Source organism: Mytilus californianus, unplaced genomic scaffold (genome assembly GCF_021869535.1).
Source record: "Mytilus californianus isolate M0D057914Y unplaced genomic scaffold, xbMytCali1.0.p SCAF_4, whole genome shotgun sequence".
NCBI classification, from domain to species: Eukaryota; Metazoa; Mollusca; class Bivalvia; order Mytilida; family Mytilidae; genus Mytilus; species Mytilus californianus.
Genome location: NW_026262690.1, coordinates 117,009,344 through 117,153,522, shown reverse-complemented (window position 1 = coordinate 117,153,522; position 144,179 = coordinate 117,009,344). Strand labels below are relative to the sequence as shown.

Here is a 144,179-nt window from a genome sequence, read left to right as displayed (position 1 = left end):
AGTAATTACTAATAAAAGAAAAACGAACAAACACATTTCGGTAAAAAGATGTGAACTGAAAGAAAAGGCACACAAAGAACTAAGGGACAATTCAAATCTTATATAAGGACAAACTACTGAATAATCTAAAGATAAAGAAAACTAAACAAAAAGGGAAAAAGAAATATTCAACAAATCAAATCATGAAATGTATAAAACTGAGAAAAACTCCAAAATCAAAGAATTTAGTAAGAAAGATACAAGTTTACTATTGCAAACTGAAAGAGAAGAAAAAAAGACGCCAGGATAATTAGAAAACAAAAAAGGTATTGAGCAATATCTAAATTTAATTGAAAATGTCAATATATTCAAAACTTCTCCAACTGAAATTGACACTACAAAGGTATCACGGTCAGCAGTATGAAAAAGTAAACCAATTCGACATGTTTGTGCTTAACTCACTAGCGACTTGTTTTCGAAGTCTTAGATTTTTAGATACCAGAATAATCGTCTTGTATGTAGTCTTAACGATATGGGCGTGAGTGTGGATTCGTATGGAGGTTGATGCATAGCTGCAGACGATTTCCCTGTTGACCCACTCGGTTTCGCTCCGAGTTAATGCGATTCCTTCAGTATGTGTTTGTTACCTTGTCCTCTTAATCGGTTTATAAGATATGAACAACACAAAACTAGTCTACTGTTACCGATATTAAGCAAATGACAATCGATAGACATAATATAGTAAAAACAATCATCAAAGCTACCTGTCTTATAGTTGTGTATGCCAGACGCGAGTTTCGTCTACTAAAGACACCGCAAGTGTCACTCGAACTAAAGAAAAAGTTAAAAGACAAAATAAACTACGAAGTTGAAGAGCATTGAAAACCATAATTCCAAAAGGTTTTGCCAAATTCTGCTAAGGTAATAAAAGAGAACTACAGAAATATTTCAAAAACGATTCAAGCGAAAACAAAATATTTTGCGACAAAGAGAGACAAAGAAAAATGAACTAGTAGATATCAAAGATTACAGTACTTTACTCAAAAAAAAAACCAAACAAACAACACGTGAAGCCTCGCTTGAAATAATAGTAAAGAACACTGTAAACGAAATCATTAGAAAGAATATGGAAAAAGGAGTCGTCTAATTAAAGGCAATCAGCAGGACGGAAAAGTGGGGAAAAGACTAGTTTCCTTCCTTCACACAAAAAGTGTGTTAAAAGGGAGGCAAAACAAGAGAAGTGTTTATAATTTGTTTTATCGAAATCAATTTATGCACTGAAAAACTTCGGAAATTTGTCTTAAAAGGACTTGACAGTCAGTGACGTAATTAAGGAAACACATACAGGAAAATCAAATAATACTTAATCACCATGGCGACCATTAACGTAGACATCCTTATGATTTCCGTAGGTGAACATTATGAGTACAGGCACTTTTAAATATGAAATTACTAGTAACTAGGTCACAGGTGACAGCGTATAATTAGAACACATTTCAAGGACACAATGATAGATCTGCATGCTAAAATCGATTATTTTATATGTTGTGAGGAACCATTTCACTAGAAATAAGGAAGTTACAGACTATCATACAGGGATGACGCGTTGGTGTATACAAAATATTTTACATCCATTGCAGTTTAACTGATTGACTGAAAAAAACCTGTGGAATCCTTTCCATATTGTAACTTAATGAAAACGTCGGCGTTTATTTAACTATGAACCGGGAGGGTGTCGAATAACTAACATGACAAGAACGTGATGTGGGGTATACATGATGTTTGCCCAGAGACAGCAACCTAGAGACAAAAAATAACCAAAAGACATCTAGATTTGAGTACAAGTATGAAAGAAAAATTTTCCTTGTTATTATTGATTTGATGAGTTTATTTGTACTTTTGAAATATATTTTCGATCTTGCATTATCAATAAACTTCCTACATTTGTTTGTATATTTCTGATTGTGCTACAGTCTCTGTAACTGATAAGTAAACGGGAAATAAATATGACATTTACACCCCGGGTAGAAACATCAATATTAATTTCAAGTATTACCGGAAATTGTAACTTAAGGGAATAAACAAGTCAATATAAAAAGCGATATTTAATCTGACTAACATAAGCCTTTGGTGTTGACTGTAAATATTTATTGTTTATTTTGCTCAATTTAATGGTTTATTTATTTACTGACACAAAATATTATTACACAGATTAGATTAAAAATGGAATCCAGTAGCCAGTAAAGCTTAGACTTTGTTTACTCTTTTTTAAGCTCAAGTTGTCAAAATAATTTCTGACTTATTTGAAGGTCTGCGTTTTTCTTTGTATTTGTCTCCAACATTGTTGCTTATACTGAGTTTCATACAAGCAAAGCAAACATGATAAGATAGGCAGTGAAATATATTAGTATTTTAACCATTTGTAAACTATTCAAAGCAATATAAATCGATATTTGTAGATTATCTATAACCAAACCAATTTATTAATAGTTCTTTCACACAAGACAAGCAAGTAACATTTTGTATATTAATACACATTAAACATCCGATTAAAACAATTTTTATTCTGTTTTTTGTATTCACTTTATTTTTTTATACACATTCGTCTGTTGAAGCAACAATATATATTTGCGTAGACAATGAAATATCAGCATATACACAAATATCAGCATGCAAACAATAGAATATCAACATGTGAACAATGGAGTACCAGCATGTAAGCAATGGAATATCAGCATGTAAACAATGGAATACCAGCATGTTAACAATGGAATATCAGCATGAAAACAATGGAATATCAGCATGTAAACAATGGAATATCAGCATGTGAACAATGGAATATCAGCATGTGAACAATGGAATACCAGCATGTGAACAATGGAATATCAGCATGAAAACAATGGAATATCAGCATGTAAACAATGGAATATCAACATGAAAACAATGGAATATCAGCATGTAAACAACGGAATATCAGCATGTACACAAATAAATATCTGCACGCAAACAATGGAATACCAGCATGTAAACAATGGAGTATCAGCATGTAAACAATGGAATATCAGCATGTAAACAATAAAATATCAGCATTTACACAATTATCAGCATGTAAGCAATTATCAGCATGTACACAAATATCAGCATGTAAGCAGTGGAATATCAGAATGTAAATAATAAAATATCAGCACGCAAACAATGGAATATCAGAATGTAAACATTTGAGTATCAGCATGTAAACAATGGATTATAAGCAGGTACACAAATAGCAGTATGTAATCAATGGAATATCATAATATAAACAATGGAATATCAGCATGTAAACAATAAAATATCAGCATACAAAAACGGAATATCAGCATGTAAATACATGTAGTTATAGTTTTGTAATTTAATTTTTTATCTTCAGTCCCATGTTTTTTTTATAACTTGTATTCTTTGTAAGTTATACATATTCGTCTGCCTATCAGCATGTTTGTAATTATATTTGTTTATTTTGTAATAATATTTTTGCACTTTGGGAAATATATTCATTTATGTAATGGCACTGCTATTGTTTCCTAATCCAAATTTTTAAGTACCTGCGTTCTTCGTACATACTTCATACATGTCTGCCTATCAACATGTAAATATAGTTTTGTTATTTTATGTTTTAACAAAGGAAAAGGGATTGATATGAGAGCATTGCTTTGGTCTCCTTATCCAATTTAGTTTTGTATTTCTTTTGTATTTCTTTATATAATTATATACTTGTATTTATGCATGACGAATTTAAGTAATCATGATTGTGGTAAAGCAGCAGTATAGTTTGTGACAAACAAAAAACAAATAACATAAAACATATGAAATATATACAACAATTTTTTTTAACAATCTGTTGTTCAAGACTCATTTGTCCTCAGTTCCATTGGCCGTTTTAATATTTTTATTTCTTTTTTGTTCGAAAAAATATTCTTTTAGTGACAGAAAGCGCATTTTTTAAGAAACTATACCATTCATAAGCAACTCAAATTTCATCTGCCTTTAATTGTGAAAACCTAAATTTGCGAAATATTGGCCCTTTTGTTTGAAACCAGTAAAAACTCCATCAATGAAAATTTAATGCGATTGAATTCATTTTTTTTTTAAAGTTCTGATAGTGGATAACAAAATATATACAGAATGTTATTGTCGACTCGCCGTACAACAATTTTGTTCGCCATATTATTTTTCATAGTTTTATGAGAAATAATTAAGCAACTCATTCTTCATTTAACAGAGCGGTCGTAAATAAGGCCTTGAGGTATAGCAGGGTAGATCTTGTTAAACCACGTCATTTTCTATGGAAAATGTTGTTTCCAAGTATGGAAGTTGGTTTGTAATTATTTAAGTTGTGTCTGCCATTGCATTGCCTGGTTTTGTCAGTTAAATTGACATTTGAGATTCTCTTCTCCTGTGAAAAAAAAATCGCTCTTTTCCAACACCAGTAATATCCTTTTAAGTCTTTATTGGCACCTTCCTTGAACGTAATGCCGTGTTTGCTGATGAAATTAAATCTGATATGCGTATTCTTAAATTCTATACCGTTTGCGTCAAAGGCCGTTGAAACAATTAGATATATTTGCGTAGACAATGGAATACAAGTAGGCGAATGTGTTAATAATTCACTACAATATACAGGTGTCAAGGGACATAACTTACGCAAGTATTGTTGATTAAACATCTCTTGAGGACGCTTTAAACGACACTTATAACAACCGAGACCATAATCGCAATGGATCAATGGAACATCGACATCTTCCAAGCGCTTACTCCTACATGAAAATTAACCAGATGACAATTAAAACTTATTCTTTCTATAATTAATCAATAATAAAATGAGGTCATGAAGCTTATATAATGGATTCAATATACATTAAAAGGTAATATAGAGAAAATATTCATTTGCTACTTTGTAAGTATCTAAAGTGCATGTAGTTCAACGACAAATAAGGATGTCGGATTGTATGTTCGAGCAACAAATGCACATTCTGGATATGAAGGGATGAGGGTCTTCATTATTTTATTCTTTAATTTTTCAAACCATTGTTTTCTATTTTTTATTTATTTTACCCATTATTCCCTAAGCTTTATATATTAGCACATCAATATCATCTATTCTTTATTTTCTGGTCTATTTTTCTCTATTCTTCATTTGTTTGTGCAATTTTCTGTAGTTTTGGTCAATTATTTTCTATTCTATAAACCCCATCCAGACCCTCAAATATAGTTCCTTACTTGGATTACAGATGTGAAACCCAAGATGAAAACAGACGCAAATATAACAGATCTTTGTAGAGGTGATATGGGCAATGAGTATAATCAATAAAGAAAAGGAGAATGCACGAAAGATAAACACTGCAAAAAAAAAAACAAATAAAACAATAAACCTTACTCTAAGGATTGATGTAGTGGGTGAATTTAGGGAATACCGACTTGTAAACAGTCAAAAAAGAAACAAATGAAACAAATGTCATGCGCACAACATGTATCTTTTTGAGCAACCCCATAAGGCATGCACTGGACCAAAAGTATGGAAATTAAAGACCACAATTATAGACACTGGTAAAAGACCGTTATATGAATAAAGGTTCACCTTTTCATCTGATCCCTTCAGGAAAATAATGAAAGATAATTGGGAAAATGAGAATTATTTTTTTTAAGAAAAAGGATATACGTATTTCATGGTTTAGCTTTAGTTTAACGATATTTTATTTTTCAAAAGTGCACATATTGCATTATACAATAGAAATACAGGGATTCGGAAACAAGTAAAACTTATATAAATCCGCCTCCCTTAATAAGATGACAACACTGGGAACATAGTGTAAAGAAACACGCTATAATATAATTTGCATTTTATACATGTTTATTCTGTGGTTTGCCAGTTACTCAGAAGTCAGTTTGATCGAAAGATGTGATCAATTCATTTCTAATTGTGTTCTTAACTATGAATATGATATGTATATGATGGTGCTCCACAAAATAAAGTTCAATTACAAAGAAGTCCGTTTGATCGAAAGATGAGGTCAACTCATTTCTAGTTTTAAATATGATATGTATATGATTGTTTTCCACAAAACAAAGTTCAATGACAAAGTTTCAAAACTTGGTTAAGGGTTGCAACACTAGTGGAGCAGGAAATACTTACCCTTCCGGACCACCTGAGTTCATTTCTCGTTTTCAGTGGGGTTTTTGATGCTCAACCTTTCGATTTTTAGTATTTTTTTTGAGGAATCTGTTCGTCCTTTTTTTTGCCATGGTGTTGTCTGTTTTTTCTTCGACTTATGTTTTTATAGCGTATTTTGTCATCTCTCCCCCCTTTTTTAAAACTGTTTTAAAAGCAAGCATTTTTGAGAAACTCCAGTTGAATGGTAATATAATATGCTTAATGTTATGAAAAATATAATTGGATGTATATCTATTTAAAATCGTTCTTTATAAATGATGATTAAAAAGTTGTTTTATATTGGTTGATTGATTATTAGATTTGTAACGTCAACATGTACATATAACATGAATGTTGAGAATGTCAACAGCTCCCCCCCCCCAAACAAAAATTAAAAAAATCAACCAAAACAGCCATTTTATTTGTCAAAAACTGGTCCTCCAATTCCTAATTCTCAGGAACGCCCCCCTTTTACCCCCAACATCAAATCCTCGATCGACGCCTGTAGAACATGCTTTTGTAATCCATCAATATACCCTGCTTTGTATAGTTCTAGACATGCTTCGACTGATCTTTGATATTAACAGTCCGCAGGAAAACATGTCATACTACCCGAACACGTTATTCCGAGCCGTCCAGTCTTTGCTCTTACTCGTAGCTGTTGCATGTTGCATTTTGAACGGTGAAGCAGTAACTACCATTTTCAAAGTCCTTTGTAAGACGCAAAAGAAAGATCGAACACTTGACCCCTTGAATCAAAGGAAGCACTTTGATGCAGGTTTTTTTTTTGTCACGTTGCATAGAGCATTCTATGCCACGTGAACACCAAAACCATAGTCTTATATGGTATTCCTCGCTCGGTAATAATGAACTGTGAATGACAAAATAGAGAACATGACTGTTTTGGCTAGGTAAAGTGAAGCCATTTTGAGGCACATAAAAAAAATCCATCAAAGAATCAAGGCTTATAACTTTGTACGCCGCAAAAGACACGTGACAAAAGATTCGGCCGTGACACTCGAATCAAAAAAACTAAAGCAGACTTTGTACAAATAGCACTTCTCATATTATCTTTGAATATAAAGATGTTAAAACGTCCATCCGTATTCTTAATCGATTATTCTATATCTTTCCCTTGAATTACTGCAAAACATCCAATTTAAAAATAGGAAAAAAGAACCTGTTATACAAAACTATAATGACATGTTTATATATGGCGTTACTTAAGGTTGACGTGACACATAGAACATACAAGACACAATATAATGTAAAACTATTATAGTGTAGCTAATGCTGTAACCTTCAAGCGGAATTAAAAGAAAAATCAAAAGATTCTTATAAAAAATAACGAATTACGTATATTCTCAAATTGCTTCTAGCTAACAGTTGGCAAAGATTGTCTGATAATTACATCTAAGACAATGCGTAGGTGTGGGTGGAGAAATTTAACATTTAAACTTCGACAACATATTGGTATATATCAGGTGCATTCAGTTGGTTTCATAATACAAATTATACAATTTATATTCATACACAAGGAAGACTAGAAAAGTATCGGATAGAATGTATTACAAGTAATAGCTTTTGAAAAAAGCTAGCCCTCTCTTAGCTGATGAAAGTGGAAAGTGTTCTCGCTTTGTAGATTAATTCATTCAGAATAGCCTTGCACATAAATCAACAAATTTTACCAAACACGTTATTAAGCAGCATACTATTTAATGTTGGGTGTCAAATAAGGTCCTTATCGTACGAATACTTCAAAGCTTAACATACTGGATTGACATCTTTTGTGAGAGACCATTCTTTTAAAATGCCAACAGTATTTTCGTATTTGAAATTTATAATTTTCTTTTATTTCTCTTTCTCTCATATAGCATATATATATGTAGTATAAATGGTCAATAAACCTCAAAACAACTACTAGAAGTTTGTTCTTGACCCTGCTCATTGTTTTAAGTAATATTCATTTTTTGATATTAAGATATCATTTTTTACATGTATTCATAACTATTCTATATATCATAGCTAGACTTGGTACGATTAAAAACTTAAAATATTGTAATGACATGTTCATTGTAGTAGACCGTAGGTTGAATTTTAGAAGTAAATTGTTTTGTTTGTTGTTTAATTGGGTTGCTGTCTAAATTTATTACGTTTACTTCATATCTCCTTTAAAATCATTCATAGATTTAAGCACTGCTAAAATATGATAGTATACATGTATATTATAATTGCTTTCATCGTCTGAGAGTAGTTTTTTTTATTCTTCTTATATTTCCCTTTGGATTTTTTTGGGTCTTGTGTTCTTCGTAGTCTGTTATTTTTATAGGAAGAGCTAGGGAGAGCTAGACAACGTTCAACCCAGCCCAAACCCTGTCCTAAAGATCGGGGAGTGCATTTATCATACTTATCATTTGTATTGAGAGGTAGAATAGGTCTTTATTTAAGCTTAATGATGTTTGATGAAGTCGAGAAATTTATGTGATATAAGACTAGGTTTAACAATTTATTCCCCCATCATGCAATATCATAACCATGATAGTTATGTGTAGGCATATACTTATTGTAAAAAAAGTATTTGATCTCTAGGGTACTATGTTCTTTTACCAGATACATATATATGTCTTTCCCTTGGGTCTCGGCTTTTACCATGAAAAGGTCGCACTCTCCCCCCCCCCCTTTCCCGAGATAAAGATCCCAGTTTAAATTAATATTTAATAAAAAATAACTGATTGGATATCTCCCTTTTTTTAATTTTTTCATGTTTTGGGATTAACTTACGAAGCATAACCTAAGAAAAAAGCACGATGTTTTCCCAAGTATGCTTTCATATATAAGATGTACGTAACAGTGAGCGACCACAGGGACTCGGTTTATACGTTAGCAGATTAAAATTTTGTTTATCAATGTTTTTTTCAAATCTTTTTTCGTATTTCCTGTCATGTGTATAGGATTTTCAGTATACAGATATGGATAGTAGATCATAGTAAACTGCACGTACATTGCTAGAAAAAAAACAAAGAAATATGTATGCCAACGTTAAAAACGTTAATAATGTAATACAAATAGACAGGAAATACGAAAAAAGATTTGAAAAACATTGATAAACAAAATTGTATTCTGCTAACCGAGTCCCTGTGTGAGCGACTGGAAAGAATGTTAAATAATCACATGTGCGTTTACAAGATTTCATGAGTTTCGTCTATTTATAGATAAGTGTTACCTGTGTACTGTGTACCGATATGCATGATTGGTAACCTGGCAAAATCCAATTGCTATAATAGAGAGTTCAAGTCCGACACTCTACGGGATTGAAAGACATTTACTAGGTTTGGATTGTCCCAACCAATCAACGAACTTTAATTATTAACTTCTCAGTAATATCTTCCAATCAGGTAGTAAGAAGCATTCAGCCCGCAGACTGTCCATTATGATCGTTCAATTCTTAATAACGTCTCCGAGGAGACGTTAACAAGGACTGTCAATGTTAGATTTAGACAATTCATATTTGACAAAATGTATTGAATCGACTGTATTAAAAGGACAGTCAATAAAAGGTCAAGACACTTCCAATTTGAAAAACTATATAAACTAATACGTTGTAAATCAGAAAAAAAAAACATTTACACGTCTAGTACAAAATAGGGTCAATATCATATTATATCGATATGTATTCTCATTGAATATAGTTGATCCCCAAGGGCACCCTGGTGTGAGAAATTGGACCCAGTTTCTCTGAGTGACGGGTATGACCCCTCGCAAGAGACGTCTGCAGTTGTTCAGGCTCTACAAATACGAAATCTGTGTTCGGAGGGTGTCATGATTCTAGCAGTAAAAGCCCTCTTAATCTAGTATCTATAGGCTTATTGGTCGTCGATGCTGAGGCTAAATTTTTTGACCCTGTCAATCTTTCCACCGTACCCTTGAAATTCTGCATTTTCCCCATTTTGTGTCCTATCCCACCCCTTTGAATTTCATGTTCATCGCGTTTACAAAGCAGTCTTGGTAAAACACCAGCAACTAATTGATAATGAATACGATTCGATGAATTGCCTATTGGACAAAAAAAACACATTCATCCATCCACCTAATACAAAAGTTGCTGCTATCTATTATAATTTATTGCGATATCAATCGAGTTTGTAGCACAAGTTTTCAAATAATACGATAATGATAGTATATAGTCAAAAAACCTTTTGATACAGATGACTGAACAAGATTATCCAAGAAAACAATTGTAATGATCGTTAATAAAAAAAAAATGACAAGCTTATAAGTAAAAGAAATCGAATAAGGTTAATACGCCGTTATTATGAAGGTCCCACTATACTTATACGTGAATGTGTGGTTACTGAAATATATGTGTGTTCAGCAAATAAGGTTAATACGCCGTTATTGTGTAGATCCCACTATACTTATACGTGCATGAATGTGTGGTTAATAAAATATATGTGTGTTCACCAAGAAGTCCCATAAGACAAGCACTTCTACTTCACCGTATGAATCATTGTATTATTTTTTTTCAGACCAGTTTCGTTAAGTTATTTTAGTAGGATTCTTGACCACACTACAGCGGTAACGTGGCAGCGAAACTTATGGTGCGGTATTGAGGACAAAATTAACAATTCGCATGTGCAATTGTTAATGTTTGATCGATATCGCATCAAAGTGAAGCTATTTATTTAATCATTGTAAATGTGTATAATCAAAGCGAAATTATCAACAATGATCATTACATATGTATGTGTACCTTTTTAATATGCTTCATAACGACAATAAAATAAGTATATAATGTCTCATATGTGGTCTCAAAGTAAGTAGGAATGATTTAAACGTCTGTCTGAACTCGGGGTAAGTTACTATTCTCTAAAAAAAATAAAAAAACAATTAAAGAAAATATAATACAACGCTCGAAAAAATTTGAAATTGCTATAATGATATCAGGATCAACAGTTAACTATTAATACATGCGGGTCTGGATGGGTTAACGGAAAGATAATAATGGTGAAAAGGAATAAAAAATAGACCAAAATAGACCAAAAAAATATTTGCATAAAGAATAATGGGTGCTAAATTATAAAGATTAGAGAATAATGGGGTGCTAAAATATAAAGAAGAGAGAATAATGGGCAAAATATAAGGAATAGAGAAAAGTTACATAATTGAAGTATTCATAAATGAAAGACCCCCATCCAGACCCTCATACATAGGTATTATATATTCTATTTTAAGCTGATGCGAATAGTGACATTTAGGTAAAAAATACTTTCAAACAACATGAGCTAGTCGATGTAAATATTCTAACTTAAATTATACAAGTAATGTACTTGCACATCAAAGAATATAACTCATCAACGTATTTCAACTACCAGTAAGGGGACGAACATTAGAAATTCTGGTGCGGGGGATGGGGAAGGGCGGGCTGGAGGATTTTTGCGGATTGACTATTCATTTCCATCTGTTGCTACGCATAATTATTTTTTAATGCCTCGCGAAAATTTATTTTCGCTTTTGTACACAACTGTTCCCTGCAGTTTGGGATGCAGAATATTCATTTTCATCCTGTCTTATGTAAGGTTTTTAATGTTTAGCTCTTACCAGGCCAGGATATTCTTCTTCAAAATTCAAATGGTCGTTCTCTGATACAGCAGGTGTCACCAATGGAGCAAAAACTACTGGCTGATCCGAAGCAGGTGAGTTACCTTCCGGTTTAGGTCGAAATATAGTTTTCTGTTGTTTTTTTTGTGGACTGTTGTCTGCCTTTTCTTCGTTTTTCTTTTGTCTATGGTGTCGTTTGTTTTTCGTCGACATATGGTTATTCGTTGTCCCCTTGGTAAATTGTTTCCCCTTTTCCGACACAAGAGCTTCAATATTATCAAATTCGAATAGTGTTAACATAACCGAACAATATGATTGAAACACAGGATGTAAGAAAAAAAAAAAACAGGATCTCTATATTTTAATCAGATTGGTAACTGAATGGGGAAAACATGCTTGATGACAAACCAGCTGTTAACCTCTAGATGTTTTTAGGGTTTTTGTGTAGTTTGGTTGTTGTTCCGGTGAAGTATATCTCGCTTGTCCTTTTTATATATGCAGTAGTATACGCCGGGTAAATGGAAGAGAATAAGTATCATAATTTTATCTGAAAATAACACTTTATAATTTTGATGCGTTCGAAGCGCTTTACTAGATACACCTTCATCAGGAACGATAAAAGCCAGGGATGTATAAATGTGAGGAGCTTATGACTAAAATATACATTAAAGGAATAGCCTGAAATTCATCAAAGGTCAACTTTGCCGTATGGAAATGGAATCTTATTTTTTTCAATATTTCAAAATTTTATGAACGGTGAATAAAACTAGAGGCTCTAAAGAGCCTGTGTCGCTCACCTTGGTCTATGTGCATATTAAACAAAGGACACAGATGGATTCATGAAAAAATTGTGTTTTGGTGATGGTGATGTGTTTGTAGATCTTACTTTACTGAACATTCTTGCTACTTACTACTATCTCTATCTATAATGAACTTGGCCCGGTAATTACAGTGGAAAATACTTTGTAAAAATTTACAAAAATTTACAAAATTTATGAAAATTGTAAAAAATTGACTATAAAGGGCAATAACTCCTAAAGGGGTCAATTGACAATTTTGGTCATGTTGACTTATTTGTAGATCTAACTTTGCTGTACATTATTGCTGTTTACAGTTTATCTCTATCTATAATAATATTCAAGATAATAACCAAAAGCTGCAAAATTTTCTTAAAATTACCAATTCAGGGGCAGCAACCCAACAACGTGTTGCCTGATTGGTCTGAAAATTTCAGGGCAGATAGATCTTGCCCTAATGAACAATTTTATCCACATCAGATTTGCTCTAAATGCTTTGGTTTCAGAGATATGAGCCAAAAACTGCATTTTACCCTATGTACTATTTTTTAGCCATGTCGGCCATCTTGGTTCGCGAGCGGGGTCATCGGACACATTTTTTAAACTAGATACCCTAATGATGATTGTGGACAAGTTTGGTTAAATTTGTCTTAGTAGTTTCAGAGGAGAAGATTTTTGTAAAAAATTACAAAAATTTACGAAAAATGGTTAAAAATTGAATATAAAGGGCAATAACTCCTTAAGGGGTCAACTGACCATTTTGGTCATGTTGACTTATTTGTAGATCTTACTTTGCTGAACATTATTGCTGTTTACAGTTTATCTCTATCTATAATAATATTCAAGATAATAACCAAAAACGGCAAAATTTCCTTAAAATTACCAATTCAGGGGCAGCAACCAAACAACGGGTTGCCTGATTGGTCTGAAAATTTCAGGGCAGATAGATCTTGACCTAATGAACAATTTTATCCTCATCAGATTTGCTCTAAATGCTTTGGTTTCAGAGATATGAGCCAAAAACTGCATTTTACCATATGTACTATTTTTTAGCCATGTCGGCCATCTTGGTTCGCGGGCGGGGTCATCAGACACATTTTTTAAACTATATACTCTAATGATGATTGTGGACAAGTTTGGTTAAATTTGTCTTAGTAGTTTCAGAGGAGAAGATTTTTGTAAAAGATTACAAAAATTTACGAAAAATGGTTAAAAATTGACTATAAAGGGCAATAACTCCTTAAGGGGTCAACTGACCATTTTGGTCATGTTGACTTATTTGTAGATCTTACTTTGCTGAACATTATTGCTGTTTACAGTTTATCTCTATCTATAATAATATTCAAGATAATAACCAAAAACGGCAAAATTTCCTTAAAATTACCAATTCAGGGGCAGCAACCCAACAACGGGTTGTCCGATTCATCTGAAAATTTCAGGGCAGATAGATCTTGACCTGATAAACAATTTTACCCCATGTCAGATTTGCTCTAAATGCTTTGGTTTCAGAGATATATGCCAAAATCTACATTTTACCCCTATGTTCTATTTTTAGCCATGGCGGCCATCTTGGTTGGTTGGCTGGGTCACCGAACACATTTTTTAAACTAGATACCCCAATGATGATTGTGGCTAAGTTTGGTCAAATTTGGCCCAGTAGTTTCAGAGGAGAAGATTTTTGTAAAAGTTTACGGACGACGGACGACGGACGACGGACGCAGGACGACGGACGACGGACGCAAAGTGATGAGAAAAGCTCACTTGACCTTTCAGGTCAGGTGAGCTAAAAAGGTATGTTATAAATCATATCAGTAACGAAGCACAAACTGTTGGTCGAATTTTAACCTCGGAACTAGCAGTCATCCACTAGCGGTATCGACCCAGTTCATGAAAATGAAATAACATTTTATAATTTTGCTACGTCCGAAGCGTTTCTATGTATGAACCTTCACCAAGAACGCTCAATCCAAACAGTTTGAACGCAAAGGATGTAGGTATAACTTCTTGAATGCACGAGGGGTTTATGACCAAATGGGACATAAAAAAGAATAGCCAAATTCAACGACCATTTTAACAAAGGTATGCTATTACGCATTCAGTATCGAAGCACTGACTACTGAGCTGATAGTCGTGGTCGTGTGACACAGCTATCGGTGAACTAAATCACTGAAACGTTCGTACAACTTTTGAAAGGATAACTTCAACTTACTAGTAACCATTAGGAACCCATTAAAAACCCATGATTCAATAGCTTCATTGCACCTATCAAGAGCATCATGATATGATATGTAAGCTATGGGATGTCGTATCAACTATATGGGATATATGTACTCAATATACATGGCCATGGACTGTTGCTATACATATCAACGGAAAGTTCACAATGGGAAAGCTGAAATAATCTCGTTTGTCGTAAAGTTAGACTTAGTTCTTAAACATACCCCCATTGTCAATTTCTAGATGCAAGCAGGTGCGGATCCATGATTTGATGTTACGGGGCGCTCCTCAGAATTATGAGTTATAGGACCTTATTTTGACAAAAATAGCTCGATGATGTCAGTTTCAGATAACTTTTTCTTTGAATCATTTTTTTTATACAAAGTATGATTTATCCCTTCCTATGCTGAACGTCACGACAGTATCATGCAGAGACACGACACACTTTGAATGATCTGTATAGGAAAGCCCCAATAATTTTTTTTACATACACAGAACAGAAATTTCGTTAACATTTTAACATGTCGTTATTGAAGAAAATTCATAAAACAGGGTTATGTGAAATATTGATTCGAAGTGAAATTATTTCATTATTTCCTTCTATACTACACGTAATTTATACATTTACAACCATGCATGACTCCAACCAACTTTATCTCGGGGTGAAATTTTAAAGCTAAAAATAAGATGTTCGTCTTTATTTAAATTCAGTCCACGGGGTTAAGGTGTCTTAAAAATCCGAAACATCCTTTTCTGAAGGATAAATTTACGTATATATCACCTTGATATATAGATTACCTTATAAATATTCTATATATCGGGTTATTATCGCTAAAGATAAGATTTTTGTTTTTATTAAAATTCAGTCCACGAGGTTAAAATGTATGCTAAGTTTAATAAAAATCCAAAATATTATTTTATAAAGGATAAATTAGCGTATATATCACTTTAATATAGAGTACCTTATAAATATTATATTTATATTATTTTATGTAGGATAAATTTTCGTATGTATCACTTTAATATAGAGTACCTTATAAATATTCTAGTTATGGTTATCTATCGAGTCTGGTTTTATTGACGGTTTCGACCTTGCAATATGGAAGGGACGGTACTAATTGTTCGCTTTTAACGGCCCATATCAATGCATTTAAATAGACTTGTGTTTATGTAGGATAAATTTCATAGTAAAATGAATACTTTTGAAATAGCTAAAAGAGAGGCGAAAGATACCAAAGGGACATTCAAACCCATAAGTAGAAAATAAACTGACAACGCCATGAAAAAAAAAGAAAAGAAAAAGACCAAAAGACAAACACCAGTACACAAAACACAACAATATAACTAAAAAGACAATAAAACATTTTCCCGACTATATGGTAGTAAATTAAAGTGTAGACAGCAATATCTAATACCGGTATATAAAACAACAACAACATCATCCACTAGAAAACATGCTGCTAGCTTTTTACACCACATGCTGCCATCTTTTGACAAATATGCCGTGCGGTGGGTTAATGATATGTTTGTTGGTAAGCGTTGTGTAACAGCTTATATTCAATTTTGTTATACCTCTAACTCGAATAATTCATTCCTTCTCCTTGTCCGATTTTGTCCCACGCGAGGTCAATACTGCCATCGTAGAGCAGCGGAATATTACGACTGAATTATTCAGGTTATTATACCCCCGTCCTTTCAGGAAATGATAAACAGAAACAATGACTTTATATTGTATCTTGGTACATAAAACAAACTTTTCAATAAATATTTATTAATATCAAAGATACTGCTTAGCATTTTGGAAAAAAAAAACATAGTTAAACGGGTTCTAAAATGAAAACATAGAACATCAAAATGTCAACTGTTATATTTATGGAGATAAAAAGTTATCAACAATTTTACATATACAGAATGTGACAGTGGTTGACAATGATAAAACTGAAACATCAAAATAATTCACATTCTTATGCATAAAACAGTTGTTTTAACATTTTTGTTTACAAAACATTTTCGCTAATTGATAGTGTAGGTGGTTAGTAAACATATGTTTTATTCCCAATATTACAATGCAAATCAAATCTATGTTACATTAAATTGAATTAAATTTACATAGTATAGAGTTTCATTTTGCATATTGAGTGAAACCCCTGTTTTGTTTTTATATTTGATAAAGAAGAAATTTATTCACAACCCTTATGACACGTTATTTTTATTACCACTACTTATAACAAGTTGTAAATATTGAATAAAATCTATTGAATGGGAAATAACGTCTTTTGAAAAGAAATCTAATAAAAAAAAGACTTGTAGTGGAGTTTTATGAATATATATGTTAAAGGACAGAAAGTATCTAATAACCACGTATGTATATTCCCTCGGGACCCAACACATCGCGTTTTTACAGTCAAAACAGATCAGGACAAACTCTATAATATAACGTGGCTCAAATTGAGAGTGGGTGCTTCTTTGGGGATCCTTCATAATTTTCTAAAAATTCACCAGTGAGGTAGTCAGCATTTCTTTTAAGTTGAGATGTCTTCTATATAAGCATCCATCAAAAGTTTAGAAAGAAGTCCCCTACACTTCGCATTGTGAAGTAGTTTTTTTTTATAATGTTATCAATATTTCACTAACATATACTTGCCTGGAGGACAAAAACAAAAATACATTCCAGTCAATATGTACTTATTTCCATGAGGCATGAGATAAACTATTACAAAGTCAAAGACCGTTTAATTTTTCAATCGTTTTTTTTTTAATTAAAAATTGTCAAATTTGATTACATCAGACCATTTATATATGAACTTATCGTTTGTTTTATGGAATGGCTTTGTCCCTGTAGGTCTTCAAATTGAATGCCACGGATGTCCAAATGCTGTATTTAAGGAATACCAGTACTGTATTTGAAGAGTTGCCACACGCAAATGCAGTTTTCCAGGCGAAGCGGAGCGTAGGAACTATTTTGATTTAAATATGTACTTCTTTACAATATGTTCTTTTTGACCGGGCCCGATTTGGTGATGTTACATCTTACAAAGTCTATTCGTTATATGCAAAGAAGATCGGTGCTGGGGGCCGTATTAAACTTTAAGTGAGGTGAGAGTTTTTTGCTCCGTGTTAAAGGCCTCACTGTGAGTTTGGAATAAAGAACAGCAATAAAAGCGCTGTTCCTTTGCTTTTTTGTAATTTTTGCTGTACATGTACTGATTTTATTTCATGGATCGATACCCCACATCCTTTGTTTTCTATTATGATAAACAGCAAAGGACATCAACCACGGGAATACAAGCTCTATCTTTGTATTTCATATGAATCACATAAGTTGTATTCAAGACAGGACCAGCGAATGTTTTAATAAAAAAATTCTTACGAGAAATAATACCAACAAGTCATGAACATTTCACTACGATGAATTTTCATCGCAAGATGTTTTGTGAAAAGATCCACTGAACAAAACAAAACAAAAAAACGAATTAGAATAAATTTGCAGCTATATACTAATTAACATTGCGTCTGACATCTAGAAATTTATTCATATAATTACCTAAATATGTCAATTCAGACAGATTTTCATTAGTGAATAACCATATAGATTATGTCTCATTTGAGAGGTCTGAAAGACTATGATATATATTGTTTACCTCTTTGAATAATTATATCCCTGTGCTGAGCAAATTATCATAAAATGTAACTCATCTTAACCAGATTTAGAAATCACCTATACCCATTAATAAGTGACATTTTATAGCAGCTCTACGGGGCTTTTTATAGCTTACTATACGGTATGGGTTTTGCTCATTGTTGTAGACCGTACAGTGCCATATAATTGTTTACGTCCACGCCATTTAGACTCTGGTGGATAGTTGTCTCATTGGCAAGCATACCACATCTCCTTATATATATATATATATAACAGTCTAAATTGAAAACAACGTTCAAACCTAATTTTTATACGTGCACGCATGGAAAACAAATTTCTTGGTAGAGGGGTCTAAATACAGAACAAACAACATTTTCCAAAAGACCAAATGAGTGAAAAAGTATATTTTAACAAAACACATTTGAATAGCAGGTCGAACAACTGATGTTCTTAAACCCTGCTGACTGACATTGGCGATTGCCAAATAAACGGATCACAAGATGTAACAAAATAGATCTTATTATTAATTTACTACCAAACAGAAAACAATAAACTTGCGGAAAAGATAGTATACCGCAAACATGAGGTGCAAAAATTTGTACACCATATCCGGATTTCGACAATTAATGTCTCTTCAGTGATGTTAGGAATCGAAACGGTATTTGGAAGGCCATATAATTTACCTCAATTTAGGATAGACTCTTGAATTTTGAAAGAGTTAAAATAGGATGAACGGATCATATAAACCCGAAGGCAAATATAATACAAGCCCAAACGAAAAAAATTAAACCAGTCTAAATTGAAAACAACGTTCAAACCTATGATTGCGTTGGATAAAAACCGCAATTTTTATAAGTGTGCATGCAAAACAAATTTCTTGGTAGAGGGGTCTAAATACAGCACAAACAACATTTTCCATAAGACCAAATGAGTGAAAAAGTATATTTTAATATATATATATATAATGTCTGAATAATAGCCAACGATAAATCTTACGAGGCGATGGATCATATAAATATGAAACAGTACACTACAAAATATAACATATAATAAGCAAGTCTTCAAGGGTACAACATCAACAAAAAAAATAGTAAAATCATGAACAAATATTAAATAGTTCGAAAAATTTACCAGTGTATTGATTCGTGATAATTTGTATGACTTTCAAGATTATTATTTCAGTTCGACTACAACATGCCAAGATAACAATCATTTGACGTCTTACTGATGAAGGATATTAGTTATCCGAAATATTTGATATTTGTTCATGATTTTACTATTTTTTTGGTGATGTTGTACCCTTTTAGACTTGCTTATTATATATATATCATTTTTTTCTCTTCATAATTTTATGATATTTGGTATTCTTAGCAGGGAATGTTTAACGACATGACGAGAAAGCTAGCAGTTAATACGTGTCTATGTTATGTTCAGTTGAATAAATTTGAAATAAAAACTATATACACGCATTGGTATTCCTACGTCCTGTTTTAAAATTCCATCCAATGACCATTAGCCATTCAAAAACATGGTTTTGGTGAGGTTCGTGTTTCTCGGTCTTTTCTGTGTAGTATTTAGTGTTTTCGTCGTTTTTCTTGAGGTCATGGTATTTTTCTAAAAATGATTTTTGATTGTCCGTTGGCATCTTAATATCCCCTTTTGTATCAACAAAATTAACTTTGTTTACTTTCAAGAACATTATCATAGAATAGAACAGAATTCATAATTTACAGTGAAAAACACACGAAACGTACGTTTCTACTCCAACTTTTTAATGGTAAAGTGCTAAAAAAAACTACTTTGAAAAGTCATGCAACGACAAAACAGGTGCATATATAGAATGATCTGATTTGCATTTGAAAACCGCTGCGAATGGTTTTATTAGTTTATAAATTATTGTATAAAACTTAGTTTACAAAAAATTAATAAAGTGATGATTAATATATTATCAACTAAACCGGACATCATAAATTAAGAAAACGGAAAGCCATGATGTAAATAGTTTTCGGGATAATGTGGTTTTAAAAATCTTTAATTTTCAAACACTTTTAAAGCCTTTTAAACTAAGTACATCATTATGTCTGCACTCGATCATCATAAATGTCTGTGTAAACATACTTGTGGTAAAACTGGTTATGGTAATAATTGACAATTAGGTTGTTATTAAAAATATGTGTTCTGATTGAAAATGAATTATTATTTTCCTAATTTGAATAAAATCAAGAATGCATGCAACTCCCTATGGCAGATCAGACCATAAACGGCTTTTTTTATGCATATATATGTAGAATTCGGAGGTGCGATGGGGACTCTGAAGCACGATGGTCACGCTGAAGTGCGATGGTCTGTGCTGAAATGCGATGGTCCGTTCGCTGATGTGCGATAGTCTTTATTACTCGTGATGGCTAGTTTTATACCTACAACTGTTCAATTATTAGGTCTATAAGAAGTAGATTTTTTTAATAGTTGGTATATAGATTTGCATTCGTTATTGTCTTTGTGTGTCCTTAGTTACATTTGCATACTTCGTCCTCTCTGATTTTAAGCATGTGAACATAATTCTGCGTTAACATTTTATCTTTACTTAGTTCCTCTCATGTGCTCCTAGTTTACATAATATTATAACATGGAGAGTTTGTCTGCGCACCCGTATGTATTTAGAGAATGCCTTCTACATCGATATGCAAAGCATTGAACGTATAGTTTATATAGTCCATTGCACATCAGCAATACCACCATCGCTCTTCGGCGTTACCACCATCGCACTTCGGCGTAGCTATATATCAACAAGATAGCGTCACAATGCCACCCACAATCGCACTTTAGTGTGATCAAACACGCGCTTCAGCGTCAGACCATCGCGGTTCTGAGTCCTACACATAGATTTATTGATGCCTTCAAAACTTCTGCATCCGTGTTGTTCCTGCATGCTTATTTACACTTTTGAACACATTTGTTTCCTGCATTTAGTGTTACAGAATATTAATTTTCATCCTGTGTTGTGCAAAGTAATTTATTTTCAGATCTGACCAGGCCAAGTTATTCTTTTTCAAAATTAGCTCTGATTCCTTGGTCGGGTTTGGCTATACTTTTGGTACCTTTTGGTTTTATCAGTTCTTCAACGTTTATATTAAAAATTGGATTTAAAAAAAAAATGACCTCGAGCATCACTAAATGGATAGTAATTGTCGAAATGCGAAGTAGTGCAGAAAAACTGGTACAGTTAATGTTTTAACAGACGATACATTTCACGTGAAACATTCCTCAATCAATCAAATACAATAGATTTCAAGTGGAACATCTCTTAATCAGTTACAGACAATACATTTCACGTGGAACATCTCTCAATCAATTACAGACAATACATTTCACGAGGAACATCTCTAAATCAATTACAGACAATACATTTCACGTGGAACATCCCTCAATCAATTACAGACAATACATTTCACGTGGAACATCTCTTAATCAATTACAGACAATACATTTCACGTGGAACATCTCTAAATCAATTACAGACAATACATTTCACGTGGAACATCTCTTAATCAATTACAGACAATACATTTCACGTGGAACATCTCTTAATCAATTACAGACAATATATTTCAGTTGGAACATCTCTTAATCAATTACAGAAAATACATTTTTGTTGGAACATCTCTTTATCAATTACAGACAATACATTTCAGTTGGAACATCTCTTAATCAATTACAGACATATATTTCAGTTGGAACATCTCTTAATCAATTGCGACAATAGATATCTATACGGTATAGGTATTGTTCTTTGTTGAAGGTTGTACAATGACCTGCAGTTGATTACATCCTTTTCCGTTGGTCTTTTTGGTGCATGGATATTTTTCTCTTTTGCAATTATACCACATCTTAGTACTTTTATACAATACCATAGACACTATACCCTTGCCAAATGTTGCATTGAGAAGAATGGTTAGCATATGATACAGTATATCTGTGTTGGTCATTAGTCATACAGTATATCTCTGTTGGTCTTTAGTCATATGATACAGTATATCTCTGTTGGTCTTTAGTCATATGATACAGTATATCTCTCTTGGTCTTTAGTCATATGATACAGTATATTTCTGTTGGTCTTTAGTCATACAGTATATCTCTGTTGGTCTTTAGTCATAAAGTATATCTCTGTTGGTCTTTAGTCATATGATACAGTATATCTCTGTTGGTCTTTAGTCATACAGTATATCTCTGTTGGTCTTTAGTCATATGATACAGTATATCTCTGTTGGTCTTTAGTCATACAGTATATCTCTGTTGGTCTTTAGTCATACAGTATATCTCTGTTGGTCTTTAGTCATATAATACAGTATATCTGTTGGTCTTTAGTCCTGACTCAATCTAATACTTCGTCGACTACTGTCGTGCAGTGAGCCAGGATCCCAGGCTAGTCTTTAGTCTTTAATAATACAGTATATCTCTGTTGGTCTTTAGTCATACAGTATATCTCTGTTGGTCTTTAGTCATATGATAAATGTAACTGCAATTTTAACCATAGAGCAAAAGCTAAGTAAAAAAAGTATACATGTAAAATATAATTGATGTTCACTGTCAAAAAAATATGATATATTCTTGAATGCGGTTGTCACTCTCATCTTAAAAACAAGGGCAATTACTTAAAATTTTACCCATTAAATTAAATTTTATTAAGTCTTTGTTCTTTTTTAAAGATAATTAATATAATTATAATCATAAATTACTTACTTAAAACGTTCATACTTCTTATACTCATTCAGTTGACATATCTAATGATAATGAATTATACAGCAAAGGTCGTTTAAGGAAGACATAAACTGTATAATTTAAAAGTAAAATTAACCTATAGTTATACTATTATCATCAATCCAGTATTTCGGAACTGGCACTGAGGTATTAGCAAGATTTTGTTAAATTCTTAGCTATTAAAATCGAAATTGTTTGATACACAGGTACATTTTATGTACAGATAAAATGAATACGTTGTCCAAATGAGATGTATAAATATAAGGATAGAATTTGATAATTTTTTTCTCATTTGCCTTTTCCCTGACAAATGACTCTGTAATAATGCGGGGACCCCTAAATTGCTTCCCTGGACAATATAGGGTGTATGTGACAGGTGATTTATTAATTACACATGTAAATATGTTAATAATTGTAAACATAAAAATAAATTAAAAAAAAAAAAAAAAAAAATCTTAGCTGATACATTTTGTAACTTTTGCTCAATAAACGTACACCAAGGTTGACCTAAGGTTTTGGTATTTGTTTACCCCTTTTGTTCATGTAATTTTAAAGTTTTGGCTCTGACACTTCCTGACGCAGGTATAATAAAAGCGTTTCTAATAATTGTAGTACGAACGTCATGCGTTTCTGGAATATCCCTATAATCAATAAATAAGGTAAAGTAAGAAAACCGCTTCGCACAAGTTTCGGCTATATTTGTAAATTTCAATTCTATCCCGATATATTTTGAAAACTACCTTTTTATTACATAAACAACCACTTTTACAATGTATGAAGTTATTCGAAATCAATACAATATTAATCAATTCTACATGGAATATTCTGTAGGTTTTGCAAATAACAGATAAAGTAAATTGCAGAAACTAACTTATTTACAATTTGAGATAAATTCAAGAGATTACTGTAAAGTATAACGTATATACACATTAAAAGGATCGACTATCCTTAATTTATCAAACCCCAAGGAATTGTTCTTATCAATAAAAAAACAAAAAACAAAACAAACTCCAATTATCAGTCCAGTGCTATCAGTAGATGATTCTACGGTTGATAGACTTAACAATTAGTAAGGTGAGTGCATAGAGAGCACGAAAAAACTAATATAACACAGGGCATGTTTTAAATAAACAGGTCACAAATTTACAGATGAGAGATGTACCTCAACGTAACAGATGGAAGCCGAATCTCATAATAACAGATGGGAGTGGACCTCTTATTAACAGAAGGATACAGATTTCAAATTAACAGTTGCGAAACGCCGGATGTCAAACGAAACGATTGAAGGCGGGTCTCATTGAAGAGATAGGAGTCGGATATCAATTGAAAAGGGAAACGGAGAAAAGTGGATAAAAATACAGAACCAACTATATTAAATCAGCAATAAATGGTTGATGACGAATACAGAATGGACCAAGGAAGAGACGAAATCAAAGGTCAAATCAAAAACCATACGAAAGGTCAAATAAAAAACCATCAGTCGAAGTAAGACAGACAACATTATAGACAAAAAAAATTGGAACAGACAATCACAAACCCACAAATACAATACAAAGAAAAAATTACGATTAAGAACGGACGATAATTCAGGGATTTCGGAAGAGTCAGAAGTTGACAAGCAGACACACTACTGTCCTCAAAACAAGATAGAGAAACCACAACCAAATAATAAAACAAAGAAAAAAGCGATGAAGGTACCAACTCAATCAAGCCTGAAGAACAGATACTGAAAAAGTATACTCATACCAGTAACCAAATTCAACTAGACAGTCTTAAAGATAAAGGAGAACAGATTTACACAAGAGAATAAACTAAAACAAGGGCAATGTGACCTACTAATAACAACAGAATGAATATCAGGTGCTCTGAAAGGGTAGGAAAAGAGTATACGAGTTTACTCCTGAAATAAAGAAATGATTAAGTAGAACAAACACAATCGTATAATGCTGTAGTTTTTTTATTATTTCTAATATACATATAATATATATATATATATATATATATATATATTACTATGAAAGAGATATACATAAGTGTATAAAATAATTAACTTATCTAACAAATAAAGAATGATAGATATACTATGCATTTATAATATTCTGTAAAATACAACCATTGAGTTGCTCGATTATTGCAAACTCCCGCATATGAAACTTATATCGTTATCTTGTCATTACTAGTGATATTTTAAGAGTACATCTGAACTTCTTCAATACCGCCTATGGCTATTCTCATTTATATATCTTAAAATTTTGTGTCAAAGAAACACCTATCCCATGTCGGTTTTACGGTTTTAACCAATCTAAGTTAGATTTAAACTTTCACATTACGGAAATACCATGTTGAATCAAATTAGATCGTTGAAATGTTACCTAATATTATATTCTTAGTAATTTTTTAATCAAATGTCATTGAAAAAATTAACTCTCTAAGATAAACTAAGTCATACTGTTCATACCCCCCCCCCCCCCCCCTAAAAAAAGAAAAAGAAATAACAAATATCTTTCAGAAATACACTAACAAGCTCCAAGGTCTTCAATAAACAATAACACTTTGAAACAAAGAATATAAATCTAAAGATGTGATAAGAAGATAAACTTGTAACTGTATTGCAATGTCGAGGTAGTATAAATATGTTATCCATGTAATGAAATTCTATACGGTAATGGCACTGCCTCCAGCAAACCTATGTCATTGAAAAAAGTAACTCTGTAAGATAAACTAAGTCATATTGTTCATACCCCCCCCCCCCCTAAAAAAAAAAAGAAAAAGAAATAACAAATATCTTTCAGAAATACACTAACAAGCTCCAAGGTCTTCAATAAACAATAACACTTTGAAACAAAGAATATAAATCTAAAGATGTGATAAGAAGATACACTTGTAACTGTATTGCAATGTCGAGGTAGTATAAATATGTCATCCATGTAATGAACTTCTATACGGTAATGGCACTGCCTCCAGCAAACCTGTCAAAAGAAAACACATTTTACAATATCAGCTGACAAACATGTAGATACAACGGTATATATTAACTGATTGATTGTTGGTGTTTAACGCAACTTTCAGCACTATTGGCTATTTCGTAGCGGTCAGTTTTATAATTACTGTTGGAGGAAGCAGCGTGCCCAGAGAGAACCACCGACCTTCGGCTGGAAAATTGACAATCCTTGTCAATCTAGATTGGAGTCGAACGCACCTGCCACGTGTGGGGTTCGAACGCAAAACGATATAGATATTTGAAACACAATGAATTGTGAAGCATTGCCGTTCAATTCCCCTTTTTCCTTTTCCCAATTACAATTCAGTAAGAGTAAATTCACTTTTCTGCGAGTATTTTCTACACAACTTCATCCGCATTTTTAATTTCATCTATTTTGAGTTGTTTGACTGTTATACTGGGCTAGAAATTATGCATGATAAAGTATTACATGCATATAAACAAAATCAATTTAGTATTTAAAACAAGATACTCGTAGCAACCCAAGAGAGCCAACTCGTGAAAATGCCTGCAAAGGGAGACAACTTTTGGATACAAAAATAGAGAGTAACAGCCCGTAACAAACATTTTAACACCTCATTGTTTCCATTTTAACTTCAATAATACCACATTTATTAGGCTATATAAATTGCTTAAAGACAAAAAAAGTGTGAAATATATCATGTGAGACGACACGAATATTATCTATTTTTTCTTTTACATTAACATTTATGAATTATTTACCGAAATAAACAAACTAAAGTCTAATTTGTTTATTTCATAAAATGACAAATGACATTTATAACAAGTAAACATTATTCTATTTTTTTTTTACATTTGTTTACAGACGGAATCGAGAATTTGAGTAGATAATAATATTCATTACTAAAAACAATAAGTGGATTTTACATATAATAGTAATTAGTCACGAAAGGCATAAAGAGAAAAATAAATCAATGTTCCAAATGGACTGTCATAAATACGTTGATACGGTCAGATCAAGGGTATCAAAAGATCCACAAGCAATCCAAGACCTAGTTACTCCGGTGGTGCACTAGATTGCACATCACACTTGGAGACTTGGACTAACTCATAATTTTCATAATAGGCACTGTTCTATATTTTCAAAAGTTCTTACAAACCGACATTGTATGTGCTTGTCACATGACCGGAACCTGTTATTCAGCAGTTGTTATTTGTTGCTGTATTATTAGGTTTTTCGTTATGGTTTTGTACATAAATAAGCTTTCTCGTTTGAATTGTTTTACATTTGTCATGTTGGGGCTTTTATAGCTTGATATGCGGTATGTGTTTTGCTCGTCGTTGAAAGCCGCACGGCGACCTTGAAAGTTGTCTCAATGGCAATCATACCACTTCATCTCATTTTTATACTATCTCCATTGTATAACAGATTGAATATTTGACTTTCATTTGCATAACGCACAAACAAAAATTAAAGGGTTAAATCAGGGGCAACTTCAAGTTTGATTCCCCGTAACTATTAACCTCTCAATTGTTTGAAACATTTCTGTAACTAGTGTTCATATGAACAGTTTACCCTTTCGGAGCACATGAGTTCATCTTCGATGTCATGCACTGTCTGTGTAGCAGAGTTCTTCATGTTGTAATAAAAGTAGTACAAACGTTAAATACTTAGTTTTAAATTTTAAAGTTTTATGTCACAGATAAAAGTAGATGCGAGTCAATGATACAACAATCCAAGAACATGCGATCAGGGTTCTTTTCACAAAAAAAATCTTACGATAAAAAAATCGTCAGTTATATTAAAATTTTCATTGCTTACGAGTATTTTCTCTGAGACTCTTAAGATTTTTTTGTAAAAATGTTTCCCCTCCAAAAAGAACATCCAATATCCAAAAGAAACTTCTAGGAAAGGCACGTGAACATGTGATAGAGTGTGGAATTAAATTTTGATATTTCCTTAAGGCATGTGACAATTAGAGTTAAAATAAAATTTTGATATTTCCTTTATTTGATATATATAGATGTAGATCTCATATTGAAGATCATATTTGTTTTCCATAGTTTCTCTCTATCTATAATAGTGTTCAGGATACTAGTAATTGTAAAAATAAAAATAAATGAGTAAATAAATAAAATCGCCATTTAAGGGCAATAATTCCTTTAAAGTAAATTGTCAATTTGGTTTATATTGAACTATTTGTACTTATTCCACAACTACAGTTTACCCACATGTTTATTTTTAGCCATGACGGCCATATTGGTTGATTGGCAGAAACAAAAAACTAAACTAGGGGTGTCGGAACGACACGAATGGCCCCACTCGCAAAAAAAAGCTTGATGCCATTTTTAGGAGTGAAATTTGAGAATGAAAGTCTATATAACTGTTAATTACACGAAAATTTCAAAGTCCAAAGTCCGTAATTTCAGCCAAAATCAGCAGAACCAAACGTAAACTCGATCTATAACTGATCATAGTAGACTCACATACTAAAAATCAGCTCAATATGTGCAGGCGTTTAGAAACTAGAGGCTCTTAAGAGCCTGTGTCGCTCCCCTTGGTCTATGTGATTCCACAAAGGACACTCTCCAACATTGAAGACAAGTATAGAATTCATGACAAAAATCTCTGTTTTGTTGATATTGTATTGCTGATCATTTAGTCTGTTGAGTTCCTCTTTATCTTCTTTGGTTTTTGCTCAAAACACAAAAGAGGACAAAAATCCTCATTTAAGGGCAATCTCTCCTATAAAGAGTGACAGTCTACTAACTATATCGGCAAAATTTTACTTGTTAGTAGATCTTGCCATGCTGATCATTTTTGTGATTTAAAGTGTCTATTTATCTATTATAATTCTTATCATACAAGGCAAAACGCAAAAAGAAAAGGTAAAAATCGTCATTAAAAGGGCAATAACTCTTATAAGGACTCGACTGACGATTTCGACCATTATACTTATTTGTAGAACTTGTCTTGCTGATCATTTGTGCGTTTTAAAGTTTCGCTCTATATGTTATAGTTTTCAAGATAATAGGCAAAAATGGAAAATAAGTCAGTATATAACTGTTTGTTGGGGAATGACGGAATGACGGATAAAACTTTATGCCCGACAACTTTGTTGCGGGGCCATACAAACATAATTTTAGATATCCTCAGGATCATTCAGCACATGCTTGGTTGAAATTGGTAAAATGGTTCCAGACAAGAATATTTTTGAAAAAGTTTTCGACGACGACGGACGCCAAAAGATAGTTAAAAAAAACCAAACACCGCTAAAATATGTACAAAAATTTCTTCCGAAGAAATATTCAAGCATCAAGCCTATCAACTGAAGCGACCTTTATCAAGGTTAATCGTAATATTATACATATTTATTCAGATGGTGTTATTGTCCTATGTCAAGATATGACGACTGATACAATTGTAAATCCTATGGATCATTTAATATACAATCGTAACATCCGTCAATTAACTAGAACAATGGGTGAACATTCTGTAGTGACACCTTTTCATAAAACCAAACGATACGGAGATTCGATTAGACACAAAAATGGAAACAAAATTAAACTGCCATAAGAAAATATTATAGTTTTGGGTAGGGCGGAAAAAAGTATTCACGACCATAGAATCGAACCCGAATGAGCCTATGCTGGATGTGTCCGTTTTATGAAAGGGTAGGGCGGAAAAAAGTATTCACGACCATAGAATCGAACCCGAATGAGCCTATGCTGGATGTGTCCGTTTTATGAAAGGAGAGCCGCTCTTTTCAAACAAGGTTTGCGTATTTGATACATCCGTCACAACCATGGAATCCCCAAGCATTGAGGGAGTTTTCATGAGTCTTTGAATGGGTTCTATGGAAGACGTTAAAAAGTTTAATCATAATAAAACACACAAAAATGGAATTGTATGCATGTAATAGATATACACCGAGGGATAGGTGTGTCTTGATATGAAACCCCGACGGCCGGAGGCGGGAGGGGTTTCTTATCCAGACACGTCGTATCCCGAGGGGTATAACTAACTTTCACCCCATGCTAAACCTTACATTTCTTAACCTTGATTACTAAATGAAAAGATTGGATAGCTTATTTATTTACAATATCAAACTATGATTTATAAGAATTTTTTTAACATGAAACCCCACTAGTAACCTTACTTTGGCTATCTTCGTTCAAACTTTGACAAGTGAGTAGATTTTACAAATGTCAAAGATGCTGTTTTGCATATTCCCGTTAAATCCTTGTGCTAATATGGATCAGCAGGTCAAGGTTGACCGTTTCATGCATTTTCATTACAAAAAAAAAAATACATCATGCTCCTTGTATGCAGTTGTCAATATGGACGGGTATAAGACGGACGACATTTTGAGTTAAGCGTTGGATTTGGTAGAAGAGACTAAAGATAAAGGCAATATAATAATCAAAAGTACTTACCTGTATCAGTTTAATGAAGGTTATCATAAATGTATTTTTTATGTTACGGTTTTATAAACCCCCTCTCTATTATCAAGTATAAACAAACATTCATATTCGGACATACTGAGGCTAGATGTGTCTGGATTAGAAATCCGAGGACCGGACACGCTCAACATACAAAAATACAGATTGAATATTTAGGAACTCCCTTTTTTGTGGGGCAATCCAGGGGTGGAGGTCCGGGAGTTAGAAGCTCAGTTTTTTTAAAGATCAATGTTTAAGAATAGAGACATATGACCGCGATCAGTGGCGGATCTAGGGGTCCGGGGGTTGGATTCCCCCCTCCCCCCAATTTGTGACGATCAATGCATTTAAATGGGTTCAATTAAATTAACATGAATGGAATCCCCCCTTTTATCATTTTAACCTTCAAGCAAAGGAGTATTTAAAGGATTTTTTTTTATATTCAAAATAGATGCTTAATACTTTTTTCGCTATTTGAATTTCAAATAGCGAAACAATTTAAAAAAAACTCATTTTAGGAAATTTAAATTGAATTTCCTAAATTGTGATTTTTTTTTTATATCTTGAAACAACTTGTAGTAAACACTGTTAGTAATTTCTTTGTTCATGCTTTTAAAAAAAAATAATCAATTTCTATTGTTATGAATAACAATGGACTGTGTTTTCGGGATGTAGAAACAGGGGTTTCCAGAAACCCCGCTCGTCACACCCTGTGATCAAAATCCATTGTTCTTCGTTACAATAGATCTATTCAATTTACACTTGTTTCAGAAATAGAAATTATGAAGTATAACAATAGAACTGGGGTGTAAGTATTCTGTTTTTGGATTGGGTTGTATCCGAACTGAATCGTCAACGAGTTTCATGCCTTTACAGCCGATTGCATTGAGTGTGTAGGTGAAGGTAATATCTTTGGTTAGCTTGCTTGCTAGCTGAACCGTGAATTCATTATTAGCTAGGTTAGGTAAACTACCCTCCTTTAAGAGTAGACTAGTCCGACAGATAACCAATATATCTGTCTTAAGGACTAGGCTACTTTGAAAGGAGGGTGGTATACCTTACCTAATAATGACTTCACGGTTCAGCTGGCAAGCAAGATAACCAAAGATATTACCTTTACCTACACACTCAATGCAATCGGCTGTTAAAGATGATTATTTCGCATTATTAAAAACGCATATGTTCTGCCAAAAGGCAAATAGGTGTATATATCTAAATGATTTTTAACTGCAATCTAGTCTTTATTTTTTTATATTATTCCGATCTACAGATGAACTTCGATTGTTGAAGTATACAATGTATCATGGTAGCCTATCCATAGAGAGGAACCGTATCAAAGACATAAACAACTACCTGTATAAATGATCGAAACTTTTCGAGACGTTCCGAGAATCTGATTTCCGAGAATATCGAATGGCCCATAGAAGCTTCCAAAATTCACCATTGAATATATAGGCGTGTTGTATAAAACTACATAATACTATGAGAAATATACCATGTACACGATTTGATTAATTTCGATAAATATTCAGACGTCAGCCTTCCATTTGAGAAATGTGTCGCCTGAAACAAGTAGTACTTGCGGATCGAGGAGCACATTTCATTCCGAAAAAAATACAAGTCCTTGTTTTGGCCTAGGAAAATGATCTTATTTAATAAACTTCTTACTTGAATTTTAAAACAGCTAGATTTATAAGTTAACAAAAAACGCACCCAAAGGTCATCATGCCCCGCTTGCACTTGGACATTTTCATGTTCGTTGGACCACAAAATTTGGGTCAAAACCTTAATTTGGCATATATCTTAAAAGTACACATCATTGTGAACGCATGTACAAGTTAAAATTTGATGTGAACTCAACTTCATGGTAGCTGCCTTTAACCAAAATGCCAACTCGATACTCGACGGATAGATTCACGGACGCGCAGACCGGATAACATAATGTCACCTTCTATCGTAGGCGGGGCATAAAATATGCAACTTCAATCAAATCCCTTCTACAAAGCAACTTATCCGAACTGAACCTCTTTAAAACAGAAAATTTTGTGCGAATGAGACAGGTAATATTCCTACAGAATATCCAATGTGTGTTCTGATATTGTTCAGTATAGAATGGTTTCCCATTAATGCAGGATTTAATTCAAACAGTCTTCTCAGTAATATAACCCACATAAAAATCTAGAACTATAATTATTTGAATATGTATACCATAAGCTCTCTCCTTTGATTAACCAGAGAAGCTTCAACTTCTGACATACTATTCAAGGAATACTTGTATAACATATTGATCGGGAAATTTAATTTTCTTTCCCTTGTGTAAAATTATCTAATCTTTTTATATCATATACCTTTTAACCTTTTCAATTATATATAGTATTGAATTCCCATAACAGTGTTTATGACTATAAATCATTTTGAAGTATGAATTTGTGTTGCAGATAATGCTGAATGAGTATACTTGAGGGTCTGCAAGGGGGTCCTTCATTTCTGTATGCTGTGCCTCCCCCTAAATCCGCCTCTGTCTATATATTATTTTACCCATTATTCTCTATTCTTCATATTTTGGTCCTATTTTCTCTACTCTTTGTTTTGTTACCTATTTTATGTAGTATTGACCCATTATTCTCTACTCTGTGAACCCAATCTAGACCCTCATATATTCATAGCTATTTATAGTAGTTTTAATTTTAAGTTTTTAATCTTAGTGTGTAAAATTAAACAAAAATGAATTAAAATAGTTTTGACGAGAACGTCTTGCCATATCGTGGGTTATTCTTAAATAATCTTGATTACAACACAATGAAATCTTATCCTTTTATGGTCGTTCATGCATTGTTACTAAGTACAAGAAAAACGTATATGTAGTATAAAATTAGAGGGAAATTCAAGCAATTTGATTGGCCGAATAGTTGTTATTATGTGCTAAGACCTATATTGTGTTATTAATTAATATAACTGTAGGGCGCAAGAATAGTCCTTTAACATCGCTATAATTATCAGTATTGACACTGCTGTGTTCTCACATATTGCTGAACTTATATGACACATTATCTAAACAAAAATTAACACATTGAAACACCTTGCCCACGTACTGATTATAATTGCATTAGTACTGAAAGGTCTTACTGCAAGTATCCCCCCCCCCCCCAAAAAAAAACCCAAAAAACCAATACACTTTATAATTGAAAATCATTGAATACACAATAACATTTAGTCATAGCATTACACACAATTAAATGCACATTCAAAGATGAGTATTAAAATTCCAATTTACAATAAAAATGTAAGGAAATAATTCAGACTGTCAATGACGTCCTTTCTTCAGTACTAATAACTGTTCTGATATAACTGACATATATTATTTCTAAGAAACTGACATAATCATGAAAACTTTAATATTGACCAATCAACCATGAAAATGAGGTCAAGGTCAAACGAAATCCAGTCAGATGGACATGCACACCTGAGTCTCGCTCGTCTGGCATCTTTTATGACATTCTCTACACCAAATATAGTGGGTATATAATTAAAATATCTGAGAACCTGCGACTCTTTTCACAAAAAATCTGAAGAATAAAATTACTCGTAAGTCAAACAAATTTCAATATAACTTACGATCAATTTTAATCGTAAGAGTTTTTGTGAAAAGAGTGGCAGACCTTCTACAGCGACTCATTTCACAAAAAAACTTACGAGTCATGAACATTTCAGTATAACTTACGATAAATCTTTTTTTGTGAAAAGAGCCCCTGACCTTCTACACGGAAGTTCTTTAGAATGAAATTATAAAGTATAAACATGCACTACATGGAAGCTCTTAATAACTAAATAGTAAATTATAAACAGTACACGGAAGTTCTTTAGAATGAAAGTATAAATCCTTCTATATCATGGCCATAGGAGTGTCAGAACGAGAATACCACACTTAAAAATTTGCCCTCTTCCCTGCTATATATAACTACACAAAAAAATACAAATTTCGTTTACTTTCGGCTTCCGTAACTAATCTTCTCATCTTTTTGGCTATTTTCCTGACAACTATTTTAAAACTTGTGATTTAATTGTGTAATAAATCATATGAAATTAATTAAATCAATTATTTCTTGAGTGTAAAAATTCTTTGGATGATTTTGATAAATAATGTGCTTTAACGGCCCTTGAAATTCCATTGACAGTCATGACTTTTCGACTCTCTTCACTACACTTCCACGCAGGCTTATCAAAGAGAAGAGATGACCACAGAAGTTGGTGATGTTCTCCTTTCCCCAATAATTCTATGCCCCAACTATAATTGACATATTATCGAGAAACTAACCTTATAATGGGACTTAACTTTGACCACTGAACCACAAAATAAGATGAAATTAATGTAAACACCGTCACACGAGCATATATACGTTGCATCTATCCACTCGAAATTGAAATAAGGGATACCACATATACACTTTAGTCTGTCCCATAATTATATTTATATTGACTTACATCTAGAAATTGACAAAAGGAAGGATTTCAGCTTCCTAATTTTATATAGCAGCATTCCATCCCTTTGAAAGGTTTACTGGCGCCATCACGAGTTGGTTGGCCGTTATGGAATGTCTGTGTAACATATGACCAACGATAATTACCCCCCCCCCCCTTTCCCATAATGTCGTAACGACAAACCCACCCTTTTTTCTCTCGATTGTGCATTATCGAATTTGTACTTACCACGAGCAACATAACGGGTGCCATATGTGGAGCAGACTCTGCTACCCTAACAGAACACCTGCGATACCTGCGTTTTCTATGTAGTGTTTTGTGGACTTTTTTTGTCTTTTCGTCGTTTTTCGTTGTTTGCCATAGCGGTGTCTTCGACTTATGAGTTTTGAAATTCCCTTTGGTGTCTTCAGCTTCTTTAATGCAATGGTTATATATACCAACAATAGTTGATTTATGACTCAAAATAAATGAAAACAAAAAGTGATAAGAAAACGCTATACAGTGTTTTATGCTGTTATTGAACCCTAAAAATCAGGCCAAGGACAACGGAGATATGTCAGACAGAAACTTCGTTCCCGAAGGCAAATAATGATAAAGATTATCAAGCTCTTAACCCTTCCTAGATATCAAATGTAAAAAATTTTTAAAGCAATCGCCGCAGCCAAAATAGCAGCCTTATGTCTCAAATCTGACAGACCAGTCTCAAAGACAAGAAATAAAGCAGATTTCTTTAATTTCCCTTTCAGATATATAAATGAAGTTCTTAAGTTAATGCTGAAATTCATTGATTTAGTTAACTTGAAATTAAACATATTACAAGACAAAAGGTTCCCAGACACTTACCACAAAATAATCTTGAGAGAAAAATAGTCGTGAGTCCATTTCATATTTAGTAAACATTTCACTTTATTTTAAGTAAAACCTTGTGGTCAGATTTTTTGAAGAGTCAAGGCTTTGTATCTAAGTCTTTTTACATAAAATCTGCAACATACTAGTAACTAAAAAAATCATTCTAAGGTAAAAGGGATGCTTCATTTTTTATTTTTTCTTGTTTTCATATCCCCATTCTAGAGTAGTAATATATCATATGGAAAAATCTTTGGCAATGGTTATCTTATGTGGTGAGGTATGTCAGTGCATGTTGTCATTACAACGTTTTTTCGATCACAGGTGTACTATTACCTCAAAGAATTCCATATATGACAACGTTTTTTTCTATCACATTAGTACTATTACCTCAAAAGAGGGACGAACGATACCAGAGGGACAGTCAAACTCATAGATCGAAAACAAACTGACAACGCCATGGCCAAAAATAAAAAGACAAATAGACAAATAAAAGTACAGATGACACAACATAGAAAACTAAAGACTAAGCAACACGAACCCAAACAAAAACTGGGGGTGATCTTAGGTGCTCCGGAAGGGTAAGCAGATCATGCTCCACATGTGGCACTCGTCGTGTTGCTTATGTTATTACAAATCCGGTAAATACTCTAATTCGGTAGGTCACATTCGTGAAAAGGGAAGGGCATTGTAGTTACGACATAAGGAACATATCCGATATCATCTGTGAAACGGTTATTCCATTACGGTCAACCAACTCGTGATGGCGTCCGTAAAATTTACGAAGGGATGATTTCAACTTCACCATTTGGAACTCTTGGTTTAATAGCTTCCTTAATTGTGAGCAGTAATCCTCTATCAAGGAAATCATGATAGGAAATACAAGCCCGGGAATATCGTATCAATTGGGAGATATATACTCCGTATGCAAGCGCTGCTGGAATGTTGCTACATAGAAATGGAAAGTTCACAATTGGGAAGCTGAAATCATTTCTTTTGTCGTAAAGTTTTCTTTTCAACCGACCCTCATTGTCAATTTCTAGATGTAAGTCAAGATATGAGGCAGACTTAACTCAAAGAATTCCATATATATCAACGTTTTTCATATCTAAAGATATTAGACTGCGAAAACATGTCGCTTATGAGTTGACCAACAGACACATCGTATCGGTCAATCAATTCATGATGGTGACCGTAAAATGTATGTCATGACCATTTTCAATTAATTAATACTTAATGGTAAGATGTTTATGTGAAGAGCCAATGCCTTGTATCTAAATCTTTTCATCTAATATTTAATACAGACTGGTAATTAAAAAATATATTCTAAGGTAATAGTGATGCCTCACTTTTCCTTTTCCCTATTAGCATTTCTATATTCTAGAACAGTAGTATATCATATACACAAGCCTTTGGCATTTGTTATCCCAGGTGATGAGGTATGCTAGTGCAAGTTGTCATTACAACGATTATACTAGAACAGGTGTACTATTACCACATAAACAACGGTTATTGGTTATTAGGTAAACTACCTAAATCATCTTTTCTACACAACCTACAAGAGCGACAATGTCTCTTTGTTTCTCTCCTCGTTTTTTAAAGTTAAATATTACCAGCCCAATAGTTAGCACTTCTGTGTTGACATGGATTATCATTGATATGATCATAACTATAAATTAACGGTTTACAAAACTTTGACTTTTTATAAACACTAAAGATTTTGTACCCCAGTAATATATTCCCTTAGCTGTACCTGGCAAAACCTTTCGAAATTTGAGTCCTCAATGCTCCTCAACTCCATACTTTATTTTTAACTTTTTTTAATTGGAGCGTCACTAATGAGTCTTTTATAGACGAAACGCACGTCTGTCGTACAAATTTTTAGCCTGGTATTTATGATGCGTTTATATGCAATTACCAAATCAAATCAAATTTACTGTCATTTAAATATAAAGAAGATACCATGACGGAAATAAATCAAAGTGAAAAAAGAGAAAACACAAAGATCGGTGGACAAAAGACGAACAAACAATAACAGCAAGAAAAAAGTACACATAAAACCAAAAATATTGTTGAAAATTTATCCCACAAAAAATGGGAATAAAGTCGGTTACTGATAGTTATCCTGGTATCGTTGATGAATTCTATATGCTCCACACTAGTTTCACCCGAGGTTTCTAAACATTTATCATACTGGATAATATTCGAATGACCAATGAAGTTGTATAGTAGGAAATGATGTAATGCCATTTTGCGGCCATTTGATGCTGACTGTTTTTCACTCCTATGCTGTATCTGTCTGTATGTACATGGATGTCTTTATCTCTTACTGTTTTAAAACAATTTACAACCTAACGAACATATCATCATTGGAATAATACTTAAACTCTTGTTGCTCCGGTATTTAGTATCATTTATTATTTAGCACGTATGCTAACCATTCTAAAGCACCTGTAAATCTCTCCTCTAGGTTCTACAGATAAAGCCTTACTTTAAAGGAATTTTAGTGTTGTCCATTGTTATATATATTTGTCCTGTTGAGTAATCTGGGACTTGTGTTTCTTTTTTTGCTTCAATAATTTTGTTTATGGACAAACTCAGCACACGCAATATTTTTTAGACAGAGTTCAATAAGCAATGTTTATTACCAAATGCGACATGGAATCTGAGTTCAAATACCATTATTTCATTTATACATATGTTGTGATTTGTTACACAGTAGATGTATATACAAATATTGATCATACTCTGTTATACAAGTATCTATTGTGTTGTTTTTTGGCTTTATCAATGTCATTGCACAAAAATCCTTATTAAGAACGATAAGAGACGTCTGGTCTAGATGTTCTACTAAATATCTTTTAAAAATCCTTACCACCATTCTTTTACAGTAAAAGATGGCATTCACAAATATTGTGATGGGGTATAATCAACCAGTGGTATCAATTACATGCGGATATTAAAGATTCTTTAATACCTACTCCAAACATTTTAAACACAAACTTTGCAATAAAATTATTTGATGTTTAAACATTATACATAACTATTCTTGACTCCTTCTTCGTGTTCAATTGAAATATCAACTACCTCTTTATATTGAACTGTGCTTATTCTTCAAATGTGGATATCGCAGATTTATATTTTTTGTTTAAGGTCATGAAAAAATGTAACCACGCTGATTGCAATAACAAATGCCCCGAAGACCTTATCATTAAGATGTAGGACTTTTTAATAGACAACATATTTGTCAAGCGTCGTGGATTGGGTATTTCAACAAAACGTCGGTAATACTATGGGCACAATATGGACCCTTACTGGTCGAATTGTTTTTGTATTCATAGGAGTCAGAACTCTTACAAAACCCTCTAAAAGATAATAAAGAAATAATCATCTTGTCAGTATAAAAATAAGGAGATGTTGTATGATTGCCAATGAGACATCTATCCACCAAAGTTCAAATGAAGTGGTTGTAAGGAATTATAGGCAACCGTACGGCCTTCAACAATGAAAAAACCCATACCGTATGGTCGGCTATAAAAGGCCCCGACATGAAAAATATGAAAAATTTCAATGGAGAAAACTAACGGCCTAATTTATAACAAAACAATTTACGAAAAACAAATATGACAGACATGAACCAAAGACAACCACCGGAGTTCTTTCATTTCACTTTTAGATCATGTATCATATCTATATATATCTATGACAAACGTAACGATTTTAGTTTCTGCGTCGTCATCTTAAAATTTATTAGTAGTTACATAAACTCTGCCGGTGACGGTTTAAAGCCAGGTTTAATCCACCATTTTCTACATAAGAAAATGCCTGTACCAAGTCAAGAATATGACAGTTGTTATCCATTCGTTTGATGTGTTTGAACTTTTGATTTTGCCATTTGATTAGGGACTTTCCTTTTTAAATTTTCCTTGGAATTCAATATTTTTGTGATTTTACTTTTTACATATCACAATTGATACTTTACGCGACTACATTTTTCCGTTATACGGAATTTTTTAAACAGGGATGTGCTCATGACCCAAAAGACTGCTCCAGGAGGGTTATGAGGAAGAATAGATGGAATCTGCATTTCATAAGTCTTCGGCCTCTATCTCGAATTCGTTAATCGATACGATGTACACGTGTCTCAACCTATGAGAGACATGTTTGGCGGTCTTAGATCTTAGATACCAGAATAGTCGTCTGTTCTGTAACTATACAGGTTGTATCTTTTCCCCTATATTTACATCGTGACAGAGTCTGGATTCACATTGTGGGTATAGGCATGAGACATTAAACATGTCAACACTTACAGTCTTGCTCCTTTAGTAGTTCGATGCGATTCCTTCAGTTGTTTTCACTTGATTAGTGTATTCAAAAGGGATTTGAACATAGGTAAACTACTATCTCTGATGCAACAAAAAAAGTAAGAAGATATAAAGGAGGCAATGAAAAATTACAGTCGAAAAAGAACAGACAAAATAATGACCAGAAGAAGAAAAACAAACAAAAACACAAACAAAAGTCCACAAAACACAACAAAAATACAAAGAAAACTAAGGATTGACCAACACGAACCCCTTTCAAAAACCGGTTGTTTTTAGCGCAGAAGGAACTGCATAACCATGACTATTGCGTGGCAATTTTAAAATTAAGTAATATGTCCATTCAGTGATGTCATAAACCAGGAATGGAGGACGGAATTGTAGCTTTGACACCTGAAACATATCCGTGGTCATATGTGGAACAGATATTCCACAGTGATAAACAAAATCACAATTGCATCGGTAAATTAGTGAAAAAAAGTATTACTCTTTTGAGGAATGGAAGCAGAAGAAAGAGTTTGGTATTTTTTTTAAGCAATGAATATTGATAGTAAGTTTCATTTAAGTAAAGCATTGTTCTTGGTAGCTGTTTAAATGACAATTACAACCACACCTGTCTTATTTCCAATTATCTCTTAAGAACATAAGGAATACTAAGAAACTATGAATTATATTTAAAATTTCTTACTAAAACAATTACGAAACAAAGTTAATAATAACAATTTCAACAATTACAAACCTTTTTCTTGAAGGACCTTCCTACTGAATAACTTTCCATAGTATCTCTAAAATAGAATATATATCAAAGTTAATTAAACCCTTTCAACTTTTCTTTCATGTAGCCCCTTACCTTTTCCCTATTTTATATATACCTATTCTCTTATTAACATTACAAATGTTATTTCTAAGGTGTCATACAAATCATCCTTAATAAGATATTAAATAATGTATAAAATAATTGCGGCAAAAGAGTGATGCAAGTTAGGTACTATGAATAGGATTTCAGTAATGCCAAGCACTCTAAATGAAATTCATTATTTTTCATTGTTTAACTGACAGTGTCACCCTTTCCATACCTTCTCTAACCTTTACCTTAATATAAGATTAATTGTCTATCTTGTATTCCCTTTTCTCTTTTTTACCGTTATAATAAAAATAATGATGAAATTAGCAAAAGTAAGTCCTGGGCCTGTTAAACATAGCAGCTTGTACTGAGAATGTTTTCTAACCTGGCCTATATCACACAAGGAAGTTACTTTTGTATGGACTGGTCCTGTAAAACCTATCAGCTTGTACTGAGAATATTTTGTAACCTGGCCCGTATCACACAAGGAGGTAAATATTACACTGCCTGGTCCTGTAAAACCTAGCAGATTGTACTGAGAATATTTTCTTACTTTTTTCTTACCTGGCCTGTATCACACAAGCAAGTAACTGTTGTATGGCCTGGTCCCATCAACGTATCAGCTGGTATTGAGAATGTCTTCTTTACTTTCTTGTATCACACAAACACGTAACTATTGTAAGGCCTGGTCCTGTAAAACCTAGCAGCTTGTACTGAGGATATTTTCTTACTTTTTTCTTACCTGGCCTGTATCACACAAGATGTAACTATTGTATGGCCTGGTTCCATTAACTTAGCTGCTGGTATTTAGAATGTTTTCTTACCTGTCCTGTATCACACAAGCACGTAACTATTGTATGGCCTGGCCCCATCAACTTAGCTGCTTGAACTGCCCCTACTACATTTAATCCAGATGAAGCACCAACAAAAAATCCTTCTTCATGTAACAGGCGAAATACCTACATTAAAATATATCTACATGTCAAATAGTTGTTTATATTGATAAAAAAATTATAATAGAAATATTTGAAACGACATTTCACTTAATATTCGATGATGTATTTTTCGATTTTCTGCATCTTTGAATTTTCGTTACAATTTGTTCCTTTAACCTTTTCTTTGCAGATTAAATCAAAGCATACTTCAAACCGTTAGAGAATCATTATGCATGATTTTCTTTTAGAATTGTTGAACCTATTGTATAATAACTTAACTGTCCAATGTAAACATCATAGATAGGAATCGTATGTATATTATATGAACAGAGAAATTGACCCGAGCACCACTGATGAGTATTATGCAGACAAAACGAGCGTCAGGCGTACCAAATTATCAGCCTAGTATATTTGATGAGTTTTTTCATTATTGGGAAATTGAAATCAGTCTGATTGTCATACAACTTTGTGTAAATCAGTCCTTCCCTAACAAATGATAGATTTACGTCAAGGTATACAGTCCTTCCTTAACAACTGATAGATTTACGTCAAGGTATAAAGTCGACTTTTTTTGTTCATAAAATGTCCTTGCCTCAGGCATAAGTTTTTGCCGGTCCATTAATCTGTCTCGTCTCTTTTGATTGGTTCCGTATCTACTTGTCGTAAGGAATTTGATTGATCAACTTCTAATTCATAATAAGAAGTTTTTGAGGGCAAAGGTGACCTTAAATGAATTTGGCTATTCTTTTTATGTTCCTTTTGGTCATATGACTCCACACGTTTTCAGGTATTATACTTTCTTTGCTTTAACATTTTTGGGTTTTGTGTGTTCCTGGTGAAGTTAAACCCAGAAAAGCGATTCACACTCGTTATTTTCGTTATTTTCAATTGATATTTTCTTGTTATTCATGCACAATTAAATGCTTTCCACCAACTTTCTTTAAAATATTATAGACATCATATAAATGTCGCTTCAGATATGAATATTCAAACTTTAATACCAAGCTCGCTTCAAATCTCCAATTAACTGTGTCCGTGAGAGAATGACACCTTAAACGTCATATTTATATTTACCATTTCAACTGCATCTGTATCTTTTATCAGGAAAGCATCATCGATTGGCGTATCTTTTAGATTATTTGTTAATCGACCTTGGCCTATTCCTTCTGTTATCGAACTTCCCTCTGATCGTTCTAATTTTCCGTGCTTAAAGTAATTATATAAAACACTACCCTAAAATTATAAATTAAAAAGAAAACTTAATTCTGAACTAAAATTTAGTTTTCATTTCAACAAATACTTTTTTTCATATCAATTTGAATAAAACTGAAGACAAAACGAAAAGGAAAAATCCACAACAACACAATCTCTAATGAAACCATAAATTTAGATAAGCAATGTTGAGCAAACTTTTGTCTATTTGCATCAAACACTATTCGCCCATTTGACACAGTTATAATTTTATATGCATGAGTATTATCATCACTTATTGCATTCAAAAGCAAGCAGACAAGACAAACTTTCAGCTTAGTGCCGATATCGCTCTCATGGCCTCTAAGCGGAACTCTGTTTCGTAAAGAACATATTAACATAAATCATCATTGGGTTTCCCCCAGCATAATTCTTATAAAGGGCCAACATAATACCAATTCAACAATTTCTTGTCCCGGATAGCTACACACATTAAAAATACCACTGGTTACTTTGGTTAGCAAACATAAGTTTAGTAACTGTCTTATGGGAGATAGCACATAATCGAAAATATAAGCTATATCCATATCGTTGTTGCTCACATTAGAATTCTCGATTTTCACTTGAAGAATTCGTGCTGTTTCTAAATTTGTAAATCGACGGAAATCAGCATATGGGTCAACAAATAAGTTTATTCTCGTTCATAAGAGGACTGAATAAAAAGATCAAGTTAATATATACATAATTTTACTTGATGCACTACTGCCTATAAAAGTTAAACTTTCTTTTACAGATTATATATGTTGCATCAAAATCAGTCTAATTAAGACACAAATCATATGTGTAAGCTTTGCTTACAAAGATCTGACAACACGCCGTTTTACTTTTTGTTCTAGAAATTATTACATCAGCCAAAGAAAATTCAGCCTTTAAATTTTTAAAGTTGGTTATCAATCTAACAAAACCAGAAAACCCCGAAAGGTCGTAAAAAACTGAAAGTAGAACGGAGCGTTTGCAGATCATGGTTAGCATAGCTGGGACACAGGATCTGTATTGCATTTAAATAGGAATGATATTTTTAAACACCTATCTTAGATTTTACAAAATTATCAATTTATCATAACTGCCACAGAAAAAAACCAATATAAAAGTTCAAACAATCATAAGGGAGGCTAAAAAAGGGATTGAAGGAAAAGGAAGAACGATAGTCCACAAAAAAAAACTACACAGAAAACAAAAGATTGGGCAATACAAATGCTACCCTAAAATCAAGGGTGAAATCAGTTGATCGGATGGGTAAACCATTCCAGTTACACTAATTATTTGCCTAACTAATTCAAGATGAAAATAAACAAGAAAACTGACAACCAGCAAGGAACCCACGCGTGTTAATGTTTGTGTGATCAATACTCATGTAAACAAAGCAATTCATGTTTATTGGGTATCAATTTTCGAAAATTTTAATTTCCAGGAAATAAATCGGGATGTATTTTACAATAATAGAATTTAAGTGTCGTTTAAATCCAAGCACTATAATCTTTGGTGTTCATTTCGGAATATTTTTTTAACCAAAACTCAGTTTTACCACAAATTTGACAAGAAGAATCATCTTGGAATAAACATATATCCCTATCACATCTATATATCAATGTTCGTTGAAATCTTAGAGGAAATATTTTTTTTCTCAAAAAAGTTCACAATACCACTGGGTATAGATTTTACATATTTTATCATATATACATATAAATGTCGGATGAAATCTTAGAACAAAATAATTTTCCTCCAAATTTGTGATTTTTTTCATACGAGACTGAGTGACTACTACAGGACACCACCAACTAGTTGGTGAGGTCCTTATTTTATAGTACACTTAGAATAAACATAAAACGTATCATTTTAATCATAATCATTATTCATACCGAAAAATGACTGTTGCAGCTCTCAAATCGGTGTCATACATTCATTTTACTTTCAATGATTGATGGATTGATTGTTGGTGTTTAACGCCACTTTCAGCTCTATGGGCTATATTGTGGTGACCGATGTTTTTTTTTTTTTGGAGAAAGTCGGAGTGCCCAAAGAGAGTCACCGACCTTCGGCGGAAAAACTAGCAATTCTAATCAATTAAGATTGGAGTCGAACGTATCTGCCATACTTTCAAAGAGTTGACACCACAGATAGTTGACGAATCATGTCTGATAGAGGATTGAGGTGTTTGATTGTTAACAATAACAATATTGCTCAGACCAGTGAAATAACATTACGTTTAAAAGTCGTGCAACAACACGTGGATGTCAAGATAAAAGCAAAAATACTACAAAATGATGATAGCTCGCCTTACTTTAAAGTTTCTTGTTTGTCAGATTTTTTAGTAAACCAGCTGTGGCGTCTACCGATGGACAGTAATGTGAATGTATGGTCAACATTTGGCTTTCAAGAAGCTTTTACATAGGATAAATTATCTGAATTTGTAAAGAATTTTGCACATTATCAGTTTTATTTTTTTTTCTCTCATCCACGTGTTGTAATACCTTTTAGACCGTATAAAATAACAAAGGATTGACTATACGATTTGTTTGGGTTGACTATTCGATTTGTTTGGGAATGTGCAGTGTCTACTAGGTCGACAATCATCAACATATATATCGCAAAAACAACTATTAAGTTGTCGAAAGATTGACAAAAGTCATTTTGGTACTGTCTCCTAATGACTCTCAGAAGTGTATGTCTGGAGAAGGTTCGACTTAATAATCTTTCAGGAATTATACATTATCTCTTAAGTAAACTGGCTCCTAGAAGCATGATGATTGTGTCCATTACATCAATAGCAGTTTTAGAGGTCTGAAAAGGTATCGAGTGAAGACAATGTTCGAAAGATAATGTGTTTGTCTTTTAGGCCAGGAAAGACTACTATATCTGCAAAATGAACTACTAAAGCTTCTATTTCAAGGATAATTAATATAAACTTTACTGTCCAAATGGTTAACGATTTAAAGGCATGACTAATGTCTGTTTCAAAGTCTCGTAAAACGATTTGTTCTCTATAAAGTTTTTCTGATGTCCTGAATCCGTTGCAAACAATATTGTCGTTTGTACGCCATTTAAGTACATATCCCGAAAAGAATTATGTCGATTGTTGTATGCGTTTATGGATTCCGTAACTCCTAAAGAATACAGAATAATCAGAAATGCACACCTTAAGATTATAACGGTTCATCTCGTGCAAACATCCATTACACAGCCATCTGTCATTTGCTAACATAAGTGTTATACGGTGCTGTAGGGTAAAACAAATAATGTTCTTATGTAATAGTAAATCAAAAATACACCTAACAAATAATCTATTTCAGAATCAAATGCATTCTAAGAATTACAAATGCGTACACCAACACTTAAGTCATTGTTAAAAACCGGTTTAAACAATGGATAATTAGCCAATGTAGTTGCGTTATTTTCATTTTGCTGTACATAGGCTCTATAGATATAGCTTTATCAGGACAAATTTCGTCACAAAAATATTGACTATCTCATGAAGGCCAACTAAATTAACAAATTCAAAATGAGTACATTTCCCTAATCTCTCACGTTATTCCATTACCAACAATCCTTGATCACGAATGTTCTTGTAGTCCCCTGAACGATTATTAACCTTCGAAAGCATCAAATAAAGGCAACAGTAGTATACCGCTGTTCGAAACTCATAAATCGATAGAGATAAAAACAAATCCGGGTTACAAACTAAAACTGAGGGAAACGCATCAAATATAAGAGGAGAACAACGACACAACAAAAACACAACAATAAAATGTAACACACACAGAAACGAACTATAATATAACAATGTCCATTTTCCTGACTTGGTACAGGACATTTTAAGAAAAAAATGGTGGGTTGAACCTTGTTTTGTGGCATGCCAAACTTCCCGCTTTTATGGCAATGTTAAACACAACACCAAAACGACAACATCACATGACAGAACCACAATAGAAATAAATGGGAGAACATATAGGACAAAGAAACACACGAATAATAGCTAACAAAAGGCACCAGGTTAAAAATCCAATACGCCAGACGTGCGTCTCGTCCACACAAGACTAACCAGTGGCGCTCAGATGAAAAAAGTTTGAAAGCCAAAACAAGTACAAAGCTGCAGAGCACCGAGGACCAAAACTTCTAAAATCAGTATGTAAGACTTGTTTACTTCCACTGGGTTGAATACACTGCTGGTGGATTGTTAGTCCCGAAAGTATCATTTGCCCAATAGTGACTGCTTTGGCACTGTCCATAATATATGCAACTCATTGTTATTGACAAAACTACGTTAAACCAATTTCGACTTAATTGACTTAAGACAGGATAGCTAAAGTGTTGGTCTTGTGTGGACGAGACGCACGTCTGGCGTATTGATTTTTAAGCCTAGTACCTTTTGTTAGCTATTATTCGTGTGTTTATTTGTCCTATATGTTCTCCCATTTATTTGTATTGTGGTCCTGTCATGTGATGTTGTCGTTTTGGTGTTGTGTTTGACGTTGCCATAAAAGCGGGAGGTTTGGCATGCCACAAAACAAGGTTCAACCCACCATTTTTTTCTTAAAATGTCCTGTACCAAGTCAGGAAAATGGACATTGTTATATTATAGTTCGTTTCTGTGTGTGTTACATTTTAATATTGTGTTTTTGTTGTGTCGTTGTTCTCCTCTTATATTTGATGCGTTTCCCTCAGTTTTAGTTTGTAACCCGGATTTGTTTTTATCTCTATCGATTTATGAGTTTCGAACAGCGGTATACTACTGTGGCTTTTATTTAGGTCCTTTCAAACATAATAATCCCCCCTCGACCGATATTCATATATATTTTTTATTTCCTAAACTTTTGCTCTAAGCGTTCCAGATGATGGTTGAAGATAAGCGCTTAAAACATCAACAAACTGGCTATGTTACACGCAGATTTCCTTATGGTTCGTATTCTCTGATATAGGCATTCTATTAAAATTGACCAAAAGAGTCATGCAGGTTTGTCACACTTCTTATCTCTTCGCTGACATGTGTATTTTTATCAAACTTCACAGGTTTCCGTTCTTCCACTCATCAAGATTAATCATGCAGGTTTTCTATTCTTTTTTAGTTCTTCTATTGTAATGATTCTGTTACTGCGCATGGTTGTTTATTGACGTTCTCCATTATTTCTAGTTCTCCGCTTATCTTACAAAAGTTACCATTCAAGTTCCCTACCGTTTCTAGTAGAAATTCAATAAACTCCATTCAGCATGCCTAGTCATACAGAGTCAAATCATTTCCTCGGCTACTTGTTTTTGTTTCATTTAGCATGTTGATTTACAAGAAGCATAAGTTATCTTCAATTGACATAACATTAAGGAACAGTCAGATCAGTTAATCCGAATATAAGTATCTTACAAACTTTAAAAACCCCATAGTTTTTATAAAGTTTCCACCGTGTCCCTTTAGATTTTATTGGGTTAGACACAACTCAAAACAGTTTCCAAAATGAGAATAGTTACGTAAATGATTTAATATCCCATTTGGATATTTCAAAGTGAAGAAAATTTTTATGAGCTTGTAACTTCTACATATTTCAGCTTTTGCTTATTCATGTTTTGGTGTTATACAGATTTTTGCATTTTCAATGACTGCTTGTCCTTTAAGTACATATATCAAGTATTATTTCAAACTAAATTGTAATCCTGACAAAATTAAGGCAATAGTATTTTACCGATGTTATTACTTAGTAATAAAACCTGAGGGAATCGCAAAAGGAGCGAGGTCGGCTGAGTCGACAGTGTTACCGTCTCCTGCAATACACGAATCACCGGTCAAGCGAATACACACTCAGTATAAAGAACACAATCGGGAAAAGGACAAAATCGGTAAAAATACAGATTTGAAGACTATTCTGATATCTCAAGATCTTAGACTGCACAAAAATGTCACTAGTGAGGTGAGACACAGACATATCGTATCGGTCAACCCATTCGTGATGGTGACCGTGAAACTTAACGCAGTTTCGATTTCAGACTTTCTATCTCATAATTTTGTTGTAGCAGCTTTTGTGTAAGGAGCACACCCTAGCAAATGAAGTCCGTATACTGTGAACATGTACGAGCATGACGTATCAATTCAGATATGTAAACGCCATATGATTGGGCAAATGGCATGTAAAGGCTAAGAAATGGGAAGTTGACAATTGGAAAGTTGAATCATCACGTTGGTCATAGATTCTAGTTTGAAGTCGTCTATCTATGTCAATACCGAGGATAAGATCATAATACTAAGCAGACCTTCTAGTTTCAGTAATAATCTTAATCACTGGGACAAAGCTAAAGGTAGACAAAGATGATACTCCCGCCGCATGCATGAAAATAGTTCAGCAAACATTTGATTTATATAACATTGATGGTGAAGTACAACTTGAAACTAATGTGTCTATAAGACACATTTGATGTCTCCGCCATAGTTATGATGTATACCACGATGTATAACACCTTTCGATAAACTTCATAACTCTTAAAAAAGTTCCATATCTTGACATTTGTGGGTAATTTGAAAAAAAATCTTGACAATTTGCACACCCTTAGTAAATGTTCTAACGTTCAGCATAATATCAAAGTTTTAGCTTGAAAACTGCACGAGGAGTTAAACGAAAAATCTATGTTCCCTGCAAGCATATTTTACCAAGATTTAAACGAAAAATCTATGTTCCCTGCAAGCATATTTTACCAAGATTCAGTCATTTGTGGAAAATTAAAAGAAAATTAAAATATTGATACTATACACACCTATAGTATATGTTCTAACATCCAGCATAATATAAAAGGTCCAGCTTGAAAACTGAAGGAGAAGTTAGTCTGACAAAACATGTACCCCGCAAACAAAATTTCAGCAAATAAATGATTATTGTGTCCATGGGTCGCGATGGCAAAAAAAAAAAAAAAAAAGATGAAAATATCACTTCATAAATTTAGTGCGTCAGAAGAGTTTTTCTGATGAAGCTGAAATAAAAAATAATTTGGGAGTGTGGGATGTATAAATAATTGACGAGTTATATGACCAAAGGGACATAAAAGAGTAGCAACAAGAATGTGTCCATAGTACACGGATGGCCCACTCGCACTATCATTTTCTATGTTCAGTGGACCGTGAAATTGGGGTCAAAACTCTAATTAAAATTAGAAAGATCATATCATAGGGAACATGTGTACTAAGTTTCAAGTTGATTGGACTTCAACTTCATCAAAAACTACCTTGACCAAAAACTTTAACCTGCATGAAGCGGGACAGACAGACGGACGGACGAACGGACGCACAATCCGAAAAAACATAATGCCTCTAGGTGGGGCATAAAAAAATATCGAAGGTCAACCAACTTTGTCTGAGGGGGTTGGAACTTTAGTTTCTGATAATTCATAAATTTAAAATGTCAATGGCGAAACACTGACGACTGTGCTGATAATACTCTTTGGAAATAAGAGTCCATCCAGCTGTGGTATCGACACAGTGGTAGAAACTGAAAATAATAACCCTTTATAAAGTTGGTGCATCCGAGACGCTTTTTCTGGATTTCCTCCATTTGGAACACTTAAATCAGAAAGTTTTAGAGCAAGGGATGCATAATACTTGACGAGCTACATGACCAAAAAGTAAATAAAAAGAATAACAAAACCCATTTAACTTTAACTTTGCCTGAGGGAGTTATAACCTTTGTTTCTTTAATATTTTTAAATAATATTTATGGTTTTTTTCTAGAAACGAATGTTATAAACGATTTCAATGGCGAAGTACTGAGTACTGATCTGATGATACCCTCGGGAACTACCGGTCAACCAGCAGCGATATAACCTAGATCTAGAAAATTAAAATAAAACTTATAGCGGTAAAATATATCCAATTTAGGCAAAGTAATCCCCATTTAATAGGTTTATCTATATTCAACATCACAAACCATTTAAAAAAAAAACGAAGTCATTAAAGTGTATTTTTGTTCGTATGTTGCTAATGATAAAATTTGCTATCAATGGTATTTAGCTGAATAGTAGAGTTCAGTGCTGCGAAAGCAGGAATAATTGACTGAAAAGCTGAATGCATGCTATACAAATGTATGTCCCTCGTGGGATTATATGATTGTGTAATTGCCAGGAATTTTAAAGTAATTTAATACAACTACATCTAAAACATTCAAGGGGCTGTTTTTAACAAGTTTTAGTGTTGACACTTTTTGATTATCAAGATTAATTATAAATTATAAGACGGTATATTGTAATACCCCCTTTTCAGTGAAACGACGGTATATAGTAATTAATGTGTCCATGCATTCGTCTGTTCATCTACTTTTAAACTAAGTACAGAAACTTTTAGAGAATATTTAGTTTCTTTTGAATCTGTACACCTCCCTTTTTCTGATCCTGTTATCAACTCAGACTAAGTTAGTGGACTATTTTTCAATGAAACTATTACAATAATTTCTTACATGAACAATTGAGTAACTCTTACTTTATTTTTGACTCCAAATGGTACTTGTAGCTCGGGGCACTTCGATCCTTTTAAGAGCAGCTGATACTTCCTGTACCCCACCCTTTAAATATATTTTGAGTATTAAAAAATACATACCCGATCGTTTATTTTTTTTATTTAAAAAATAGACCTATAGCTATAGTACGCTATTTCATGGCTTGCGGTTTCCAATAGCAAAGAATAGACATTACCATATATCTAACAAGGAATAAGTTTCCTTTACCCGAAAGTCCTCGTAAACCAATTGACCGTATTTCTATAAAACGTTCACAAAATATTTTTAACATATTGTTCGTGCAACTCTTTCATTACCCGCCCCCCCCCCCCCCCCCCCCCCCCACACACACACAATGATTCTGAGAGTCACAGTATACGAAGAACTACAAAAATCGGTAATAATTATTATTCGCAATCACTCGTGACCTTCTGATTCGGTTTCACTGAGCCTTCCACTGAATTGTCTGATCGCATCTATACAAATGCGGTGCATGGTGTTTATAAAAGCCTTGCTCACTGTTTCTCCAGATTGATATGTGATTACCAAAGCAAATTAACTTTATTTTCATTTACTTTGTAACATGATATCATAAAAACTGTATTAGAAAGTACTCACGATCTTTTGATTTAAGCCAATTGCAACTGATTTTACAATTTGTTCTTATGATGTGCTGTTACACCACTGTCCCATGTTAGGGAAGGATTGAGTGCTCACAAACATGTTTAACCCCACCACATTCTTTATGTTCCAGTCCAAAGTCAAGAGCCTGTAGTACAGTGGTTGCCGTTGGTTCATGTCTGTCATATTTGTTTCTCGTTAAATTGTTTTGTTATATAAATTAGGCCGTTAATTTTCGCGTTTGAAATGTTCACATTTTTATGTTGGGGCCTTTTTTATAACCGACTATACGGTATGGGTTTTCTCATTGCTGAAGGCCGTACGGTGGTCTATAACTGCTTACATTGGCAATCATACATCTCCTAATTTTTATATATATACATATTAATATGTTTATCATAAGCCAACAAATCTTTGTTTATGCAATTAACAGTTTTCCCTATAAGAGGCCTCACGACTGCTTTAATAGAGAACAAATAGGTAAAATCTCTCCATGATTTTGTCTAAGTAATTTAATTGCGCTTTTACTAATTTTACATTTCCATTAAAAATGTTACGTCAGACTATTGTTCACCTCAGTAACACTGGTAAACGGCTGAAGCATGCATCTGTGATCAATTATGAAAAAGACGTAAAATGACAATAAACAAATGTACTGAATATAATTGAAATTATGCCAAGACTATCTAAGATAGAAAGACAAAGATGTAGGCGGGAAAATAACCACAATATATAAAACACCTTAGGTTGGAACGATATTACTCCTTTTATCTTTGAAAAAAGCAGTAAAGGAAAACATAAATTAATTGAGAGTGATAGTTTATGGGAAAGTTTAAAAGAAAAATCAATGTATTAGATACGATCTAATTACGATCTGATTCAAGAAGTTTCCGCATGAGAAAAACCTTTAAACAAATAGGTCACATTCTACAACACAGATATCAATAGGTTAAGATTAACTGGGGTCTGACATGTATATAAATACGTGGGTTCTGAGGAGATTTGGTTTGTATTAAATTGTTTCTTTGTTTTTTTAAGATGATAAAGTGTTGAAGATAAAAAGCTCATCAAAGATACAAGGATTATACTTTTGTACGCCAGACGCGCGATTTGTCTACAAGACTCATCAGTGACGCTCTAATAACAAAAGTAAAAAGACCAAATCGAAAACGAAGTTGAAAAGAATTAAAAAACAAAAATTATAAAAACCTGTGCAAAATAAGGCTAAGGCAATCTATACCTTGGGGGTAGTGTTTGAATTCAAAGATATGGCACTATTAATACGTTGTACCATGGAAGTATTTATTGAGTTCCTGTCAATATAATCAGAGACATATATACACATATATGTCTCTGATATAATACTTCCATGGTTGTACATAAAAGTTGTAAACCGAGAAAAGGGCAGTCAGTCTTTCTTTTCTGAAGTTATGTGATCTGCCCACGCCCTGGAAACATAAACAGGATAAACATCTACATCTTGCATGTGAATGTCGCATAATAAGTATCAGGTGTTGTAATATTTTGTTTACTGCTATGAGCTGGGACTATTATTAGTTAGATAATAGATAATCTTACATATGTGATTGTATTGTATAGCAAACAAATATTTACTACAAAAAGTAACCAAAAGTTAGCGTGCAATAGTACATTTATATCATATTGCACTAGTCCAAATAAAGATTGAAATTAGTGACGTCATCAGTTACAAAAATATGCTTTAATTTTTTTTTCGAAGCTTTGCTATACAATAAAGGATCATTGTAGGAATATTGGTGAATATTATTCCTCGTAAAATATATAGGGTGCTGGCAAGCTCATGCAATATAATAGTCAATGTTAGTAACTATAGGTCACTGTATGACTTCAACAATGAGCAAAACACCTACCGTACAGCAAGCCATAAAATGCCTAATCATGATAAAATGTAAAACAATTCAAATGAGATAACCCACGGAACCTGTAGTGTAGTGATTGTCTTTGGTTCATGTCTGTCATATTTGTTTTTCGTAATTTGTTTGTTTGTTATAAATTATACCGTTAGTCTTCTCGTATGCATTGTTTCACATTATCATGTCGGGGCCTTTTATAGCTGACTACACGGTATGGGTTTTTCTCATTGTTGAAGGACGTACGGTGGCCTATATTGGCAATCATACCACATCTTCTTATTTTATATGATATACAGCAATAAACAACAATCGATGAATTACAGTCTCCTGACATCGGACAGGCATGTTTACTCTTGCAAATAAATATACATTCAATCATTCATTCAATTCAGTACATGTAAGACTTCTATAAAAGAAACAAAGGAGGACGGGTATGAATATGACAAAAGAAACAAAGGAGGACGGGTATGAATATGACAAAAGAAACAAAGGAGGACGGGTATGAATATGACAAAAGAAACAAAGGAGGACGGGTATGAATATGATAATAGGGAAATCAATAAAAACAATTCCTGCTTTAAAGTATTTATACAACTATAAATATAAGAAGATGTGGTATAATTGCCATTGAGACAACTTTCCACCAGAGACCAAATGACATAAAAGTTAACAACTATAGGTCACCATACGGTATTCAACAAAGAGAAAAACCCATACCGCATAGTCAGCTATAAAAGGCCCCGAAATGACAAATGTAAAACAATTCAAACGAAAAAACTAACGGCCTGATTTATGTAAAAAAACAATGAACGAAATACAAATATGATATACAGCAACAAACGACAACCACTGAATTACAGGCTCTTGGTTTGGGACATTCACATACAGAATTTATAGCAGTGTTAAACATGTTAGCGGGCGCCCAACCCTCCCCCTAATCCTGGGACAGTGGTACAATAGAACAACACAAGAACTGTACAAAACAGTAAACAAAGAACACATATGATCAACAGCAACAAACAACAACCACACAATTACAGGCTCCTGACTTGGGATAGGCACATATTATGTAGAGAGGTTAAACATGTAAGATAAAATGGATAAAATGTAAAATGTATATAGTTGATTTGAGGTTTGATTATCAATGAGACATCCAAAGATCAAGGATGTTAAAAGATATACATGTTTGTAAACGGCCTTAAACGATGGTTGGCAAATACAGTAAGCTTTAAAAGGGATGGAAAACATGGAAACAATTCAAATGAGTAAACCAGCGTCCTAATATATACAATAACAATAAACGAAAAACAATTATGGCAAAGAGAGAAAAAAAAAAACGACAACAACTTGATTACAGGTCCATTGCTTTAGACAGAAACATTGGTTATAAGTGAATTGCTCATGAAAATTGACTAAAAATGCTTCGAACGTAGCAGGCTTTGTATATATGATTTTGATTAACAGAGTAGTGTCATATGAATATGGAGGTCGTGGGTTCTATCCCAAGTTGGGTCAAACCAAAGACATTAAACTGGCACTTACTACTTATCTCCGAACTACATGGAAATGAGGTGCAAGTGCAAAGATTTGTCGGTGTTGAGTCAGAATATTGTGTCCGAGTAGGGTAATATGTCTTCCTACGGGCTGTAGCCTTATGATATAGCACAATAAAATCCGACTCGCTGTATTAGTCTTTCACAAATCAAGGTATATAAACTCATGTCATATTTGGGGATGTACTTTAAGCAATCACCAATCAATTATAACAATAGGGAGGCATACATCGATCTTAGGTGCAGGTGCTGCCAGACTTTGACATCAATTGCAGAAAGAATTGGAAGAAAAACACAATTACTTCGGGTAATCTTTCAAGCTAAAATCAGATCTCTTAACAGAACTCTACTACGATTGGAAGGTTTTTTCCCAAACAGAGCTCGGAGGACATTTTGCACCTTTTCATATGTAAACGAAATGTGTGTGGTGTGATCTTAAGGCAGTCGCTGAACTCTGACAAGAAAAGGTCAGACAAAGCCACTTAGAAGCCACTTGAATTAAAAAACAAAAAAGTATTATAAAGCTATCAAATAACATCTTACAAGTGTTCATAAATAAGCTCCTCAAAAATACCACATAAGACATTCGCCTTTAAGATAAAAGTATTAATATTTATGAATTTTGTCTAATAAATAAGCTGTCTGACAGGGTCTCAAACTTCTTGCATTTATTGCAAAACTGCACTAAATTACCAGAATTTATCATTCTAATCATTTACAAATGAGGTTAACATAATTTTGAAAGGGTAAAATATTTTTTTTACAATTTCAGAGGATGATGATGGCTCTTTTTATACCGGCTACGTTTTAGTTGAAGGATGTGGTCTATTGAAAATAGAAATGAAAACGAGGACAAAATTGACTACTTTCTCTCTATAAATGTGGAAGTCTTGTTCGTGAATATCTTATACAAATAGAGAATTATGTGAGTGAGCATCATAATAAAAATAATTTCATTAGTCCAGGTATCTTGGATATGTCTAGAACAAAGATATTTAATGGACATTACCTTAATGTCCATAATATTTCTTTATTCTCGATATATCCAAGATACATGTACTGGGGCCAATGATATCTTGATGTCTCTAAAATTTCTTTTCTTTCAATACATCCTATCAGAGACATATAATACAATTCAATTCAATTCAAATCTTTATTGCCATTACACCATACATTTATAGCATGTGACACAACATAACAAAATAAAAACAAACAATATAATATACATAATGAAAGTAAATATTTCAAGAGTCCCCTGTCCTCAGTTCTATAGACTGTTTTAAAAAGGATTCAAGCTTATTTACCTAAATGTGTGATCTTCGGTTGAGTATATATGTTATTTCATCTATATCATTTCAATCTGTAAAGTACACATTCTCATTTATCAAAACATTAAAATAAACTTTTCTAATATTACTGTTAATATTACAATATAAAAAGAAATGAATTTAATCTTAATTTTTTTTTTTTGCAGTTTTTGCATAATCTTTCTTCTCTTGGCACTTTAAGATATCTTCCCTTTTTCTATTAATAAATTGTGGTCACTTATTCTAAATTTTGTTATCAGTTTTCTAAATTCAAATTTTTAGCAAGTTAAATATTTTTCTTCTGTATCATTTACTTTTACATGTTTATAGATAGTCCGTTTGCTGTTGTCCTTTACATCTGATATTTTATCAATTATTAGCTTTTCATAAAAATGCTTCAATTTTAAATTTATTTGTTCTCTTATAGTTTTAGTTATCTTATGTGAGGAATATTACTTCAATGTGTCCAAATCCATACCTGTTTCTTCTAACACATGTTTTACATATGAGGCCATAAAAAAGAATATGTTTGTTTGCCATAACCCTACCTTCCCAGAAAATAGCTGCCTACTCAAAATCTTTTATTGTCCTGATGTGAAAAAGTTTTTTTTTTAATCATATAGTCATGAAGACTAAAAAACATCTGACACTTCTATTTCTCTTTGCCTTAAAAAAAAAGAAAATGCCTTCCTACCTACCCACTGTCTCTACTCCTGGGTAGGGTTTGGGCAAACCAAAATATTTTTAAGTGTGGCCTGAAAACCAAGAATAAATTCCCAAAGAATCCAGGTTTTGAGGCAAAACAAAGGATTCTTTCACAAGAGGATTAATGTCATCAGAATATATTCTAATAAGATACAATATAGATTGAAATTTAATATTTAGTTCCAGAGGAAGTCTGCCCAAATCAGCTCTTGCACCTAAATTTGAAGTTTTTCTAATACCCAGTGTATATTTACAAAACTGTTGGTGTAACTTTTCTAAAGGTGTTTTATCAATGAAATAAAAATGGTCCAATTATTTTCCTGAATTGTTTGTTCTCTTTTTGGCGCTAAAATATGTTGTATAGAAATCCAAAAATGTTACTTCTGAATTATATAAAGCTATAGGTTTAACTAATGAATCAAAGAGCTTATTTGCAACTTGAACTGGTATGTTATTCAATGAACTTCATAGCAAAGAGAACTTTTTTTTAGCTTTTTTGGTAGCTTTTTTGGTTAGATCTATAGGACTGTGAAAAAAATTTCCATTACTTTTAATCAACATTCCTGAAAATTTATACTCATTTGTGTCTGATATTGGAATATCTTTGTATGTTACAAATGAGTGAGCTGTTTTGGAACAGTTTTACTTTAATCCAAGATACCAAGGACATAAAATACAATATTCTATTTTATGTCTCTATAAAAATAAGAAGATGTGGTATGTTTGCCAATTAGACAACTCTCTACCAGGGACCAAATGAAGTGGATAAAAGCAATTACAGTTACGCCACAGAAATTTTGTTCAACAGGGATTCAAGTTCAAGTCTTAGTTTTCCAAAAAGGGGTGTCCAGCAAACCCAACACCCTCCTATCCAATGCCCCATCATATTCACTGATATTCTAACATCAATATTATTTACAATATAACAACGAAGAACACGGCAAAAATGGAAGAACAAATAATGATTGATTGATTGTTGGTATTTAACGCCACTTGCAGCACTCTTGACTATATCATGGCAGTCAGTTTTTTGATTGGTGGAGGAAGCTGGAGTGCCTGGAGAGAACCACTGACCTTGGGCAGGAACAATGCCAAGTCAATTAAGATTGGAGTCGAACATACCTGTCACATGCAGGGGTCGAATGAACTTGCCACATGCAGGGTTTGTGATCTCAAACTTAGTGAAGACAGGCTAGTGATACAGTAGGTGAACTACTTAGACCACTTGGCCACCAACGTTCAGAAGAACAAATAAGGGGTATATAATGAGTGGCAGTTTAACTTTCATTTCAAGATATATTCAGTAAGTGATAGGCGGTTTGGTCTGTTGATACACATGTTTACGGATGTAACAGGGAAATAGGCGGTTTGGTCTGTTGATACGACATGCATACGGATGTAACAGGGAAATAGGCGGTTTGGTCTGTTGATACACATGTTTACGGATGTAACAGGGAAATAGGTGGTTTGGTCTGTTGATACGACATGCATACGGATGTAACAGGGAAATAGGTGGTTTGGTCTGTTGATACACATGCATACTGATGTAACAGGGAAATGGGCGGTTTGGTCTGTTGATATGACATGCATACGGATGTAACAGGGAAATAGGTGGTTTGGTCTGTTGATACGACATGGATACGGATGTAACAGGGAAATAGGCGGTTTGGTCTGTTGATACACATGTTTAGGGATGTAACAGGGAAATAGGCGGTTTGGTCTGTTGATACACATGTTTACGGATGTAACAGGGAAATAGGCGGTTTGGTCTGTTGATACACATGCATACGGATGTAACAGGGAAATAGGCAGTTTGGTCTGTTGATACACATGTTTACGGATGTAACAGGGAAAAGGGAATGTTTCTAGTGAGTTTCTAAATCATGAGTAATGTTTCTGACATAATTTTTGAACTAAACATTAAAATTACAAAAAAGGAAGTAGAAAAGTCTGAATCAAGCCATTGAATTGCTATCTAATTGTTCACAGTCATCTAAATGTTCATTTTCTTTAAAAAGCGTGACTTGAAAATGAATAGATAATGTAGGATTTTTTAACAATATCATTTATACTGGATTATATCATAATTATAGTTTAATAAACTATGTATGAGTTACAATGATATCCTTTACCATCCAGCAGGTTTCATCCTAGTATATACACCTGTCACGCCTATGGTTTCATATACCAGGAAATTGTCATATCAAATTTGCCATAAAAATGGCACTAATTTACATTAAACAAAATCATTAAACTTTTAAATATTAATTGCACCACCTTCAAAGGAACAAGTTAATTATTCTCTTTTAAAGAATTTCACTCATTTAACATGCACAATATGTTTATGAATATGGCCTAAAGCTTCTTATTATTGTTTAAATACAATTTTATGATTAATAAATCTGAAGCTTTTACATACCCTTTTCACCTAGTACAAATGAAATACAATATGATATTGATTTATTTATACCAATGTTCTATTAATTCCTATATGAAATTAGTAATTAATAACTCTGAAAATATCGGATGTCAAAAACAGTAATGGCCAGTTGATTGCTGTATAATATCAGACCTACTATGTAATTATACCCAAGGCTAATGAATTGGGTTTCAGTAAAATAGCCTAAATTGATGGATACTTTTTCTATTTAAGGCGTATTTGCACACGACAAGCTATATTATTTATATAACTGCATATTGTTGAAAATAACCCATTTACATTTTTGAACGATTTTATTCCCCAAAAAAATCATATAAATCTTGACGAACATTTTTGGCCGATAAAAAAGAAGGGCATACATCCTCTACTCCCCCTCCCCCTGGGTTCGCCACTGAATTGGACAAATGACTTTAAAGCTTTTATGATTATTCAGAATTAAAAAATACTAAGGTCCTTTAGAGTGAAAAAAAACCATGACTATATCAGCATTTAAAAATTGAGCTTCAAAGCCCACAGCTTTTCTGACTTTCAATGCTTCACTATAAGATACATGGCTTAGTTGGATTAAAGTATAATAAAAAAAAACCTTGTCAGTAGTTGCCTATGTCATGTTTTAATGTGTTTTTGTCATTGGACAAATTTTGTGTTTATTGGAGATATTAAAATAGTTTCTGTTCAATCGATTCACCACTTTTAGAAAATTAAGAGCTTGAGGTATCATGTAGACACCTGTTATTGTTTGAAGACTGCACTTTGCTCTCTTATCGTCTTTAAATTATTTTTGTTGTTGGGTAGCTGTCTCATTGATGTACACCCATATAACCTTTACTAATATAAAAGCTGCCCAACAACATTTACAGGGGATCAAATTAGTGCGTCTGAATTCTGGGACCTGTCTTTTCTGGAAGGGTACAAAGGTCAATGACCTCACATGCTTTAACCCTTTCTTAATGAGGGCCTTCCAATATAAAAATTCAAATGGTCCTGGACCTTTCATTCTTTAAAGCAAATTTGAACTCCTGCATCTATAATAAAATTGAGAATGGAAATGGGGAATGTGTCAAAGAGACAACGACCCGACCATAGAACAGACAACAGCAGAAGGTCACCAACAGGTCTTCAATGCAGCGAGAAATTCCCGCACCCGGAGGCGTCCTACAGCTGGCCCCTAAACAAATATATATACTAGTTCAGTGATAATGAACGCCATACTAAACTCCAAATTGCACACAAGAAACTGAAATTAAAAATAATACAAGACTAACAAAGGCTAGACGCTCCTGACTTGGGACAGGCGCAAAAATGCGGCGGGGTTAAACATGTTTATGAGATCTCAACCCTCCCCCTATACCTCTAGCCAATGTAGAAAAGTAAACACATAACAATACGCACATTAAAATTCAGTTCAAGAGAAGTCCGAGTCTGATGTCAGAAGATGTAACCAAAGAAAATAAACAAAATGACAATAATACATAAATAACAACAGACTACTAGCAGTTAACTGACATGCCAGCTCCAGACTTCAATTAAACTGATTGAAAGATTATGTCTTCATCATATGAATATCAGGCACAATCCTTCCCGTTAGGGGTTTAGTATCATACCATCATAACATATATGAGAAGAACATAACCCGTGTCATGCCAACAACTGGTTTTTAAATAAATGTGTTTAGTGCCGATGCAAAGACCCTATAAGTGAATCAATATTAACGCCAAAATATGCAATCTTTAATGACCTGACAACAGTATAAGTACAGTAAATCTGTAAAAAAGATAAATGTCCAAACATTCTGTTCACTGTATTGATTTAGTTTGTAAACCATTACAGTGATACAATTTTATACATCAGCAAAAATAACCGTCACCTTTGAAAGTCATACTGAAACATTGACAATGTTTTAACATAATTATCAGAAAAAAAAATATGTAACTAGTGCAGAGTACTACACAGAATTACAAACCATGCTGGCGTCACAGATAACAAAAGCTAGGTCAGAGAATTAAAATAGATTGAACTACTGTAATTAAATGAGATCACCTCCTACATGTGTGCATGGAAAATATTCCTAAATTACTGTCACTTATCAAAGCAGAGATCAGCTCCTACATGTGTGTATGCAAAATATTCTAAATTTACTGTCACTTTTCAAAGCAGAGATCAGCTCCTACATCATGTACATGTGTGCATGGAAAATATTCTAAATTTACTGTAACTTTTCAAAGCCTTGAATGGGCTCCTTTTGTTTAAAAATGTATATATTTCTTTTTTTCTTCTTTGAAAATTGTTCAATTAGAAGATGTAGGAACAATCTGCTCAACCATATTGCTCAGCCAAAAAAAACCCAACAACTTCAGATACAGTGAATTTGGCTAAAAGCCAACATTCTAAATCTTGTTGGCAAACTAGTTGGGTTATCTGTTAGAGGAGCAGGAATTAATTACCATTCTAGGACAGGAGATTTTATGTGGATTTAAGTTGCACAGTTTTAAGTTTTCTGTGTTTTGTTGTGTGGACAATTTTTGACATTTGATCTTTTTTAAGGTCATGGGGGTATGGTGTCCCCAATGTTTCCAACCAGTATCCAAAACATTCTCAGATTTCTTAAGTCTATTTACCTGGCTTTCAACTATTTAAGCAGTGATTGTACCTTATGCAACTTATTACTCCAAAACACAAATTTACACACCAAAAGGGTACTACAATTTAAGGGAACTTAACAGAAGAATAAAACATGACTCTGGTAACATAAACAGAATAGCAAACACTGACTCTGGTAACTTAAACAGAAGAAGCAAACACTGTCTATGATTACTTAAACAGAAGATGCAAACACTGACTTTAGCATCTTAAACAGAAGAATGCAAACAATCACTGACTCTGGTAACTTAAACAGAAGAAGCAAACACTGTCTCTGGTAACTTAAACAGAAGAAGCAAACACTGTCTCTGGTAAATAAAACAGAAGAGGCAAACACTGTCTCTGGTAACTTAAACAGAAGAAACAAACACTGACACTGGTAACTTGAACAGAAAAATTAACCACTGACACTGGTAACTTAAACAGAAAAATAAACCACTGACACTGGTAACTTAAACAGAAGAAGCAACCACTGACTCTGATAACTTTAAACAGAAGAAGCAAACAATGACTCTGGTAACTTAAACAGACAAAGTGAACACTAATCCTGGTAACATAAACAGAAAAAGCTCTGTTACAGAAGCAAACACTGAATCTGGTTATTTTAGCAGAAGAAGCAAACACTGATCCTGGTAACTAATTAAACAGAAGAAGCAACCACTGACTCTGGTAACTTTAACAGAAGCAACTTCTAACTCTGGTAACTTAAACAGAAGAAGCAAACACTAACTCTGGTAACTTAAATGGAAGAAGCAAACACTGTCTCTGGTAACTTAAACAAAAGAAGCAACCACTGACTCTGGTAACTTAAACAGAAGAAGCAACCACTTTCTATAGTAACTTAAACAGAAGAAACAAAAACTGATATTGGTAACTTAAATAGAAAATTAACCACTGACACTGGTAACTTTAATAGAAGCAACTTCTAACTCTGGTAACTTAAACAGAAGAAGCAAACACTAACTCTGGTAACTTAAATGGAAGAAGCAAACACTGTCTCTGGTAACTTAAACAGAAGAAGCAAACAATGTCTCTGGTATCTTATACAGAAGAAGCAACCACTGACTCTGGAAACTTAAACAAAAGAAGCATCCACTTTCTCTGGAAACTCAAACAGAAGAAACAAACACTGACACTGGTAACTTAAACAGAAAAATTAACCATTGACATTGGTACCTTAAACAGAAAAATTAACCACTGACACTGGTAACTTATACAGAAGAAGCAACCACTGACTCTGGTAACTTAAACAGAAGAAGCAAACAATGACTCTGGTAACTTAAACAGAAAAATTAATCACTGACACTGGTAACTTTAAGTCTCCAATTCCTGAGATACAGTTTTAGTGATAGATTTATTAATTGTAAATTCCTATTGATTTAAAACAATCGACCATGACAATACAATACATTTACAACAACCACTGACGACCATGACAATACAATACATTTACAACAACCACTGACGACCATGACAATACAATACATTTACAACAACCACTGAAGGTTCATGATATTATAACAGAACAGCACATACATGACTGTAATTCTACTTTTAACAACTTATTCTGTTGTTAGATTGAAACAAGTTACTGTTATTTCTTAGTTATATTTTGTTTATCCTTGTCACAAACAATTATATGTTTTGAAGACAATATGGTCTTAAAATTGCGATAAGTCATTGGGTCACTTTTAAGCAAACTATACAACTATGTTTTTCATAAATTGTTTTGTTACGAATTAGGCTGTTAGATTTCTCTATTGAATTATTTTGCATTTTTCATTTAGGGCCTTTTATAGCTGACTATACGGTATGGGGTTTTCTCATTGTTAATGGCCAAACAGTTGCCTATAATTGCTTACATCCACTTCATTTGAACTTTTGTAGATAGTTGTCACATTGGCAATCATACCACATCTTCATACTTTTATACAGTTCTAAACTGATCAGATTCTCAATTTTGAACATTTTTATTGGTCACTGGTTCTTTCAAATGAGACATGAGGTTGTAAGGTCACCTGCCAAATCCCCCAAGGTTGCAAGGTAATATTTAACCGCTTTTGAACTACATAAGACACATCACCCAAATCTGACACCTTATTCTGACTTTGAGTAACCAGTCTTAGCTCTTGTTCCCATATGTTGTGTTCTTAGCAGAAAAGTAAAAAATTTGTTATCTTCGAGTCTTTGGTTTGACCTAGCCGTGGATCTAACCCACAATCTCCTGCACTTAAAGCGAGCAAGCTACCAAGAGACGAATGATGTTGATTTGTATTATTGAACATCTGTGTCAATCAATAAGAATGGAAACTCCCTCAGTGTTACTGTGAGAATCAGTGGTCAATAGTACAATCTGTGTCAATCAATAAGAATGGAAACTCCCTCAGTGTTACATAGTACAATCTGTTTCAATCAATAGGAATGGAAACTCCCTCAGTGTACTGTGAGAATCGGTGGTCAATAGTACAATCTTGCTGAGTTATTTATAATAAAATGAAATCTTTCAATGGTATTTTAAAACTTGGTACATATGGAATGTGTTACAGTCTGTTTCTATGTATGTTGGAATTTGCTTTTGTTGTAGTTCAGTGTTTCTGTTGTTCTGTTGTTTTCCTCTTATAGTTGATGTGTTTCCCTCCATTTTAGTTTGTTACCCTGTTTTGTTTTTGCTTAATCGAATTATGACTATTGAATAGCGGTATACTACTGTTGCCTTTATTTACCCTTGTGAAAAAACTAATTACATTTTGCAAATTCATCCAAATTGAATCTATAGATTTGTATCTTTTGTAAAACTAAAATTATATCATTTTTTATTCTAAGCAATGTTACTGATATATAAAAGCAAAATTTGAAATTCAAATTTGAAAAGAATGCAAATATATATTTTACACTAGAGATAAAATGCAGGTGAATAAATTTATTCACAAGTCTTTAAAATTTTCACAGAGGAGGATTTCTTATTAAATAGAGAATAAAGTTAATGAATTTTCTTAAATTCACATACTTTTTAATATCTTTAAGATATCTGTACAAAAAGATGTGGGGTAAACACCAATGATAAAAGGGAAATAAATGGAGAATGTGTCTATGGGCACAGATGCCCCCGCTTATAAAAACTCATGAGTCAACTTCCACATACAGATGCATGATTCACGTAATTATGATTGTTTGTGATTATAAGCATAAGTTTCATAACATTTGGTTGAGGCAAACTAAAGTTAGAGAACGGAAACGACAGACTTAGCAATTTTTATGTTTATAAAGGGGCATAACTCATGAACGGTAAAAGTGACGCCACCCAATTTCGAACTTGATCTGTGTTTTGTGGTAATATGCATTGTGTATAAGTTTTATAATATTTGGTTGAGGCAAACTAAAGTTAGAGAATGGAAACAAATTTTGGGGACGTTCGGGACGGACAGACGGGACAGATGGTCAGACGGGACAGACGGGATGGAAGGACATGGGTAACACTTAATGCCCCCTCAGCTATGGTGAGGCATAAAAAATCAAACAATTTCTAGTGTTCAACATATGGACTTTATCTAATTCAGTATTGTCCCACCGTTTTACAATGTTTTTGGCTTTTTTATAAATTGGTTTAGAACCACTTTACACAAATATCTCTGTGTTGAATAGTTGGAGATTTCGTTTGTCAAAAATGCAATTTTAAAACTATGTGTTGGTTCTTTCTGATGTTATACAAAGAATATAACACCAAACAATCAGCCATTATAAATATTTTTGAAATCTACAAGATACCTTGTTTGAGTAAAATTAATGAACCTACTCCTCCCATAATATTTTACTAGGAGGAATTTTAACAAGTAGCAGGAATTGAATCTTAAGGAATGGCACCCATGGGAAACACTATTTGGCCTAACAACTGAGTGGTTGCATCATAGAAAAAAAGATTTATATATATATAGAAAAAATTAAATGCAATATTAATTAAAAGAATAAGTTCACAAATTAGGTTTATTAAAGGATTAAACACATTTTTATTCTGGAGGTTATTGATGTGTAAACTGGGTCAAATTAACTCAGAAACTGAATAAAAGTCTAAACGACTTTGCATTATGTCAAGTTTGTGAGTAAGCACAATGTATAATAAAGGTTTTTTGAAACACATATATCTTACGACAAAGTTGCTTATTTGGTAGAAGATAACATACTTTGATTTTTAGGGCCAAAATAGGCATTTTTTATAGACCTATTTCTTAAGACAGTGTCAGAATTATAATTCTGAATTGTAGCATGGCTGTGTCACTTTTTACACCCAAGACAAAACAGCTCCTACTTTATGCACTACTTAATATCAACATCTGTGATCAAAACAGTATAAAAAACCACATTACATGTTCTCCTGTGGTGAATTCCACAGCCATCAAAGCTATTTATTGAGAAGTTATATAAGACCTTATTAAAAAATATCAAAAACAACTCATATCTATGCTAAAAATACTTATATCATACTGGGAAAATGAGGTTTTATTTCATTTCAATTGCTACTTAATCTTATTTCCCTGATATATATAACATCCAGTCTTTTTAGTAATAAGTTAAATCATATTCAAGTAGAATGACATATTTGAAGTTCACACTTGTAAATACTTCAAAAAAAGTTGGTCAAATTCTTTAGTAAATGTTGTCATGGTTACTATCAAACGACAGGTTTTCCCATTAAAAGTATTTTCTCATAAATGATAAAACCTTGTCTGTAGGCATATATAAAATAGGTCGGAAGTATGTATTGTTCCTATAATAGAATAAAAAAGTGTAAAATATAGAACTTCTATTTATAGGATCAACACCTATATATGTGTATGACACAAAAATCAAAGACCCATGACTTTTGGGCGGAGGATTTTTCCTTCATATAAGTTGCAAGCATGAGAAACAGCTTTAAAAATCCAACACTAAGAATATGAATCTAAATATGAATACAAATATTTTATTGGTTTCTAATCCAAAATTAAAGGATTGTAACCAAAATTTCACAATGGACATTAGATAAACATAAAAACACAAGTACATATTAGACAACACTTATATATATATATCTATATAAATCAACACAAACATATCATGAACAAAAGACTTCAATATGCTCTCCAAAATTTGTGTGCAGGATCCATGTACAATCAAAGAAAAATACTATCATTTTTTTTACAGAATTAAGCTTAAAAACTTAAAGAACATCAGGCGTGGATCCAGTCATTTTGAAAAAGGAGAAGTGGTTCCGATCCCACTGAACACTATAAAACATTCACATAATTTATAAAAAATCGAAAAATTGAAAAAACAAAGGGGTTTCTACCCCCAGTACCTCCCTTGATCCAATGAACAGCTAACAATTATAATGGAAAAATGTTCCTTATTTAAGAAATAAAGATCAAAGTTGTTTTTATTTCTAATTGATTTAAGGCAATAAACCATTTATGAAGCAATGCATGAATAATTCATTCACATTGTTGAGTAGAATGGCATGAAAATGATAACTGCAGCACATTTAGCTTGTTATTCTCACAGGAAAAACATAACCTCCAATATGGGTCCTGAGAGGCTTATATGTAAAATTAGCATTTATTGGACAAATATGAACAAAGATGCAAAAACCAATATGCAAGTCTCAGAGCTAATTGAATATGAATTATTCAAAGGTTGCCAATAAATTTTGTATGTCTTTTGTTCGTGGTAACTTTTTAGCAGCATCAGAGATATAATGAGCATACTTTGATCAATACCAGTAATTTAGTTCGCACTAGACACAAAAGGTAATACCCAAATAAGGTTATGAAGGATAGTTGATTCACACCTTCCATAATAGGTATTGATCATTTACAGCTCCTAGTTCTAATAATTACAAAGCCAATGGCCATGATTAATTATAAATATTTTCCTTCATTCTCAGTTTACATAAAAAAACAGGGTGGCAGATACCAATCAGACATTCAAAACCCATAAGTTGAAGAAAAAATGACAACACAATAAACAAAAAAAAACCAATGAAAAAATCCACAAAACACTACATAGAAAAAATAAAGATTGATCGACACTAACCCTACCAAAAACTGGGCAATTACAGATCCAGTGACACTAACCCTACCGAAAACTGGGCAAGTACAGATCCAGTGACACTAACCCTACCAAAAACTGGGCAAGTACAAATCCAGTGAGAAGTCCAACACTAACCCTACCAAAAACTAGGCAATTACAAATCCAGTAAGAAGTCACCAACTAACCCTACCAAAATCTAGGCAAGTACAAATCCAGTGAGAAGTCACCAACTAACCCTACCAAAAACTAGGCAAGTACAAATCCAGTGAGAAGTCCAACACTAAACCTACCAGAAACTACTAACCCTACCAGAAACTAGGCAAGTACAAATCCAGTGATAAATCACCAACTGATCCTACCAAAAACTAAGCAAGTACAAATCCAGTGAGAAGTCACCAACTAACCCTACCAAAAACTAGGCAAGTACAAATCCAGTGAGAAGTCACCAACTAACCCTACCAAAAACTAGGCAAGTACAAATCCAGTGAGAAGTCCAACACTAACCCTACCAGAAACTACTAACCATACCAGAAACTAGGCAAGTACAAATCCAGTGAGAAGTCACCAACTAATCCTACCAAAAACTAAGCAAGTACAAATCCAGTGAGAAGTCACCAACTAACTCTACCAAAAACTAGGCAAGTACAAATCCAGTGAGAAGTCACCAACTAACTCTACCAAAACTAGGCAAGTACAAATCTAGTGAGAAGTCCAACACTAACCCTACCAAAAACTAGGCAAGTACAAATCCAGTGAGAAGTCACTAACTAACTCTACCAAAAACTAGGCAAGTACAAATCTGGTGAGAAGTCCAATAAAATAAAGGACAGAGAAGTAAAATACCACAGGTCATTGTATAAACATCAACAATCAACAAAACCAAAACTTTCACAGAAAGCTATTGAAGAACCCAGGATAAAAAAAAAATGTGAAAAAATTCAAAACAGAAACCGCCTGCCTATTTTAAGCTAATAACATGTAACGAAAACAATCATGGAAGACAGAAACCAACAACAATATAAAAATAAACTGTTGACACAGAGATATGTCTCGCCTATCCACATAAAATTCAGAAAAGACAATCTGATGGACAGCAACATTGCTTATTAATTCAAAGTTGCTGGACCATGATCTTATGGGCAGGGCCTAGAAACTGAGATGTACTGATAGTAATGCAACTTTATACAAAATATCATTGATCTGTCACAAGTGGTTCTCATCAAACTGACTTAAGCAGAAAACTTAACAATGAAAATTGCTAATTAATTTAAAGTCACTGGACCATGTCCTAGGGGCCAGGGACTCAAAATAGTCGTCAAACTGATATGTACTGATAGTAATGCAACTTCATATCAAATATGAATGATCTATCACAATTAGTTCCTATCAAACTAACTTAAGCAGATAACTTAACATTGAAAATTGCTAGTTAATTCAAAGTTGCTGGACCATGACCTAGGAGCAGGGCCTTGAAATAGTTGTCAAACTGATATGTACTGATAGTAATGCAACTTTATATTAAATATCAATGATCTATCACAACTAGTTCCTATCAAACTAACTTAAGCAGAAAACTTAACAATTGTTGACGCTAACGCCCTTGTTGTCACCGTCGCTGGAAAAGCAATCCCTATGTCTCACTTTCCGCGACTTTCATCACAGGCGAGACCATTAGGAGATGCTGTATGATTGCCAATGAAACAACTTTCAACCAGAGTTCAAAAGACATAGAAGTTAGCAACTATAAGTCACTCTACAGCCTATACAGTATAGTAGGCTATAAAATGCCCTGATATGAAAAATGTGAAACAATTTAAGCAAGTTTCCTTTTGATTAAATTGCATCCTCACTTATTCCTGTTGCCAAATATTTGGCTTTAAGTGGTCCTTATCTTCAGTAAAGGGCATGAACTTTTTCGAAAATATGAGGAATATATGTATTTTCTTTATTTCCCATAATTAAATAAATGTTTTGATGAGATATTTATCTGCCTTAAATTAATATCTGCCAGATATATAATAAAAGAATGTTGTGACCACTTTCAAAGATGTTCTCAGTTTAGCAAAAATGAGGCATGTGTAAAGTGGAAAAGTAAGATGTCAAATCTTAGCTCCACCTTGCTTAGCGTTTTTTTTTTTCAATTTCAAATATTTTGCTGAAACATATTTCCATATTAGTCAAACATGACATATTCAGGATCCAGGATTTGATGTTATGAGGTGCTCCTCAGAATTAGGAGTTGGGAACCATATTTTGACAAAAAATTGGCTTTTTTTTTTCTTCTGTTTTTAGGGGGCTGTCTGCACCTGAGTTATATATTGTATCAAGTTTGTTTAACATCTAATGCAAAACATCTTTCATGCTATCAAACTTTTGCTTTCATACCATCATTTGACCTTAACCATTGACCTCTTTACTTCCCAATTTAATAAAGTTCACCTTTTTATATCAAGGATTTAGCTACATTTGATGAAAATAAACAAATTCAAGGTTAGTCATGTCTACAGTACAAGCCTTATGCATTACACCCTATATGTGACCTTGAACTTTGACCCATCTTGTCATGACCCAATACTGAGCAAAGTGTCTGTTGTGTCTATAAAGGATGACAGACAAATGAACATGTGATCGTAAGATCATGTGATACAAAAACAACTAACTATGAGTAATAAAAGCCAGTACAGTAAGCCTATGGCCATATACAAATTATGAGTTTGTCTATCATTTAAGGAAATAAATGTATTTTCCCGTAAACTTTTCCTTAGTGAGAAATGTCACTGACGGAAAGTGATTGATTTGCAAATTTTATTACATCTAACATTGCAAAACTAGGTCAGTCATAGTACCACCTCAAAAGCGAAATATGTGTATTAAAAAAATTAAAAGTACACTGTCTGGTAAATTATGTCTGAGGTTAACAGTTATATAAAAAATTATAACAATATTTGTTTTCTTATGTTATCTACATTAAATTTAAGATTTCAAGAAGACTTCTTCATCATGCCTCACAGGAAAAACATCAAAAGTGATTCAAATGTTAAAAAGTCAGTGGATATCAAAGGGATTAAGATTAAAAGATAAACGACAATGCATAAAACACCAAACAGAAAACTAAAGATTGAGAAACACAAACCCAACATAAGACTTGAGATGAACTTAAAGAGATCTTGAATGGTAAGCAATCATCGTCTAATAGTGTCGCCTATAAAACGTTGAGTGTTATTTAATTGATCCTACCTAGAAAACCACAAATATGAGCACCTGGGTGTTTCCCCTACGGCACGCAGCTGAGTAAAACATCTTATATATAAATAAAAGATAGATGTGGGATAATTACGTCAATGAAACAGCATCTCAATGATAAAAATAACCAAAAAGATATCTCAGAAAATTTGGGTTTAAGGACAATTTGAATACTCAATATAGATATTTAACTTATTTATATAGGGGGGGGGGGGGGAGGGGGTGGAAGCACAGGCATTTGTCTCTGAAAAAAAACACCTATATACCTTAATCTTAATATGTAGTAAGGTATATAAAAACAATTTTTTTCAGAGACAAATGTCTTTGGGGTGAAGTTAATTTTTGTGTTTTTACATGTATTTAAAAGTACATTTTCTTACCATAGATCAGCATGTATTGAAGATCTATAAGAAAAAAAGAAATTTTCAAATACATTTCTACACATGTTGCAAATCAACATTTCTTTACAATGATATATCATAAAAGTATTTTAGCATCATATATATTATGATACTGAAGACATTTATGAGTTTAAAAAGTAAAATTTCTTAAAAAAAATAAACAAGAGCTGTGTTTTGAAAAAAAATGTTATATCTTTGAAAAACATTAAGTAAATTTTATGTTGCAACTAATTTATGACTGCTGTGAATATAAGATTAGAAGAAAACATATCATTTAATAGTGAGAAAACACTTAGAGGTACTAATTTTTGTGAATTTTAATGAATGGTAATACACAACAATTTGTATTTTATCCCTTAATTTACTATGTACAGACATATAAAATTCTGAAGATTGGAAAGTACAAAGTCTGAGTCACAGTCTCGTCTTAACCTTGTGTTCCCTCGTGCTCATATCAAACCACAACCAAATGCATGATATTTATTTACCTATCAATCAAGCATAAAGTCTGAAACTGTAATTTCAAGAGCTTGCTGACCCAGGCTCAAATGTTGAAATTAGCATATCCAAGACTCTACTATTAAAATTCTAGGCAGACTATAATGGATATATGTATCTTGGATAATAGTATCCATCAGATATTTTGAGTACTATTTCCAAATGGCCCATCAGAAACCCATAGTGGTTAGAATCAGGGACTTGCTCTATTTTTAATTAATGATAATTGTTTTTTCAAATATCAGTAAAATTTAAAACCAGGAAAAAATATACATCATTTGATATGATTAAGTGATAACAAGCTGCAAATCTCCAGATAATGTGATAAAACTACACAAAGAAACAATTGCATAGGATTTCACATAATTCATTCAATAATTATCTTAATAGGAGTTTGAACACTTTTATTTACAAATACTTAGGAGATTATAAATGGGACTAGAACCAAAAATAATTCAACTACCTCAATACTTTTTTTTAATTCTAAACCCTCCACATAGCTGCCAACACACCAGTTCTATGGGGGGCAGCTTTTTTTCCTTTGAAAATTAAAAATCTCTCCCTTTCGGTCTGTCATATGTGAGATAAATCAAAATATCACCTTATTTTAACCCCATATATAATTTGAGTTATTTATACATATTTTCTGCAATTGATTTTCACTGTATTGCAAAGATAATGCTCATTTGCATTGTAAAAAAAACATCAAAGGTCATCAAGAATGTTGTTTTAACGAATTAGATCCATGTATAGATAATTAAATATTATCAGTTCGTGCTGAAATATTAAAATACTCTGCATCTTAGCACAAACTTTTGATTGAAAGAACAGTATAGGATTGTATTTTATACGCTTTAAATAAGTTGCAACTGAAGTAAATAAAATGCTTCGCTGAGCGCAGCCTGATACGACCGCAGTGGTCGAACCCTGAACAGTTGGGGCAAATTTGGACACAATATTCAAGCTTGATACTGTCTGAATTTGGATTGTGATCAAATTTTTGATAAATATAGGTTTCTGACACAAAATAAATGTGGTCAAAGATCTTACAAATCTATTGCGCAATACTGTGCAATTGAAGATTACTTCTTGAAACATTATCAAAAATTCGAAATTTGAAAAATTTTGAAAAAAAAATATGAATCCCTTAAAAAAATTGGAAAAAAAAATCCCCCCCCCCCCCCAACTTTTTGAAACCCCAAAAATCAATCCCAGCCTTTCCTTTGTAGTATGGAACATTGTGGTACAATTTCAGAGAGATCCAAACACTTAAACACACGTTATTGTCTGGAAACTAGAAAAATGCTTGTTTTTGGCCCCTAATTCCTACATGTTTGGGGCAATTAACCCCAAACTCAATCACAGCCTTCCCTTTGTTATATGGAACCTTGTGGTACAATGTCAGAGAGATCCATACACTTACACACAAGTTATTGTCTCGAAACTAGAAAAATGCTTGTTTTTGGCCCCTTTTTGGCCCTTAATTCCTAAACTGTTGGCCCCATAACCCCTAAAATGAATCCCAACCTTCTAATTGTGGAATTAAACATTGTGGTTCAATTTCAGAGCAATCAAAATACTTATACACAAGTTATTATCCTGAAACTAGAAAAAAATGCTTGTTTTGGGCCCCTTTTGGGCCCCTAATTCCTAATCGGTAGGGACCATCATCCCCAAAATCAATCCCAACCTTCCTTTTGTGGTATTGAACCTTCTTAAAAAATTTCATAGAGATGCATTCCCTTAAACTAAAGTTATTGTCCGGAAACCAATGTGTCTTTGGACGACGACGAAGCAGACAACAACGACATCATACCATTATACGATCCCAAAACATTTTTTGCGGTCGTATAACAAATACCATCTTGAAGTTTCAATATTCAGAGGTTTTTGAAAGTTTAAAAGCAATATTAATGCATTTGATTTAGTACAGTTTCCTTTTGCTTAAAAATGTGCCATGATACAGAGGGGGAAAAAGTAGAGTCAATTGCTTTAAAATTCAGTGAAATACAAGAAATTATACATCTGTTATAAATGTTTATTTTTTCATTTTTTTGCTTGTTGAAATTTTATTTTCAAACACCATCTGGGATGGAGTATAGTTATTTTTTCATTTATTTTCAATGTAATACATCTTAAAAATTACTGTATAATTAATACTATATATATATGTATATGCTCGGAAACGGGCCCTTTAATTGGATTTATTAAAATATTCTTATTCTTAAAAAATATTCTTATTCATATATTTACAATAAATGTGAACTAATATAACATACATGTATCTAAATAGTCATTCTGGTTTAATATCATTGGATTTGTCCATTGTTTACTCTGAATTGATGGTGCTTCAAAATTGTGACCAGTTTGCATATAATAAGAAAGTTTGTGTCATTAATAATTGGATGACTTAAAATTGTAAACAAAGAGGAATAACTCTGACAAGTTTAAGAAATAGGCTCACTCTATCAAGAGATATGACTTGAATATTGATTATTTTCAACAGAAATAACAAAAAACATTTCACAGAAAACATACAATATCTCTTCTTTTCCATAAAAGAAAAAATATTTCATTAGACAATTATAAAAATACACTTTTTAATAATACTTAATATTTATTTTTTTCATCCATATATTAGCAAACAGAAAATCCTAGCAACAACTAATTTCATACTTGACCATTAAAAAGCAAGGTAGGAAGTTGCTGACCAAATACAAAGTAATTTTGTTCAGTAGTACTGAAGGAAACCAGAGAGCAGGGAGAGATTCTAAAGCAACTGCCAAGTGCGGAGTTGGAACTCACAACCTCATTGTTGACAGACTGGTTATACTGTAAATGAACTACTTAGACCACTCTGCCACTAAGGTCCCTCAATGCAACTAATAAAGTAATGTTTTATTTCTGAACAATACTGTTGGATAACTTTGATAACAACATTCATAAGAAAAGTAGTAAATTTTTTTGTGAAATGAAAACTGAACTTACCTGTGGGTCAGCTAGATATACTTGTACTTTGGGGTTCTTTTCTTTCAAGTAAGTCCCAACACCTAGGAGATAAGTAAAATGCTGTAATTATTCTAATCATGTGCCTTTCATCGTTATGATCTTTTACAATTTTTCATCAGTATAAAGGAGACTTAATAAAGCTTACTTTTGTTAAACGTAAAACTGTCAAAGGGAGGGGAAAAAAAGACCAAAAATAGCATGACAAACAGATTATCAGGTTTTCAGTGTATAAATATCGTAAAATATCAGTTGCTTAACACAGTTTTAAGATTTTGAGCTCTTACGGTACACTCACTGCCAAATTGGTTCACATTATGGGTGGCAGCTGATATTTTACGATATCAATGTGTAGAAAACCTGATAATCTATACTAATCAACTATTTACTGACATTATCAAAAATAAAAATACATTGTCAACCATTTACAGACATTATCAGCCATCAAACAGACATTGTCCAGCCTTTAACAAACATTACCAACCATTAATAGACATTATCAACCATTAACATACATTTTACAGCCGACCATACAGTATGGGTTTTTCTTGTTGTTGAAGGCTGTACAGTTGCCTATAATTGCTTACATCCACTTCATTTGGTGGATAGTTGTCTCATTGGCAATCATACCACATCTCCTTATTTTTATATTACCAACCATAAACAGACATTATGTAATATAGATACAATGAATAAGCGTTGATTCATGAAAAACAAACCATTCGCCCTCCGGGCTCAAGCGTTGAATAAGCGTTGATTCTTGAAAAAGAAACCATGATCCCCGAGGGCGAATGGTTTGTTTTTCATGAATCAACGCTTATCCATTGTATCTATAACTTAAACTATTGTGTTAATGTCTTTTCAAAATTAAAGCCTTTTCTTAATTAGAAGGTATTGTAAGTGAGTTTAAATAACCATGGTATCATGTTCAACGATGCATTACTAAACATAAGATCACAACTAACTGGTTAGAAAAATATAAATATAACACAACACATCTGTCTTTAAATTAACAGGCATCTGCATATTAACTGTGTCTACAAAATAATACATATTCGAACTTATTCTTATAAAATTTAGAATGGAAATGGGGAATGTGTCAAAGAGACAACAACCTGACCAAAGAGCATATATTAAGTATAAGTATGTTACCGAAATTTCTAGCAAGAAGCCTAATTCTAGGCACATCACGATTTACTCGCATAGGAATTTGCGAATAAACATTTGTAAAATTATGTAGTAAAACAGATGAAATCTTACTATATTTATAAAACAAAAATGGACATATTGAATGTAATCATTTCCGTTTCACATATGTGAAAGAGCCAATAATAATCCAAAAATAAATGGTAAAACTCGCTATTATTACAAAAATATCCACAATTACATACAAAATAAGAAAAAAACAGAAAAACTAATAAATAGGAACAACAAAGAGAATACAGGGATTGAACCTAAAACGACAAGTCCCTACCTTTAAGGTGACTCTTTAACTCATTGATCTTAACCATGCTAACCTCGCGGCTATCAACTTATACTATACGATTGCCTATTACGTATATATAAAGGTACAAGCCCTGTGTGTCCGTTGTATGTCATATGTTCATTTATATATATAAAATAGACATTTATATTGTAACCAAGTGGTAGCTACAGGTTTCGTCGATATGTTGATGTCAGTCACACATAACAGATTTCAATGACGGGTTCGATTCCCAGTGGAGGCATATAAAAATTAAAAAATGAAAGGTAAGTTTTTAAATTAATTCCATTAGTGAACAGAAATCAGTAAATTAGCAAATTCAAACTTAATGAAATTAGGCACACAAAGGAAATAATTGAATATAATTTGGTGAATCCATTTCAGCGACAGATTTAGAAAGTGTTGATTCTAGAAAAAGAATCCACGGTATAAAATGAATAGGCTGACGTCACGACAATGGTTTAACAACTATTAACAAACTTTACCAACCATTAACAAACATTGTCAGCTAGAAACATACATTATCAACCATGAACAAACATTATCAACCATTAACAGACATTATCAACCATTAACAGACATCATCAACCATTAACAGACATCATCAATCATTAACAGACATCATCAACCATTAACAGACATCATCAACCATTAACAGACATTATCAACCATTAACAGACATTATCAACCATTAACAGACATTATCAACCATTAACAGACATTATCAACAACAAATGTATAGCTTACCTCCCAATGTTCCACCAGTTCCTGTACCAAAGACAACAGCATTCACTTTACCACCTGAAAAATCATATTTAATCTAAAGGTATGTTTTTTTGTACATTATACGGATTTAACATTTACAAACTCCTGTGATATAGAAACTACTTGATGGATAGGACAAACACTATCTGCCGTACCTTAAAAAGGAATCTGGGAGACATAATACAGCATTTGAAATAAAAAATGTTTGTTACAAAAATACTTTGGTTTTGGTTTTTCTAACTTTCTTAGAAAAAGAAAAAAAAAAAGAAAAAATAAACCAAAAAAAAACCCCAAGAATAACAGTTGACAGACTGGTCAAAATAATTATGACGTCTTGAAAGGCTATTATATTTTTTTGCTTCGACGCTTCTATTGATAGACCTACTCACAGTATCACAAATTCATGTTCTGTGAACATAGAAATGGTGGTCAAAAATCTAATATGGCCTACATATTTTTCAGGGTTTAAAAAAAGAAGCAAACCAACAAACAATTTAAATGTACCTTCTGTTCTACCTACCTGTTTCTTGCCAGATTTCAGGGCCAGTCGTTTCTATATGAGCCCTTTTGTTTGCTGTGTTATCAAACTGATTGGTCCAAACAGCATTCTCTATACTCTCTGCAAATCTTTTAGCCTTTCAACACAATAAAAAAAACTTAAATTACTACAATTGAAGACCAATAATAGCATAAAGTAAAAAAACATGATATTTTCAAGATTTTAAAGTTGACAGTAGTGACAAGGAAAGATTAAAAATGTGACTGCATTGATTATGCACACTCAAGATCAGAGAAACCAGTTTAAATTAAGCTATATTTAAAAAAGTGAGCTGTCAAATGACTGTTGTATCAGGATAAACAATGAAAACTGTAATTCAGAAATTATTGTAAACATTTATTATTTCAATTTTGACATGATAAACCAAAATTTGAGATTATTTATTGCAATTTCAGGGCTGCATACAGATTTATTATACCTCACTTATCATTTTCTATATAAAATAAGTACACAATATTTTCACTATTTTTCAAATTGCAAGCGTTGAACTAATTGACCAGTCAATAGTTTCTAACTATTTGCCCTCAATGAAATTATCTGACCGCAAGTGTCATTACATTTCGCAGAATTTCAACTGCAGCTACGGGATTGGAGGATGTTGAGAATACAGCTGTCCTGTTTTACCAATTACGTTTAGGGTTAACGTCAGTGCGGGATGTAGCCTTAGCATTCAGAATATATATGAAGTAAACGTTAAACAGTATGGTTGTGTTTCTGCTTTGTATATTACGATAGTTGCTTAAGCCTCAACATTTATTGTCTGTTGTCTCTTTCGGTATTATAAAACACTTACTGACTGGATATTTGTGAAATAGTAAGTTTATTGTCCCCTCGGATACAACTATTGCCTTCAGCTACGCCTCAGGGCAATAAACACAAATGGCATTGACATTGCCTTGGGAATGAGAAGCTCCCACTAGCTTGCAGAACCAAAGATAATCTTAAATAAAAAAAAATAAATGGAGAAGGTTTCCATGGGACACAGGTGATGCCCCGCTTGCATATTATGTTATAAACGGACATAACTAAAGATTTCACTCACCCACATTCGAACTTGATCTGTGTTTTATGGTTATAAGCATTGTGTATAAGTTTCATAACATTTGGCTGAGGCAAACTAAAGTTAGAGAATGGAAACCAATTTTGGGATGCACATGTGTACAGACGTACGTACGGAAAAGAGTAACACTTAATGCCCCCTTAGCCTAGTGGCGGGGCATAAAACATGTTGATTCTATATGGTTTGTTTGTGTCATTAGGTTGCTGTTCCCCCTTTGATATGTACCACACACCTCCCTTTATTCATAAAAAAATGTGTACTTTGAATGTCTTCACTCCTCAAGCAGAGAAAGAACTTTATGTTATAACAGTATTCTATAAGTTCTGCAAAAGGAGAGAAAGAACTTTATGTTATAACAGTATTCTCTAAGTCCTGCAAAAGGAGAGAAAGAACTTTATGTTATAACAGTATTCTGCAAAAGGGTCATAACCACAACTAAAACCAATTAATCAAAAATAGCCTTTTTTTTAAAACTACTTATTGAGCAGAGAAATGTGTGACCTTATAATTAGACTATGTGAGAAACTGAATCACAATAAAATTGCTATGCTAATTATCATAATTATGATTGATCTAGCCTCATATGGCAAAGACCATTGCGAGATTAGCGATAACAAACTCTTCACAGAAACTTCCCACATTACAGTTTGTTTCTATGAAGTTAAAATTGTTCATCTTCAGAAAATAATAACCATGTGCCCTTGCCACCCCCACAAAAGATGACAGGCTGGTGATTAACAGGAGTGTCTCTTTTGTAAAGGTACATGTTGTATTACTAAACAAGGTAGACCATTGTAAATCACAAAGCTTGATAAAATCTTTTTAAATCAAAACGCATACCTGATGATTGTAATTGTCTGGGTCCGTCCATGGTACAACTGGAACTGGCCGTACATCTGCACCAAGCAATTTTAACATTTCTATTTTCTCCTAGAAAAAAAATAACATTATTTAAAACTAAATACTGTATAGTAAGCCATAAAAGGCCCAGGGATGACAAAATATGAAACAATTCAAAAGAGAAGACTAAGGGCCTGATTTAGACTACACCAACAACAAAGAAAAAACTCTTGGAGTGGGGGTATAATTATGATTTTCAATAGGCAGATTTTTTTTTGTTTTGCTGCATCTATCAAGCCATTTTTCTGCAGTAGAGATCTAGACCAAGGGCAAAGTTTAATCAAAGGCACATACAGAATGAGGCAGGTTTAACTTAAAATAAGGAGAAAACTATCCAACAGAGTTCCAATGAAGCAAATTTAAGCAACTATAGGTCATGGTATGGCCTTCAACAATAAGCAAAACACCAAAGACAGCAACAAACCACAACCACTGAACCACAGGCTCCTGACAATCACACATAGAAGTGAGGGGGCCAAACATGTCTGTGAGCACTCAATCCTTTCACAACCTGGGACAGTGGTACAACAACAAAACATAAGATTAAACTGTATTGAAAATGACTGGACTCATCAGTTTTGCACTTTGAACAAAAAAAAACCAACTAACATATAGACAAAAGACACAAAGTTCTGATCTAAGAGTACTCACAGTTACTGAAAGCTAATTCAAAGCCAATAACAACTAATAATAAATAATGTTCTCCAAGACTCAATTAGTACACATCCAACAGATTTAGTGTAAGTTAGGTTCTGAATTTAAAGATTTTTTTAGATAAAGGTGATCCACAAATTCAAAGGTTTATAAAGTTTTGTTTGCAGAATTGATAAAACCATGAAAACAATTATCCTTGATTTTACAATTTTTCCTCAATCCACAAATATTGTTACCCTAGAAAATAAATGAATCCATAATAATATCTTTGGTCTAAGATCAATGGACCTTTATGCAAAGCGTGAAATGTAGGTCATCTAATACTTCTTAATAGTGATGTACTGCACAGGAAGACTTAATTGGGGGGAAAATCAATGATATAGTACCAGAGAACAAACAATTAAGGAAAACATATGGGATACATAGCCTGACTTGGTACAGACACAAAACATAGGTTGGTTAAACTATGATGTAGTTGTCAAGGTACTGCCTCTACCAGGTGCGGGTCCAGGATATTGAAAAAGTGAGGCCCCCTAGCACCCCAACGTTTGGAGTGATACTTGTAAAAAGTCTATGCTTTTATTATATATGAAGCTCCCCACTAAATCTGCTTGTCTTCACTTTGTTATTTGTTGGAAAATTAAAAAACAATTATTGCTTATCTTTATGTTTTCAGATGTTACACAGGTCTATTGTACTAATTACACTTAAATTATAAAACAAAAACAGGGTTACAGTAAGTGCAATTGTAGATGGATTGTCTAGAAGTGTCTAATTGTAACGGGAGATGGGTGACGGAAAAATATGATATTTGTAAAAAGAAACCATGTTAATGATAATCTAAAGTTCCATAAAATGATAAAATGGAAATTGTAATGGGAGAGTGGTGTTGGAAAATAAATCTTACAATGAAAAATGTGATATCTGTAAAAAGAAACCTTAGTTAATCTAAAAATCCATGAAATGATAAAATACTGATGGTTTTTATAATGAGGATAATCTTATTTGTAAGATTACACCAATCTCAAGTGTTAATTGGAAATTTTTTGTTTGACATCGCTCAGTTTTTTATCGAAATTCTGTTTCATCTATATTTACACATCCTTACATAGTAATTGCACTATAAAGAATGTAGTTACATAAATCAATGTCCAATTTAGGTCACTAAATATCATATTATATTCAATGAAGACAGCCTTTATTACATACTATAAGTAGGTTATGATTTAGAAACATTTTTAAACTTTCAAAATAATAAAGTTCACATAAAAGATACATTTTACAAAAATTTCTAAGAATATATTAAAAATTCAAGCTAGCTGACAGGGTAACAGTACACGTTGAGGTACAGGTGAACCACAAATTTTAATGTTCAACGAAGTACAAATCTTCAATTTTCTATAGGCTTGCATGTATGCAGGCTTTGAAAAACTACAAAATCAAATATCAACATTTTCCTTGAACAACAAAAATTGGTATCCAAGAAAATAGTAAGTGTTCTGACTTAAAGATCAAATCCACGATGTTTCAAATTCAATGTAAGCAAATTACCACTATATAAAAATTAGGAGATGTGGTATGATTGCCAATGAGACAACTATCCACCAGAGTCCAAATGACAAACATTATCCCTTTTTGCACATAACTTTATATGAGGTATCCAAAGGTACACCAAGGTTAAACTATCCAACAGTAATGTAAAATCAGTTCTGCTGTATGGATCAGAATGCTGGCGAATTATACAAAGTGACATACAGAAGGTAGAAGGATTCCACAACAACTGTCCCAACAATGTTCACAGAATCTTTCAGCCAAATAAGATAAGCAATAAAAATCTACTGTAAAGAAGTAAATGCAAGAACAGCATTGATCAGATTAAACATGTTTTTAGATGGCTAGGGTTCGTTTTTGGAATGCCAATTTAAAGGAACAAAAGTGGCTCACAGCTGGATACCACCAGGAAAGTGAAAACCTTGCTGATCTTGTATCACCTGGAGAACAGGTGCAGTCCAGCTACCAGAGATTTGCTACCCCTGGGGGCAAGCTCATGATAGGGTTGGGGGGCAAGAGACAGGGAAGATCAGAGAAAGTTTGTGGTAGCCTTTTGACCAATTTTGAATCAATTGGATAAGAAAGTAAGTAAGAACGTAAGGTCAACAAAGGTTAACTATGATGTGATAATAGCATTATTGCTTCTTTCATGAATGATTTTGTAATTATCACATTCAAATTTGCCACTTTAAAATTCTAGCATTATTACTCATCAATAAAATGACCAGATCAGGGGTGGATCCAGCCATTTTTAAAAGGGGGGTTCCAACCATAAGTCCCCATTCAAAAGCATTAATTGTCAAAAAAAAGGGGAGGTTCCAACCCCAGGAACCCCCCCCCCCCCCCCCTCTTTCCTGCAGATAATTCACAATCTGATTATAGTTTTATCTTGAAGTATCTGTTTCAGTAATTAACTATATTCAAGGACAACAACAAAGGATGTATACAAATTACTGAAAGAAAATAGGATGTAATTTTTCAAATATTACATATAATCTACAATTAGGGGATACAAATTATCAGTTAGTTTTGTTGCTTTTAATATTATAATAACAGATGCAATTGACCATAATTGACCAACTCTTTATATCATTATCATCCTTAGTACTTTACACATCTAATGAACATTGTTAAATCTCAATTACAGGGTTTTAACATGTAATATTCGGTTATTTTTAGGGAGGCAAAATATAACTATATAATGTCTATTTATTTGTTACTGTTTAATATAGAAATAAGGAGAGGTGGTTTGATTGCTAATGAGACAACTCATCTACAAGAGTTCAAATTACGTGGATGTAAGCAATTATAGGTCACCGTACGGCCTTAATCACCACTTTTGGCAAACTTGGCTGTTATCAAGAACATACAATGGTTGTTCCATTGCAAAAGTTAGTATGCAATATTTTCCAAGTATTGACTATTGCAATATCACTTGAAAATAGTGAACAAAGATGACACTTTAGGTAAACATGGTATTCATTTTTCCCTTCAGATTATAAGCTGCATTCACAAGGTCATGCTATGTAAAAATCAACTGAGAGCGATATTCATCAATATAAGTTAATTAACCCTATGATATTTGAGGGACTTGGTAACAGAGTAGAGATTGTGAGTTCAAACCCTGCATGTGGCAGGTGGGTTTGACTCCAATCTTAATTGAAAAGGATTGTAAATTTTCCTGCCAAAGGTTGATGGTTCTCTCCAGACACTCAGGCTAACTCCACCAATAAAAACTGACCGCCAGGAAATAGCCAATAATGCTGAAAGTGCTGTTAAACACCAATCAGTCAAATCAAATAAAAAAAAAGACGTGGGTTGTTAAAATAACACTTTCCTGTCCAAAAATCAAATACATATACAAAGGTCTGGATGGGATCCTTCTTTTCTTTTTTCCTTTTCTTTATTTATTTTGCCCTTTATTCTCTATTCTTTATATTTTTTTAGCTTATTTTTCTCTCTATTTTTCATTTTTTTTTTTCCTTTATTCTGAACTTTTTGCCCATTATTCTCTATTCTGTAAATCCCATCCATACCCTCATATACCCATAATTATGGTGGTATCTAAGTACGATGCTGAGGAATATTTGTCTGTGACTCTTTTCACTAAATATCTTACGATTAAAATCTATTGTAAGTAAAACTGTGCATGTCTTAAAAGTAATTTTGCCCTTAAGATTTTTTGTGAAAAGTGTGGCTGTTTAAGTCAATCAATTCAAAAAAGTACATGGACTCTAATATCAGACCAAGAAATTCCCAGACTTGACTGTGCATTTTAATGTAGATGTAGGCCATGTTAATTTTCTACTTATCCAAATATGTATTTGGAAATAAGATAAAAACTGGGACTATAATACTAAGTATAATAGGCCCAGATAAAAATAAATGTTCTTTTACAAAAACGATTCATAAAATCAATATAATATCAGATTCCAATATGGTTTAAATAATGATATAATCTTTTCAAATGAAATGTAATTTTTTGTTGGGTATATAGGATTTGCTTAGAAATTTGATCTTCTCTGCATTCAAATGTCACATCATACTTTTGTCAACCACAAAGTGAAAAATTTGACATTTTAGTATATGAGTCAGGAGGAGTAAATACCTACTTGTGACTGGTTGTTTGGCATGTAAATGACACATTTGTATCCCATGGCAAAACACATGTGTGCCAGACCTATTCCTGTGTTGCCAGCTGTTCCTTCAACTACTGTGCCACCTGGTTTTAACTGTCCTGAAATCGTAAAAAGAATATGTAGTATAATTTGATACAATTTACACATATTTACAAAATTTCACATATAGTTCACAAAATATCTTATACTTCTAACAATTACCTTAAAAGAACTTGTATTCATGGGGAATTATTTTATGGAATGACTGATTTATCATTTTTATGGCTGCTTAAAGACAATCAACAAATATTACATGCATATCCCTTGCAGTAACAAGTTACTGTGATACCATCATACATTGCTTTAATTGTACTTAAGAACAACATGCTGCATCAGATTTCTAATGTTCTGACTCCATGCAAGACAGTCTTTGCTATTACTCCTAAACACTGTGTGCTTGACTGAGAATAGTATCAAATTTTACAGCAGCAAATATCAGTTCTTTAGACTCTACTGATGTGTCAGAGTGCAAAACCAAAAATCATAGCTGGTGTAAACAAGTATTCAAATACAAAACTAACTTTGCTTTATTTGTTTAAGATTTTTACCCTTTTCCTGTGCATCTTTAATTAAAAACAATGCTGCTCTATCCTTTACCGATCCTCCACCATTACAAAATTCAGCTTTAGCTAAAATTTCACAACCTACAAAATACAAAAATCTGTAATAAATCTTATTTCACAGATTTTCTTCTTTCTTACATAGTTCTACTTAATGTGGATTCATTATAATTCGTGGGATACCAATTTTCATGAATACTTGGATAAAGGAACACCGCAAATTTAAATTTTCAACGAAGTACAAATTGTCTACATGCTTGCATGCAGACTTTTGCAGAACCAAGAATCAAAATATTCACCAAAATACAAGTTTTCCTCAATCCATGCAAATTTGTACCCCTGAAAAATAAATGAATCCACTGTATTATAAAATTTCACAGCCTGAACATAAGATCTAAATGTTTAAGTTTTCCGAGTTAAATTTTTTTACAAGCTAAAACTTTTGATTATTGTATTTTCCAACTTTCTAAGATGTTTTGGGAGGTTATGATCAAGCAATTTGAATTCAAAAATTAAATTGTACTGTATAATATCACTTTTAGAGTTTAAATGAAATTTTCTTTTCAGAAATACTTTGATATTACCATGGTACATAACTGTTTAAGTAGTATGACACATGGTTTTTTGGGAGGGTGGGGTATGATTTATCTAAGCAAACTTTGCTCTACTATTTTTGTATTAGTCAAAACTTTTATTAGAATACCTATATCTGACAACAACACTTTAAAGTGTCTGCAATTTTGTTAAACTTGGTCGACATCTTTTATATAAAAAAGAAGATGTGGTATGATTGCCAATGAGACAACTCTCCACAAGAGACCAAATGACACAGAAATTAACAACTATAGGTCACCACACGGCCTTCAACAATGAGCAAAGCCCATACTGCACAGTCAGCTATAAAAGGCCCCGAAATGACAATGTAAAACAATTCAAACGAGAAAACTAACGGCCTAATTTATGCATGTTAGCGGGATACCAACCCTCCCCCTAACCTGGGACAGTGGTGTAACAGTACAACATAAGAACGAACTATAAAAATCAGTTGAAAGAGGCTTAACTCATCAGATGGATAAAAATACAAATACTTTTACCTGTCTGATAGGCATCAACTGGACAATAAACATATTACTGTAAATTCAGAAATTATTGCGTGCATTTATTATTGCGATTTTTGAAAAATTTTCAAAAATCAACAAAGATATGAGTTTAATTATTGCGATTTTAGGAAAAGCTTCATAAAGATATATGTATTTGATAACAGAATGTGAGTTAATTCTTATTATTGCGATACTCAAGTAGTCACGTTATTCGCATTAATAAAATCCTCAAAGAATTTACAATATACAGAAATTAAGTACTGAGGTACAAAGCTTGGTACATTACATTTTGATGTCATAATGTGTGTTGCTCTTGGTAAGAGTTTGAATAATTAGGTATACAAATGTGTTGGTATATGTTGAATGTTATAAAAATAGAGTGTTATGAAACCGGTGACTAATTAGGAGTGGAAATTGTTTTTTTTCTCATTCTATCAACAGAAATAATCATCTCTCCAGATGAAGAATATAGTAATGTAATTTGAGAATCGTATGATATATATATATATAATATATAATGAAGCATTTAATGAGAATGTCAGGTAGATCTTTAAAGTACAAAATACTGAATATAACTTTTACACATTTCAATCTGATACAAATATATGAAGAGAATACACCAACATGTATTTGGTTAAACAACTTCTGCAACAAAATGCATACCTTACTGCCCCAAATACATTTGTGGACTTATTCTGCATGGTGTGCATGTCAACTAAATGATGCATTAATGTTAGTCTGGGCCTGCCTAGTCTCACCAAAAATTAGGCCTTTTTATCAATTGATGAAATTACCCCATGTGTCATATTTTTTCTCTCTATTTTTCATTTGATGTAAGAAATCAATAATTGGTAGATTGATTTAGCTTGGTCAATAATTCAAACATTATAAAATAGCCTTCAAGTAATTAGTTTGTTTGTCTTGATAAAAAAATATCACATTTTTTAAATAAAAGTTTAAAAACGTATACTGACAAGCACAGGGGATATTGTAATACATTATACATATATAATTGTAGACTCAGGTCTTCATGTCCATATCCAGGTTTTTAGGGCTCCATAACTATTCATCTCAGAGTATATAATTCAACTTTACACACTTGGCAATACGGAGAGACATTTTTGGAGAAAAAAATCCATGTTGCTTAACTAATCGTTAGCAAATCGAGACTTTTTGTGACTTAACAAAGATCAATGGGTTTTAAGACCTTGAATCGCTCACTTGTTGAAAATATGCCATTTTGATATTTACTTTTACCTTTTTCGCAATCAGTTTTTTAATACCTTTTTGTAAAGCTTATTTGGTGATGTTTGCTTCCATGAAGATTTAATCTTGATTGCTGATCCATGTGAGGTCAGACATGTAGACCTTGCAAGGATCCAATTGTGCTAATTAGTTTTAAATTTCAGTTAATACCTGTTAGAACACATGAACTACTAATTATTATAATGTGATAAACATATGATCTGGAGTGAAATTAGAAACAACTGAATCTTCAATCACATTTCTCAACATGTGAATCAATTAATGCAAATCTTTTAACATACAGTGATTACAGGATTTATTTTTACCAAAACAAATAGATTATTATTAATAAATCTCATGGTTTAAATTTCAGAATACTTTTGCTATCCTCATGTGTAATGGACTAAAGGGAAATTCATATCTATTCTCCACTTCAAAATGTGTTCAGTGGGAAATTCCATTCAAAATATTCTATTGATTGATTGTTCTTAGTTTAACACCCAGTGACAAATTATATTTCATGTATATTCAGGTCTAAGAACAAAGTAGTTATTATATTCAATCTGTAGGACCTAGAAAATTGGAATGCTACTGGAAAAGGAGGGTCTGTTGGAACAATGATTTTATTGGTTTTTATCAAAATCCTTGGTTGGAAAGGGACATAAATTTTGCCTTGCAACAGGCAACCTTACCCATTCCTAACAAAGTTGTTTTATTTTTTATTATATATGTAACCAATAGGGGCACAGTTGTTACTCTTGTCTTGGCTCCCTAAAGGTTACGGGGTCATGATTTTATTTGTAAAATCATTAGAAAAACAATTAAACTTTGAAGGTCACCAATATCAGGAACTAGTTGTTGCAGTTCACGAAGATCCAACACATTCAAGTTATATAATTTAATTCCAAGCCAAAGTACTAATATAACATATACAAAGGACAATGTCAATATAATGTGACTCCTACTGTATCTTACTTTCTAACTCAAAGTATATTACTTCTGATCGTACTCATTTTACAAAGTTTACCATAAGTATTTATACTAAATATCGAAAATAGACAATACTCAATTAACATGACAATACTCAAATTAAAATGACATTTCATAACTTTAAGCTATAAGTGACAGCATTCACATTAATTAATATAAAAGATAATTATAATTTATAATACTCATATAATCTTATTCTTTCATTTTCCTATACAGTAATTTTCACACCTTTAGTATGAATTAATGTCTTTCATATTAATTTCTGTTACTCAATAAATAAATCTGTCACAAACATTTGAAAATCATATGTCACTAATTAAGATTAACACATTATTTGTCTATACATGTAAATATTTGAATTTGTAAATAATATCTTTTCCAAAAGTCCAATTTCTAAATAAATGATAAAATCAGAATTAAGTCCAAATAAGCCTGGTGACAAATGGCTCCTCCTCAACAAAAAACACGTCCTCGTGTTTCCGAAGTTAATAAAATCGTCCTCTATTGTTCCTGCTGTAGTAACTAGAATTAAACGGTTGTCCTTGATTATAAACATTCTGTGGTTGATTCCATGTCTGTTGTTGTTGTTGTTGTTGCAATTGTTGCTGATATTGTTTTATCTGCATCTCAAGCTGTAAAATCTTTATATCATATTTTTCTCTTTCTTCTCTTCTTCCCATTGTTGATTCTTTAAATATATCTACCGTCTTTTGTAACTGATCATAATCTAGTTGAAGATCTAAGTATATCGGATGTTTTTTCACTATTTCATTATACTCTGCATCTATTTTACTTTTCTCTTTATGTTGTTGTTTCATTAAATTAGTATTCACTGTTATTATCCTTAAATTTTCTGCCCTTAATAATTCATTTTGCCAATATAGATCATTAATATTCAGGTTTTCTGGTGTTGATTTAAATTTTTCCAATTCTTGGCGAAAGTCTTCATTTTGTTTCACATATAGTTGTGCTCTTTCCCACATTGTGTGCAGCTGCTCTTTTAGATTACTGATTTCTTCATCTTTTTGACTGTTCTGATGTCTAAAATTTTCACGGTCAATATTATTCTCCTTTAATTTTTCTTTAATTCTTTTTAGCTCTACTTTTGTTGAATTATTTGTTTCTAAAACACTTACGAAGGCTGTATTTCTGATATTTGAAAATGGTAATTCAAACATTGGTTGTTTTCTGTCCATATGTTGAATGAATCGGGATCGGTCCCTTTCTGTTCTCCTCTTACCTTTCACTTTTTTATTCCTTATAGTTGTTTGTTGTTCTTTTGCTTTCACTAATGGTACACGAGCAAAACACATTCTAGCATAATGTCCCTTTTTTCCACATTTAAAACAAGTTTTGAAATTTGCAAAACAAATTCTGTAATGCAATACTCCACATTTACCACATACTGGTCTTTGACTAGGAAAGTTCCATAATCTCCATTGCGGTCGTAAATTTATATCCATGTTGTTAGTTGTTGATCTGGGGAACACTCACTTGCTGCTGTTTGAGGTATCTTGAATCGTTGTTGAACTAAGAAGTCAACGTGCCGCGGGTCGTCCACCATATGTAACCAATAATAGGGGCGCAGTTGGGACTCTTGTCTTGGCTCCCTAAAGGTTACGGGGTCATGATTTTATTTGTAAAATCATTAGAAAAACAATTAAACTTTGAAGGTCACCAATATCAGGAACTAGTTGTTGCAGTTCACGAAGATCCAACACATTCAAGTTATATAATTTAATTCCAAGCCAAAGTACTAATATAACATATACAAAGGACAATGTCAATATAATGTGACTCCTACTGTATCTTACTTTCTAACTCAAAGTATATTACTTCTGATCGTACTCATTTTACAAAGTTTACCATAAGTATTTATACTAAATATCGAAAATAGACAATACTCAATTAACATGACAATACTCAAATTAAAATGACATTTCATAACTTTAAGCTATAAGTGACAGCATTCACATTAATTAATATAAAAGATAATTATAATTTATAATACTCATATAATCTTATTCTTTCATTTTCCTATACAGTAATTTTCACACCTTTAGTATGAATTAATGTCTTTCATATTAATTTCTGTTACTCAATAAATAAATCTGTCACAAACATTTGAAAATCATATGTCACTAATTAAGATTAACACATTATTTGTCTATACATGTAAATATTTGAATTTGTAAATAATATCTTTTCCAAAAGTCCAATTTCTAAATAAATGATAAAATCAGAATTAAGTCCAAATAAGCCTGGTGACATATAGAATTAAGGAGATGTGGTAGGATTGCCAATGAAACAACTATCAACCAGGGACCAAAGGACTTGGTAGTAACAATTATTTGGCACTGTAAGGCTGCCAATAATGGGCAAACCTATACCTTAAAAAAATAAGCTATAATAAGCATGACAAAACATGAAACAGTTCAAAACAGAAAAAAACAGCCTGATTAAAACTAAAAAAAAAGAAATGAAGAAGAAATAAGGCAGACAGCAGGTAAAGACTTTAACAAAATAAAAGGCTCATGGATAGGGACAGGTACATAAAGAATGTGGCGAGGTTAAACATGTTTGTGAATGCTCAACCCTCCCATTAACCTTGGACATTGTTGTAACAACACAAAATAAAAACAAACTAGAAATATGAGTTGGAAATAGCTTGACTCATCAGATTGGCAGTGTAAAAATCATGTTAAGATGTGCAATTAGCTAAGTTCTATTAAAAAAACCTATTTCAGGGGTTCATAAAGTAATACCTGGTAATAGTGTTAAAACAATCCGAAAGCTCTCCTATTTCCTAATTTTCATGTAACCCTAATCTAACCCTTCGGCTAACATTATCCTAACATTATCCAGACCCTTTTCCAATCTTACTCTCAAAAAGAAATCATGGCTAAGGGACTTATCATTTTTTACCTAGGAGGGGGGCTGGTCATTTTGAAATGAAACATACAAAATTTCTTGATCCCCCCCCATAATATTCCACTATTTTTATTTGATCCCCCCCCCCCCGTTAAAACATTTAAAAATTATGATCCCCCCTCTATTAAACATGCCAAAATTTTAACATGCAAAACACGTATCATGTTATTTCACGAAAATATTGAAAATGAAATGTTCTCAGTGTATTGAGTCCAAAAACACACTTGAGGGAAAATTGCCTTGCAATAGGGCTCTTCCATGAGGCCTCTTCCATGAATATTAGTAGGTAGAGCAAGCCAGTGCTTTGAATAGCTTTTTCTGACTTTTTTTTCTTATTTCCTATATTGGGCTATTAAGGAAAACTTTATCCTAAGTAACTCTGTAAAAAATATACATTAAAAAGTAAACTTTTTGAAACAGTAACAACACATTATTTACTTAGAGGGATCTATTATATGTCCCTCTCTTGAACGCTGCTTAAACTTAAGTTTTATGTAAGGCCTTATTGAAACCTCCATTGAGTCGCTAAACTTTTATATGGATAGTTCATGCTTACAGCTTGAACAATTCAATTACTCATTTATTGTCACATTTCATTCATAAATGTTTGATAGTAACCTCAAAATTTAGATTTTGGGCTAAAAAGTACAAATTTTGAGGGAGTGAGAGGTATAACTGGACCCAAAGCGATCTTGTAATGAAACAAAAAGATACATAAGTGTTGTTCGTCATCTCAGAATCATCTGTTGTATCAATATTCAACTGTTTGTATGCAGATTAGATGAATATTTAATCATTTATTGGAAAATTTATTGCTATACACTATATTCTTCCATGATGCGGCGTGATTTGTATTTTTGGACAAAATTTTGCACAAATCGCTGTAGATTTCGTTTTAATTTATACTTAATTTCTCTCAAACTATTAAGCTGATTATAACAAAACTTGGCAGTAATGCTTCTTAATTTAGTGATCGAAGTGAGTGAAATATAACGACTAAATTATTCGGATTATGAAGCACCTATGCATTTTATATGGGACAAAATGACACAAAATGGCAGCTTCAGATCCTACATCACTAAAGTCTTGTGATGTCTTACTTAATTGTATATGAATGGTGTTAAAAATATATTTCATTTTGACTGTTGTAATGTTCTTCTTGACATTTTGTCTCCGTTGAAGTATGTGAACTACTTATTTCTATGTGCAAAAAATATTGATCCCCCCACATTAAATTTATAAAAAACTAGAGGCTCTAAAGAGCCTGTGTCGCTCACCTTGGTATATGTGCATATTAAACAAAGGACAAAGATGGATTCATGACAATATTGTGTTTTGGTGATGGTGATGTGTTTGTAGATCTTACTTTACTGAACATTCTTGCTGCTTACAATTATCTCTATCTATAATGAACTTGGCCCAGTAGTTACAGTGGAAAATATTTTGTAAAAATTTACAAAAATTTACAAAATTTATGAAAAAATTGTAAAAAATTGACTATAAAGGGCAATAACTCCTTAAGGGGTCAATTGACAATTTTGGTCATGTTGACTTATTTGTAGATCTTACTTTGCTGTACATTATTGCTGTTTACAGTTTATCTCTATCTATAATAATATTCAAGATAATAACCAAAAGCTGCAAAATTTTCTTAAAATTACCAATTCAGGGGCAGCAACCCAACAACGTGTTGCCTGATTGGTCTGAAAATTTCAAGGCAGATAGATCTTGACCTGATAATCAGTTTTATCCTGTCAGATTTACTCTAAATGCTTTGGTTTTAGAGATATAAGCCAAAATCTACATTTTACCCCTATGTTCTATTTTTAGCCATGTCGGCCATCTTGGTTCGCGGGCGGGGTCATCGACACATTTTTTAAACTATATACCCTAATGATGATTGTGTAAAAGTTTGGTTAAATTTGTCATAGTAGTTTCAGAGGAGAAGATTTTTGTAAAAGATTACAAAAATTTACGAAAAATGGTTAAAAATTGACTATAAAGGGCAATAACTCCTTAAGGGGTCAACTGACAATTTTGGTCAAGTTGACTTAGTTGTAGATCTTACTTTGCTGAACATTATTGCTGTTTACAGTTTATCTCTATCTATAATAATATTCAAGATAATAACCAAAAACGACAAAATTTCATTAAAATTACCAATTCAGGGGCAGCAACCAAACAACGATTTGCCTGATTGGTCTGAAAATTTCATGGCAGATAGATCTTGACCTGATAAACGATTTTACCCCATGTCAGATTTGCTCTAAATGCTTTGGTTTCAGAGATATGAGCCAAAAACTGCATTTTACCCTATGTACTATTTTTTAGCCATGTCGGCCATCTTGGTTCGCGGGCAGGGTCATCGGACACATTTTTTAAACTATATACCCTAATGATGATTGTGGACAAGTTTGGTTAAATTTGTCTTAGTAGTTTCAGAGGAGAAGATTTTTGTAAAAGATTACAAAAATTTACGAAAAATGGTTAAAAATTGATTATAAAGGGCAATAACTCCTTAAGGGGTCAACTGACCATTTGGTCAAGTTGACGTAATTGTAGATCTTACTCTGCTGAACATTATTGCTGTTTACAGTTTATCTCTATCTATAATAATATTCAAGATAATAACCAAAAACTGCAAAATTTCCTTAAAATTACCAATTCAGGGGCAGCAACCCAACAACGGGTTGTCAGATTCATCTGAAAATTTCAGGGCAGATAGATCTTGACCTGATAAACAATTTAACCCTTGTCAGATTTGCTCTAAATGCTTTGGTTTCAGAGATATAAGCCAAAATCTACATTTTACCCCTATGTTCTATTTTTAGCCATGGCTGCCATCTTGGTTGGTTGACCGGATCATCGGACACATTTTTTAAACTAGATACCCCAATGATGATTGTGACCAAGTTTGGTTAAATTTGACCCAGTAGTTTCAGAGGAGAAGATTTTTGTAAAAGTTAACAGACGACGCCGGACGACGACGACGACGGACGACGGACGCAAAGTGATGAGAAAAGCTCACTTGGCCCTTCGGGCCAGGTGAGCTAAAAATGAACCCCCCTTTTCCACATACAGAAAAAAAACTTGATCCCCCTGCATTTTGACCAGCCCCCCTCCCAGATAAAAAATGATAAGTCCCTAAGACGAGTTGATAAACTTACCTGTTTCTTGACTAACTTTGTTAAGTCTTACTAAAGGAGTCCTGTAACAAGAGAAGGCTGTAAACATATACGAAGATAGAAATATATAATTACAGTCTTTTGTAGAAGTCCATTTAAGTTTTTTTCATATATTGAATTAAATATTAAGTATGCATATTTGATTTTGATAAAAATATACATTTTAAAGTCTTGAAATGGAATTCAATGAGTAAAACAATATCTGGTCATATTGATTCAAACTGATTCTATGTGTGTTTTGTTTTCCAAAAAAATACTTAACTAAGTATTCCTCATTCGAGTCGTTTTTACTTTTTTAACTAATTTTTCACAAAATTGCAACCGTTATTTACACATATTTCAACACATATTTTTCAATGTCAATAAATGCAAATCATTTTGAAAAAAAAACTTGTTCATATTATGTAAAGAAAGTGTGAAAACTCAAGAACACAAAATATCACAAATAATATTTGAAGAGCACTTAATGTCATTTTTTAGTACAAAAAGATGGTAATCTCAAATTGAATAAAATTCTCAAACTTATGCATACCTTCCTACCATACCAACAAATCCATTTCTAATTGCTTCCTAAAATAAAAAATAAGAAATGCAATGTATAATAATAAATTGGCAAATTAAAAAAAATGTACTGTTACACAGAATCCAACTACGGTATATATACAAAAATTGATACATATGTAAGCATAAATCTTCTTTAAAATCAAAACTGAATGTTAGCATACACAAAAATCAAACATAATTCAATTTTTCCACAGTATAAAGAAAGATAACTCTAGCATCATTATAGGAGTAAACACATTTTTCTAGAGGTTATTGATGTGTAAACTGGGGAAACTAGCTCACAAACTGAATAAAAGTCTGAATTCTTTTGTCAACTAGCTGACTCAAAATTTGTGTTTCAAGACTATAGCACACTGACCAGTCCATTCATATAGCAGTCTGATTGAATAAAAAAGGTATGACACTTTGTCATGTACATGACAAAATAAACTATCCATTAAAATGCTAAAAAACCAGTCAATCAAAGGCTGATTTAAAAAAATATGTCATGAAGACTTAACAATTTGGTCATACAAGTTGTCATACATTTGTAGATGGCTTATGCCCTATTTCTAGATTGTGCCTAGATCAATTGCTACAAAGATTGAAATTGTTACAGTCAATATTAAAAAAAACATCTGCTTATTAAATTTTGTTTCCTTTATGTTTATCACTTGTCCCATAAAACCATTTCTTATTATAGTAAGTAATCTCCTATGTTTACATTCCACAAACTGGTTTAAGAAACATGCAAGGAATGTAATGTGATTGAAAATATTTAATAATAATAATAATATCTTTATTGCCATACTTTTGTATTTTATAATAAACAAGATATTGATTGGAATTTTTATTAAAGTAAGAAGTGAAAAGGATTACTCTGACTCATAGCTGACCTGTCTTTGCTCTTTACTCCTTACCCCACCTAAGCGGAGGAGTGACAATTATTAAATTTCAAGTCTTTGGTTTGAATCCACTGGGATTGAACCCCAGTGGCAGATCAGTGTATCAGTAACCTCTTCTGTAATTGTTACATAATTATCAGATTATATACACTGTAAGTCATTTGTAAACAAACACATTTATGAGTCATTTAAAAGGCCTTGCACCAGTCTGATAGATTAAAATTCCATTAAACAATTTGTCATAAAAAAAACCACCTGATCAGAATGTCTACTTTTTTTCATTTTCAACATTTTTCTTTTAAAAGGTCAATTACAGATGCTTTTGCCATTGTCCTTTGAATACTCAAGACATTTTTCTTATACATCATTGGATATTTCTCGATCAGCTGTATTGGCCCTTGATTCTTTGAGTCTCAGGACCAAAACAGCTGACCTCGAATCTATAACAGGGCCAATACAGATACAGCCAGTTTAAATAACACTTTACTATACATATGCATTTTGTTGAAGGCCGCATAATGACTGTCAGATCTTGTCATGCATTATGCAGTCATTCTATTTCAAATCAAATAAATGTATTTATTTTGTCCTAATTTATTTGACTCTTGTATCCAAAAAATGGGTCAAAATAAGCAGTCACCCATATTATTATGTCCTTTGACAACTGATTAGCATTTGTCTTCAAATCAAAACATTATTTAGACGTTGTAACTTTTCTGTTAAAACACTTACACTGGATAATTGTGAACTGTTCAAGCTTTTCAGAAGAAAGGCTGCAGATCTTTTGGACAGCATGATAAATGAAGTGCATGTCAAAAACTAGGACGAAGAAAGTGAAAGTAGACTGGTTTCCGATCGCAAAGTGACCAGCGTCAAGGGGAAGTAATCAAGATGGATGCGCCCATGAAAATGAACAAAAATCATAAAAGATGAATAATCAGACGATTTTATTGCTACTTTTGTTCTGTTTTACCAGAAATATTGAAAATATTGAACCAATTTCTTCTAAAGTGCAATCTGAACGTGTAGAAAAGTTAAGGTGTGAAGATAAAAAATACATTTTTATTTATTTTTTACCAATTACATTTGCTTTACATGCACAGACACATCAAGTAGTAAGTCTAATGTAAAACAAACATTAAAGATATGATGAAGAAGAAATTATATAAAGAATAGCCCTATACATTTTCTCAAAATATGAAATTTATTCGTACAAGGCTTAGAAACAGAATGTTAGGCTGTACGTGCTAATAGGCACTGACTAAGACTTTCGTACATGTTATGATGTACATCCAAAAAATAACATTAAGAAATAGTAAGTGTTATTTACGAGACTTATTGCTGAAAAGTATTTCCAGACAGGGACCCGATTTTAAACGGAAATTGCTGGTAACAATAAAATCATATTTTATTGTTACCTGCAGTTGCTATATTAATCTTAGATTGATAAAAGTTTCTTTAAATGTCAAGTCATTATAATATATTTTTGGAATTTCGGCTGCCATATTTGAAAATACTTTTTGCCCCCCTCTGTGTATATCATTTATATTTTTCAAATTAAACTAATTTTCAGTCATTATTTATTGAAATTATCGTATTACCAGAAAAATGTTTCAACAAGATGATGAATTTGATCTCGTGATTTTGCACACAAATGTATGATGTATATTATCTGGGTTTAAGTTTTATCCATGTCTAAAATTTGACATCCAAGTTGACTTAGATCAGTGCCTTATTTAAGCAGCTAAGTTGACTAGATTGAAGCTTATTAGGTCACATTAAAGTCACCTGGCCACATTAACAATACAAGGCTATTGTCACTAAGGACAGAGGATGAAGTCTGTTTTGAATACATGTACAAAAAAATGTAGCACTATTTTTTTAAAAAATTTAAGTTGATAAAATAATTTGAATTTTTTTACTTAGGCAATTTAATTATTGGTTGTAATGACATTTAAACTTTTTTTTTTGAATCACTTACATCTAAATGTTGAAAAATACTCACAGTTATAATCATTGACTTCAGGATTGGGGCATAAACAATAAAAATAAATTAATTTAAAATTAATGAAAAAAAAAAAAATCTTGCACAATTTCTGCTAAACACCCCAACTACCAGTGACTACATGTAAAAGAGGGAACATAATGCTATTTATTGTTACTATATATGGAATCAGTATAGATCAGTTCTTTTTTTACAATTTTAACACTTTTTACCATTTTAAGTAATGCAGACATGTACATATCATGCATGTATGAATTAAGAACAAAAACAGAAAACACCAACAGGACTATTTCAGCTATCATGGCTATAGAACAACTAAAATCTTACAAAACACAAAATATCTTACAGTTTATAATACTACATAAACTTGCTGGAATGATAAATTTATTATTTCAATTTTGGATTATGATTGATGATTGTCTTCAACTTCCTTCAACTACCTAGAACTAAATCAGAATTTACAAATGATAATATGAAGAAAAAAACCTGGAAATACAAGAAAAACTCTGAAAAATCTTGTCAATGATCACTTACTTTACAGTAGGCATGGTAGGTTACAGTTTGCATTTACAGATTAATGATGCCAGCACATGCAAGGTTTTAGACATCAATATATCTGTCCTTTATTGCTCTTTAAGTCTGTATTTTTATACAATTATTAGGTGTGGTTATAACATCGATACCCTGTGGACTGCTGAGCTTGCCCATTCTCCATTTGCTGCTGCTCCTTTAATAGCTGATGTAGATGGCAACGGTAAACATGAAATAATAGCTGCTCCATTTAGTGAAAGTTTTACGGTGCTACAGGGACAAAATGGTCAAATATTACATCATTCCTCATGGCCAGCTGTCAACCTAGATAACTCTGTACATGCTAGCCCTTTACAAGTGAGTAATTAAAAAATCTAAGGTATTTAAGTTATTGCATAGGTATATATTTTATTTTTGGATTAACATCTATCAGGCAAAATGTTTGTATGTCAGAAAGAAATAAAAAAATAGTAAAATCACACAATTTCGGAACCAACTGAAAGAGAAAGTAAAAAACTGACAATAAAGAAGATATCTTTTTTATATACAGGAATTACAAAACTATATAAGAACTGTAATGAAATAAGACATTTTAGTGGTCCTTATGTTTGAAAAAAAATTATGCAATGAAACATACTTTAAAATAACATAAAAAAAGTTATTTGACATTATAAGACTGTAGTGCAATCTTGATGGTGTACAACTAAACAATGCATAAAATGAAAAATAAAATGTTAACTATTCAAGCTAAAAGCATGCATAACAACTCTGTGGGCCATTTCTTGCTGTTTAACTTTTTTTTTATTCCACTCATTTAACTAATAGTTTTACAAATGTATATGAATGTATATATAATAAGACGGCAATGGAAAATCATTAGTCGACAAACACTATATGTCCAAATGAAAAAAATGTCCTAACATTATTCAACAAAACTGAAAACTCAAGCTTCACCAAGTTGAATCTCTTCATAAACAAGAGGTGAACTCATGTTCTTAGAAAAATTATGCAGCTCCTGCTGCACTTGTGGTACCTACTGGCAGACAACAAATAAATTTATATATTGTCTTTTTTTGCATATTACAAATGCACTACTGTAAATTCAGAAATTATTGCGATGTTTTTATTATTGCGAAAAATGCGACAGGGTTATAATCGCAATAATTTAAACTCGCATTTTAAATTTTTTTATATGAATTAAACAGGATTTTTCTCAATATCGCAAAAATTAAAATCGCATTTTAGTCTCAAATGACAAAATCGCAATAATAAATGCACGCAATAATTTCTGAATTTACAGTATTTTTCTCTTACAAAATACTATCCTTGATATAAGTTGAAAGAAATTTATAAATTTGTTTTTACAGTTCGACATTGACCACGATGGAATGTTAGATATAATGTTTACTCTTTCTTCTGGAGAGCTGAGATTTTACTCACCAGATGGTCAGAGGTTGAAGGATAAAACTTATCAGGTATGTCAATACAGTTAAGTCCTGTAATGCCTTGGCTGGAAAGTCTGTGAATTGTGTTGACAAACTTCAAAATAATGGATTAATGGGACAAACAGAATTATTGGCATACATTGTAGCCATTTCCTGATTTTCATGCTAGGAATTATGAACTGACTTTAAAATGATATTTGAAACAAGTTCTTACAAGAAAATCAAACAGATTTGTAGCTGCTTTTGGTTGTTGTTGATAGACATTCAGTTCATATAAATTTCAACTACATATCTTACTTATTATATTTTCTCCATACATACTACAGTTTAATAAAATTGAGAATGGAAATGGGGAATATGTCAAAGAGACAACAATCAAACCAAAGAGCAGATAACAGCCGAAGGCCACCAAATATGTTTATAAAGTAATAAATGTTGTTTTTTTTATCAAAAGTTTTCTATATATTTCTCAATATTACCTAGCTTTACATCAAACCAATGCAGCTTTCCAGCCAGAGTAATGATTTACTTAAAGTTTTTGATATAAGGGTCTGATTTTTGTTTCAAGAAATGTGTTTTGGGAAAAGGCTGTGTCTTGAAGTGTATCAAACAGTTTGGTTTTATTAGATGATATTCCTATGGTTGAATTTTTCTAATTTTCATATAGGGGAAGCGTATCAATTTCAACAAGACAAAATTGGTATTGAAATTACCAGGGTAAGTCATTTATATAAAGCTCTGAAAACTAGGAGTTTATTTTTTTAAAGGGAGATAATTCTTCTCAAATGATTAACATTAACCTATGTTGTATTGGATTTACATGAAATATTTATTTTCTGGTTTCAGATAGATCCAGTCTATGTTTCGAAGGCTTGGTACCAGTATGAATTGATAGTAAATGCTCCTACAATAAATAAATATGCTTTTGTTGAGAAACCAAAAGGCGATGAGGTGAGATAAATTATATATATATAATTACAGTTATAAGAGAAAAGTTCTTTTCATCTAACGGTATTCAACAATTTGTTTTGCAAATGGTAATTTTCGGTATTATTTTTCATTGTTGTTGAAGAAGCTATTAAAAAATTGCTACTGTTGAAATCAAAATAGCACAAGTGAAACAAATTGATTCAGGTAGCACCCTTATTATTTCTGACCTGTGGCGTTTGAAATTATATTTTGGAAATCTAAGATTAAAAAGCAGTTTTAAAGAAGCCAAATTATAAAAAAACAAATACCTATACATTTAAATATAACTTTAAAATTAATTAATTTTGCATCTTTTTCAGCTTAATACTATTAATTTGATTTCAACATGTTTCAATGATACATGCATATGTTCTATCTGCACTTGTTTTGCTTATTTACAGTTTTGCGTGTACTGTTTTTCACTGTAATGTAGAAATAGTGTCATATCTCCCTTTTTTTCTTATGGTACACTGATGATGAACTATTTATACCTTTTTTTCTTTTTATTTGTATGGTTCTTGTGCTTATATGATTCTTGTGCTTATATTCTATATTGGATAGAAAAGATAGTAAATATAGCTTGAATACCAGAAAAATATTCTGTTATTCAATAAGTGTAATGTCTATATAAGCTACTATTTAAAATGTTCATGGCAGCACTACAACTCAAATTGTATCAATGTAAGCACACTTCATTGTCTCCTATAAAACTTGATTCATATTTTATTATAGTCTGATTTAACCCAAAGCAATGAAAATGTCTTATGAACAGTTCTTTTGTATTAACTGAACATGTTTGATTGACCGTCTTGAGTTGCTCATCATCTATTTACGGGTATACAAAGAAGTTACTAACAGACTTGGTAGCGCTAAGCCAAGTTGGACTTATGATGAAGTTAACAGTCCTTGCATGCTTTGAAATATCATTCAAGCCACATTGGTCAACGTAGACTCAATATTGCAAACTTTGCAAAATAAATCCTTGAATTTGTCATTAGCCATACTTTTCGTCTTCGGCAGCTTAAGAACCTTCTTGCAAATGATAATTTGTCCACCATCATCATGAATTTTACAAATCTGACATACAGACATACAGACAGAGGAAAACAACTTAATAGTTCAAAACAAGTTCGAATCTGCTTATTTACAATGCTCCTTTAATCAGAAGATGAACACAGGAAATACTATTTTAATTGGCTAATTATCTCTGATCACAATTGTCTCCCCTTGAAAATAGGGAACCAGCAAACTTTTAGTGTAGATTTTCACAAAATTGTGTTATAGAGCTTTTAACAAGATTATGATCGTGCAATCAGGACAAGGTGTCAAAATCCTGTAGTTTATGCCTAAATCGTGAAAGTTGGCAGGTTTGATAATATTGTTCAGAAAGATGCACATGTGAATTCTTATTATTAAAATTCTGACATATTTTTTCCACTAGATGCATATGTACACCTGTATTGTTTATTTACAGTTTCAGCATGTAGTACCAGTAGATGCACATGTACACCTGTATTGTTTATTTACAGTTTCAGCATGTAGTACCAGTTGATGCACATGTACACCTGTATTGTTTATTTACAGTTTCAGCATGTAGTACCAGTTGATGCACATGTACACCTGTATTGTTTATTTACAGTTTCAGCATGTAGTACCAGTTGATGTACGTGTTCACTTGTATTGTTTATTTACAGTTTCAGCATGTAGTACCAGTAGATGCACACGTTCTGTCAACACCTGTTTTGGTTGACCTAAACAATGACAAGAGAGTAGAGGAACTTGTTATATCTGTTTCTTATTTCTTTGAAGAAGATGACTTCATGTAAGTAGAGTTTTTATTTTATCTTAGTTTAACTTCTTAGGCAAAACATTTCAAATCATAGATTATGGGGGCCTCGGTGGCCGAGTGGTCTAAGTAGTTACTACTGTAATCACCAGCCAGTCAACACTGAGGTTGTGAGTTCGAACCCCGCTCGTGCGGGTGCACTCGACTCCAATCTTAATTGACTAGGATTGTTGGTTTTCCTATCCAAGGTCAGTGGTTTTCTCCGGGTACTCTGGCTTCCTCCACCAATAAAAACTGGCCGCCACGAAATAGCCCAAAAGCGGTGCTTAAAAGTGGCGTTAAACATCAAAAATCAAATCAAATCAAATCATAGATTATGAGAAGCAGGTGAAAGCTTGACCTCAATTAAATGTTCTTTGATCATGGTAATTATTTAGTAATTTTAAAGAGGATCTTTTCAATTACTGTGGATTCATTATTATTAGGGGGATACCAATTTTCAGAGGTAAAGGTGAACCACAATTTGATGTGTGACCACAAACTTATTTTCTATCTATAGGTTTATATGCAGACTTTGGAAAACCACAAAAACAAGTAACCACGAAAATGCAATTGTCCCTCAATCCAAACAAATTGGTACCCATAAAACAAAATGAATCCACAGTACTATGAATAACAGTAAAACACTGTTGTCAGTTTCACAGATATTTTCAGTTTTATTGAAGTTTTGTGTATGTCAGTGTGACAAGTTTCCCACGATTCTCAAAGATTATTTCAATTGCCCAGTTACTATTTGTACTTTGCAGGCATGGATTTCAGATTTGAGGTTTGAGAGGGTGCAATCCTAAAAATTTAAGAATGCAAAAACAGACATATTTGAAATATTTAATCATTGTTTAGTGTACATGTCTGGCAGGGGACACCTTATCTTCCCCTCTTTTTCATGGTTCATGTATCAAGTTTCTTCATTTCTTAAAATAAAAGGGAAAATATGTTACTATAATTCAGAATCATGTTTGATTGACCTTGACCTAATTTTCATGGTTCATTGATCAATAATAAGTCGACATATGAGGTCAAAACAATTTTGCAGGCAAGACATTCTTCAGTATGTTTACAGTAGCTGTTTTAAAGCCCAGCTGTTAAAATATACTTTCAACCTTATAGTACTTATACATTTAATACTACCAACTATAGTACTTTCTTGAAAGTAAAAGCCCTTTATAATGATTATGAATGTGGTCATTTACATACATGTTCATTAATAATGAAAATTGCATTTTATAATTTTTGCTGTTTTAATGTCAGGGGTAGCTAGCCAAATGACTGATATAGATTAGAATGGGCCTCTGCTTTAGGTATTAGAGTTATTTATTGATGAATTTTATGTTATTTGATATATGAATGGAATTAATAATTTGTTATTATAAACATTGAATATAGTTATATTGTTTAAAAAAAAACTTATTGTTATATAATATTGAAAAGAGAAATTAAAATATTTATGAGTATTGAAATGGCTCAATAAATTTCATTCAAGAAATAATAGATAAATTACAGAACCTATTTGTAAAAAGAAATCTTTAGTGTCAGATGATTTCATAAAGCTATATGGAAATGATCAAATTACATACTTTAGTGAGGATAGCAATGGGGGTGTCATTTATTATCTAATATTATTTACAGTACTTATTCTCAAAATAATTGGTTGAACAAAAAGGTAGCTTGAAAAAACAAAAAGCAAAAATAAAACTGTTAAAAATAAGTTGTATTCACACTTTCTTTCTTATAAATAGAATCTGATATTATACATTATTGTTGACATTCACATTATGACTAAGAAGTTAAGAACCCCTCTTTATATGTAGCTATTCAGGTGTGCCTTCATTACCTTTAGTAAGTATTGTCTTAATTACAATTTTGTATGATTGAAATGCACTGTACAGAAGAAAAACAATAAATCATAGAAGTTTTCATTATAAATATGGCATCTGGATATAGTCGTTCCCTATACAAAGGTATGGCAAGTAGTGTACGTAAAAGTCAGACACCAGTAATTTGTGACTTATGTAGATCTAAAGGGATGAATATGTGGAGGTGTTTAGGCTGTGATTGTCAACCTGTGATGTGTGATAAATGTAAAGACAACATCCATCCCAAAATATCTAAGAACCACAGAATTGAAAGAATAAAAGAAGTAGTGCATGAAGACTCTTCTGGTAGTTTGAAGTTTCATAACTTCAAGTGTGAGGAACATGAAGGTATGTCTTGCAGTCATTATTGTAAGGCATGCAGTAAAATCATCTGTTCACAATGCATTACTAAAACTAAAACTCACAACAGTCATCATATTCTTGTTGATGACAATGATTTTGATGATAAAAGGCATCGATTTGAGAAAGCAATGAGGAATATAACTGAGTGGTCCAAAGCTTCAGATGGAATGAAGAATGTAAAAAAACAAATTAATGAAAGTTTTGAAGAAATTAGACAAGCTATTTTTGATCATAAGAAAGAATGTCAAAGTATGATTGATAAGTATGCTGATGAGTTTAACAAGGAATTGAAGAAGCGCCAGAAAATAGCCTTGATAGATATTGATATAGAACACAATGAAATTGAAGAGACATTCGAAAAATTACAGACTGCATGTGATATACTAGGTTCTAAATCTTGTACAACAAGTGAAGGTATTATCTATTTCTTGGAAAACTTTGATAGACTTTCAGACTCACTAATTGAAGAAACACCAAAAGGAAACAAAATGCCGTCAAGTTCTCAAAAATTTGTGCCAGGAAATTTTTCATCTCTTAAATTTGGATCCTTTGAAGTTTTTCGTATCTTTAAATTAGATCCTTTGTAGTTAATGAATATTTGAATATTGCTAAAACTTGGGAGAACAAATTCTAAATTGTGAGGGGAACTTTTTTAAAATTTGGAAATTACTACTCAATCTGCCTTTGATTTGTCACCTGATAAATTGTTTTATAAGGTAGCATACAAGAACAAGAACAGTTTTGAAGGAACAAGAGAAGAGGAGGAAATTGATCAAACTTCAAATACTTTTAGTTTATAATCCAAACTATATAAATTGGAAAAATATTTTGAGAGGAACTTAGGAGTGCACAGACAGTAGTATCTGTTACCTTCAAATTTTGCTATATATTTCATATAATAAAAGATTTAAAAAAATGGGTTTGAAGCCTTTTATGGGTTGATTTTAACAAACCATGAGTTGACTGAAACAGAATGTCAAATTATATTGTGTGTATTTGGTCATAGCTTTTGTCTTGCCTGGGACATAAGTATGCGAGACATAGGGATTACAATCAGGGGGTGGCAATGGGCGAGGCATAAACTAATTTTGTAAAGCTTAATATTTCAGAAGGTAGAAGACCTGGATGCTTCATACGTTTTTGTACACAGATGCCTTTTTTTATGAAGTTTTTGTCTGTCATATAATATCCTTCATCCTTGACCTCATTTTCATGGTTCAACAACTACTTATTATGAGTAATAGGATAATATTATTTGGTATATGGATCCTTTGCAAGGTCTACATATCCATCAGACAGGGTTCATCTGACCTCGACCTAATTTCATGGATCAGTGATCAGATTAAGTTTCTTGGTCAAGTCCGTATCTCAGATACTTTAAGTAACTTTATTTAGTGTATGCAATGATTTTAAGGTATACATGTCTGACTGGTAGGTTTTTTCTGACCTTGACCTTATTTTCATAGTTGATTGGTATATTGTGGTTTGGTCTATTTCTCAGATACTATAAGCAAAAGGACAACGTATTGCTATTTCACACATATTTTACTGAATATAAAATGTTTTAATTCAAATGATGTCTGATTCTTATGAATAAAGAAGACTTTTTCTATACAAATAAAATTGTATGAAAGCTTAGTTTGGACATTTTTATAGCAATTCAAAATTACTACCTATCACCTTTAGGCTTAGCATGACAATAACAATAAAATTTCTATACAAACTGTTAGACTGAATTCATAACAACATTGAAGTGGAATTAATGTCTTATAGGATTGTATGTATGCTTTATTTTATCACCTTGCACTTTCACGACTTGACTGTGGTTTTCTACAGCAGTTTGTTCAAATTTCTGACCATTTGAACAGTTTGATTTTATAAAACAAATTGCAATTTGGTCAGAATTTTGAATAAATTGCAATAGGTAGAGAGCAACACTAACAGTCAAGTCACATCAACTAGGTATATTTGGTGTATGGAGGAATCTATACTTTTAAATTTGTAGACCAAAATTTGTTAGCTGGTTTGTCTCCGAGCCGACGATTGTCTGAAGTATTATATAATAATAAATAGTTAGCGTATGTAATGTACTTTATAACTTCATATAGTAATTGCTTTAATTAGCATAGCTTAATTAATTAAACCCCAAATAAATTTCGATAGCTGGTTCCTTACCGTCTACGTTTTGTAAGCAGGCAGAAATGGTTTTGTATCTGTTTTAAGCATGCGCAAAAGGTACCAAAAAAGAAAAAAAAATATTTATCCGAAAAAGGTATAGTCTAGAATTGAAAAATTGAACTAAATCAAACTTACAGACTTGCGATATGCAAACATTTATTAGAAGAGAAGGGCGGTCGTTTGGAAATGTACCCTCAGGGCTATGCATTGTGTAATTCCTTTTGAATTCTGAGTCTGGAGCTATTTTTTTACTTATCGGCCAAGTCAGAAAATAGCTCCGGACTTGAAATTCAAAACAGATTATGCATTGTGCAGGTTGGACACCCCCCCCCCCCCCCCCCCCCCCACACACACACACAATAAACAGTACAATTAGTCTTAAGCCGTTAACTTTCTTGAATTTATGACAACTGGGCCCACGGCCAACTCGCACCACTCAAACACTCTCACTAATTATTACAACTTGCATCACTTTCTCAAACTCGCACCACTCAAAAAAAAAAAGAAATATAACAAACTCGAAGAAATGTGTTTAATCATTAGATTGTTTTCTTCTTCTGTTAGTAAATTCCTCCTTTCTCGAAGCAACTGTGTCACACAGAGACAGAACTTGCACCACTCGAAAAAAAAATACTACAAACTCGCACCACTGAAGAAATGTTTTAAATCATCAGAGAGTTCTAGATTGTCTTCTCTTAGTTATTTCCTCCGTTCTTGGAGCACCCATATCACACAGAGACAGAACTTGACTTGCACCTTTGGTAAAAAAGAAATACTACAAACTAGCACCACTGAGAAATGTTTTAATCATCAGTGTTCTAGGTTGTCGTCTTCTTTTCTGAGTTATTTCCTCTGTTCTAGGAGCACCTGTGTAACACAGAGACAGAAGCTACTAATTGGACATTCAAACTCCTATGGAAGAAGAACTGCCAACTTTATAAAAACTATCAATTTAATGCATCAGTGCATAAAAACAGTTTGAGAAACATGAACCCAAGCTGTGTATCACCATAAACATTTCAAGTAGTCTTCAAGCCGCGCTTGCGCATGTTTTTTCTAGTGATTGTAATGTTTACATGTCTGTCTTGCAGGGTTCATCTTTCCTTGATCTCATTTTCATTGTTCATTGGTCAATATTTAGTTTTCATGGTTATGTTTGTTTCTCAGATACTACATGTATAACCAAAAGGTCAACTTTATTTGGTGTTAGGAATGGTTGCATGGTGTACATGTCGTCTAATAGGGACCATCTTACCTTGACCTCATTTTTATAGTTTATTGGTCAATGTTCAGGCCTGTTTCTCATATACTTTAAGCAATAGGCTAACTATATTTGGTGTATGGTATGATTGTAAAGTGTACATGTCTGTCTGGCAGGATTCATCTGACCTTGACCTCATTTACATGGATCATTGATAATGTTAAGTTTATGCGATACATGTATCAGAACCTTTATATTACAGGCTTTCAACATAAATTCAACCATGTAAAGTACGCTAGACATTTCAGTGTGCTCTTGTTCTTCAGTTGTTTTTGTTTTCTCCTGATGTGAAAATGTATTTTTTAATTTAATTGTGTTGAAATATATAGAAAATTTCCCTACAAAAATATACACTTGTGTTTATATTAGTATAATTGTCATTGTATTAACATACATGTATTTAAATACATTTTCAAGAAGGTTATGAGGTCTAATTGTTGAACATGGCCGACTTGTTAACAAGTCAACTTGTAAGGATTTATTGCCCTTGAATTATTATTTTTTAAAGATATAGATAAGTCAACATTGATAAAAATCATCACTTAACTAATGTTCAGCTGTTACATAATTATTTTTACCCATTTTATGTGTTTTAGCTTGAAACAATATGAAATATTTTTATTGCATTTTATAACCGTAATTTTTATGCAAAAACTCCATGAGCAATTCACACTTATAGATGCATGTATTTTTTCGGAGGTTTTTTGTTTTTGTGCAGTATTTTTCTTTTTCCTTTTTACACCCTTTGAATACTATATTTACACTGTATTTTTCATTTATGTGATATTTTAAATTCAGAGCAAAGGGAAGCAATAAAAAAGAACAGTTAAATGGATTGAAGTATGAAGACATTGGCAAGTTTTTATTGTCTGGGATAACAGTGGTCAATTTGACAACTTTAGAGCCATTGTGGACCAAAGTATTAGATCTTACACAGGTAAATTATTATAATCTGGGATAACAGTGGTAAATCTGACAACTTTGGAGCCATAGTGGACCAAAGTATTTAATCTGAGAAATCTGGTAAATTTTTATTTTCATTTTAAGGGTCAACCTGACTAGTCTGGATTGAACCAATATCGTAGATCTGACGTTAGTAAATTTAAAAAGAGAATGTAAGTGGTCAGCTGTAAACATAAAGTTTTACATCGTCGTTTCATAAATTTATAATGCCCTGATATTAATTAGCATTGGCTAAAAAGTAGTAACAGGCCAGTGTTTTCTAAAATTGACCATCTAAAATATGTTTTATAACAAAATTTGACTGCTTGACTCATAAAAGTGAACAGAAAATAATTGCCATATCACAAACAAGTTAAGAATACAAAAAATCATACAGATGTAAAATATTGTGATACATTGTAATCATGGCAAATGGTTCTCCCTTGTTTGTGTATGAGTACTAAAGACTGTGGATTCATTATCAATATTTTGATACTAATTTTCGTGGATTTCATTGTTAAAGGTGAACAACAAATTTAAATGATCAACAAAGTACAAATTTCCTATAAGCATGTATGCAGACTTATGCAAAACCATGAAATCAAAAATCCACAAAAATACAATGTTCCTTCAATCCACAAAAATTAGTACCCACTATAATAAATGAATTTTTATACGACCGCAAAAAAATTTTTGTGGTCGTATATTGGTATGACATTGGCGTCGTCGTCGTCGTCGTCGTCTAGCGTCGTCCGGCGCTGTCCGAAGACACATTGGTTTTCGCACTCTAACTTTAGTTTAAGTAAATGGATCTCTATGAAATTTTACCACAAGGTTCAATACCACAAAAGGAAGGTTGGGATTGATTTTGGGGGTTATGGTACCAACAGTAAAGGAATTAGGGGCCAAAAAGGGGCCAAAAATAAGCATTTTTGTAACTTCCAGACATAACTTGTGTGTTAGTGTATGGATCTCTCTGACATTGTTCCACAAGGTTCCATATCACAAAAGGAATGCTGGGATTGATTTTTGGGGTAATTGCCTCAAAATTTTAGGAATTAGGGGCCAAAAAAGGGGCAAAAAACAAGCATTTTTCTAGTTTCATGACAATAACTTGTGTGTAAGTATATGGATCTTTCTGAAATTGTACTACAAGGTTCCATATCACAAAGGGAAAGCTGGAATTGAGTTTGGGGGTAATTGCCGAAACGTTTAGGAATTGGGGGCCAAAAAGGGGCAAAAAATAAGCATTTTTCTAGTTTCCAGACAATAACTTGTGTTCAAGTGTATGGATCTCTCTGAAATTGTACTGCAAGGTACCATACCACAAAGGGAAGGCTGGGATTGATGATGGGGGTAATTGCCTCAATATTTTAGGAATTAGGGGCCAAAAAGGGGCAAAAAACAAGCATTTTTCTAGTTTCAGGACAATAACTTGTGTGTAAGTGTATGGATCTTTCTGAAATTGTACTACAAGGTTCCATATCACAAAGGGAAAGCTGGGTTTGAGTTTGGGGGTAATTGCCCTAAACGGTTCGGAATTTGGTGCCAAAAAGGGGCCAAAAAACACATTTTTCTAGTTTCCAGACAATAGCTTGTGTTCAAGTGTATGGATCTCTCTGAAATTGTACTGCAAGGTACCATACCACAAAGGGAAGGTGAGGATTAAGTTTGGGGGTGATAAATCATAAGGGGGTTCAAAAAATTTGGGGGGGATTTTTTTTTTTTTCCTTTTTTTTTTTCTTTTAAAATTTTCCATTTTAAGTTGGTTATTTCTGATTTATATTTAAAAGCAAATAATAATGATATGGTAGGAGATACACACCAAACAGGATGTGTAAATTATTATATAATTAGTATTGTGCAATAGCAAGAAATTTTCAATTGCACAGTATTGCACAATAGCAAGAAATCTTCAATTGCACAGTATTGCGCAATAGCAAGAAATCTTCAATTGCACAGTATTGCGCAATAGCAAGAAATATCCAATAGCACAATATTGCGCAATAGCAAGAAATTGTCAATTGTACAGTATTGCGCAATAGCAAGAAATATTTAATTGCACAGTATTGTGCAAAAGAAGATACTTCGTATAAATTGCTTATTTCTTGACCAATTTCAATGGGGTTTTATTCTTGAATTCTTGGGGTTCTTTAATATGCTGAATCTAACCGTGTATTTAGTTTTTGGATTTTGGGCCCCGTTTTTAAATTGGTCCACATTGAGGTCCAAAGGGTCCAAAATTAAACTTTGTTTGATTTCAACAAAAATTGAATTATTTGGGTTCTTTGATATGCCGAATCTAACCATGTATTTATATTCTTAATTTTTGGTTCCGTTTTCAAATTGGTCTACATTAAGGTCCAAAGGGTCCAAAATAAAACTTAGTTTGATTTTAACAAAAATTGAATTCTTAGCGTTCTTTGATATGCTGAATCTAAACATGTATTTAGATTTTTGATTATGGGCCCAGTTTTCAAGTTGGTCCAAATCGGGGTCCAAAATTAAACTTTGTTTGATTTCAACAAAAATTGAATATATGGGGTTCTTTGATATGCTGAATCTAACCATGTATTTAGATTTTTGATTTTTGGGCCCCGTTATCAACTTTGTCCACATTGAGGTCAAAAGGGTCCAAAATTAAACTTTGTTTGATTTCATCAAAAATTGAATTCTTGGGGTTCTTTGATATGCTGAATCTAACCATGTATTTAGATTTTGGATATTAGACCATAATAGGTGAATGTCCAATTTAAAATTTTTAAGTTCTTAGACCACATTCATTCTGTGTCAGAAACCTATGCTGTGTCAAATATTTAATCACAATCCAAATGCAAAGCTGTATCAAGCTTGAATGTTGTGTCCATACTTGCCCCAACTGTTCAGGGTTCGACCTCTGCGGTCGTATCAAGCTGCGCCCTGCGGAGCATTTTATTATTCGTTGGATACCAATTTTTGTGGATTTCGTGGGTACAGGTGAACCACAAAATTAAATGTTCAACTAATAACAAATTTTCATTTGGCTTGTATGCAGACCTCGGCAAAACCACAAAATTAAACATCCACGAACATGCAAGTTTTCCTTAATCCACGAAAATTGGTACCCACGAAAATAAATGAATCCACAGTATATGATAATTATTGATTTTTTTTTTAGATAACAGCTGAGTTTCCTGCCTACAATCTATTCACTCCCACTGTAGTAGATATCCAGGGAGACTTCAGTCCTTTAGAGATTGTTCTAGGAACGTCAGCTGGTAATCTCTATATATTAGACCATGCTGGACAAGTTAAAGATGGCTGGCCTAAGTCCTCTGGGTCTATACATGGACAGGTGAGAAAAGTTTGATATACTGATACTTCACCTAATAAACAAATAAACTGCTCTTTGGTCGGTTTGTTGTCTCTTTGACACATTCCCCATTTCCATTCTCAATTTTATGCATTTTTCTGAATATCAACATTGGCTAAAGGGAAATAACTCAAACTAACTTGACTTGAACAGAAATCATAGAGTCACTATTTAAAAAAAATCATTTGTTTACTCTGTTGAGATTTCAAAAAAATTAAATCTATAGTCAATGCTGAGATAAGGTTAAATATATATTGGGATTGTATTCATTTTTGGATTTTTTATTTGCATTTAAAACTGTAAATTATTTCCTTTGGGTCATAACTTTGGCTTAGTTTACAAAAATTGGGCTTGAGAAATTTGACTTTTTCTACTTTACACAAAAGACATAACATCAATTATCAAAATAGCTATTGAAATAAACCAAAACTAAGCATTTATTTAGAATTTTTACAATGGATGTTCCTGTGATATTAGACAAGTCAGTGACTTGATGGTGCCCTATAGTTACCATTCTGTTTGGACACCCCCATGTCATATTAGTCAAGATTGTGACAATTAATTTCAATAATTTTATACACATTGTTTATATGTATAAAAGAAAGTTTCCTTTACATTTTTATGAAAAATTGTAGCAAAACACTTTGTTAAAAATAACAATTTTTAGAAGCATCTTTTTATGATAAGATTTCATCAAAAATTGATGTATAAAATGTTATTGGAAATAGATTCCTGTGTAAGCAACTGATCTGTAAACAATTGGTTTGGTAGCAATTGGTTTTTGTAAAATTTTGAGAAACATCTTTCTGTTTGAGGATTTCAACAAATTTGAAATATGGGTTTTAATAATTATGCCATTTCAAACTGATTTATGGTGTGAAAAATTATTTCATTTGTTAGCATGCATAAGATTAGTGCATTTGTACTATTCACAGTGTTGGAGAGTCATAGATACTCTGTTTCGTGTAAGTAAAAGGTGCATATTGATAATCTATTCTTATCCTGAATATGTATTAAATATGTGCCACTGAACATATGCAAACAACAACCATTTAATCAATTCAAATCAAAAGAATTCATATTGTAAATGTTTTTGAGTTGGCAACAAGCTTACAACGTTCACCAAAATAGAGGTCATCAAACAGCCTTCAACAATAGGCAAACACCAACCATATGGTTCCTAATGACCTTAAGTATTGGAAATTGGTGAATATATTAAGATCCAGCATCAACACCAAACTAATTTGGCTAAATGACAATCACTTAGGAGATTCTGTTGTGACTTCTCAGTCCTCCGTCTTGTATCTTGATCTTTGGTGAAACACATGATTAAACGAGAAGAGCATATTAAAAGACATCCATCCAGAACAAGCACTAAATGCAGTAATATGGGTACTATAGAGAGAGAAAATGAGCCACATGAAACACAATACATGTACTAGTTGGAATGTCAATGTATGAAAGGATGGAGGAGTAAAAAAAAAGTTTTATTCCATAATGCACAGGATCCGAAACATCAATACTATACCTCTTTCAAAACAGTAACAAGATTAAGAAGAAATAAAAAATGAAAGAGACCAAATAAATAAAGACTATAATTTATTGTTAAATTCATGAATTTCTGTGATTATGAAAAACATTTTGATTTTCAGATAACTGTAGCTGACCTAAATGGAGATGATATCTTAGACATTGTTGCCATTGATACAAGTGGTGATGTCGTCTGCTATAACTCTGATGGTAAAACTCAATGGGAGATTCAGATCACAGGGACATCTACTGCTGGCAGTCGGTTGTATGATGTCAACAATGATAATGTGTTGGATGTCATCATTACAACAAATGTTGGGTAAGCAATGTATTTCTATTGAACTTTCCAGAGGGTTTTTATATTGAGAAATCTTTCTATGAATGGTTCTATGCCATTTTAAATATAGATATATATCTTACAGTAGATTCATTATTATTTGTTGGATACAAATTTTCCTGGATTTCATGGATATAGGTGAACCACTAATTTAAATGTTTAACAAAGTAGAAATGTTTTATAAGCTTGTACGCTGACTTCGTCAAAATGATGAAATCAAATATCCACGAAAATACAATTTTTCCTCAATCCATGAAAATTGGTACCCATGAAAATAAATTAATCCACAGTATCATAAGTCAATACTGTGAAGTGGGAAATTTTTTGGAGATTTAGCCTTTTTCGTAATTAAGTTGAAAACATAAAATATCTTGAAGGAAGATCAATTCAAGGACAAGATTGTTATAGAAATCACAAAATTTAAGCTTCACTTTACCATGTTTACAGTATATTATGTTATTCATTATATTTTCATATATATATTTCAGTGATATTTTTGCATTAGATGGCATGAGTGGTCAAATATTACCCAACTGGCCAGTAAAGTTAGGAAAGAAGATATCATCCAATGTACTCATTACGAAGATCTCAACAGCACACACAACACCTGATATGGTATAGTCTTGAATTTATTTTTACATGTACCGTAGGTGTCTAAATGAAATTCATTTGATCCAGAATTTTTTTGTTTCCTTTAGACACTTGTTTTTTTTTTTTGTCACTTTATAATTTTTAAAGGAACTGGTATAAAGTGTGTGTACAAGATACAACAATAATCATAATTGGAAAAATTTCTATAACAAAGGAAGTGTGTAAACTATAAAAAAAAAATGAACAATTTTCCCAGAGGCAAAACATATAATTCGTTTGCCAAAGTCTGCATACAAGCCTATAGAAAATTTGTAATTTATTGAACATTTAAATTGATGATTCAGCTGTACTCACCGAACCCATGTAAATTGGTATTTCACGAATAATGATAACTCCACAGTAGGTTGAAAATGTAAACAACAAAAGTGATCAGCAATTCAAGATCTACAAATATGCCAATATTACTAAATCAATTGGAAGACTCCCTATATGAGTTATTACCCTTAAATGACCATTTTTGACAAATGTATGAATTTTTCACAATTGAGCGACTCGGGCTCTTAAGAGCCTCTTGTTAAATTTAAATTTGATTTAGAAAAAAACATTAAAAAAAATTGTGATTCCCTCAAACCCGTTACATTTTGGGTAATTTGGAATGGTACAAATCGTTCATGATTCAAATGGGAAAGGGGATTGGGTGTAAGTGGGAAGGTTACACCATTCAATGACTGTAGTCTGGAATTTCTTAGACTTAAAGCTGACGAATAACTATTGTATCTATCTACGTTTCAGTTAGTATTAACAGACGATGGATATCTACATGTCATCTCAATGGACCTCAAATGTAAAACTAAGTTCACATTAGGGGAAACAACTCTGGTCCAGTTGTTGGCTCATGACCTTATGGAAGGGTCAGATGGATTGGAGATATTAGTTGCCACTAACGATGGAGCCTTGATATGTTTAGGAAGCTCTCAGGGACCAACGGATATATTTATTGATGAAGAAAAAGATAAAGAAAGATTAAAATACAGTTTACAAAGTGAAACAAAAAGTCCTAATGATTTTATATATGGATATATAAAGGTATGTGGTAGAGTAAAGGTTTTACTTTCCCTATGTTTGACCCAAACGAAAAGCTTATTTACATTGATAACATGAGAAATATGAAACAAGGAGATGTGGTATCATTGCAAATAAGAAAACTATCACTAAGAGTGCAAATGATGTGGATTTAAACAACTATAAGTCACTGTATGGCCTTCCACAATGAGCAAATCCACACCATATAGTCGGCTTTAAGAGACAACAACATGTCTAAATGTGAAACAATCCAAACAAAAAAATCCAATGGCCTTTGTTTGCCAGTTGTTATTGTTTTTGATATGTTTTTGTAAGTGGCACAATGTTTGCTTTCTTATTATATCCCATGCAACAACTGTCAAAATCTTTGACGAATTTGGAAATGAAAAAGTCAGAAATAAAGGGTCTTTTTGTAAAATAAGGCATTTGCATTTTGTCAAATTTAAAAAGAGAAATTGTTTGACCAAAACCTCCAATGAATTAGTTTATAATGTAAACTAGAAATTAAAAGAAGATCTTAAAAGGAACTTATTAGAACCAAAATATTCATGGCATAAATTTTTTTTTTAAGAAATATTAAATTTTAAGGGGAGATAATTCATTCTCTTTGTTTTGAAAATGTACATAAATGCATATCAATAATATAAAAAAGAAAACTAATAAGGGACCCACTTGACTCACTGCACAAGTCAGAATTATTGAACATTTTACCATGTGGGTAAGGTACACTTTTGATAAATTGACCAGAAAAAAATCATCTTGTAATTTTCCATAAAATGTTACACTTAATTGAGTTGTTCAGGGTTGCTAAGCATGATATTTTTCTATCCATTACTGGACCCTTTTCAACCAAAACATCCATGAAAATAACTGGAGGATCCCAAGCTAGCACTTTTGTTAACGTTGTATAAAATCTGTCAATCATCACTTTTTCTTCTTGCATAAATGGAAACAAAATTATTTGCATTAACTCTATATTTTGAATATCTCTGTTTATATATTTTTCAGCCTAATCTTTACATCACACAATACAGTAGAATAGAAGAAGAAGTCACAGGGTCGGAATTTTACTTAGAATATGATATTAGTGATATGTCAAAAAAAGCAGGTCCATATGAAATCAGGGTAGGTTATATTGAGATATGGGCTATTCCATTAAAATGTATGAGGGAGAGTGGGAAGGGAAGTTTCATTTTTGGACATGGATAATAAAGTATTTATAGCATTTTGTCTATAAAATGTAAGTTTCTAATAATTCAGAATTAAATAAACAGTGAATTAACAGAAAACACATCAATGATATTTCATATCAACACTATAAGTCTGTATTCAAATCCTGTTTGATAACGATGATCAAGTTTAAAGTGTGTGCACTGTTTCAGGTTTATTTTGGATTTCATCTGTTACAAAACACAAGCCATGCTGGTCCAGGGCTTTACAGTTTAAAAGTTCCTGCCTTTAATGAACCAAGTCATGGACATATAATTGTTGTGATGAGAAACAGACATGGTATGATTGTAACAGACTCGTATACAATCAGGTAAGTTCTTAATAGCAACAGACATGGTATGATTGTTACAGACTCGTATACAATCAGGTGAGTTCTTAATAGCAACAGACATGGTATGAGTGTTACAGACTCTTATACAATCAGGTAAGTTCTTAATAGCAACAGACATGGTATGATTGTTACAGACTCGTATACAATCAGGTAAGTTCTTAATAGCAACAGACATGGTATGATTGTTACAGACTCATATACAATCAGGTTTCTTAATAGCAACAGACATGGTATGTAGCAACAGACATGGTATGATTGTTACAGACTCGTATACAATCAGGTAAGTTCTTAACAGCAACAGACATGGTATGATTGTTACAGACTCGTATACAATCAGGTAAGTTCTTTACAGCAACAGACATGGTATGATTGTTACAGACTCGTATACAGTCAGGTAAGTTCTTTATAGCAACAGTCATGTGTGCAGTGATTATAGTTCCATTGCAAAAGGTTATAAGTAAAATAGAAAATTATAAGTAGAGCTAACAAACTTATACTCTTAGTGGTATATATAATTTTCAAAGTCCAGCTTTTGCCATGGGGAAAATCCAAAAATATGTTGTTGACAAAATGCAAAGCAAATGAACAGCTAGCATACAAGTATAAAGCAGATGACACAAAAATTGTATGCTTATAAATTGTATGCTTCACCTCAAAAGCTAACAAAACCTTTAAACAGACTTATTAAGAAGGGATATAGTTACGATACTGTTGTCAGGTCATTAAAGATTGCATATTTTGACTTAAATATTGATTCACTTATAGGGTCTTTGCATCGGAATTAAACATATTTATTCTAAAACCAGTTGTTGGCATGACACGGGTTATGTTCTTCTCATATATTTTATGACGGTATAATACTAAACCCCTTACAGGAGGAATTGTGCCTGATATTCATATGATGAAGACATAATCTTTCAATCAGTTTAATTGAGGTCTGGAGCTGGCATGTCAGTAACTGCTAGTAGTCTGTTGTTATTTATGTATTATTGTCATTTTGTTTATTTTCTTTTGTTTCCTATTCTGACATCGGACTCGGACTTCTCTTAAACTGAGTTTTACTGTGCATACTGTTGTACGTTTGTTTTTTCTATATTGGCTAGAGGTATAGGGGGAGGGTTGAGATCTCAAAAAACATGTTTAACCCCGCCACATTTTTGCGCCTGTCCCAAGTCAGGAGCCTCTGGCCTTTGTTAGTCTTGTATCATTTTTAATTTTAGTTTCTTGTGTATAATTTGGAGTTTAGTATGACGTCCATTATCACTGAACTAGTATACATATTTGTTTAGGGGCCAGCTGAAGGACGCCTCCGGGTGCGGGAGTTTCTCGCTGCATTGAAGACCCATTGGTGGCCTTCGGCTGTTGTCTGCTCTATGGTCGGGTTGTTGTCTCTTTGACACATTCCCCATTTCCATTCTCAATTTTATTGTCGAGCCTGCGACTTTTGTCGCAGAAAGCTCGACATAGGAATAGTGATCCGGCGGCGGCGGCGGCGGCGGCGTTAGCTAACTTCTTAAAAGCTTTATATTTTAGAAGCTAGAATACCTGGATGCTTCATACTTTGTATATAGATGCCTTATGTTACGAAGTTTCCGTCTGTCATATGTCCAATGTCCTTGACCTCATTTTCATGGTTCAGTGACTACTTGAAAAAAAAGTCAACATTTTTTGTAATGTTAATTTCTTTCTTATTATGAGTAATAGGATAACTATATTTAGTATGTGCGTACCTTGCAAGGTCCTCATGCCCGTCAGACAATTTTCATTTGACCTCGACCTCATTTCATGGATCAGTGAACCAGGTTAAGTTTTCGTGGTCAAGTCCATATATCAGATACTATAAGCAGTAGGTCTACTATATTTGGTATATGGAATGATTGTAAGGTGTACATGTCCAACTGGTAGGTGTCATCTGACCTTGACCTCATTTTCATGGTTCAGTGGTGAAAGTTAAGTTTTTGAGTTTTGGTCTTTTTTTCTTATACTGTATGCAATAGGTCAACTATAAATGGTGTATGGAATGATTGTAAGGTGTGCATGTCTAGCTAGCAGGTGTCATCTGACCTTGACCTCATTTTCATGGTTCAGTGGTCAAAGTTAAGTTTTTGAGTTTTGGTCTTTTTTTCTAATACTATATGTAATAGTTCAACTATATTTGGTGTATGGAAATATTTTATGATCTATATGTCAGTCACGCAGGTTTTATTTGACTTTGACCTCATTTTCAAGGTTCATTGCTCAGTGTTAAGTTTTTGTGTTTTGGTCTGTTTTTCTTATACTGTATGCAATAGGTCTACTATATTTTGTGTATGGAATGACTGTAAGGTGTACATGTCTAGCTGGCAGGTGTCATCTGACCTTGACCTCATTTTCATGGATCAGTGGTCAAAGTTAAGTTTTTGAGTTTTGGTCTTTTTTTTTAATACTATATGCAATAGTTCAACTATATTTGGTGTATGGAAATATTTTATGATCTATATGTCAGTCAGGCAGGTTTTATTTGACCTTGACCTCATTTTCAAGGTTCATTGCTCAGTGTTGAGTTTTTGTGTTTTGGTCTGTTTTTCTTAAACTATAAACAATAGGTCAACTATATTTGTTGTATGGAAGAATTGTTAGCTGTACATGCCTGCCTAGCATGGTTCATCTGACCTTGACCTCATTTTCATGGTTCATTGGTCAATGTTTAGTTTACTTGGTTAATGTTAAGTTTATGTGACAGTTGTAATAAAGCTTTATATTTAGGACTATCAACATAATATAAATGATTAGTAAAGAAGGCGAGACATTTCAGCGTGTGCACTCTTGTTAAACAATATAACCTCCCATGAAAATCAAAGTACCGTAACTCCCGCCATAAACCTGGATTTTGTCAGATGTTTCTGAAGGGTAATTAGTATATCCTTACTTTACTAGTGACACCTGTTGTTTTGCCCTGTACTCTAAACCATTAATTTGTCTAAGCATGGAAACAATTGAAAAGTCAATTCTTCCAGTGGTGACATTAAAAAACACAATAATGTCTCCTGCTATAGCATGCCTCACCGGTTATATAATTAAGAAAAAATATTAGTTGGGCAGGTTAATACAGAGGATACTGCTATACTTGATTTTCATGATTTTTAAATTATTTCTTTTTTTTGTTTTACTAACATTTTATTTTGTCCAGATTTTTATATGTATTTTTTTTTATATTTTCAGATTTAACCGTTTAATTATGGAAGACTTGCAGTGGTTATTAGTGACACCATTTATAGCAATGTTAATCATTTTATTAGTTTTACATGGATTCCCAATGAAAGACTTGTTACCATATACACATCAATCCAAAACCAGATAGCACATGGCTTTCAATAGGTCTAATTTATAATTTATGAACAATCCTATCCAATGAAAGGTTGTCTTAGAAAATATACAGAAAAGTGCTACAGAGATATTCAGTGAGAAACTGACATTTTATATACCCGTGTAAAACCAGATAGCACAGAACTATGTTTTGAACTTATTATTTGTACATGTTATACAATATTATTGAGAATGAAGTGTTTTAATAATGAAAAATATATTGCTGTAAAAGAGAAAGAAGGATCCTTTGAATGAGAAAAAAAAAATAAAGCCAACTCATTGTATTAAAATGTTCGTTTATTTTTAATGTTTACATGTCTGATAGATGCAGTAGCTTTAACACTCATTGAAGTTAGACATTTTGATGAAATAAAAAAAAACAACAAAAAGAAAGCACAAATTGATCTTCACCATAGTTGTCTACCTTTCTTTGACATTTGGTTTTTTATTTCCCTTTGGTATCATCTATACCCTTTTTGTTCCCCTTTTATTCATCTTTTTTTTTGTATTTTATAGAACTCTTGTATTTTTAAAAGTGAGTTTGAAAAAAAATTGAGGAATTAAGTACAGTCATATTTTCTTTTATATATAAGTTTTTGAAATAAATAGATAATTAAATGATAGAATAATTTTTTTCTTCACACTTTTGTTGTTCAAAAAAGAGTTTATCATACAGACTTCTTTGTGCAGTTGTAAAGGAAGTTGTGGTCAAGAGATCCATCTGTAATCAGTTTTAGGATTGTGAAAAAATATAAAGGTTTTTAATTACATAAAGTCTCCTTTATTGTTTACCGTTACAATTACCTGGATCATACTCCTACATTTACTGATACTGTGTTGTAAATAGTTGTTATCATGTCCCAACGATTTTATGCCCCCGCAGTAGCGGAGGGGGCATTAAGTTTTACCCTTGTCCATCTGTACGTCCGTATGTACGTCCCAAAATTGGTTTCCGTTCTCTAATTTGTCTATAAGATCATTATAAAGTGCTTTATTTATTTCATCATTGTGTATTTTATGTGATACTGAAAAAGGTTTGATTCACTTGAATATACTCAGTCAAATATAAAATAGCAAACTTGGTCACATCACAAACCTGTTGTGCCATTATTTTCTTATAAAATACTGTATGTTTCTCTGTCATCATTTGTATTGTATAATAAATATTTTTTTTGTTGAGAAGACTGTAACTTTTAAACTTGTGTCTAATACATTGTAGTTTTTCTTGTTTTGACAATAAAATATGTTTAAATTTAATGTCGAGGAAAGTCTAAATAGTCTTGAAATCCTGAATTTTGTTCTCATAATTTTCAAAATTACAAAAATTCATAATTATATACACCAAGGGTGATGATTTTATTCCTGAAGGAGAAAACTATTTGTTTTGTCTTCAATGACTTCAGAATATTACTCACTGGTTGTTACTGTCTCTTTTTGTTTTTTATAAATTACATACCATACTATTAATTTTCAAGGGGCCTCGGTGGCTGGAGTGGTCTAAGTATTCAAACTTCTATATCACTAGCCTGTCAACACTAAGGTTGTGAGTTGGAATCCGGAACGTGGCAGGTGGGCTCGACTCCAATCTTAATTGACTAGGATTGTCATTTTCCTATCGAAGGTCGGTATTTCTCTCAAGGCACTCTGGCTTCTTCCATAAAAAAAAATTGACCACCACAAAATAACAAAAAAATGCTGAAAGTGGTGTTAAATACCAATCAATCAATCAAACAATTAATTTTGAGATTTAAAACATTTCCTGATGAGTCAACTCCTTTTCAACTGATTTTATTGTTTGTTCTAAGGTGCTATTACACCACTGCCCCAGGTTAGGGAGAGAGCTGACAAGCATATTAGATTATTTTACCCCACCACATTCTTTACGTTTCTTTTCAAGCAAGTAGTCTGTATTCCAGTGATTTTGTCATTGGTTGCTGTCTGTCAGTATAGTTTTGAATTTATGTAAATAGCTTAAATATGGTCATAGTTTTCTTTTTTGAACATTTTACACATTTTGTTATCCAAGACAATTTTATAGCTTACTATAGTATAGGGTATGCATTTTTCTTATTGTTAAAGGCCTGTAGTTATTACATTCTTTGTCTTAGGTTGACAGTTGGCCCATTGGCAGTCATACCACATCTTCATAGTTTTGTACTTAATATTTTTTCTGTCTATGAAGAAATAACATCAAAAATGTGGTCCACACTGAATAACCCGCGTAGCGGGTTATTTAAAGTGTGGACCACATTTTTTATGTTATTTCTAATAGGCAGAAAAAATATTACAGTCATTTCTTATAATTTAATTCTTAATTCCATTTTAAACCGGAGTAAATCATGAACAAACATTGATGACGTCATGGTCACATGACAAAATTATGTCTATGAGCTGATAAACAAAACGACGTCAGCCAATCAGAAGACGCGTTACATCCAAAATTAAATTATTATTGTATAAAATTAACTAACTTGATGAATCTCTGTGCAATTGAAAGCTTACTATATGTTTTGAGACTGAGAGCATGTGGAGTATTGAAGAGCATGAATAAACCCTTTAATGTTTTTCTTATAAAGTTACTTTATGTTGTTGGGTGATTGTTTCATTGTCATTTAACCCATCATGCAATATCTCTGTTTAGTCATCTTCACTTTCTTATATGAACAAGATATGACATTTTGACAACTTTCATTACAATCAATATTTGCATAATTTTCTCTTTTTCATTTTTTTTAATATTATGTGTTTAATATATAGATATAATTTTTTGTGGGATTTTTTTCATTATACAGGCACATTCCTTTATTTTTATGGTTTGTCAATATTCATTGTATATGTGTTTTAAAACCATTACTGTTAATATGAAAAAATGAGATGTGATTAAGCAACAATAGGTAGTTTTCCATTGATGTAATTTGAGTTTGATTTTTCCCTTGGTGTCAATGTTTGAAGGCAGACTGGTTTATTTTCTAAATTTACTAACTTCATTAGTTTAAACATGAAGTACAAGCAAGTCAGATAAAAGATAATTACCAGACCAAAGTAATGAATTATATAAGGCTTAAACAAATGAGGATGGTTGATAAAACAACTTTTTGAAAGTCTAGCAGTCAGTATAGCAAGTTGAAGTTGGTTGATTTATGAAGGAATTTGTGCATGTTGCCCGCCAACATGGTGACTAATGGAAATAACTCTTTCTCAAATTACATCAAAGGAAAAATATATAGAGAACTTAATGAAATCAGTTCTCGTACAAAAGTTTGATACCAATTCCAGTGTATACAACTATTAAGGTTTTTTCAATAACAATAATTGAAGTCAATTCAAAAACAAATTAACCAAGTTTTTCCTCAAAGCATGAAATTTGGGAATCCTTGAATGTCAGAACTTTTACAGAAGGTTCATTTAGATAATATTTATGATAAACATTAGGACGGTTAAAGCATTATCATCCTAGTATCTCAATTTTTGATGAAGAAAATTCTAAGCATGCTGTGATGAAATGTTACCATATTGGCACAGTGTTCAGAAATATATATTATTATCGCTATTATGTGTATTTTTCCTTTCATCTTTTTTTGTGATAAATTTTCAGAATCTTCTTTTCTAATGATTTTTTGAAAATATGTAGGGAATTTTAGACTTAAATCTCTATTATCTCAGGAAATTGACAAAAATTGATTTCTTTCTGTGTGATACAATCACTCATAGTACCCTTTTTCATGCAATGGCAAAATGAAAATTATAAACAGATGTGATAAAGTCGTTGAATTTCAACCAATGGAGGCATGAGAACCAGTAAACCAAATATTTTTCTATAAAAAAACACAGAGAAGCTGCGAAAAGGTATAATTGGGAGAAAAATTTTAGACATTGAGTTTTGCATTTTGATGTAAGTAATAAGGTCTACAGGTATTGTTAAAATAATCTTTTTGATCATGAAGTGTGCTAGTTATTAAAATGTGGTGTATAAAACAGTTGTTAGAATGTAAAACTGTTGGTTACATGGATGAGAAATAATAAAAAGATTTATAAAATGATTTTATTATTTATTTACAAGCACAGCCTGTGATGAGCACAGTTGAGAAAATACTCTACAACAATCAATGTTATATGGTAAAACATTAATAAATAAACACACCCAACAGTATACATTCATAAACAAACACAGCAATAAACATTCATAAATGAACAATCACTCCTATAAAATCAAGTTCCAGACCTGATAAAAAAAATTTAAAATAAAATCTTCTTATTTCATAGTGATTTTCTCAACAAAAAAAAACAGAGATTTTTTACTAAACTCTTTGTGTGTAATAAGCAATGACATTTTCTTTAAAAAAATTCTGAAAGAGAAAAGGTTTTTATTGTAAAAAATATTTAGAGGGCAAAATATCTATAAATATACAGATACCTGTTATATATACAATGCTAGTCAGTATCTCCAACAAGTCTCTTCATTTGATGTTTAGTCAATAAAAAAAGATGTCTTTACCTCCTTTCATGTTTTCTAAATACAGTGTAGGAAATTTTCAATAAATAAAGTTAAATTATCTCCCCCTAAATTTATCACAATTGGACAGAACTGATCTCCCTTGGCAAAATAACAATGTCTTGATACAAGCATTAGTAAAATATTTTAATGTTTCCAAAATTCTGCATCTTTGAGAATCAGATGCTTTGTAGAACAGATACTTAAAATTTGTCTTTTTATCTGTGATCAAGGGATATAACTCCTGAAAGACAAATATTACATGAACAAGTTTAATTTATTATTGTTACTGTTTCAATTTCTGTTTAAAATAGTAAGGTACACTATTAGAGAATTAATGTAACTTAATCAGAGTTCTGTTTTAGAATTATTAATAATATCCTTCATCAATATGAACAATAATGACTGTCTTTAAGCTTTTGATATATATTTCTTGTACCTGGGTATAAAAACAACAAAAATACATTTTGTACGTCTAAAGAGAAAACAACTTGCAAATAAAACTAAATCATAAAACTTATTATAAATTAAATAAACTAAAACATGAAATATGGTAAGTAAAATGATTAACCTAAAAACATTAACAATACAACAAAAATATATTCAAGCTGCCCTATAATAGATTGGTATCATAAATAAAGTCTTCAACAGTGAGACAAAAAGATTTTTGTAAATGTCATTTAGTCCTAACCTCATAAAGAATAATATGTAAACTTCTGCAGGAGATTTCTGTTTATTTATTTTAATTTTGAATAATTTTTATTTTAATCAAAAACCAAATTAATTACTTTTTTCTCAAAATTGGAGTTAGCATCAGTTCTTTTTGGCCTCAGGGTTCTTAAAAATTTTGTTTACAAGTATGCAAGGAATAAGTCATTGTTAGTTATCAATTTCAGTCTTTTTTTAAATTCTTTCAGTAAGCTGCTCATATTTATTCTTCATTTCAGCTGGTATTTTAGGTAAACTGGAAAATATAAATCAACAACGATCCAGTTCCATCTGGAATATTTCACCCCAGCTCTCACCGTCCATTTTACAAACAGGTTTTGGTGGCAGTGCTTGGTAATTTTTTGGATTACTAAACTGTCCTTTCTTCCATTTCTTCTTTGTCTCATTAGTTTTGTAATTCATCTGAAATGTTTCCTGAAAAAATAAATTGGGAACTGTAAATACAGGCAAAAATATGTAAATTTACGAGTTAAGATATATGCATATGCATTTGATAAGTAAAATGTAAACATCAGTATTCTAGATAGAATTTAAGGACAGAGGGAAACAGTTTAAGGATCAAAGGCACAATAGCACGGTCCCTTGTCCACCTGATCATGTTTATACATTTTTGTAGATAAAAAAATTAAATAATTGAATGAAGTAATGTACGTTTGATTGGATTTGTAAATTTTAGGGTTGGTAAAAGCTTTATTCCAGTAGTTGAACTGATTGCATTACAATCGAGAATGTACATTGTAAAATAATAATTTTCATTCAGAAAACAAAAATAAATAGGAAAAGACTATAAGGGTAGAGGGGCACAGCCTCCTCCATCTAGGGCTTGCTAGGATAATGCATATTTATAGATTATTTGAGGCATAAAAAGTTTTATATAAGTTCAAGGTTATCCTAAAATACTTGAGATTCTCATTCAACTATTAGATAGATTGTTTAGGTAATTTATTTAAAGACTATTTTTTGCATTTTACATTGTTACATTAGCCCTTCACACAATCCTAACCTGTAATCTATTCTTGTGTTCTTTGATTTTAGTCCCTGAGTTATTACTTCATCAATTGTTCTTTTTGAGTGTATTTTTATCTTCAGAAGTCTATTACTAGGTAATGGACTTCTGGTATCTTATAAAAGCCTTTCTATGCAAATTATTACCTGCCATGATCTACCAAGCTCCCTGTCTATTTGTATCAGTCTCCTGCTTTCATGTAAGGAAGAACATAGGTCCTTCCATAAAATATCTGATTGACCAATCAGAACATTCCATCTCTTGCAAACCAACGAAGAATTGTTCAATGAATCAATATTACAGTGGCTAAATATCACAAGAAGAATTTCATTTGGTAGCTCATCTATTGTACTAGTCAGACTGTCACACATTTGTGTACCTGTAAATAGAAGATCACAAAAAATGTAATTTAAGATAAACTCCCCTTTTTTCAATACTAGTATTTTGTCTTCATTGTGTCTCATTGATGTTTACCCAATACTTCAGTGAATCCATAAATAAAATCCATTGTCCAAATATTGAATAATTGTATTAATATAAACATAAATATCAACTACAAAGGAAGAAATTAGAACACAATAGCATCTCAGGATGAACATCTAAATGTTGATAAAAGATAGTAATACAACAAACTCAAAAACATTGCCGATATATAATTGAGGTCAGAAGGACCTTTTTCAGGACGTCAGTATTTCACCTTTATTTTTACGATAACTCTGGATTTACAATCATCAGGACTCGGGAATTGATGACTAATTTTTCAAAATCCATGAGAGAATGCTCTGTTTTTTGGATTCAGTATAAATTTTTCTAGGAATTGGGATGACACCCCTTCTATCTCCTCTAACAATTGTCTTGCAAGACAATAATTTGACCTCATTTGAGACTATGCATGCAACCTTTAATTTGACCCTTAGTTGGAGAAGGGTTGCACATGTGCTCAACATGTTCAGTTATTAAAAATTAAAACAGACCTAGAAAAATCCAATTGCACGTGGTCACTATCTATATTTATTTATTTATGTTTAAATTAGGTTAAATGACCGTCATCATTCTTCGGAGGTCATATCGATGGTTAATTAGATGACGTCTAGATAAAAATACACACAAATATTATCGAGTTCATGCATTGTTAATTGTTTATTTTAGACTTTTTGTAATTTGGATATACATTTAAGTGTGTTATTAATCAAATATGAGAATTTGAGTCAGTTTGGTGAACATGAATTTGACACCAAATGCCCCTTTATTGGCTTTAAGGTATTCATAAGTCAGATTAGTTTGGTCTTTTTTTTCTACTTTTGCTGTTTACCCAGATCCAATTAGTAACACCAATCAGAAACAAAGTTCTGATCTCCTTGACCCAGTAGTGTTTAATGACATGAGAACCAAACTGATAAAATTTACAGTGTAAGTTGACAGCAGGAGGGGGCGTGGCACCTTTAACCGTACATTTTTGTTTAAATAAATAATTTGTGTTTAACAAAATGACATAGATACCTAAATTAACAAAATACTGTTTTTCTTTCTGTTTCTTTTCACTTTAACGTGTAGATGTGTACTGACATGAACAACTGACGCTCGCGTGTATTTGTTCTGTCTATTAGTTAACCGTTAAAACGAGGTAACCATCTAGGGTAGGTAATGCATATTCATGACTAAGCGATGATTGACAGATATTTAGATAAAAAAAGGATTCATAGTTCCGATCATAACCACATTCAAAGAAGGAAAACAAAGTAAGGGCAGATATAGATATACTAATAAAGAAGTAATAATAGTTAAAATCAATGGAAATACATAAATTTAAAATTATAATAAGGATAAGCAGAGACATGTTACTAGAACTTTTTGAAAAATATTGCTCCGACGGGTGTGTCAAAATTAATCTGAAAAAGAAAAAAAAATGGTATTTTTGATAAAACTGTGAGACGTTCCTTTCGGCGCTTTGTTTAATTCAATCATTCTACTATGGAATGTGTGTCCAGTAACAAATATATGAATATACATTTTTTGGCATGAAGATTGATTGATTGTTTGTTTCAGCAGGAACATATATGTTAGATATACTGTTCCCAGGTTTCAGTGACAAATATTTCATGCATGTTTAGGACGATCGGCATGAAGAATTTGTACGTTAACAAAATGATCTATATAAAAGAATGCATTGAAAAGATATAAGAAATTAAGAACAAGAATTAAGTATAAATCAAGGAAAAGACTAGTCTACCGTGTATGATGTATTAGAGTTTCTTCTTTGTTATATTTAGTAAAATAGATTGAGGTAACCACCAGCATGAGGTTCTGTCTAATACGGACTTCCACATTCTGTATGTGCCTATCCCAAGTCAGGAGCCTGTAATTCAGTGGTTGTCGTTTGTTGCTGTATATGTACCAGTCAATTCAGTCCGGTAGTAAAATTTGTAGACTTTTCTTCCTTGGTAATCAAGTCCGTGACCATAATTTAACTAGGAATGTAACATGTGTAAGTCTATAGAAAAATAAGTCCATAGCTATTGAAATATGTCTGGCACTTATTTTCCTAGGAAAAGTTTTATATATCCGTATTTTCATTTTTTTTCTATGAAAAAGGTCCCTTTAAAATTAATCAATGTTAAAATTAAGAAAGGAACATTCGTAATTATATATATATGTACATCATAAAAGTCTGTGATATCAATTTTCCTAGGAAAAAAAGTTTAATTATTCAAAAAACCCATATTTTAATATAATAGTGAAATATTAACGCACAACTGTTAAACAATTTAAAAACATATACGAATTAAAAATTCCATTGTTTACATATAAACTATTTCTTTCATTACAAAATATCCCATAAAATAAGGGACATGGACGTTTTTACATATGAGCCCTGGACATGAATTCCTACTAGGAAAATTAGTCTGGGCACCTAAATTTTATTAAAAGATTAATAAAATTGAGAATGGAAATGGGGAATGTGTCAAAGAGACAACAACCCGACCATAGAACAGACAACAGCAGAAGGTCACCAATGCATTTTACTAGTACCCTTCATATATCTATGCCTGATTTGTCTTTTTTTTTGGTTGAAGTTGAAGAGAAATAGAGATTTAAGCCATTCTGGGACTATTATACTATGTTAGTATAATAGTCCCAGAGCCATTGTATACATATATCAAAGATATCTCATTTTACATATATTTGCATATCTCTGAAGCTAAAATTAGGTTTTTGGTGCTTGTTATACTTAGAAAATGCCTTCATATAACATTTCCTTCCTCAAAAAGTCATTTTAGAACTGACAAATTGTATGGGTTAACGGAAAAAATTAGTTTGAGACTTCTTTAATCAAAATCAAATATTGGCTGAAAATATGCTCTTTTTGGTGTGTAGGGGTGGCCTATTGTTTCTAGCTATAAAATGCACAAAACAAAGACTTCGACATAAATAAATTTATTTTATTGAAGATAAATGATTTCTTTCAGCAAATAATATGGTTTTTCTTCTTTTTGAGATGATCATCAGGTCTGATAGGAATAGGATCCCAGTTACAGGATACCAGTCCAGTACCCACGAATGAAGTCCCTTAAAAAATCTACCATCTTTTAAATGGGATATTATACCGAGATGAAATTATGTAAAGATGCTTGAATTTGTAGTATATCCAAAGGGTATTCATCAAACTTTCAAATTCTGTTTAGATTTTAGTGATTCTGAAATGTATAGGGTGGATGATTGTCTGAGTAAATGGTCCAGATTTTATTTTCGATTTTAACCAGGAAGTTAATAAAAAGACCCTATTAATACTCAAAACAGTATTGCTCTCTTAAATGCCGGTCATGACCCTTCAAAAATTCTCCAAGAAATCATGGAGGGGCTACTAGTTAAAATAATTGAAATTTGGCAGTCTAATATACGAAATCAAATATCTCCCCCTCAATTATGATGAAATTGCATTCAAGCTTTTATTGGTTGTACCTAGTAAAATAGATTGAAGTAACCACCACAATGAGGTTTTATATTTAAAATAAATAGAAGTAACCACCACAATGAGGTTTTATATGATATGGTCTTTTTATTGCTTGTACCTAGTAAAATAGGTTGCGGTAACCACCAGGATGAGGTTTTGTATGATAGGAGCCTTTTATTGCTTGTACCTAGTAAAATAGATTGAAGTAACCACCACAATGAGGTTTTATATGTAAAATAAATAGAAGTAACCACCACAATGAGGTTTTATATGATATGGTCTTTTTATTGGTTGTACCTAGTAAAATAGGTTGCGGTAACCACCAGGATGAGGTTTTATATGATAGGAGCCTTTTATTGGTTGTACCTAGTAAAATAGATTGAAGTAACCACCACAATGAGGTTTTATATGTAAAATAAATAGAAGTAACCACCACAATGAGGTTTTATATGATATGGTCTTTTTATTGGTTGTACCTAGTAAAATAGGTTGCGGTAACCACCAGGATGAGGTTTTATATGATAGGAGCCTTTTATTGGTTGTACCTAGTAAAATAGATTGAAGTAACCACCACAATGAGGTTTTATATTTAAAATAAATAGAAGTAACCACCACAATGAGGTTTTATATGATATGGTCTTTTTATTGCTTGTACCTAGTAAAATAGGTTGCGGTAACCACCAGGATGAGGTTTTGTATGATAGGAGCCTTTTATTGCTTGTACCTAGTAAAATAGATTGAAGTAACCACCACAATGAGGTTTTATATTTAAAATAAATAGAAGTAACCACCACAATGAGGTTTTATATGATATGGTCTTTTTATTGCTTGTACCTAGTAAAATAGGTTGCGGTAACCACCAGGATGAGGTTTTGTATGATAGGAGCCTTTTATTGCTTGTACCTAGTAAAATAGATTGAAGTAACCACCACAATGAGGTTTTATATGTAAAATAAATAGAAGTAACCACCACAATGAGGTTTTATATGATATGGTCTTTTTATTGGTTGTACCTAGTAAAATAGGTTGCGGTAACCACCAGGATGAGGTTTTATATGATAGGAGCCTTTTATTGGTTGTACCTAGTAAAATAGATTGAAGTAACCACCACAATGAGGTTTTATATGTAAAATAAATAGAAGTAACCACCACAATGAGGTTTTATATGATATGGTCTTTTTATTGGTTGTACCTAGTAAAATAGGTTGCGGTAACCACCAGGATGAGGTTTTATATGATAGGAGCCTTTTATTGGTTGTACCTAGTAAAATAGATTGAAGTAACCACCACAATGAGGTTTTATATTTAAAATAAATAGAAGTAACCACCACAATGAGGTTTTATATGATATGGTCTTTTTATTGCTTGTACCTAGTAAAATAGGTTGCGGTAACCACCAGGATGAGGTTTTGTATGATAGGAGCCTTTTATTGGTTGTACCTAGTAAAATAGATTGAAGTAACCACCACAATGAGGTTTTATATTTAAAATAAATAGAAGTAACCACCACAATGAGGTTTTATATGATATGGTCTTTTTATTGCTTGTACCTAGTAAAATAGGTTGCGGTAACCACCAGGATGAGGTTTTGTATGATAGGAGCCTTTTATTGCTTGTACCTAGTAAAATAGATTGAAGTAACCACCACAATGAGGTTTTATATTTAAAATAAATAGAAGTAACCACCACAATGAGGTTTTATATGATATGGTCTTTTTATTGCTTGTACCTAGTAAAATAGGTTGCGGTAACCACCAGGATGAGGTTTTGTATGATAGGAGCCTTTTATTGCTTGTACCTAGTAAAATAGATTGAAGTAACCACCACAATGAGGTTTTATATGTAAAATAAATAGAAGTAACCACCACAATGAGGTTTTATATGATATGGTCTTTTTATTGGTTGTACCTAGTAAAATAGGTTGCGGTAACCACCAGGATGAGGTTTTATATGATAGGAGCCTTTTATTGGTTGTACCTAGTAAAATAGATTGAAGTAACCACCACAATGAGGTTTTATATTTAAAATAAATAGAAGTAACCACCACAATGAGGTTTTATATGATATGGTCTTTTTATTGCTTGTACCTAGTAAAATAGGTTGCGGTAACCACCAGGATGAGGTTTTGTATGATAGGAGCCTTTTATTGGTTGTACCTAGTAAAATAGATTGAAGTAACCACCACAATGAGGTTTTATATGTAAAATAAATAGAAGTAACCACCACAATGAGGTTTTATATGATATGGTCTTTTTATTGCTTGTACCTAGTAAAATAGGTTGCGGTAACCACCAGGATGAGGTTTTATATGATAGGAGCCTTTTATTGCTTGTACCTAGTAAAATAGATTGAAGTAACCACCACAATGAGGTTTTATATTTAAAATAAATAGAAGTAACCACCACAATGAGGTTTTATATGATATGGTCTTTTTATTGCTTGTACCTAGTAAAATAGGTTGCGGTAACCACCAGGATGAGGTTTTGTATGATAGGAGCCTTTTATTGCTTGTACCTAGTAAAATAGATTGAAGTAACCACCACAATGAGGTTTTATATTTAAAATAAATAGAAGTAACCACCACAATGAGGTTTTATATGATATGGTCTTTTTATTGCTTGTACCTAGTAAAATAGGTTGCGGTAACCACCAGGATGAGGTTTTGTATGATAGGAGCCTTTTATTGCTTGTACCTAGTAAAATAGATTGAAGTAACCACCACAATGAGGTTTTATATGTAAAATAAATAGAAGTAACCACCACAATGAGGTTTTATATGATATGGTCTTTTTATTGGTTGTACCTAGTAAAATAGGTTGCGGTAACCACCAGGATGAGGTTTTATATGATAGGAGCCTTTTATTGGTTGTACCTAGTAAAATAGATTGAAGTAACCACCACAATGAGGTTTTATATGTAAAATAAATAGAAGTAACCACCACAATGAGGTTTTATATGATATGGTCTTTTTATTGGTTGTACCTAGTAAAATAGGTTGCGGTAACCACCAGGATGAGGTTTTATATGATAGGAGCCTTTTATTGGTTGTACCTAGTAAAATAGATTGAAGTAACCACCACAATGAGGTTTTATATTTAAAATAAATAGAAGTAACCACCACAATGAGGTTTTATATGATATGGTCTTTTTATTGCTTGTACCTAGTAAAATAGGTTGCGGTAACCACCAGGATGAGGTTTTGTATGATAGGAGCCTTTTATTGCTTGTACCTAGTAAAATAGATTGAAGTAACCACCACAATGAGGTTTTATATTTAAAATAAATAGAAGTAACCACCACAATGAGGTTTTATATGATATGGTCTTTTTATTGCTTGTACCTAGTAAAATAGGTTGCGGTAACCACCAGGATGAGGTTTTGTATGATAGGAGCCTTTTATTGCTTGTACCTAGTAAAATAGATTGAAGTAACCACCACAATGAGGTTTTATATGTAAAATAAATAGAAGTAACCACCACAATGAGGTTTTATATGATATGGTCTTTTTATTGGTTGTACCTAGTAAAATAGGTTGCGGTAACCACCAGGATGAGGTTTTATATGATAGGAGCCTTTTATTGGTTGTACCTAGTAAAATAGATTGAAGTAACCACCACAATGAGGTTTTATATTTAAAATAAATAGAAGTAACCACCACAATGAGGTTTTATATGATATGGTCTTTTTATTGCTTGTACCTAGTAAAATAGGTTGCGGTAACCACCAGGATGAGGTTTTGTATGATAGGAGCCTTTTATTGGTTGTACCTAGTAAAATAGATTGAAGTAACCACCACAATGAGGTTTTATATGTAAAATAAATAGAAGTAACCACCACAATGAGGTTTTATATGATATGGTCTTTTTATTGCTTGTACCTAGTAAAATAGGTTGCGGTAACCACCAGGATGAGGTTTTATATGATAGGAGCCTTTTATTGCTTGTACCTAGTAAAATAGATTGAAGTAACCACCACAATGAGGTTTTATATTTAAAATAAATAGAAGTAACCACCACAATGAGGTTTTATATGATATGGTCTTTTTATTGCTTGTACCTAGTAAAATAGGTTGCGGTAACCACCAGGATGAGGTTTTGTATGATAGGAGCCTTTTATTGCTTGTACCTAGTAAAATAGATTGAAGTAACCACCACAATGAGGTTTTATATTTAAAATAAATAGAAGTAACCACCACAATGAGGTTTTATATGATATGGTCTTTTTATTGCTTGTACCTAGTAAAATAGGTTGCGGTAACCACCAGGATGAGGTTTTGTATGATAGGAGCCTTTTATTGCTTGTACCTAGTAAAATAGATTGAAGTAACCACCACAATGAGGTTTTATATGTAAAATAAATAGAAGTAACCACCACAATGAGGTTTTATATGATATGGTCTTTTTATTGGTTGTACCTAGTAAAATAGGTTGCGGTAACCACCAGGATGAGGTTTTATATGATAGGAGCCTTTTATTGGTTGTACCTAGTAAAATAGATTGAAGTAACCACCACAATGAGGTTTTATATGTAAAATAAATAGAAGTAACCACCACAATGAGGTTTTATATGATATGGTCTTTTTATTGGTTGTACCTAGTAAAATAGATTGAAGTAACCACCACAATGAGGTTTTATATTTAAAATAAATAGAAGTAACCACCACAATGAGGTTTTATATGATATGGTCTTTTTATTGCTTGTACCTAGTAAAATAGGTTGCGGTAACCACCAGGATGAGGTTTTGTATGATAGGAGCCTTTTATTGCTTGTACCTAGTAAAATAGATTGAAGTAACCACCACAATGAGGTTTTATATGTAAAATAAATAGAAGTAACCACCACAATGAGGTTTTATATGATATGGTCTTTTTATTGGTTGTACCTAGTAAAATAGGTTGCGGTAACCACCAGGATGAGGTTTTATATGATAGGAGCCTTTTATTGGTTGTACCTAGTAAAATAGATTGAAGTAACCACCACAATGAGGTTTTATATTTAAAATAAATAGAAGTAACCACCACAATGAGGTTTTATATGATATGGTCTTTTTATTGCTTGTACCTAGTAAAATAGGTTGCGGTAACCACCAGGATGAGGTTTTGTATGATAGGAGCCTTTTATTGGTTGTACCTAGTAAAATAGATTGAAGTAACCACCACAATGAGGTTTTATATGTAAAATAAATAGAAGTAACCACCACAATGAGGTTTTATATGATATGGTCTTTTTATTGGTTGTACCTAGTAAAATAGGTTGCGGTAACCACCAGGATGAGGTTTTATATGATAGGAGCCTTTTATTGGTTGTACCTAGTAAAATAGATTGAAGTAACCACCACAATGAGGTTTTATATGTAAAATAAATAGAAGTAACCACCACAATGAGGTTTTATATGATATGGTCTTTTTATTGGTTGTACCTAGTAAAATAGGTTGCGGTAACCACCAGGATGAGGTTTTATATGATAGGAGCCTTTTATTGGTTGTACCTAGTAAAATAGATTGAAGTAACCACCACAATGAGGTTTTATATTTAAAATAAATAGAAGTAACCACCACAATGAGGTTTTATATGATATGGTCTTTTTATTGCTTGTACCTAGTAAAATAGGTTGCGGTAACCACCAGGATGAGGTTTTGTATGATAGGAGCCTTTTATTGCTTGTACCTAGTAAAATAGATTGAAGTAACCACCACAATGAGGTTTTATATTTAAAATAAATAGAAGTAACCACCACAATGAGGTTTTATATGATATGGTCTTTTTATTGCTTGTACCTAGTAAAATAGGTTGCGGTAACCACCAGGATGAGGTTTTGTATGATAGGAGCCTTTTATTGCTTGTACCTAGTAAAATAGATTGAAGTAACCACCACAATGAGGTTTTATATGTAAAATAAATAGAAGTAACCACCACAATGAGGTTTTATATGATATGGTCTTTTTATTGGTTGTACCTAGTAAAATAGGTTGCGGTAACCACCAGGATGAGGTTTTATATGATAGGAGCCTTTTATTGGTTGTACCTAGTAAAATAGATTGAAGTAACCACCACAATGAGGTTTTATATTTAAAATAAATAGAAGTAACCACCACAATGAGGTTTTATATGATATGGTCTTTTTATTGCTTGTACCTAGTAAAATAGGTTGCGGTAACCACCAGGATGAGGTTTTGTATGATAGGAGCCTTTTATTGGTTGTACCTAGTAAAATAGATTGAAGTAACCACCACAATGAGGTTTTATATGTAAAATAAATAGAAGTAACCACCACAATGAGGTTTTATATGATATGGTCTTTTTATTGCTTGTACCTAGTAAAATAGGTTGCGGTAACCACCAGGATGAGGTTTTATATGATAGGAGCCTTTTATTGCTTGTACCTAGTAAAATAGATTGAAGTAACCACCACAATGAGGTTTTATATTTAAAATAAATAGAAGTAACCACCACAATGAGGTTTTATATGATATGGTCTTTTTATTGCTTGTACCTAGTAAAATAGGTTGCGGTAACCACCAGGATGAGGTTTTGTATGATAGGAGCCTTTTATTGCTTGTACCTAGTAAAATAGATTGAAGTAACCACCACAATGAGGTTTTATATTTAAAATAAATAGAAGTAACCACCACAATGAGGTTTTATATGATATGGTCTTTTTATTGCTTGTACCTAGTAAAATAGGTTGCGGTAACCACCAGGATGAGGTTTTGTATGATAGGAGCCTTTTATTGCTTGTACCTAGTAAAATAGATTGAAGTAACCACCACAATGAGGTTTTATATGTAAAATAAATAGAAGTAACCACCACAATGAGGTTTTATATGATATGGTCTTTTTATTGGTTGTACCTAGTAAAATAGGTTGCGGTAACCACCAGGATGAGGTTTTATATGATAGGAGCCTTTTATTGGTTGTACCTAGTAAAATAGATTGAAGTAACCACCACAATGAGGTTTTATATGTAAAATAAATAGAAGTAACCACCACAATGAGGTTTTATATGATATGGTCTTTTTATTGGTTGTACCTAGTAAAATAGGTTGCGGTAACCACCAGGATGAGGTTTTATATGATAGGAGCCTTTTATTGGTTGTACCTAGTAAAATAGATTGAAGTAACCACCACAATGAGGTTTTATATTTAAAATAAATAGAAGTAACCACCACAATGAGGTTTTATATGATATGGTCTTTTTATTGCTTGTACCTAGTAAAATAGGTTGCGGTAACCACCAGGATGAGGTTTTGTATGATAGGAGCCTTTTATTGCTTGTACCTAGTAAAATAGATTGAAGTAACCACCACAATGAGGTTTTATATTTAAAATAAATAGAAGTAACCACCACAATGAGGTTTTATATGATATGGTCTTTTTATTGCTTGTACCTAGTAAAATAGGTTGCGGTAACCACCAGGATGAGGTTTTGTATGATAGGAGCCTTTTATTGCTTGTACCTAGTAAAATAGATTGAAGTAACCACCACAATGAGGTTTTATATGTAAAATAAATAGAAGTAACCACCACAATGAGGTTTTATATGATATGGTCTTTTTATTGGTTGTACCTAGTAAAATAGGTTGCGGTAACCACCAGGATGAGGTTTTATATGATAGGAGCCTTTTATTGGTTGTACCTAGTAAAATAGATTGAAGTAACCACCACAATGAGGTTTTATATTTAAAATAAATAGAAGTAACCACCACAATGAGGTTTTATATGATATGGTCTTTTTATTGCTTGTACCTAGTAAAATAGGTTGCGGTAACCACCAGGATGAGGTTTTGTATGATAGGAGCCTTTTATTGGTTGTACCTAGTAAAATAGATTGAAGTAACCACCACAATGAGGTTTTATATGTAAAATAAATAGAAGTAACCACCACAATGAGGTTTTATATGATATGGTCTTTTTATTGCTTGTACCTAGTAAAATAGGTTGCGGTAACCACCAGGATGAGGTTTTATATGATAGGAGCCTTTTATTGCTTGTACCTAGTAAAATAGATTGAAGTAACCACCACAATGAGGTTTTATATCTAAAATAAATAGAAGTAACCACCACAATGAGGTTTTATATGATATGGTCTTTTTATTGCTTGTACCTAGTAAAATAGGTTGCGGTAACCACCAGGATGAGGTTTTGTATGATAGGAGCCTTTTATTGCTTGTACCTAGTAAAATAGATTGAAGTAACCACCACAATGAGGTTTTATATTTAAAATAAATAGAAGTAACCACCACAATGAGGTTTTATATGATATGGTCTTTTTATTGCTTGTACCTAGTAAAATAGGTTGCGGTAACCACCAGGATGAGGTTTTGTATGATAGGAGCCTTTTATTGCTTGTACCTAGTAAAATAGATTGAAGTAACCACCACAATGAGGTTTTATATGTAAAATAAATAGAAGTAACCACCACAATGAGGTTTTATATGATATGGTCTTTTTATTGGTTGTACCTAGTAAAATAGGTTGCGGTAACCACCAGGATGAGGTTTTATATGATAGGAGCCTTTTATTGGTTGTACCTAGTAAAATAGATTGAAGTAACCACCACAATGAGGTTTTATATGTAAAATAAATAGAAGTAACCACCACAATGAGGTTTTATATGATATGGTCTTTTTATTGGTTGTACCTAGTAAAATAGGTTGCGGTAACCACCAGGATGAGGTTTTATATGATAGGAGCCTTTTATTGGTTGTACCTAGTAAAATAGATTGAAGTAACCACCACAATGAGGTTTTATATTTAAAATAAATAGAAGTAACCACCACAATGAGGTTTTATATGATATGGTCTTTTTATTGCTTGTACCTAGTAAAATAGGTTGCGGTAACCACCAGGATGAGGTTTTGTATGATAGGAGCCTTTTATTGCTTGTACCTAGTAAAATAGATTGAAGTAACCACCACAATGAGGTTTTATATTTAAAATAAATAGAAGTAACCACCACAATGAGGTTTTATATGATATGGTCTTTTTATTGCTTGTACCTAGTAAAATAGGTTGCGGTAACCACCAGGATGAGGTTTTGTATGATAGGAGCCTTTTATTGCTTGTACCTAGTAAAATAGATTGAAGTAACCACCACAATGAGGTTTTATATGTAAAATAAATAGAAGTAACCACCACAATGAGGTTTTATATGATATGGTCTTTTTATTGGTTGTACCTAGTAAAATAGGTTGCGGTAACCACCAGGATGAGGTTTTATATGATAGGAGCCTTTTATTGGTTGTACCTAGTAAAATAGATTGAAGTAACCACCACAATGAGGTTTTATATTTAAAATAAATAGAAGTAACCACCACAATGAGGTTTTATATGATATGGTCTTTTTATTGCTTGTACCTAGTAAAATAGGTTGCGGTAACCACCAGGATGAGGTTTTGTATGATAGGAGCCTTTTATTGGTTGTACCTAGTAAAATAGATTGAAGTAACCACCACAATGAGGTTTTATATGTAAAATAAATAGAAGTAACCACCACAATGAGGTTTTATATGATATGGTCTTTTTATTGCTTGTACCTAGTAAAATAGGTTGCGGTAACCACCAGGATGAGGTTTTATATGATAGGAGCCTTTTATTGCTTGTACCTAGTAAAATAGATTGAAGTAACCACCACAATGAGGTTTTATATTTAAAATAAATAGAAGTAACCACCACAATGAGGTTTTATATGATATGGTCTTTTTATTGCTTGTACCTAGTAAAATAGGTTGCGGTAACCACCAGGATGAGGTTTTGTATGATAGGAGCCTTTTATTGCTTGTACCTAGTAAAATAGATTGAAGTAACCACCACAATGAGGTTTTATATTTAAAATAAATAGAAGTAACCACCACAATGAGGTTTTATATGATATGGTCTTTTTATTGCTTGTACCTAGTAAAATAGGTTGCGGTAACCACCAGGATGAGGTTTTGTATGATAGGAGCCTTTTATTGCTTGTACCTAGTAAAATAGATTGAAGTAACCACCACAATGAGGTTTTATATGTAAAATAAATAGAAGTAACCACCACAATGAGGTTTTATATGATATGGTCTTTTTATTGGTTGTACCTAGTAAAATAGGTTGCGGTAACCACCAGGATGAGGTTTTATATGATAGGAGCCTTTTATTGGTTGTACCTAGTAAAATAGATTGAAGTAACCACCACAATGAGGTTTTATATGTAAAATAAATAGAAGTAACCACCACAATGAGGTTTTATATGATATGGTCTTTTTATTGGTTGTACCTAGTAAAATAGGTTGCGGTAACCACCAGGATGAGGTTTTATATGATAGGAGCCTTTTATTGGTTGTACCTAGTAAAATAGATTGAAGTAACCACCACAATGAGGTTTTATATTTAAAATAAATAGAAGTAACCACCACAATGAGGTTTTATATGATATGGTCTTTTTATTGCTTGTACCTAGTAAAATAGGTTGCGGTAACCACCAGGATGAGGTTTTGTATGATAGGAGCCTTTTATTGCTTGTACCTAGTAAAATAGATTGAAGTAACCACCACAATGAGGTTTTATATTTAAAATAAATAGAAGTAACCACCACAATGAGGTTTTATATGATATGGTCTTTTTATTGCTTGTACCTAGTAAAATAGGTTGCGGTAACCACCAGGATGAGGTTTTGTATGATAGGAGCCTTTTATTGCTTGTACCTAGTAAAATAGATTGAAGTAACCACCACAATGAGGTTTTATATGTAAAATAAATAGAAGTAACCACCACAATGAGGTTTTATATGATATGGTCTTTTTATTGGTTGTACCTAGTAAAATAGGTTGCGGTAACCACCAGGATGAGGTTTTATATGATAGGAGCCTTTTATTGGTTGTACCTAGTAAAATAGATTGAAGTAACCACCACAATGAGGTTTTATATTTAAAATAAATAGAAGTAACCACCACAATGAGGTTTTATATGATATGGTCTTTTTATTGCTTGTACCTAGTAAAATAGGTTGCGGTAACCACCAGGATGAGGTTTTGTATGATAGGAGCCTTTTATTGGTTGTACCTAGTAAAATAGATTGAAGTAACCACCACAATGAGGTTTTATATGTAAAATAAATAGAAGTAACCACCACAATGAGGTTTTATATGATATGGTCTTTTTATTGCTTGTACCTAGTAAAATAGGTTGCGGTAACCACCAGGATGAGGTTTTATATGATAGGAGCCTTTTATTGCTTGTACCTAGTAAAATAGATTGAAGTAACCACCACAATGAGGTTTTATATTTAAAATAAATAGAAGTAACCACCACAATGAGGTTTTATATGATATGGTCTTTTTATTGCTTGTACCTAGTAAAATAGGTTGCGGTAACCACCAGGATGAGGTTTTGTATGATAGGAGCCTTTTATTGCTTGTACCTAGTAAAATAGATTGAAGTAACCACCACAATGAGGTTTTATATTTAAAATAAATAGAAGTAACCACCACAATGAGGTTTTATATGATATGGTCTTTTTATTGCTTGTACCTAGTAAAATAGGTTGCGGTAACCACCAGGATGAGGTTTTGTATGATAGGAGCCTTTTATTGCTTGTACCTAGTAAAATAGATTGAAGTAACCACCACAATGAGGTTTTAT

At 32.5% G+C, this 144,179-nt stretch overlaps 2 protein-coding genes across 3 annotated transcripts; one reads left to right on the top strand and one right to left on the bottom strand.

The window, feature by feature from the left end:
- Positions 1-25,112: 25,112 nt before the first annotated feature.
- Positions 25,113-98,027, bottom strand: LOC127739222 (uncharacterized). 2 transcript variants are annotated; one of them, XM_052250834.1, is made up of 13 exons: positions 97,925-98,027; positions 96,277-96,314; positions 95,727-95,767; positions 86,282-86,377; positions 85,668-85,792; positions 80,791-80,880; positions 78,852-78,966; positions 78,314-78,367; positions 76,066-76,127; positions 43,079-43,237; positions 41,894-42,028; positions 40,965-41,010; positions 25,113-26,142 (listed from the first exon to the last, which is right to left on the bottom strand). In XM_052250834.1, exons 1-13 carry the CDS (start codon positions 97,985-97,987, stop codon positions 26,093-26,095), a joined length of 1,074 nt encoding a protein of 357 aa, XP_052106794.1. In that variant the 5' UTR covers positions 97,988-98,027; the 3' UTR covers positions 25,113-26,092. The 2 variants fall into 2 exon arrangements, with proteins under 2 accessions (XP_052106794.1, XP_052106795.1); XM_052250835.1 differs by having other exon boundaries at positions 25,113-25,859.
- A 53-nt stretch (positions 98,028-98,080) lies between these two features.
- On the top strand, positions 98,081-122,586 carry LOC127739221 (uncharacterized). Its single transcript, XM_052250833.1, has 13 exons — positions 98,081-98,231; positions 99,860-100,085; positions 101,096-101,203; positions 102,020-102,124; positions 103,837-103,964; positions 110,442-110,580; positions 113,743-113,919; positions 115,590-115,786; positions 116,293-116,419; positions 117,188-117,481; positions 118,487-118,603; positions 118,861-119,018; positions 122,241-122,586. The coding sequence occupies exons 1-13, from the start codon at positions 98,122-98,124 to the stop codon at positions 122,377-122,379; spliced, it is 2,025 nt and encodes a 674-aa protein (XP_052106793.1). The 5' UTR covers positions 98,081-98,121; the 3' UTR covers positions 122,380-122,586.
- The last annotated feature ends 21,593 nt before the right edge of the window (positions 122,587-144,179 follow it).

What these genes read in the sequence shown, in the direction of transcription:
- LOC127739222 (XM_052250834.1), bottom strand. Translation starts at nt 97,987, where the DNA reads ATGCTGTCCAAAAGATCTGCAGCCTTTCTTCTGAAAAGCTTGAACAGT. An exon ending in CAAAGTTAGTCAAGAAACAG is followed by an intron (nt 86,378 to 95,726) that starts GTAAGTTTATCA and finishes TGTATTTTGTAG; the next exon opens with GTTGTGAAATTTTAGCTAAA. An exon ending in AACTGGTGGAACATTGGGAG is followed by an intron (nt 76,128 to 78,313) that starts GTAAGCTATACA and finishes CTTATCTCCTAG; the next exon opens with GTGTTGGGACTTACTTGAAA.
- LOC127739221 (XM_052250833.1), top strand. Translation starts at nt 98,122, where the DNA reads ATGAATAATCAGACGATTTTATTGCTACTTTTGTTCTGTTTTACCAGA. An exon ending in GAACGTGTAGAAAAGTTAAG is followed by an intron (nt 98,232 to 99,859) that starts GTGTGAAGATAA and finishes TACAATTATTAG; the next exon opens with GTGTGGTTATAACATCGATA. An exon ending in TTTGAAGAAGATGACTTCAT is followed by an intron (nt 103,965 to 110,441) that starts GTAAGTAGAGTT and finishes TTTTAAATTCAG; the next exon opens with AGCAAAGGGAAGCAATAAAA.